Raw genomic sequence first — 144,179 nt, forward strand, 5'->3', positions numbered from 1 at the left:
ATATCTTTGACAGAAGGTGGTTTTGCAACATGCGCAAGAGGCCACTGAAGTTAAGCTCATACTTCAAGCTTAGAATTTAACAGGGGAAACTAACAATAGACAAGTAATTAATTACATGATGGTTTTAATAAGTGGTATGGAGAAGTACCAAGGATGCTAACAGCATCTAATAGGGAACCTAAAAGTAGACTGGGGCATCCAGAAAGGTTTCCCCAAGGAAGTTCCAACTGAATTGAGAAGTGAAGAATAAGTTATGGCCGAGTGCAGTGGCCCTGTAATTCCAGCACTTTAGGAGGCCGAGGTGGGAGGATCACTTGAGGTCAGGAGTTCGAGACCAGCCGGGCCAACATGGCGAAACCCCATCTCTACTAAAAATACAAAAATTAGCCGGGAGTGGTGGCAGACACCTGTAATCCCAGCTATTCAGGAGGCTGAGGCAGGAGAATCATTCGAACCCAGGAGGCAGAGGTTGCAGTGAGCCGAAATTGTGCCACTGCACTCCAGCCTGGGCAACAGAGTGAGACTCCATCTTAAAAAAAATAAAAAATAAAAAATAAAGACTTCTAAGAAGAGGGAACAGCAAGTGTGAAGTCCCTGAGCTAAAAGAGCTAGGTGTACTCGAAGAACTGATAGAAGGTGATAGAAGGGTAGGCCAGGTGCAGTGGCTCACGCCTATAATCCCCGCACTTTGGGAGGCTGAAGTGGGCAGATCACCTAAGGTCAGGAGTTCGAGTCCATCCTGGCCAACATGGTGAAACCCTGTCTCTACTAAAAAATACAAAAATCAGCTGGGTGTGGTGGCAGGCACCTTAGTCCCAGCTACTTGGGAGACAGAGGCAGGAGAATCATTCGGACCTGGGAGTCGGAGGTTGCAGTGAGCGAGATCGAGCCATTGCACTCAAGCCTGGGGGACAAGAGCGAGACTGCTCTCAAATACAAAAACAAACAAACAAAAAGGTGATAGAAGGGTAATGTAGCTGTAGCTGGAAGGAGGACCCAGCCAGGAATTGAAGCTGGAAAGGCAAGCTGGGGCTGGACCATGCTGAGTCTTCTTGCACAGCACTGTGATATGAATTATTATTATTATTATTATTATTATTATTATTATTGAGACGGAGTTTCATTCTTGTTGCCCAGTCTGGAGTACAACGGTGCCCTCTCGGTTCACTGTAACCTCCACCACCGGGCTTCAAGAGTTTCTCCTCCCTCAGCCTCCCAAGTAACTGGGATTACAGGCACCGGCCACCCCGCCTGCGTAATTTTTTTGTGTTTTTAGTAGAGAAGGGGTTTCGCCATGTTGGCCAGACTGGTCTCGAACTCCTGACCTCAGGTGATCCTCCTGCCTCAGCCTCTCAAAGTGTTGGGATTACAGGCGTGAGCCACCGCGCCCAGCCGAGATTTGAAATTTGGATTCTACTAAGGACGACGGGAGCCAGCACAAGGTTTTTTTTTTGTTTGTTTGTTTGTTTGTTTTTTTTTTTTTTTTGAGACGGAGTCTGGCTCTGTCGCCCAGGCTGGAGTGCAGTGGCCGGATCTCAGCTCACTGCAAGCTCCGCCTCCCGGGTTTACGCCATTCTCCTGCCTCAGCCTCCCGAGTGACTTGATCAGATTCACAAGGTTGGTTCACAAGGAACTTCGATAATCGCAAAGTCTAGTGAGCATAACTGCACTGGGAGAAGGCACTGCTGCAAGAATCCTGTGAGCCAGACAGATGAGGGCACCAACCAGGGTGGGTGGCAGATACCGTCTTAACAGCCTCAAGGTGATTTGCTTCCTTGTTGAAGGCTTTAATTAATCCTCTTAAGTAACTTTCAAGTTCTTGAGTTCAAGTAAACACACTGGTCCACTAGGGGAGGAGTGTCAGGCTATAAATATTTTAATAAAAAAAAAAAGGCTTTAATTGTTCAAAGTATTCATTTTCTATGGAGTGCTCCCAACCAGAAGATGAGGGAAATGGAGATAATGAAGCACGCCCCTCCTACCAAACACGGTAAATTCTAGAGGCACTGTGAGATCAGGAATTTAAGGTGTATTTTTGTCCCACCCTATTTTACAGGTGAGGTATCAAGTACAGTAACTCGTAATTTTCTTTGGGCCCAATCGAAAGGTATCATATAAAACAAAAGAAAGCTGTGTGTGCGTGAAAAGGATCCGCCTTCCTCTCTGAAGAAAAGGGTGATTACGGCTTCGGAAACGCTTTTCAACCCAACACTGCTGCCCGGCTGGCGGCGACGGCGGCGGCAGCAACGACAAATTCCTGCAGAGGCGGCGCCCGGCAGGGGCGGCGGGAGCTCGGGAGAGGCCGCCGGGAATCGGGCGGGGCCCCGCGTGAGAGCTGAGCGCCTGCCCTCGCGCCCGCAGGACAGCAGGGCCTGCATCGACTCTAAGGCGAGACCAGAAACTTGCTAGTGGAGCAATTCTGGTGCCCCTGCCAGGGCTGTGAACCCTCTGAGATCATCCCTCAATCAAACGAATAGAAATTCTCGGGAAGAAAAAAAAAATTTGCAGTAATCCGGCTAAAATTCAGCAGCTTTCAGGGACCGATTCAGGGCATTATCCCTGTGGTTCCCTCGGCGAAAGGAGACTCGAAGCGCGACTGGAAGTCGCCGGCCCCACAGAGCTGCGGTGCCCAGGCCGTAGGCTGTGGCGCGGGCGGAGGAGGCGGCGGCGGCGGCGGCGGGAGGACTCGGCGCTGGGGGCGCTGAGCGGCAGCCTCGCTTCCGGAGCTCGGCGGGCGGTGTCAGCGGAACGGGCGGCTTCCGGTCGGGGCGTAAACAAGGCCGTGGCCTGCGGGAGGCGGGGCGGACTGGCTGCAAGAGGGAGCCGGCCAGACCCGGATCTCTTCCCCGCCGTGCTCCGGGTCCTGGGCCCGCGCCGCCGCCGCCTGGCTCCGCTCGCGGCCCCGCTGTCTGCAGGCGTGCCCCGGCGGCGGCGGAGAGCCGTCCTCGGCCGAGAAGGCTGGTAAACGCGAGCGCAGGCGGCAAAGAGGCCTTAACGCCGTCCCTTTCGTCGCCGCCTTCTTTTTGCCGCGCGCCACTGTGCATTTCTCTCCTTTTCCTTTGTTTCTTTGGCCCCTCGCGGGTGTGGGCATTCCTGGTGAGCAAAAGTGCAGCCTCAAGATGGCTGATGGCAACGAGGATATGCGGGCGGACGACTTGCCGGGGCCAGCCTTCGAGAGCTATGAGTCCATGGAGCTTGCCTGCCCCGCCGAGCGCAGCGGCCACGTAGCCGTCAGCGACGGGCGCCACATGTTCGTCTGGGGCGGCTACAAGGTCAGTGAGTGGCCGGGCCGCGGCAGACGTCGCTCGGCTGTGACTTGGGTCTGGGTTCGCGGCCAGGCGGGGAGGCCAGAGCGGCCCGCCAAGGGCGCTCCCCGCCTCCGTCGCGCGCCCGACCTCAGACTCTGCCCGTTGGTTGGTTTTTCTTGCGCGCGGGAATCTTCCTTCTGTCGAGTCCCCCAACCCGTCTCGAACCTCCAGGGCTGCTGGCACGTCAACCTGGTGCTCACAAAGCCAACTCACTCCCACCCCCGTTGTTGCCATTGGAGCATTATCCTGGGGAAGGCCCTGTTAATGTTGCTTGGGCGGTGCATTCGGAAGGGTTGGGGTGTGTAAGGTGACGGTGTGTGATATCACTCAGACGCGTTATCAGGACGGCCTACGAGGACTTTACCCTCTGGAGCTAGGAACCGCTGCCCACTTAACGGGGAGTCCGAGGTGTAGGAAAACTGGAATTCCAAAAGGTTACAGGAATCACCTTATTCAGCCTTCCCGCCTGTGCAAATGGCCATCATACTATTGTTTGAACCTCTCAGGACTATTTTCCTTCTGGCTTCAGCTGGGTGAAGTTTTTCAGCAGACACCCGTATTAAAGATAATGGAAAAGCGCCACCAGTAACCAAAAAATCCACAGCATCAAATGAACACAGAGTGCAGCTCTTTGACTCTCCGATCCCCTGGTTATAAACAACGTGATTAGTTAGCAGTTTAAAGCCAGTTGCCCTTCTTTACCCTGCTACCTCGGAAATCTAGAATTTTATTTGCTGGGATGGCTCTGATCCAGTCCTACCACAAAATTCCTCTTTGGTTTTGAAAATGTTCTCCGCCCTCCCTATGCCCATGCCTTGTGATTGCTTTTAGCTTATGGTGCAGTTGATTTGATCATAGTTGACCATTTTTGAGACAGCTTTCAAAGATAGCTGTCCTGATACTTTAATTTGGTTTAACTGCAGAAGTAATTTTTTGCCAATCCTAATTAATCTGCAGTGTTTTTCCCAGTCTCCAGTGAATGTGGTTAGAAAATAGAAAGGGGGCTGGGCGCGGTGGCTCACGCCTGTAATCCTAGCACTTTGGGAGGCCAAGGTAGGTGGATCACCTGAAGTCAGGAGCTGGAGACCAGTCTGGCCAACATGGTGAAACTCCGTCTCTACTAAAAATACAAAAAAAATTAGCCGGGCGTGGTGACGGGCGCCCTAATCCTGGCTACTTGGGAGGCGGAGGTTGCAGTGAGCTGAGACGGCGCCATTGCACTCCAGCCTGGGCAACAAGAAGGAAACTGTCTCAAAAATACTTTAGAAAGGGGTAGGGAATTGCAAGAAGGGGGGCACACCCTTATAAAAATGTAAATTAATTCCCCTGGAGAAACCTGTCAATTACACTTCTGTCTAAGCTACCTAATTCATAATTGTATTTTTAAAATGACAGCATGAAAGAATGAGACTTTGGGAGTGGGGCAGGGGAGGATTCTCAATGTGGAGTATTTCTTGTGGTGGATTTAAAAAGGCCTGGATGATTGGGATTCAGGGAGAAGCACACAATCACTGAATTGGATGGTTCTGAAACAGACTGCCCTCCCCATGTATGGCTGGTGGCTGGAACTCTGAGGGTAGGCACAGAAGCCCTTGGAGACTGTTTCAAAGGCAATAAACCTTGGCTTCCTACATAGTAGGCAGTTTTCCTCCCCAGGACAGGCTGGTCACCTCTGGGTCAGCCCACTTCCAGCCTTTCATCACCGGTGGGGTGGAAAAAGAAGTGTTTACATGGTCAACTGTTCTGTTTCTGTATGTTTAATATTCAAGCTTGCTGGACTTTGACACCCATTTTTGGCTAGCCGCAGTCGTGTACTGTATCAACATTGTTCAGAAAGTGGCTAGGGAGGGTCAAAGGCAGGGAATGTCAAGCAGTTGTTAAAGTTCAGGGAAAGGATAGAATCCTGGTGCCACCATTACTTCATAAATAACCTTGGGCAAATTACTTAAACTCTAAACTCATTTTCTTATAAAATCAGCTATTTTTTAGGGTTGTTGTAAGGATTACATAAAGCAATCCATGGATAGCTTTCAGCTGTGGCATATGGTAGGCTCAGTCTGTGTTAGGAATTAATACCTGAAGGGAAATGGAGCAGAACAAAGAACTTAAAATTCTTCATGAGGATTTAATATTTTGCATATTTGCAGTTCTGCCCTCTCTGTTGCTACTTAGAGAATGAATAAGTGAAAGGAAGGCGTGCCTAGAAAACCACGCATCGTGTTAGTGTGGATCAGTGTGGATCAGGCACTTTCAGTAACAGCCTGCTGACGATGGCACAGGTAGTCTCCCGAAGTCTTGCAGCTGAAATTTGGTGCATGGTTCTGTTCAGGATAAAGCTGCCTTAGAGAGTTCCCAGAGATCTCTTGGCTGGGCACAATGGCTCACAGCCTGTAATCCCAGCACTTTGGGAGGCTGAGGTGGGTGGATTGCTAGAGGTCAGGAGTTTGAGACCAGCCTGGCCAACATGGTGAAACCCTGTCTCTACTAAAAATACAAAAATTAGCCAGGTGTGATGGCAAGCTACTATCTGTAGTCCCAGCTACTCAGGAGCTGAGGCATGAGAATTGCTTGAACCCAGGAGGTGGACGTTGCAGTGAGCCAGCAGAGATCGCGCCACTGCACTCCATCCTGAGCGATAGAGACTTGGATTAAAAAAAAAAGAAAGTTCCCAGAGATCTCTTCTTGCCCTATTGTAACTGCTGTATCAAAATTCTGAATTAAGAGCTATCTATATTGAGCTTTACCTTGAGTGTGTGGCATGGGTTGGGGGGAGGATTGTGTACTATAATACCTATTTAACTTTTCATCAAATTAGTATCTCAAGATCGATTTAAAAAATACAGTAGTGCCTCTTTAAAATATCAGTTTTTATATTTATGTATATTTTTTTATTTTTAGAGTAATCAAGTCAGAGGATTATATGACTTTTATCTGCCTAGAGAAGAACTATGGATCTACAACATGGAGACTGGAAGATGGTAAATGTAGATATTATAAGGGGGACTAAAAAAATTCAGATAAGGGCTGGGCACGGTGGCTGGCTCACGCCTATAATCCCAGCACTTTGGGAGGCCGACGCGGGCGGATCACTTGAGGTCAGGAGTTCAACACCAGCCTGGGCAACATGGTGAAACCCCATCTCTACTAAAAATACAAAAATTAGCCAGGTGTGGTGGCGTGCACATGTAATTGCAGCTACTTGGGAGGCTGAGGTGGGAGAATTGCTTGAACCCGGGAGGCAGAGGTGGCAGTGAGCCGAGATTGCACCCACTGCACTCCAGCCTGGGTAACAGAGCAAAACTGTCTCCAAAAACAAACAAACAAAAAAATCAGATGTGGCTGCAAAGAAAAAAATGTAAAACCCATTTTAAGCTATTTATATATTCTAAAAACACTGTTCTGCTACTTTAGCTTAGCTGCTAAGCTTAATTTAGCACCTGTTCTGTAGTTACTAGATACTTCTGATAACTTAGAATAAATTTCTATCCCAAGTATCATAGTAATATTTAAAATAGATGTAGAGGCTTCAGATCTAGATTGGAAAGATAATGTTCCATTTTTTTCAAGATACTAAGTCTTCTATCTTGAGAAGGAAAGGATTTTAAATGGTTGTTAGATTTTAGATTGTATAGAATTTTATCTCCTAAAAATAAAGGTGGTATTCTATTTTAATGAGCTCTCAAAATGTGCATGCAAATCTTTTTTTTTTTTTTTTTTGAGACAGAATCTAGTTCTGTCGCCCAGGTTGGAGTGCAGTGGCCGGATCTCAGCTCACTGCAAGCTCCGCCTCCCGGGTTTACGCCATTCTCCTGCCTCAGCCTCCCAAGTAGCTGGGACTACAGGCGCCCGCCACCTCGCCCAGCTAGTTTTTTGTATTTTTTAGTAGAGACGGGGTTTCACCGTGTTAGCCAGGATGGTCTCGATCTCCTGACCTCGTGATCCGCCCCTCTTGGCCTCCCAAAGTGCTGGGATTACAGGCGTGAGCCACCGCGCTCGGCGCAAATCTTTTTAAAAATAGTGTTGTTCTGTTTAAAAACCAAAATGACCTCCAGTTTGCCCTTTTTGAAAACTGGAGATAATCTGAAATGATCTTTTGCCAGTTTCATAGTAGTAGTAGTCAAGGGCATGTCCCTGGTAGAATTTAGGTGTTTCTCAAAATGCTGGGTTAGCCATGGTTGGGGATTTACAAAGTAGTTTTCCTCATGGTGTGCTTTGTGAGAACTTTGTGCTTTAAATATTTTACTTACTGGTAGATCTCAAAATTACCATAGTAGTCCCACTTAAGAGGCGGGATGCTGTGGCTCATGCCTGTAATCCCAGCACTTTGGGAGGCTGAGGCAGGCAGATCACCTTAGGTCAGGAGTTCAAGACCAGCCTGGCCAACATGGTGAAACCCCATCTCTACAAAAATTAGCCAGGCATGATGCCAGGTACCTGTAATCCCAGCTACTAGGGAGGCTGAGGCAGGAGAATCACCTGAGCCCGGGAGGCAGAGGCTGCAGTGAGCCAAGATCATGCCATTGTACTCCAGCCTGGCTGATACAGTGAGACTCCATCTCAACAAACAAAAAAGTTTAAGATTTACAAACTAGGCCGGGCACGGTGGCTCATGCCTGTAATCCCAGCACTTTGGGAGGCTGAGGCAGGTGGATCATGAGGTCAGGAGATCAAGACAATCCTGGCGAACACTGAAACCCCGTCTCAACTAAAAATACGAAAAAATTAGCTGGGTGTGGTGGTGGGCGCCTGTAGTCCCAGCTACTCGGGAGGCTGAGGCAGGAGAATGGCATGAACCCAGGGGGTGGAACTTGCAGTGAGCAGAGATAGTGCCACTGCACCCCAGCCTGGGTGACAAAAAGACTCCATCTCAAAAAAAAAAAAAAAAAAAAGTACAAACTAAAAATAAGTCATGAGTATTTCTGTATATAACAAATTGGTGTTAATATGAAGCTGTTTCTTAATCCTTTTTTAGAGAATTGGGAATTTATAATTCTCTTAAAAGCGAAATGCTACATATTTTAAAAAATAATTTTTAAGGCCAAGTGTGGTGGCTCACACCTGTAATCCTATCACTTTGGGAGGCTGAGGTGGGAGGATCACTTGAGCCCAGGAGTTCAAGACCAGCATGAGCAACACAGTGAGACCCTGTTTCTATTTAAAATTAATAACTTTTTTTTTTTTTTTTTTGAGACGGAGTCTCGCTCTGTCACCCAGGCTGGAGTGCAGTGGCGCAATCTCGGCTCACTTCAAGCTCCGCCTCCTGGGTTCACACCATTCTCCTGCCTCAGCTTCCCCAGTAGCTGGGACTACAGGCATGTGCCACAACGCCCGGCTAATTTTTTGTATTTTTAGTAGAGATGGGGTTTCACCATGTTAACCAGGATAGTCTCGGTTTCTTGACCTTGTGATCCACCTGCCTCGGCCTCCCAAAGTGCTGCGATAACAGGCGTGAGCCACCGTGCCCAGCCAAAAATAGTAACTTTTTAAAAAGTGAGCCTTCTAAAACGTTAAGTTTAGCAAAGATAAATATTATTATATCTGACAGTTTTAGCAGAAGACCTTGAGTATACTGTTAGAATTTTAAATATTAGATTCCTTAGGTTGATTCAGATCAGTTTTTAGATTCAGAATGAGTTAATACATACAAAGCACTCAGGAATGCCTGGCACATGGCACCACCTGTTTGTAGTGTTACATAAAGGACTGAATCTGATGCATATGAACAGCTAAAAGGTGACTGAAGAAAAAACACTGAACTAATCTATCAGGACTAATGTTGAGGTTTTCCTTCTGGTCTCCTGGCCCACTCAAAAACTAAACAACTTATGGCCATGTAAATAAATAGCAAACAATTTAGTCTGAGAAACATAAAATGGTATGCTCCTAGAATAGTAAAATATGACTTAGGCTTTCAGAATCTCTCATTATGCCTGTACAATGGGGCCAGCTGGCACTGTCTGTGGAATAGGTAAAGAGGGAAAAACACATTCCTTGAACTAAGTTTAGACCTAGAAGAGACCCTAGAGGCACTGTCTACTCTGCCTTCTCGTTTTATTCCTTTATTGTGAGGATATAAGTAGAAGAAAAATAGACTTCTGCATTTTTTCCCTTTAACTTACATACATTTAATTTATTCCCCCTTAGGAAAAAAATCAACACTGAAGGTGATGTTCCTCCTTCTATGTCAGGAAGCTGTGCTGTGTGTGTAGACAGGGTGCTGTACTTGTTTGGAGGACACCATTCAAGAGGCAATACCAATAAGGTTAGTGTTTCTAAGGATTATGGCTGGAGGCATTTTTATTCTTACTATCTTTCAAACAACTGCAAATTTCTAAGGTTAGCCCAAGACTTATTTGTGTCCCAGTTAAAAATGATTTGTACTTGATTATGATATGAATGTGCATTTTAGTATTTTGTTTGTCAATCTATATTTACCTAGGCATTATGTAAAATCAGCTTTTGCTGGTAACTTGTGTGCAGTAACTTCCTGAGTGGTTTTTCTTTGTGCTTTTTGCAGCTACTTGTTCTCTTAGAACCCTTAAATGTTAGATGAACATTAGTAATAAAATTGCAGACAAAATAAAGACAAGATGTAATGGAGGGAAGGGTAAAAATGAGCAGGCCAACCAGTCAGAAAGCCATAAGGATAAATTAAAACTGACAAAACTACATGTTAACATTCCTATAAATGGTGCCAAAGATACTGCTGTTCAGACTTTGCCATATTTTGTTCCAAGTAGGAAAAAGACATCACTTCTTCTCTTTCAGACCAATAAGAGACAGATTAAGTCAATCAGAAATGATACATATGCCATGTATTAGTGCTTATTGAGTTGCCAAATAAATGAATCGATAGGAGTCTACTAAGTTGGCAACTTAGTAAGCACTTTATATGCTGAGCACTTGACTGGACACTGGAGACAGAAGAATGATACAGTTCTCACCTCTTGGAACTCATTCTAGAAGGGACACATATAGTAAGTAAATCACTGCAGTAGCATCTGCTAGAGAGATACACAGCACCTGGCATATAGAAAATAACTCAGTAAGTATTGTTGAATCTGAAAAAGTCTTTGACATTGTGTTTGGTGGGATGAGGGAACAGAACAAGAAAAATCTTGACCGAAGAGGTGATGCTTGAACTGAATAAAAAAACTGGAAGGAGTAGCCAAGATAAAGAGATATAAGCAAATGTCTTTTTCTGGGGTGGGGCGGGGTGGGGACAGAGTCTTGCTCTGTCGCCCAGGCTGGAATGCAGTGGCACAATCTTGGCTCACTGCAACCTCCGCCTCCCAGGTTCAAGTGATTCTCATACCTCAGCCTCCTGAGTAGCTGGGATTACCGGCATGCATCACCATGCCCGGCTAATTTTTTTGTATTGTTAGTAGAGACAGGGTTTCACCATGCTAGCCAGGCTGGTATTGAACTCCTGACCTCAGGTGATCCACCTGCTTCGGCCTCCCAAAGTGCTGGGATTACAGACGTGAGCCACCGTGCCCGACAGCAAATATCTTAATTATGGAAATTCCAAGTGGATGGAACATGTGGCTGAGATGGTTTCAAACTATGTTCCTAGAAACTTTAGGGATTTGAGATGCCTTGGGACACCTGTGGGAGGAGCATATGGTGTTAGGTAGGCTCCAAGCTGCCCCTTCCTCCTCCGTTTTAACATGTGTAGCTCCACTTTTGTTTGTATACATTGGGCTTTTGCTTTGTATTTTGCTTGAAGAAAGAGTTCTATGCCTGAAAGATTGTGAGGCACATCTATAGGCTATCATTGAGCCATACATATTTCAGAGCCAAGGGGGAGAACAATAACTGACACAACTTAAAAGCTTGGGACAAGCTGTGGTTTTATGGACAAGGTTTTATGGACAAGTAGACAAGCTGTGGTTTTATGGAGGTAGTTACAGAAACAATGGTAGTATGTCGAGTGGCTAGGGCTATGTGTTTTAAGTTTGACTCAGTGGAAGCTTGAGTGTCTCAGAGAAGAAATACATATATTGTGGTCAGATATATTCAGTTGCCTGGATGTGAACCCTTTAAAGGAAAGATCCTTAATTAAGTTAATTAAATTAATTTAAGCTAGTTAATTTAAGTATTGATCCTTAATCTCTTTAAAGATTAACTCAATTAACTATTTAATCTTAAAGAGGCACCGAGTACATATTTGTTAAATTGAATTTAAAGGTAAAATTACTAAACCTAATTTTTTTTGGGTAATACCATTCTGATACCCATAAATTAAATAACTACATTTCAGAGTCCCTATATCAGGGCCAGGTGTGGTGGCTTATGCTTACAATCCAGCACTTTGGGAGGCCCAAGTGGGCACATCACTTGAGGCCAGGAGTTTGAGACCAGCCTGGCCAACATGACAAAAACCTGTCTCTACTAAAAATACAAAAATTAGCTGGGCATGTTGGTGCATGCCTGTAATCCCAGCTACAGGAGGCAGAAATTGCAGTGAGCCGAGATCATGCCACTGCGCTCCAGCCTGGGTGACAGAGCGAGATTCTGTCCCCACCAAAAAAAGTAATAATAAAATAAATATGGCTATCAGCACAGTTTTGCAATTGCAAAAATATGGAACCAGCCCAATGCCCACCAGTCAACAAGTGGATAAAGAAAATGTAGTGCATACATATACCAGGGAATACTACTCTGCCATAAAAAGGAACAAAATAATGGCATTTGCAGCAACCTAGATGGAAATGGAGACCGTTATTCTAAGTGAAGTAACTCAGGAATGGAAAACCAAACACCGTATGTTCTCAGTCGTAAGTGGGAGCTAAGCTATGAGGATGCAAAGGCATAAGAATGATACAATGGACTTTGGAGACTCAGAGGGAAAGGGTGATAGGTGGATGAGGGATGAAAGACTACACATTGGGTACAGTGTACACTGCTTGGGTGATGAGTGCACCAAAATCGCAGAAATCACCACGAAAGAACTTATCCATGTAACCAAACACCACCTGTTCCCCAAAAACCTATTGAGATAAAAAATAAAAAAATAAAAATGGGAAAAGAAAATATACGGCTGTCTTAGCCAGGTATGGTGGTCCATGCCTGTGGTCCATCTACTTGGGAAGCTAAGGTGGGAAGATAACTAAGCCCAGGAGTTGAGATTATAGTAATCTATGATTGTGCCACTGCATTCCAGCCTGGGCAAGAGAGACCCTGTCTCTTAAAAAAAAAATAAAGTGCGGCTATGAAAAAAAAAGTAGTCGAGCTAACTGTGTGCTTAGTGACTTAGGAGATTGGTATTCAGTCACAGAGTCCTAATCTAGACTCTGAGCAGTCTGGCAGCCAGTCTGCAGTCACAATTCCAGTAGCACTGAATTAGATGGTACTCTTATCATAAATCATAGTAAAATTAAATGCTAAACTTGAATTTCTTTCATATAACCAAATCTAACGGAAACCATTGCTTCTGACAGTTCTACATGCTGGATTCAAGGTCTACAGACAGAGTGTTACAGTGGGAAAGAATTGATTGCCAAGGAATTCCTCCATCATCAAAGGACAAACTTGGAGTCTGGGTATATAAAAACAAGTGAGTTGGCGGCATTACAGGTTTGGGTTTTTATGTGTAAAGTGCTTTACCATTCAAGTATCCTTAACCAGTGACCATTTGCACAGAACATACCTCATAGGGCCCATATGAAGATTAACTGAGTAAATACATGAAAGCATTTAACACAGCACTTAAGATAAAGTGCTTGTATCCTATCCTATGGGTATTTGAATTTTTAGTGTCTTGGTTTTTCATCAAACAGGTTAATATTTTTTGGAGGGTATGGATATTTGCCTGAAGATAAAGTATTGGGAACTTTTGAATTTGATGAAACATCTTTTTGGGTAAGTGAAGTTCTGTATTTGCATATGGCCTCCTTAGTATATTGAAATAATACATTTTATGTTTGCTAATAAGTTTTGTGCACTTTTCTTTGGTAATCAGGCAGGCCATCTAATTTTATAAATATAATTTGTAAAATAACTCAGATTCTTATTTTCTGTAGAATTCAAGTCATCCAAGAGGATGGAATGATCATGTACATATTTTAGATACTGAAACATTTACCTGGAGCCAGCCTATAACTACTGTGAGTTACTAAAGAATAAAACGGGGAGGGCTGGGGTGCGGAGGGAGGTATACCAGAGTTGGAAGATACTGTAAAAGTGACAGTTCATTCTTGTTTTCTGGGGATAAGATCCATAACTTTAATGATTTCCAAGGAATCTAGAACACAGAAGTTTAATGAATGTATGAAATGACCAACCCAGCATCTATTATTTAATACTATTTTTTTGAGACAGTTTTACACTATTGCCTGGGCTGGAGTGCAGTGGCGGGATCTCCGCTCACTGCAACGTCTGCCTCCCAGGTTCAAGCGATTCTCCTGCCTCAGCTTCTTGAGTACCTGGGATTACAGGCGCCCGCCACCAGGCCCAGCTAATTTTTTTTTTTTTTTTTTGTGAGACGGAGTCCTGCTCTGTCGCCCAGGCTGGAGTGCAGTGGCGCGATCTCCGCTCACTGCAAGCTCCGCCGCCTTCCGGGTTAACGCCATTCTCCTGCCTCAGCCTCCCAAGTAGCTGGGACTACAGGCGCCTGCCACCATGCCCGGCTAATTTTTTTGTGTTTTCAGTAGAGACGGGGTTTCACCGTGTTTGCCCGGATGGTCTCGATCTCCTGACCTCGTGATCCGCCTGCCTCGGCCTCCCAAAGTGCTGGGATTACAGGCGTGAACCACCGTACCTAACCTATCTAATACATTTTACATGATAGAAGTGTTTGATTTTTTTTCAGATTTTGGGATATTTGTATTATATACTTAACAGCTATCTCTAATCCAAAGATCCAAAATGCTCCAATGAGCATTTCCTTTCAGTATCATGTTGGCACTCAAATTTTCAGATTTTGGAGCATTTCAGATTTTGGATTTTCTGATTACAGATACTCAACCTGTAATTAAATAACTGCACTAGATAGGAACTTGTATTACTTAAATATTAGATTTCTTTTCCCTCTGACACAGATATTTATTTTCCCTCTGACACAGATATTATATAATATTCCAGCCTTTATTTTAAAAGAGAAAAAATAAAGCAGCCTGTTATGTTAGCCAGCCCATTCATTAGCACATCTCAAAAATAGAAAATTAAAATGCTAAGTTTTGGTAGTCAGCTTGTAGTACTGCTGTTGTCTGTAAGTCTACACTCCAACTTTTAAAAGCTCAAGTGCCTTACATATTCTTATCCCATATCCAGAGTAGACTCTGGTATTTTCCCTCTGTTTATAAAACGTTCACTTATGTACTGACTTGCTTATGTGACTCTAATAGGGTAAAACACCTTCACCTCGTGCTGCCCATGCCTGTGCAACTGTCGGAAATAGAGGCTTTGTGTTTGGAGGCAGATATCGAGTAAGTATTTAAACAACTTCAATGACTTGCTTTTGAATTCTTCAAAATGATAACTTAATTATCCTTTTCTAGGATGCTAGAATGAATGATCTTCACTATCTTAATCTGGATACATGGGAGTGGAATGAATTGTAGGTATCGCTTTAGATAAGTTTTTCCAAATTCAGATTGTTTTTACCCTATATTCCCTACTATTGATATATAATGTCCTTGCTTAACTTTTCTGTAACTATGAAATTAAATAAACATAATTACTAGGTCCTTAAGGAATGAATTTTAGTTTTCTGTTTCCAGTTCCCGTAACTGTGTGCCTAGTACATAGCATGTGCTCAGTGTTTGTTGAAAATAAAAGGTCTGAAGTAGATTCTATCTTCAAAGAAAATATTTCAGTATAAAGCATGTAGTTTATACCAAGAAGCCTTTTTAAACTTAAGGTCTCTTTTTCCATAACATGTACATATAAATTTTAAAAGAAAACTTAAAAATACAGTAGCTGCTTCTAAATGCAGATATTGTAACTTAGCTGTTATTTTCAGAATTCCACAAGGCATATGCCCAGTTGGCCGATCTTGGCACTCACTAACACCAGTTTCTTCAGATCATCTTTTTCTCTTTGGAGGATTTACCACTGATAAACAGCCACTAAGTAAGTCCTTGAAAAATATGATAACGAAATCATCATATATCATCTATATATAATAGCTGAAAATGAGTCTATTAGAGATTTACGAGAGGGCTTACAGGGTTGGTTGGAAGGTGTGAAATTAACTTTGATCCTGTAACATAGCTATAATTGTACTATATGGCATACTTCTGCTCAATAAAGAACCTGGAGCACTTAAGAGCCCTGCTGAAGGGCTATAACATGCAAAGGGCTTACTTGGTTAATTGCAGGGGAAAAAAAAAAAAAGAAAAGAAAATATACTCTCTGTATCTACTCATGATCTGATTTATTACCTTTTTACCAAAACTGTGCCCTTTAAATGTCAGTGTCATATTGGTAGACTAATATACTTCATAGCTCTTTTTTCTTTGTTTTAATCAGGTGATGCCTGGACTTACTGCATCAGTAAAAATGAATGGATACAATTTAATCATCCATATACTGAAAAACCAAGGTATTTAAAGGCAATTCTTATACTGAATATGCACAAGATGTAAGAATTGAGGTTTTGGCTGCATTATATCCAGCATTCTTATTTATAAAAATCTTAGCATTCACTAAGGTTTGAAATACTTCTTAATGAAAAGAAAACCAATGTTATCCTAGTATTAAACGCTCTCCTTTCCATCATGTGTGTATGAAGAATAGGGGTGGAATTTTATTTTTGCTGCTTCCTTCCATTATAAAATTGACACATAGTTAAAATATACAATCAAGCTTTTCACTTCAATGAGTTGAACTGCATCTAAGTTTATTAAAAATGAGGGTCAGCCAGGCATGGTGGCTCACACGGGTAATCCCAGCACTTGGAGAGGCTGAGGCAGGCAGATCACCTGAGGTCAGGAGTTCCAGCCTGGCCAACATGGTGAAACCCCACCTCTACTAAAAATACAAAATTAGCTGGGCATGGTGGCACATGCCTGTAATCCCAACTACTTGAGAGGCTGAGGCAGGAGAATTGCCTGCACCAGGGAGGTAGAGGTTGCAGTGGGCTGAGATCGTGGCATTGCATTCCAGCTTGGGCAACAAGAGCAAAACTCTGTCTTCAAAAAAATAAAAAGGGTAGAGGTGCTGGAATGGGTAAAATTTTTAAACCTTAATCACATGGGAGGCCAGGTGCAGTGGGATTGCAGGATTGCAGCTGTAATCCCAGCACTTTTGGAGGCTGAGGCAGGCAGATTGCTTGAACCCAGGGGTTCAAGACCAGCTTGGGCAACATGGCAAAACCCCATCTCTATAAAAAATAGAAAAATTTAGCTAGGTGTGGTAGCATATGCCTATAGTCCCAGCTATTCAGGAGGTAGAGGATGCAGTGAGCTGAGATTGCACCACTGCACTCCAGCCTGGGTGACAGAGAAAGACTGTCTCAAAAAAAAAAAACACTACATGGGGAAAAAACAAGAACTGTCCATTCGATTTACAGTAGCACTGTATAACAAAGATGAAGAAATCAAATCATCCAAAAAGAAGAGCTTATTAAACACCGATAATTTTCTCTTGTTAATCTCAAAACAAAATGCTAGAAGAAATGATACAGTCAGAATTAGTGTTCAAAGCCTGCATTTTTTCCCCAAGCCGCTAAACCAAGTATAGTCATGCCAGTAAGACTTCATTTGCACAAATGATCTCTCCATAACACTACCAGGCTTTCTGAGACTTTATAGTTTACTCAAGCAGGGCTTTCACCATCCCTCAGATGTTCTGCGTAAGGCCAGTTGGCCCTACCTACAGAAGAAGGCATATACCACTCAGCTCCCATACAACTTTTATTGCTAACAAAGACCTAGAGAACAGATCGTTCAGTTCAAACTCCTCATTGCATAAATGAGAACTGACCAGAGAGATAAAATAATATCCAGATAAAATATTGATTGATCTGCTTTTGCTACTTTCCCTTAAGATTTTACTTCTAAAACAAACAAACATAAGATTTTACTTCTCGCTATGATGTTTTGGTCTGAACTATGTTAAGATCTCTCGTCTTTATTTCATAGCTCAAATGACCAGCTGGCGTTCTGGGTGACTTCAAACTCAGGTTTTTGTTTTAAATGCAGGTTATGGCACACAGCTTGTGCCAGTGATGAAGGAGAAGTAATTGTTTTTGGTGGATGTGCCAACAACCTGCTTGTCCATCACAGAGCTGTAAGTATACTACCTTCATATTATTACTGAAACTTATTGCAAAAAAAAGCATTTGCTTTTAAATGTGTTCTTCCTATGTTTCAGGCACATAGTAATGAAATACTAATATTTTCAGTTCAACCAAAATCTCTTGTACGGTAAGTTAACTTTGTACTTGGCACTGAGATTATTTAAAATTGTTTCCTAAGACTTAGCACTCTCAAAAAACCAGGTTTATGGATTATTTAAGGGCAATAATAAAACTTCATTGCTATAACCAGTTCCTATGAAAATCTTTGAAGAAAGAGGGATGTTTTATGTAGTTTTTCAAGTGAATGTACTTCTAAACAGTAAAGTGAAATTACTTTTCTCTTTGCTTGTCCACTTTCAGGCTAAGCTTAGAAGCAGTCATTTGCTTTAAAGAAATGTTAGCCAACTCATGGAACTGCCTTCCAAAACACTTACTTCACAGTGTTAATCAGAGGTTTGGTAGTAACAACACTTCTGGATCTTAACGCTTCATAAATAATGCCTATGATCACCTTGCATGGACAGCAATCCTGTAAACATCACAGAGTGGCATCATTTGTATAATTATATGCATTGTTGTAGTTTGCAGCTTTTGGTTTTAATGTGCATGTGAATGGCCTAGAGAACCTATTTTTGTGTCTATAAAGTTTACAATAAATGTATTTAACACCAGTAGCTGTCCTCTATTAAAGTAAAAAAAAAAGTAATGGTTGGGCTTTTTACCCTGGAGAATGGTTGTTACATTTCCTTTTCGGTAACTTCAGGATATATATCTGTAGAAACATTATACTAAATAGTCTTACTATCATCAAAATGCTGAAGTCATTTTTTAAAAACATTATAGATTTTTTTTTTTTTAATGGCAAGAGTAGTCTATAATCATGTAACCTAGTGTTGTAAATACAACATAATAAAGGGTTTTTTTTTTTTAACATTAATATTCACATTATGACGAGGCTGGGAAAACAAAGTGTGGAGGGACCAACAACTATGTAGTACTTTGACCTTAACGCTCCAGCGCAGCAGCTGGAGCAGGTGGTCATGCTGAATACAGGCAGGTGTTGTCCAGTCAATTACAAAGGTTTTTTTTTAATTAATTAAAAAGTTTTGTAGCTCATGAAGGAATGGAAATAATGATGATTTCATTTTCCATTCTGTTAAGAGACAGGAAAAGTGGGTCAGAGTCTTTAGTGGTAAGCCTTAAAATGCACTTCTGGTATTATAGGTTAAGATACTCTGTAACGTGCTATATTGGTAATTAATTAGTAAAGGTGGAAATTAAAATGGTACAGAACTGAATGAGACTACAAGGAAAAAAATAAGATCAAACCTGAAGGTCTACAAATGAATAGAAATGATTAACACCAATTTCTTCTAGGACTTACTAAGCTGAGTCATGAGAATTATTACTTACATTTTACATTTTGGTCTAATATATTTTTTGACAAGTATAGATGAAAGCAGAAGAAAATCCACTCCAATACTTAGTTTTCAAGACACAATCCTAAATATACCCCTGTGGCTGGCCCGTAATATATATATTAGATGTTATATACAGTAGACTGACCAAGTCAGTAGTCTAAGCAATCAAGCCACTTCACTGTTCAGTTTCTTTACATCATGAAATGAATACTTGGTATTAACCTCCCAAATGTCAAGAAAATGTAGAATAATTACAGATGTATATAATTAGCATTTAACTATCCACAAATACTTTAGGAAATCCTATCATAGACAGTGTTTCCTCTATATAAAACTGGGAAAAAAACAAGAATTAAGTCCTTTTGGTGAATATAGCAAGGCAATGTTTAGTTCATTTTTATAATGCAGAAGTCCTGATACATGGTGTTTTCATCTTTGAACTTCCAAAAGGCTATAAAATTGGCTCTTCTCAAATATTTTAGAATTTCATTTCAGCTATTTCCTTTTTACATTCAGAAGATTGGGTGCAGACACTTTCACTTTGCCAGGAATGTTTCTTGATAAATCTGTGTCCTAAAAAAAGAAAATTGCTGAATATCTTCACATCCTATATAGTCAATCATGTTTCTTTTATGACAAAAAAGAAAAACATTTCCAAACTTTTAGCTGAAATGGTATTACTGCTTCTAATAAGACAGCATTTTCTACTAAAATAACAAAAAACTGCTAACATTTTAAATTGCACTGTCAGTCTCCACATTCCTTTTCTGAAGGAGAACTTTACCTTTACGCTGCGGAATAAGTCTTTTTCTCTTGCTGTTGCTTCTTTGGAATGCATGAAACTATTCAAGGCTGTTTTTGCAGCTGTAAATTAAAAAAAAGTAAGAATAATCTACTCCTGTTAAGTCACTGAACTGTTTAAAATCATAATTCAAAAAAACAAATTTAAATACCTTTTCCCTTTTTCTGCACTCCAGGAGTAAGTTTCACTTTATATCTTTAAAAAGGAATTACATGTGTTACTAAATAGACATTACAAAACAATTCACAAAAGCCATTCTGTCAACTAATGGTAACTTACTTGTAGTTTGTCATGGTGGTGTAAGGGGCACATATTGGAATGGCAAACAGTAGTACATCTTCAGGATGTGGCTGGCCTGTCAAAGAATCAAATAGGTTTTCCTAAAAAGGGAAAATAACAGTTACAAAAGCAATTTATACCACTCTTTAAAAAAAAAAAAATGCAAAAACACTTGAATTAATATCTCAACATATTTTTTATCTTTTTCTGATACATATACCATCTAAGCTGGAACAGTCGTGCTTAAACTCTGCTTCATAGTTCCAAAGAGTTGAAGACCAATGTTTAAATATATTCTTTACTACTTAATTTTTGCCTAGCATAATAAGTAACGAGAACAATAATTTTCAAAATACCACCTACAGTTCCATTTAAGAGAAAGAAGGCCCAGGAGCAGTGGCTCACACCTGTAATCCTAGGACTCTGGAAGACTGAGGCTGAGGCGGGTGGATCACTTGAGCCCAGGAGTTCAAGACCAGCCTGGGCAACATGGAGAAACCCCATCTCTAAAAAAATACAAAAATTAGCTGGGCATAGTGGTGGGTGCCTGTAGTCCCAGCTACTCGGGAGGCTGAGGGGGGCGGATCACCTGAGTCCAGGAAGTAGAGGTTGTGGAGAGCCATGATCCTATCACTGCACTGAGTGACACCAGCCTGGGTGACAGAGACCCTGTCTCAAAAAAGAAAAAACTATTGTATATTACCTGAGTTGCAGAAACCTGTTATGGATTTAAATGATGCAGTAATAACCACAAGTAGATTTAAGTCCCATCATATGGAAATGGGACTAATACCTTGGCTACACTACTATTTCTCGACCTGGGGAGATTCTGCCCTCAGAAGACAATGGGCAATGTCTGAAGATAGTTTTGGTTGACACGATGAGGGGTGAGAAGGAAGAGGTAGGGGCTGCTACTGGCATCTAGTGGGTAAAGGCCAAGGATGTCGCTAACCATTTTATAATGAATGGGACAGACCCCACAACAAAGAATTAACCAACCCCTAATGTTAATAGTGCCAAAGCTGAGAAACCCTAGGCTAGAACAGCCTTCTCTCTTCCCCATTATTAAGGAGAAATCCCAGAGCTTCTTAGAGTTCTTATTTGCTGTGCTACCTGTGAGATTGCCCCCATTTATTTAACAATATGAATAAACTTACAGATTTAGGACAGAATACTTGGTGCTGAAGTATAACTGACATTTGAGTGTCTGCTATGTGCCATAAACTTTTCTAAATACCCTTTACATATATTAGTTATCAAAACAACCCTCTCCTGGGTAGGGACATTATCCCCATTCTTCAGATAAGGAAACTGAGGCACAAAGAATAATGTTTCCAAGTTTGTACAGTTACACACAGCAGAGGTGGGATTAAGACCCTGAAAGTTTGACTTCTTGACCTGCAGTCTTTTTTTTTTTTTTTTTTGAGACGGAGTCTCGCTGTGTCGCCCAGGCTGGAGTGCAGTGGCGCGATCTCGGCTCACTGCAAGCTCCACCTCCCGGGTTCACACCATTCTCCTGCCTCAGCCTCCCGAGTAGCTGGGACTACAGGCGCCGCCACCACGTCCGGCTAGTTTTTTGTATTTTTAGTAGAGATGGGGTTTCACCATGTTAGCCAGGATGGTCTCAATTTCCTGACCTCGTGATCCACCCACCTCGGCCTCCCAAAGTGCTGGGATTACAGGCTTGAGCCACCGTGCCCGGCCAGACCTGCAGTCTTAAGTTTTTAAGTTTTAATAAGTTGTGTTTCAAACATTCTGGGAACTGAATTGTAATCACAGTGTTGCAGTAGGAACCCCAACATTAAATCATACCTCATTTCCCTGTTGATCCAGATCTTGCTCCTCCTGTTCCGAACATATAAAAATAAAAATGTCAGCTATAATGTAAAATGAAATTCCACACCATTAAACCATAAGGAGAAAGAAACAGTGATATAACCAGACTGTCATTTCTGACCCACAGGATCGGGGGCCTCAAGGTTATATTCTTCCTAAGACTCTGAAGTGTGTGTGAGAGAGAGAGAGAGAGAGAGAGAGAGAGAGAGTGTGTGTGTGTGTGTGTGTTAAGAAAGTAATGTCATTCAAGAGAAGAAGGGTAGTTCTCTGAGGCAGAGGAGGTGGGAACTGAAACTTTCATATAAAGTATATGTTAAAGCAGCAAAAGTTACAGGGAGAATTTAAAATGACAACTAAGGTTGATAAGTTTGCCAGGAGAAAAGCAAATGGAGAATTCTGGTAAACATCACTTTTATTTTTAAATATTTGTTCAACAGTTTTGGATAAATTTTTCCCATATCCCATAAAATATGCTTAATTTTGTTTGCTTACTTAAGAAAAATCTATCTGGAGATAACCGACTGTCTCAGTCTGTTCAGGCTGCTGTAACAGAATACCTTAGACTGTATAACTTATAAACAGAAATTTTACTTCTTACAGTTCTGGAGGCTGGGAAGTCCAGCATCAAGGCACCAGCAGATTCAATGTCTGATAAGGGCTTGCCTCAAAGATGGCACCTTAGGCTGGGTGTGGTGGCTCATACCTGTAATCCGAGTACTTTGAGAGCCTGAGGTTGGGGGATCCCTTAAGCCCAGGAGTTCAACACCAGCCTGGGCAACATAGGGAGACCTCATCTTAAAAAAAGATGGCACCTTATTGCAGTGTCCTCATATGGCAAAAGGGCACTCATTCATGACAGAAGAGCCCTCATGACTTCACTTCCTAAAGGCCCAACCTCTTAATACCATCACACTGGGAACTTAGGTTCCCATATACGAATTGTGGGGGGGTACTAACATTTAGACCACAGCACCTACTCATGAAAGAACATTAATAATTAACACCTCTAGTGAGCAGTTTTGAGTCTAGGATTTACAGAACACAAGAATAATGTACAAATTTTAAGAGCCAAAATGAGTTTTAGTATTACTAAACAACAACTATTCATCAGGGAAAAAAAGAAAATAGTAATACAGAATCCCTGTAAGCATTATCTGCACTAAACTGAGCACACAATTATAACTCAAGCTTTACATAAAAATGCTGGAGACAAAAGTAAAATTTTTTTATTTGGCCTCTGTTTTAAACCAAGTTATTAAAAAATAAACAGGCTGGGCATGTGGCTCATGCCTGTAATCCCAACACTTTGGGAGGCCAAGGCAGGCGGATCACCTGAGATCAGGAGTTAAAGACCAGCCTGGCCAACATGGTGAAACCCTATCTCTACTAAAAATGCAAAAATTAGCCAGGTGTGATGATGCATGCCTGTAATCCCAGCTACTTGGAAGGCTGAGGCAGGATAATCGCTTGAATCTGGGAGGCGGAGGTTGCAGTGAGCCGAGATTATGCCACTGCATTCCAGCCTGGGCAACAGAGCAAGACTGCCTCAAAAAAAAAAAAAAAAAGCAAGAAGATGTACACATTCATGTAAGAAGATACACAGAAGGCTGAGCTTGCTGTACTTTTAATAGAACAATTAGGTAATCATCTTAGCTGGAAAAATACAAACTTCTCACTGGTTTTGTAACCAGGGTACTTGGCTCTTTAATGGTGTACCCATTTTCAACATTATATAAGACAATATAGCATACAGAAAAGCTTAGAGAAAGTGAAAATTTATTTTCTACTCATCTTCAAGACAATCCCAATTCTCTTTCCTTTTTTTTTGAGACGGAGTCTCACTCTGTCGCCCAGGCTGGAGTGCAGTGGCGCGATCTCGGCTCACTGCAAGCTCCGCCTCCTGGGTTCATGCTATTCTCCTGCCTCAGCCTCCTGAGTAGCTGGGACTACAGGCGCCCGCCAGCATGCCTGGCTAATATTTTTGTATTTTTTTAGTAGAGACAGGGTTTCACCATGTTAGCTAGGATGGTCTCGATCTCCTGACCTTGTGATCTGCCTGCCTTGGCCTCCTAAAGTGTTGGCAATACAGGCGTGAGCCACGGCGCCCGGCCTCTCTGTCTTAATTTAACTCAGTTCCCATCAGAATCAAAGCCTCTCCATAATACTGATTACTTCCTAAAGGCTTGTAACAAAATTTTTACCAGCTATCAATACTACCATTTCATGCTTAGATAAGATATTGCAATTTTAGTCTTTCAGGTTATATTTCTGAGATGACATTCCATTAAGAATAGGGTTACCCACTTGTCTTGGTTTTAGCACTGAAAGTCCCATGTCCTGGGAACATGGATGTTTAATCACCCTAGGATGATTAAATCACCCTAATAGGTGATTTAATCACCTATTAGGAATAGGATGGTTAATCACCCTAATTAAGAAGCAGAAGCCCACATGTATAGTAGCCTTACCTTGTCATCATGTGGATCATCTACAGCAAAGTCTTGTAACTCATGAGTTATAACCTCAAGGAACGGAGTTTCTTTCTTAATGTTGTCAGAGATCCTTTGTCCACCTCTGGGTTTCTGGGGCTGTTTCTTCACAGGTTCATCCTTTGTTTTTCCTTTCTTCCCCTTCTTCCCTTTTTCTTCTCTGTTTGAACCTGCAGACTTTAATTCATAGAGGAAACATTAGTCAGTGTTAAGAATGTATTGAATGCCCGTCATATGCTAGGCAGTGGACTAGATGCCCATTTGAAAAGCAAAAGAAAAAATGTTTTTAGATGTTACTTACCCCCAGCAATTTCATGATAAGTTCACGGTCTTCTTCATCCTGGTCTTTGTATTTTTCTTTCATTTTTTTCATTTTACTCTACAAAATCAGAAGATTTTGGTTGGAAATATTCAGCAGCAAAAAAATGTTAAATACTTGCAAAGAAATGGTGTTACTTTATATTCTCTGTCAAAAATGCTTAGTGAATAAGGCACTATTATAATAAACAATATGAAGTCTACAAAGTTGGATAACTGAAGTCCTCATCCTCAAGGAATGTACCATAGGGTGGAGAGAAGATACACAGAGAAGTAAGGATAAATTAACACAACATAATGAACTGCGAGGAAGAAATAAAGTAAAACAGTATTGGAAAAGCAAGTCTAAAAAGAAAGAGAATAGTAATAGCAAGTCATCACATTTGGTTGGAGTCAGGGTACACATGGAAGAAGAATAAGAAATAAAGCAGCAAAGCTAGGCTAGGCACTTATTCTAGAGGCTTTCAAGACTCTGTATTTTATTAAATAAACCAGTTATTCTTTACCCTGATTACATCCCCAAATCACTCTAGGGGTTTTAAACTATAAACATCTAGGCCCCACCCTAGAGATTTTTGTCTTGATTAATTGTATTAGCTGGGACCAAAATAACACATTTTGAACACTGTGAAGACTTCCCTAAACAGGACACAAATGCCGTAAAAGAAGACTGATAAATCAGACTTAATTAGAATTTTAAAATGCTACTCATCAAAAAAGACTATTAGAAAAGTGAAAAAGAGCAAGCCCCAAAGTGTGAAAAGCACTTGCAATACACATATCCAAGAAAGGACTTGTTTCAGGATTGGAGAGAACTCGTATACATCAACTAGAAAGATAGGACAAACCAATTTTTAAAATAGGTGCTTCGAGGTCCAAAAAACATGAGAAAGTGCTCAATATCATTAGTCACCAGGGACATGAAATAAAAGCCAAATGAACTATCAGCATATATGCACACTTAAATGACTGAAAAAAGAAAACCTGACAATACTAAGTGTTACTACGGATGGGGGGGTAACTGGACTCTCATACACTGCTTGGTGGGAAACTGACACAGGTACTCTGGAAAACTGACTGGCAGTATCTAATACAGCCAAACAACATGTATGCCACAACCCAGAAAATTCCACTCATATATATATGAACAGAAATGCATACTTATGGATCCAAAAGTCATGTGAGGGTCTGGCACGGTGGTTCACGCGTGTAATCCCAACACTTTGGGAGGTCCGGGCGGGTGGATCATCTGAGGTCAGGAGTTCAAGACCAGCCTGACCAAAATGGTGAAACACCATCTCTACCAAAAATACAAAAAAAAAACAGCCAGGCATGGTGGTGCATGCCTGTAATCCCAGATACTTGGAAGGCTGAGGCAGGAGAATCGCTTGCACCTGGGAGACAGAGGTTGCAGTGAGTCAAGACTATGCTATTGCACTCCAGCCTGGGCAACAAGAGTAAAACTCTGTCTCAAAAAACAAAAAGTCATGTGGGGATATTCTTAGAAAGTGGCAAGCATGAGCCTTCCAGCTGGGCGCGGTGGCTCACGCCTGTAAGCCCAGCACTTTGGGAGGCTGAGGCAGGTGGATCACAAGGTTAAGAGCAAGACCATCCTGGCCAACATAAGTGAAACCCCGTCTCTATTAAAAATACAAAAATTAGCTGGGTGTGGTGGCATGTGCCTATAGTTCCAGCTACTCAGGAGGCTGAAGCAGAAGAATCACTTGAACCCAGGAGGAGGAGGATCCAGTGAGCTGGGATCACACCACCACTGTACTCCAGCCTGGCAACATAGCAAGACCCTGTCTCAAAAAAAAAAAAAAGAAACTGGCAAACAAGCATGAGCCTTCTGGGATGCTGGAAACATTCCAAGTAAAGTATCTGGATCTGAATGGTGGTTTCACAGATGTGTGTGCTTACAAAAATTCACTGAGGCCGGACACGGTGGCTCACGCCTGTAATCCCAGCCCTTTGGGAAGCCAAGGCAGGCGGATCACGAGGTCAAGAGATCAAGACCATCCTGGCCAACATGGTGAAACTCTGTCTCTACTAAAAATACAAAAAGTAGCCAGGCATAGTGGCGCACGCCTATAGTCCCAGCTACTCGGGAGGCTGAGGCGGGAGAATTGCTTGAACCCGGGAGGTGGAGGTTGCAATGAGCCGAGATCGGGCCATTGCACTCCAGCCTGGGCAACAGAGCGAGATTCTGTCTCAAAAAAAAAAAAAAAATTCACTGAGCCAAAGATTTGTGCATTTTACTATTATGTACACTGTACCTCAAAAAATTGAGAAAAACTATTGTTACCAATAAACTGGACTGAGAAATGGAAAACCTGATGACAACAGAGTTTCTTAGAAAATACAACTTCGGAAAACCAACTTCAAAAAAAATCCCAGAAAACCTAATAAACCTAAAGTTATTAAATAAACTGAAAATAGTTCTTAAAAATCTCCTCACAATAGCCGGGCATGGTGGCACACATCTGTGGTCCCGGCTACTAGGGAAGCTGACGTGGGAGGATTGCTTGAGCCCAGGGGGTCAAGGCTGCAGTGAGCCAAGATTGCAACACTACATCCCAGCCTGGGCAACAAAGCAAGACTCAGTCTAAAAAAAAAAAAAAAACTCACAAAACCCAAAATATTAGGTCTAGTTTTATAAGCAAATGCTATCCAATTTCAAGGAACAATCTCCATTTTGTGACAGAGTCTTGCTCTGTCACCCAGGCTAGAGTGCAGTGCATGACCTCGGCTCACTGCAACCACTGCCTCCTAGGCTCAAGCAATTCTCCTGCCTCAGCCTCCAAGAAGCTGGGACCTTACAGGTCCCGCCACACCCGGCTAATTTTTGTATTTTTAATACAGACAGGGTTTCACCATGTTAGCCAGGCTGGTTTCAAACTCCTGACCTCAGGTGACCCAACCGCCTCAGCCTCCCAAAGTGCTGGGATTACAGGCATGAGCCACCGTGCTCGGCCACAATCTCCATTTTATACAAAGTTCTAGAGAGCAGAAAAAGCGGGAGAGGTCCTAAACTTATTTTATGAAACTGATATAATGTGTAAACACAAAAACCAGGCAGAGGCCAATTAATAGATTTTGCTCAAGTAATATACCATACTGACTGATTAATAGAGAAAATAATGCAATAGGCTGGGCATGGTGGCTCATGCCTGTAACTTTAGCACTTTCAGAGACCAAGCAGGAGGATAACTTGAACCTAGGAGTTAGAGACCAGCCTGGGCAAATTGGAAGACCCTGTCTCTAAAACTAATAAAAGTAAAAATTAGCCAGGCATGGTGGCACACGCCTGTGGTCCCAGCTGTTTGGGAAGCTGAGGTAGAAAGATGGTTTGGGCCCAGAAGGTTGAGGATGCAGTGAGCCATAACCATACCACTGCATTCCAGCCTGGGCGACAGAGTGAGACCCTGTCTCAAAAACAAAAAAACAAGCAAAAAGAATCCAACAGATACAGAAAAACCATTCAGAGACATTTAGCTCATCATTATTAAAAAAAACTTTCAAAAAGGTATCCTCCAACAACCCAAAGGAAACATCCCACAATGATAAAATCTTAGAAACAGTTCCTTTAATGGCATTAACAAAGATATACACAATTACTACTTCTATGAAACACAATAGTTTTGCTTTTCAGTCACTGCAAAAAACATGGGGAAATTAAAAGATATTAAGACTAGAAGAAAAGCCATAATTTGCAGATGATATGACTGCCTACAGATGAAGTATTAAAATTAGTAAGTGCTCTGTAAGATTGCTCATTACTAGATCAACATGAATGGTGTCTTCCCATGTACCAGCAAATAACAACTAGGAAATGAAAGTTTTAAAAATAGGTAGGGCGCAGTGGCTCACGTCTGTAATCCCAACACTTTGGGAGGCTGAGGCGGGCAGATTGCTCTATTATAGTTTTATAATTGCACAATTATGGTTTTCCACAGGAAGACTCAAAGTGGTTAAAATGACAATTCCCCAGAAAATAATCTAAAAATTTAATGTATTTTAATAAAAATTCTATCAGGATTTGCCTTGAAACTTAACCTATCTGCAGAATATTTCATTGTAAAAATGCATCATTTATTATTTCATATTGTTGTACACTTAAGATTAATTGAAGTTTTTGTGCTACTACAAATATAAACTTCAACGTCCTCAGTGCATACCCATCATTTTTTTTTTTTTTAGGATAAATTCCTATAAGAGGAATTGCTGAGTCAAAGGGCAGAAGCACTGTTAAGACTTTTGACTGGAATTCCCATGTTGTACACTCAAACATTTACTGAACGACTGACAATGTAGCATCTATTAAAATGATGGGTAAAAAAAATTCCCCAGGTTTACACAGCATTTCTTTCATCACTTTTTTTTTTTTTTTTTTTTTCAGATTTGCCATTTGTTTTATGATTTTATTGGTGGTTCTTTACTTTCTCCACCTGCAATGCACTGTGGTACCATTTTCACATGGTTAGCCATCATTCTGAATATTTCATATCCTCTCAAATGATTTTGCAATATTATTTTATCACATACTAAAACACTAAATATCAGGTAGTGGTCCTGTGTCTAGATTTTATTCTGTCTCACTTTTTTGTCTAGCTATTCCTATGTTAATAACATGCTGTTGTAAAAATTCTAGCGTTAATTATTTTACTACCTCATAGGGAAATCCCTCAATTTCTTAGCTATTCTCAAGCATTTACTCCTTTTAAAATAAATTTAGAATTATTTTATCAAGCATTAAAATCTCAATTCTGATTAAAGTCATGTTGAAATTATATATGAGGAGAATTTATATTTTTATTATGTTGAGTCTTCCCTTCCTTATGCACATGTCCATTTATTTGCAGCTCACTGGAAAAAAGCATAGGAAAATCTGACCTCTACAGATGAAGGAAAGATCACAAAACATATTTATATAGATTATAGCGGCTGGGCGCGGTGGCTCAAGCCTGTAATCCCAGCACTTTGGGAGGCCGAGGCAGGCGGATCATGAGGTCAGGAGATCGAGACCATCCTGGCTAACACAATGAAACCCTGTCTCTCCTAAAAAATACAAAAAACTAGCCGGGCGAGGTGGCGGGCGACTGTATTCCCAGCTACTCGGGAGGCTGAGGCAGGAGAATGGCATAAACCCAGGAGGCGGAGCTTGCAGTGAGCTGAGATCCGGCCACTGCACTCCAGCCTGGGTGAAAGAGCAAGACTCCATCTCAAAAAAAAAAAAAAAAAAAAGATTATAGCCTAGTGTGGTGGCATGTACTTGTGGTCCCAGCTACTTGGTAGGCTGAGGTAGGAGGAATGCATGAGCCCAGGAGTTCAAAGCTGTAGTATGCTACAAACATGCCTGTAAACAGCCACTACACTCCAACCTGGGCAACACAGCAAGGCCCTCTTAAAAAAAAAAAAAAAAAAAAGATTGCAAAGAAATTTAAATTTTAAAAGAAGTACACTGATAAATTAGTCCATAATCCCCTCACTTTTATACTGCTACAGCATTTTTTTTTTTGAGACAGAGTCTCGCCATGTCACCCAGGCTGGAGTGCAGTGGTGTGATCTCAGCCCACTGCAACCTCCGCCTCCTGGGTTCAAGCAATTCTTCTGCCTCAGCCTCTCGAGTAGCTGCGACTATAGGCATGTACCACCATGCCTGGCTAATTTTTGTATATTTAGTAGAGATGGGGTTCACCATGTTAGACAGGCTGGTCTTGAACTCCTGGCCTCAAGTGATCGACCTGCCTCGGCCTCCCAAAGTGCTGAGATTACAGGCATGAGCCACTGCATCTGGCTGCTACAGCATTTTGAAGAGTATATTATATTGTAACCAGACATGGTGGCTAACACACCTCTAGTTCCAAGCACCTTGGGAGGGTGAGGCAGGAAGATCACTTGAGCCTGGGAGTTTGAGACCAGTCTGGACAATATAGTTAGACCCCATCGCTACAAAAAATAAAAAGAATTAGCTGAGTATGGTGGCATGCACCTGTGTGGTCCCAGCTACTTGGAAGACTGAGATGGGAGGATCACTCGAGCCTAGAAGTTAAGGCTACTGCAGTGAGCCCTGACTACACCACTGCATTCCAGCGCGGGTGACAGAGCAAGACTCTATCTCGGGAGAGCTGGTGGGGGCGGTGTGGAAAGAGTATGTTCTATCACAAGTACTTCTTTCTTCATCATCCACCTTTAGCAAAATATCTAAGAACTCTAACCAACATCGAAAAATTACTGAGCTAAATTCTCAATAAATATCAGCTCTGCTACTTAACTAGCTGGGCGACTTTGGCAAACCATAATCTCCTATTACTCTTCAAAATAAAATGAAAGCTTCTGTGCAGATGATCTTGAAAGTCTAAATAACTTCCAGTAGTGATCTCTATGTTCCCCAAATGCTGTATCTACTCAACTAATTTTTAGTCAAAGGATATCACAAAGGATTATTTTTTGGCCTACATTTTCTATTTCACTTCAACTTTAAAAAATTAAAAAGGAACCTCACAACTTAACTGTGAACCATATAGATCATCCTGAAGTTTACCTTTTGTCCTCGTTTCATTGGCTGTACAGCCGCAACATTTTTGCTTGTGTTCTGATGAGTTTCAATGTGTACAGTACTTTCTTTTTCTTTATCCTTTCCCTCTATCACTTCTAAATCTCCTGAGTCACTTGGAAGCTTTTTCTTTTTCATTTCCCTGAATAAAAAAGACATGGAAACATCTCATTCTTAGAATTTCAATTCTTAGTGCCCTAAAAAAGTTCCATGGGAAAGGGCACATATACAGTATATAAATGGTCATGGCTTCTGCTTCACTTGTTAATCACCAAGTTAGAAAATACAAAGATGCTCAAAATCATCACGTAGGAAAAAGATGAAAATTTTTCATCTCTCATGGATTTCTTTCTTTCCATCATCCAAGCTCAACATATTGTCACCCCTGACTCATCCTTACTCCCTAGGCACATTTAGCCCCTGAACACCTTAATGGCCAGGCACTGGGATTTGTACTCTTTGTATCAACATAGCGTTGGGAGGTCTTAGGCATTTAATAAAACATTTCTTGACTGGTTGGTTGACTAAATGGATTAAAAAATACACAGGTTAAGAAGGAAGGGTAAATTTTATTACTGTGGTGTTCTTCTTTCTGTTCCCAATGCCAACGTCTTAGTTCAAGTCCTCATTACATCCCAGAGTCTACATATTCTGAATTTTTTTTAACTTTGTATTTTTAGTAGATACAGGGTTTCACCATGTTGGTCAGGCTGGTCTTGAACTGACCTCAGGTGATCTATTCGCCTCAGCCTCCCAAAGTGCTGGGATTACAGGCATGAGCCACCACATCCAGCCATTACCTTCTGTTTTAATCTTCCTTAATCATTTGCCTATGTCACATTCTCTTCGTATCACTTTAAAGGGTAGAGTCCAAAATCCTTAGCTTTTAAGTACTCCATTTTTAGTTCAAATTTACTTCTCCAATCATATCATCTACCATTTAATAAACAAACTTTCTCTTCCTTCCCACTGAGTCTATTTATCATTTCCCCAAAGCACTATGCATATTACCCCAAAGAAGCACTCCCCTTTGTTAATGCTAATTCTCCTTGGAGTCTCCCTCCTTCATTTACTTAACCGCTAACATATCTTTCAAGGTGTACTTCTGATGTTATTTCCCCAAACATCTGAACTCATAGCAATCTCTTACTCTTGAACTACTTTATCACTTTCAGATACTATTTACATATTTATGACTACTTCCTGAATCCAGGACTCAAAAGCCTCTTTAAGGCATGAGCTTTATACCTTACCTCTTTGTATACTCAGTAAGTATCTAGCACAGTGCTATATGCTCAGAATTCTCTGTAATTGTTTAATGATTATCTTTCTCAAATGAAAAGGCTTTACTGTCCATTCCGATTTAGGGCCTCTTCCTGGAATGCTTTAGTTGTCTTAGTCTTTCCCACCCTACAGTAGTCGTTTCCTTCCCTTCTGCCCTTGCCTTGCTTCTACTTGCTTCCTGAGACCTGCTAATAAAAAAAAAAAAAAAAAATTGGCCTGGCCTGGTGGCTCACGTCTGTAATCCAGCACTTTGGGAGGCCAAGGCAGGCAGATCACGAGGTCAGAAGATCGAGACCATCCTGGCTAACATGATGAAACCCCATCTCTACTAAAAATACAAAAACAAAATTAGCCAGGCGTGGTGGCAGGCGCCTGTAGTCCCAGCTACTTGGGAGGCTGAGGCAGGAGAATAGTGTGAACCTGGGAAGCAGAGCTTGCAGTGAGCCAAGATCACGCCACTGCACTCCAGCCTGGGCCACAGAGCGAGACTCCGTCTCAAAAAAAAAATAAAAAATAAAAAATAAAGTCTTCTGCCTTATGTAAAACTTTCCTAATTTCAGGTATTCCTATTTATTCCTGACAATATTACCCTAGAACTAGTCTATGTAATACACTGAAATCATTATTGTACATGTTTATGTAGTAAAAGCTCTGTCTTATTAGAGCAAGTCCTCAAATAACATAATTTAATTCAACATCATTGTTATAACTTTGATGAGAACGAAAAACAAAATTGATTCCTGGCCATGGCCACCATCTGTGCAGAGTCTACATGTTCTCCCCATGTCTGTGTGGGTTTTCACCAGGTACTCAGGTTTTCTCTCACATCCCAAAATGCGCATGTTAGGTTAACTGGCGTGTCTAAAATATCCCAGCATGAATGAGTGCCCCGCAATGGAATGACATCCTGTTCTGGGTTGGTTCTGGCCTGTTGCCCTGATTTGCCAGGATAGGCTCTTGCCACCAATGACCCTTAACTGGAATAAGCAGTTGAAAAACGAATGAATGAATGAATGACAATATAAATGTCAAAAATTCATAAGCTAAACAATAGTAATACAAATGTACAACAATAAACAATGTAGTATGAAAGTGCTTAAAGAACGTGCCATATTTTTGTTTTTGAACCTCATGGTAGTAGGAGGTACTCTACAATTTTCACTTTGCAAACAGTCCTTGATTTAACCCACTACCACAACTACCATCACTCATTGATTTACCAAAAATTGGGTAAATAATTATCGTGCTTGCTTTCATTAATCTTTCTTATATATATGTACAGTTTATATTTATTGTAATGTTTAGTATTAGAAGTGTTTTCAGTCTTTATTTAGAAGTTTTGTGATAGTTTTGTGACCAAAAATATGCCAGAGGAACTTAACTCCTGTTTATATCAATTAGCCCATGGCAAAACTGGTTTCATCACACATTGTTTCTCTTAAGTCCAAGTTTCCAAGAACCTACTGAAAATGTTAAGTGGGCTGGGCGCAGTGGCTCATGCCTGTAATTCCAGCACTTTGGGAGGCCGAGGCGGTTGGATTACGAGGTCAGAAGATCGAGACCATCCTGGCTAACACGGTGAAACCCCATCTCTACTAAAAATACAAAAAATTAGCCAGGCATGGTGGCCGGTGCCCGTAGTCCCAGCAACTTGGGAGGCTGAGGCAGGAGAATGGCGTGAACCCAGGAGATGGGGCTTGCAGTGAGCTGAGATCGCGCCACTGCACTCCAGCCTGGGCGACAGAGTGAGACTCCATCTCAAAAAAAAAAAAAAGAAAATGTTAAGTGAAGGCCGGGCATCAATGGTTCATGCCTATAATCCCAGCACTTTGGGCAGCCAAGGTGGGAGGATCACTTGAGCCCAGGAGTTCAAGACCAGCCTGGGCAACATGATGAAACCCCATCTCTACAAAAAACATAAACATTTTTGTAGTGGCATGTGCCACTACAGCTACTTGGGAGGCTGAAGCAGGAGACTGCCTGAGCCTGGGAGTTTGAGGCTGTAGTGAGCCACAACTGCACCTTAGCACTCAAGCCTGGGCAACAAAGCGACACCCTGTCTCAAAAAAAAAAAAAAACAAAAAAAAAAGAAAATAAAATGTTAAGTGAAGACTTACTCTACTAGGTCTATTTCATTGATTACAGTGACAGATTAGGGCCCTTAAACAGAAAAATGTATTAGAGCTTAATATTAACAACGAAAAATTTCTGCTAAATCTTGGTCAATTTAATGAAGGAAGTCTTTAAACAGCTAAGTAATCTGTGGTAGCGGAGCTATCAATTAAAAAAAAAAAGAAAATCATGCTTTTTAGTTAGATAACACAGATGTGTTTACCTTCTTTCCTTGGCTGACAAATGTCTCCGGCTCTGTGATTTACTGTCACTCTATTAAAACAAAAAAACAGGCAAATGCAAACATCACTATTATTAATTTTTTGAAAAGTATTAAAAAGTAGAAAATGATTCCTTGAGAATAGGATGTTCTTCATAAAACTGAAAATAGCTTACGGAATTAGAAGATTCCTCTTTTGAAGCCAATTTCTGGAGGGACCTATGAAAATAAACAGAACGCAGTCTCCACCAGCCTGTAAAAGACACTCATTTACAAAGCCCCCAGATGTTCCCACACCACACTCTTAAGTACTGGCAATCCAACAGATTTTCAGATTTGGTAAAGTGAAAAAAACATACAACCAAATTGCTCCTCTCTCCACACTTCCATATACATTTTAAAATAGGTGACGTGTATTGAAAACTTACTGTGTGTCAGGCACTGCCAGGTGGTATACATGCATAAATCCCCATGAAAGGGATACCATTCTGTTTTCACCAAGAAGGAAAGTGAAGCTTAAGCACAAAGTAACTTTACCAAGGACACACCCTAAGACCCAACACTGGTCTGTCTGACTCCTAGACTGTTCTAAATTACATCGTTAATTATGCATTTATAACTGTGGACTATTTACCTGATGATCTGTAAAACATTATGTAAACTAAAACACATTTCTTTGATGGAACTGCCTTTGTTATGTTTTTAGCATTTATAACCATTTAGTTGTTTCTCTTTGGATCTAGTTTGGCCACTCTAAATGCACTGTATTTTTCTACCCTGGGCCTGGGAATTTCTTTGCAGAGAGACCCAATCAAATGGTGAAAAAGCAGTAAAACAATGGAGGGTAAAAGTACTGATGTCAATCTTGGTATTTTCTTGGTAAGGATTACCTCATCATCATTCTCGGCTTACACAATAATATGTAAAATTTTATTTTTTAATTACCTTTGGGGTTGAAGGTGGGACAAGTCAATGGTAGTATCAGGATAATTTAATGTCTCTTCCCCTTCATCCTTCATTTCACCAACAGGATCCTGATCTTTTCTAACCTCTTCATATTCTCCTTCATCTTCAGAGCTTTCTTCCTGAATGAGCTCCTCATTCAGTTCATCTCTACCACTCTGAACAGTGATATCCTCTTGGTTAACCTGAGTCATGAGTTCTACTTCTACAGGAGGAGTTTCATGTTCCTCTTTATCCTCATCACTGCTAGTATCACCTCCATCTGTAGAATTACCATAAGGAAAGTCAGTGTGGGACTACCAACCATGCCAGGTCATTTCCTGAAAACATCATAAAAATATTCCACTGACTGTTTCTCCCATATTTCTCCAAAAAATCACCAGAAAAATGCCTGATCGTTCCCAAAGGGTACTCTTAGACAAAAGAATAACCTGTATCATGAATAGGTTGAACTAAATGATCTCCAAGATCCTTTACCACAATAAATTTCTTGGACATTGCTACCCTTTCAACAATGAAAACCACAACTTTGCCTTAGTTGGGTATTTCCAAAAAGCAAGACAGCAAAATTAGTTGTATAACTTTTGCTGCTATTATAATTTGCACATAAAACTTAAATACATATTATATAACACACATAACAGGTGCTCATTCTTTTGCAAAGGAACTAATAGTAGTAATAGGGTCTACTGTCTCACCTGCAAAATGACATGCCACCACTCATCTGACAAGGATGGTTACAAGAATAGAAAATAATGTAAATAGGCCAGGTGCAGTGGCTCACGCCTGTAATCCCAGCACTTTGGGAGGCCGAGGTGGGTGGATCACGAGGTCAGGAGTTCAAGACCAGCCTGGCCAAGATGGTGAAACCCCGTCTACTAAAAATACAAAAATTAGCCAGGCGTGGTGGCAGGTGCCTATAATCCCAGCTACTAAGGAGGCTGAGGCAGAAGAATTGCTTGAACCCGGGCAGCAGAGGTTGCAGTGAGCCGAGATTGCGCCACTACACTCTAGTCTGGCAACAGACTGAAACTCCGTCTCGGGGATTAAAAAAAAAAAAAGAAAAGAATGTAAATAAGGCACTTTATACAGTCCCAGCGAAATGGTGAGCCTCAATCAATAAAATCTTACAGCACAACAGTAATAGTAAATGAAACAATGCAATATTTCCTGTAAAAAGGAATGACCTTAGCAGAGAGAATAACTACAAAATAGTTTAGTGGGAATATTTTCTGTAGTTCCTTTAGGTAGGCAGGTAAATTTATTCTAGCAACTATAATTACTCTCTACTTGAAACAAATATTTTGCCTCCCAGGTTAAAGCAAGCCTCCCACCTCAGCCTCTTCAGTAGCTGGGACTAGAGGCGCTGATTTTTTTGGTAGAGATGGGGTTTTGCCATGTTGCCCAGGCTCGTCCCTGGGTTGTCCCAGCCCAGGAGCTGGTCTCAAACTCCTGAGCTCAAGCAATCCACCTGCCTCGGACTCCCAAAAGTGCTGGGATTATAGGCATGAGCCACAACGCCCGGCCTGATAAATACTTTTAAATTCACTAGAGTAAGTATATTTAGCATTTCCAAAAACAAAATTCAGTAAAACAGCAAGTACTTTGGGTTTTTTTTTTTGAAATTTAGATTATCCCAAAAGAGACATGATCTTCTAAGGATTTAGAAGCAAAACTTGGGCCGGGCGCGGTGGCGCAAGCCTGTAATCCCAGCACTTTGGGAGGCCGAGACGGGCGGATCACGAGGTCAGGAGATCGAGACCATCCTGGCTAACTAACACGGTGAAACCCCGTCTCTACTAAAAAATACAAAAAACTAGCCGGGCGAGGTGGCGGCGCCTGTAGTCCCAGCTACTCAGGAGGCTGAGGCAGGAGAATGGCGTAAACCCGGGGGGCGGAGCTTGCAGTGAGCTGAGATCGCGCCACTGCACTCCAGCCTGGGCGACAGAGCAAGACTCCGTCTCCAAAAAAAAAAAAAAAAAAAAAAAGCAAAACTTGGTAACAAAAAACATCACAAACTAATTTCTTAAAATCTATAAACTACCTAATTGTTCCATTTCTTCTGATATGAGTTCGCTTGTGCAACTTGCCAGTGTCTCCATGTCTTCATCCTGTACTCTGACTTTTCGTTCACCCCGATGTCTCCAAACACAAGACTCATCTACCTAAAGAAATAGTTATTTGTCAGTGACGGAGCTTTAAACAAGACTAATGAAAATCAGGAAAAAAATAAATAAATAACCAAGAAGCTGAAGAGTACCTTAAAAAGGAAGCTAAACCCCATCATTAGATATGAGGGAGGAAGAAAATTCTTTTTTCCTATAAAAGATAACGTACATTAATGCTTTAAAAATCAGGTTTCTCCACTTTTTGCTTACAAAACAAAAAAAATATTAGTGTCAGATGACACAAATGGTCATATCCATTTTGTCTTTTACTATGTCATGAATAACATTTCCCATTTATAGAACTGGCCAGTATGTACAGGAACAGTTATTAAGAAGAAAAAAAAATACACGCTTGCTCTGATATTCTGGGTCAGTCAGACCCTGAATATTCTATTTTCAGAAATAAGTTCAGGCTATACTTTCTTATCCTTATAACTAAACTACACGAAAGTGCACTGCCCTCAAAAAAAATATACATGAAGATATGACAAACACTAAACTTGTCCCACCAAGGCAAAAATTTCTTTACTTCATAGCAGACTTTATATAAGAAATCTGAGTAATTAGTTTCTGTTCTATGAGTATCTGTAAACTGTCCTCAAATCTGTCTCCATAATCTATTGACAAGTCTAGGGATATTTTTCCTGTCAAGCCATTACCTCTTATCATGAAGCTTCCTGTTGTCAAATATTCTCCAGTTGGTGCTGTTTTAGATACCTGAAGAACACAATAATACATTGTATTCTTATTTTAAAAAATACTCCGGTTTTCTTTTTCCACTTGAGGAGAAAGTAAATTCAGAGTCAAGTAAGCCACACTGTCTGCTGAAAAGTTTGTAATTTCATATAAATTCTCAATACTGAAGGGAAAGATACCCCTTTCATGACAGATAAGCCTCTGGAAGTAACAAAGAAAAACAAAGAATCCACTACATCAATCATTTTCTTTCTTTTTTCTTTTGAGACAAAGTCTTACTCTGTTGCCCAAGCTGAAGTGCAGTGGCACAATCTCGGCTCACTGCAACCTCTACCTCCTGGGTTTAAGCGATTCTCCTGCCTTAGCCTCCTGAATAGCTGGGACTACAGGCACCCGCCACCATGCCCGGCTGATTTGTGTATTTTTAGTAGAGACGGGCTTTCACTATGTTGGCCAGGCTAGTCTTGAACTCCTAACCTCGTGATCCACCTGCCTCAGCCTCCCAAAGTGCTGGGATTACAGGTGTGAGCCACCATGCCCGGCAATAATTTTCAAATGCCATGGACGACAGCAGAACTGGTCCACTCATCTCTTCCAGCGTGAGATGTAATAAGAAAACTAACGATAGGTCAATGAGCTTATCATAAAGCTATGTTTATTAAAATAAAGCTCTATTTATTAAACAAAATACTTGTCTAAGATACTTTTTTTGATAATAAAGGTTTTTTTTCTCTTTTTTTTGAGACGGAGTCTTGCACTGTCACCCAGGCTGGAGTGCAGTGGCCCAATCTTGGCTCACTGCAATCTCAGCCTCCCAGGTTCCAGCAATTCTCCTGCCTCAGCCTCCCAAGTAGCTGGGACTACAGGTGCGCACCACCACACCCGGCTAATTTTTGTATTTTTTTTAGTAGAGGTGGGGTTTCACCATACTGGCCAGGCTGGCCTCGAACTCCTGACTTTATGATCTGCCCACCTTGGCTTCTCAAAGTGCTGGGATTACAGGCATGAGGCAAAAGTAACTTTCCACTATATGAAATAAAGATTATAGGAAATTTTAAAAATATATATCCTATTTCGGCAAACAGAAAGTGAGTAAACTTATCCCATAATTTAAAAAAATTTTGGGGCCAGGTGTGGTAGCTCACGCCTGTAATCCCAGCACCCTGGGAAGCCAAGGCGGGTGGATCATGAGGTCAGGAGTTCAAGACCAGCCTGGCTAAGACAGTGAAACCCTGTCCCTATTAAAAACACAAAAATTAGCCAGGCGTGGTGGCAGGTACCTATAATCCCAGTTACTCAGGAGGCTGAGGCAGAGAACTGCTTGAACCCAGGAGGCGGAGGCTGCAGTGAGCCGAGATCGTGCCACTGCATTCTAGCCTGGGTGACAGAGCAACACTCCATCTCAAAATAAATAAATAAAAAATTATAAATCTTTGAAACCCCCAAATCTTCAGAGTATCTTTATTAGTCATAGTTATTAAAATAGCAAGGGGCCAAGTGTGCTAGCTCACACCTGTAATCCCAGCACTTTGGGAGGCGGAAGGAGTTCACTTGAAGCCAGGAGTCTGAGACCTCGCCTGGCCAACATGGCCAAACCCCATCTCTACAAAAATAGAAAAAGTAGCCAGGTGTGGTGGCACACTCCTGTAGTCCCAGCTACTCAGGAGGCAGAGGCAGGAGAATCGCTTGAACTCAGGAGGCGGAGGCTGCAGTGAGCTGAAATTGCACCACTGCACTCGAGCCTGGGCAACAGAGCAAGACTCCATCACAAAACAAACAAACACACACACAAAACCAGCAAGGGATTAAAAACACACTAAATTTCATTCTAAAAAAATTCTTAATAAAAGAATTAAAACCACTTTTATAACAGTACTGAGGTAGCAATTTATAATCACCCTATAATGACAATATCACAGCACAGCATATAATAAATATAAAAAGATACAAAAATGAAACTAAATCTAAGGGAGTATAATGAAACTGAACTCTTTTTATCCTACTGTACAGCTTTAGGAACTTATAAAAGTACATCATCATCAATTATAATTCTCAAAAGTATGATAAGAAATCAATAGCAATGTGAGGTCAAATACGGAATGAAGTATCACCAAACTAAACAGCACTGGCCAGGCACCATGGCTCACACCTGTAATGCCAGCACTTTGGGAGGCTAAGGCAAGAGGATCACTTGAGGTCAGGAATTCGAGGCCAGCCTGGCCAACATGATGAAACCCCATCTCTACAAAGAAAAAAAAAAATGCAAAAAAAAAAAAACCCAACATCATCATTAACCACAAAGAAGGGCAATTACTAAAAACAAATGAGGATATGCCTACTTTTCTGGAAGGGCTCAAGAGAATTCAGAATATTCCAACAAAGATGAACAGGAGAAAGGCCTTTTAGGTCAGTATGCCAATAATAATCAATAATAACTGGAATACTCTTTATCCTGTATAACTGTATGGATCACTCTCTCTTCATTTACCTCTCTGCTCAAATCCTACCTTCCTAGAAAGGTTTCCCCAATACTTCATCCAAAATGGTATCCCCTATCACTCTCTATCCCCTTTCATGCTTTAAAAAATACATATTTTATGGCACTTATTACCTGACATTATGTACATATTTTCCTCTACCAAAAAAATGTTAGCTCTATTAGAGCCTTGTCTATTAGAGCCTTATTTACTTCTATACTCTCAAAATTTGACACACAGTAGCTCTTAGTAAGTTAAGAAAAAGGACAAGAGCCCTTATTACCTGATGATGGTACACCCACCAAGCACTAGTGATAACTCGTGCATCCCAAGCAGCACTGTAGCAAAGTGCCATTGTGCCAGCTTCAGTCAAGGTCCGTGGGGGGATGGGTTCTCCTGGAATAACAATGCATAATGTTTCAATACCAAAGTATGGACTTTCTCCAGAGAAATATGAAAATTACATGCTGCATGACAGGGTCAATCATATATCTTTTTTTTTTTTTTTTTTTTTGAGACAGTCTTGCTCTCTCACTCAGGCTGGAGTGCAGTGGCACAATCTCAGCTCACTGCAACCTCTACCTCCTGGGTTCAAGCAATTCTCTGCCTCAGCCTACTGAGTAGCTGTGATTACAGGCGCCCGCCACCATTCCCCGCTAAATGTTTGTATCTTTAGTAGAGACGGAGTTTCACTATCTTGGCCAGGCTGGTCTTGAACTCCTGACCTCATGATCCACCCACCTCAGCCTTCCAGAATGCTGGGATTACAGGCATAAGCCACCGCATCCGGCCAGTCAATCATATATCTTAAATACTAATACATTTTTACTTCACCATTATAAAAAGTTACTAAAAATGTATTTTTAATATTGCTATTTACGGAGCAAGCTTTTAAATGACCTATATGTCATGTAAATAAAACATGTCAGAGAAGAAATATCCTCTCACATCAATAATTCTAACTTCACTCCAGAAAAGATAATTTAGAGAAATCCATTTAAAGTTTGAAGACTTCCAAAATTAAAATAGATTGGCGGAATCATGAACATGAAGAGCATACATGAATAGTATGTCCCTTATGGTTAGATTTCAAATATTTTTAAATTGGGGTATAATTCACCTGCCATAAAATTCACCCCTTTAAAGTGCACAATTCAATGGCTTTTTGTGTATTCATAATGCTGTGTGACCATGACCATCAACACTATTTAATTCCAGAACATTTTCATCATCCCAGAAAAGAAACCCTATATTCACTAGCAGCCACTCCCCATTTTCTTCTCTGTACCCAGTCCCTGGCAATTAGTAATCTATTTTCTGTCTCTATGGTTTTGCCTAATTTGGACGTTTTATACAAATGTAATCATACGTAGCATTTTAGGTTTGGCTTCTTTCACTTAGCTTAATGTTTTTCAAGGTCATTCCATGTTAAAAGCACATAAAAGTACTTCTGTTCTTTGTAAGTCTGAATAATATTCCATTATATAGATATACCACATTTTGTTTATTCATTAATTGAATGACATATGAGTTGTTTCCATTTCCTGGCTATTATAAATAATGCTGCTATCAGTATCTGCAAACAAGTTTTGTATGGACACATACCTTTGCTTATCTTGGGTATATACCTAAGAGAGGAATTGCAGGGTCAATTATGTTTTACATTTTTTGCAACTGCCAAACCATTTCCCATAGCAGCTGTATCATTGTCCATTCCCACCAGCAGTATTCTATTTTCTCCACCATCATCACCAACACGTGTTACTGTTTTCTCCAGCATCATCACCAACACGTGTTAGTGGGTATAAAGTGGTATCTTGTGTTTTTTTAAGACGGAGTCGTGCTCTTTTCGCCCTGGCTGGAGTGCACTGGCGTGATCTCAGCTCACTGCAACCCCCGCCACCTGGGTTCAAGCGATTCTCCTGCCTCAGCCTCCTGAGTAGCTGGGATTACAGGCGTGTGCCACTACACCCGGCTAATATATATATATATATATATATATATTTTTTTTTTTTTACTAGAGATGGGGTTTCACTGTACTGGCCAGGCTGGTCTCAAACTCCTGACCTCAAGTGATCCACCTGCCTCTGCCTCCCAAAGTGCTGGGATTACATGTATGAGCCACAGTGCCTGACTGGTATCTTGTGATTTTGATTTAAATTTTCCTAATGACTGATGATACTGAGAATTGTTCCATGTGATTGTTGGCCATTCACATATCTTTGCAGAAATATCCATACAAATCTCTTGCTCATTTTTCAGCTGGGTTACTTCCCTTTCTATTGTTGAAGCTTAAGAATTATTTGAATACTAGTCTGATCAGATAAATGATTTGCAAATATGTTCTCTCATTCTGTGGGTTGTCGTTTAACTTTCTTGATAATGTTCTTTGGATTAAGGTTTTATTTATTTATTGTATTTTTTGAGACAGAATTTCGCTCATTGCCCAGGCTGGAATGCAATGATGCCATCTCAGCTCACTGCAATCTCCGCCTCCTGGGTTCAAGCGATTCTCCTGCCTCAGCCTCCCAAGTAGCTTGGATTACAGATGCCTGCCACCATGCCAGGCTAATTTTTCTTATTTTTTAGTTGAGACAGGGTTTCACCATGTTGGCCAGGCTGGTCTTGAACTCTTGACCTCAGGTGATCCACCTGCCTCGGCCTTCCAAAGTGCTGGGATTACAGGCGTGAGCCACCGTGTCCAGGCTGAATTAAGGTTTTTAATTTCATGTCTAACTTATCTGTTTTTTGTTTGATTACCTATGATTCTGGTATCATATCTAAGAAATTACTGCATGATACAAGATCATGAAAATTTATGCCTTGTTTTCTTCTAGCAGCTTTATACTTCTGGCTTTTAAGTTTAGGTCTTGGATGCATTTTAAGGTAATTTTTAAAAATGGTGTGATGAACAGGTCTATCCTCAATCTTTTGCATGTCGGTATCTAGTAGTCCACACTACCGTTAAAAAGTTAAGCCACAGACTAGCAGAAAATATTTGCAAAAGACATAGCAGATGAAAGACTGTTATCTAAAATATACAAAAAAACTCTTAGAACTCAACAGTAAAAACACAAACAGCCCAATTAAAAAATAGGCCACTTTTAACAGACACTACATCAAAGATATACATATGAATATCTAATAAGTCATCAAGGAAATGCAAATTACAACAACACTGAAATACACTATGCATCAATGATAACGGCCAAAATCCAAAAGACTGACAACACTAAATTCTGGTGGCAGTGGAACAACAGGAACTCCCATTGCTGGTGGTGATGTAAAAGGATACAGCCACTTTAGAAGACAGTCTGGTAGCTTCTTACAAAACTAAAAATATGGCTGGGTGCGGTGGCTCATGCGTGTAATCCCAGTATTTTGGGAGGCTGAGACAGGTGGATCACAAGGTAAGGAGATCGAGAGCATCCTGGCTAACACAGTGAAACCCCGTCTCTACCAAAAACACAAAAAATTAGCCAGCCTGGTGGCGGGTGCCTGTAGTCCCCAGTTACTCGGAAGGCTGAAGTAGGAGAATGGCATGAACCCGGGAGGCAGAGCTTGCAGTGAGCTGAGATCACACCACTGCACTCCAGCCTGGGCGACAGAGTGAGACTCCGTCTCAAAAAAAAACTAAAAATACTCTTACCATGTGATTGAACAATCTTGATGTTCGGTATTTATCAAAATGAACTGAAAAATTATATCCATACAAAAACCTACGCAGATGTTTATAGTAGCTTTATTCATATTGCCAAAACTTGGAAGCAACCAAATTCAGTAGATTAATGGACAAACTGTGGTTCATCCAAACAACAGAATATTACTCAGGGATAAAAAGAAATGAGCTATCAAGCCATGAAGAGACATAGAGGAAAGGTAAAAACATACTACTAAGTGAAGAAGCCAGCCTTTAAAGATCAGTAGTTGTCAGGGGTTGGGGGAAGGGAGGGATGAACAGGCAAGGCACAGAGGATTTTTTTAGCACAGCAAACTAAATCTGTATGATACTATAATGGCAGATACATGTTTTATACATTTGTCCAAACTTGAAGACTACACATCATCAAGAGTGAACCCTGGCTGGGCTTGGTGACTCATGCCTGTAATCCCAGCACTTTGGGAGGCCGAGGTGGGCAGATCACTTGAGGTCAGGAGTTCGAGACCAGTCTGGCCAACACAGTAAAACCCTGTTTCTTTTAAAAATACAAAAACTAGCCAGGTGTGGTGGCACGTGCCTGTAATTGCAGCTACTTTGGAGGCTGAGGCAGGAGAATCGCTTGAACCGGGGAGGCAAGGCTGCAGTGAGCCAAGATTACACCACTGCACTCCAGCTGGGCAACAGAGCAAGACTCCATCTCAAAAAAAAAAAAAGAAAAAAGAGTGAATCCTAATACAAACTATGGACTCTGGGTCATAATGATGTGTCAATGTAGATTCATTAGTTGTAACAAATGTACCGTTCTGGTGGGGGATATTGATAATAGGGGAGGTTATGCATGTATGCAGCAGGGGGTATGTGGGAAATCTCTATACATTCTGCTCAATTTTGTTGTGAACCTAAAACTGGTCGAAAAAATTGTCTATTTAAAAAAAGAGGCCAGAGGCTGGACGCAGTTGTTCACACCTGTAATCCCAGCACTTTGGGAGGCCAAGGCAGGCGGATCAGAAGGTCAAGAGATCAAGACCATCCTAGCTAACACGGTGAAACCCTGTCTCTACTAAAAATACAAAAAATTAGCCGGGCGTGGTGGCAGGCACCTGTAGTCCCAGCTACTCAGGAGGCTGAGGCAGAAGAATGGTGTGAACCTGGGAGGCAGAGCTTGCAGTTAGCAGAGATCGCACCACTGCACTCCAGCCTGGGAGACACTGCAAGACTCCGTCTCAAAAAACCAAAAACAAAACAAAAAAAAAGAAACAAAGAAAGAAAAAAGAAACAGGAAATTCTATCCCCATTGGTCTTGGCACCACTGCTGAAAATTAACTGATCATAAACTACAGGTTTATTTCTGGAATCTCAATTCTATACCTTGATCTATTTGTCCACCTTCATGCCAGTACCACAGTGTCCTGATTACTGTTACTCTGTAGAAAGCTTTAAAATCAGGAAATATGAGTCCTTCAAAATTTGCTCTTCATTTTCAATACTGTTTTGGCTAATCTGAGTTCCCTTGCATTACCATATGAATTTCAGAATCAGCTTCTCTATCTCTTAAAAAAAAAAAAAAAAAAAATTCCTGGGCCAGGGGCAGTGGCTCATGCCTGTAATCCCAGTACTTCAGGAGGTCAAAGTGGGTGGATTGCTTGAGCTCAGGAGCTCGAGAGCAGTCTGGGCAACATGGCAAAACTTCATCTCTACAAAAAACACAAAAATTAGTTGGGCACAGTGGCATGTGTCTATGGTCCCAACTACTCAGGAGGCTGAGATGGGAGGATCGCTTGAACCTGGAAGGTCAAGGTTGCAGGGCGCCAATCACACCACTTTATTATAGCCTGGGTGACAGGAGACCCTGTCTCAAAACAAACAAACAAAAAAAGCAGCTGCAATTTTGAGGGATTACATTGAATCCATAGATTACTGGGGAGTACTGCTATCACAACAATATTAAGACTTTCAATACAAGCACATGGGATGTCCAATTTAGCTCTTTAATTCCTTAATTTTATAGTTTATTATCTGTAAGTGTTGTTAAGTCTTTTGGTAAATTGATTCCTAAGTATTTTATTCTTTTTAATGCTATTATAAATTGACTTGTTTTATTAATTTCCTTTTCAGATTGTTAATTGGTAGCGTATAGAAATACAACTGATTTTTGTTTATTGATCTCATATCCTGGACATTGCTAAACTTGTTTATTAGCTATGATAATTTCTGGTGGATTCTTTAGGTTTTTTAAATGTGTGAGATCATATCAACTGTAAACATAGTTTTACTTTTGCCTAATTTGGATTTTTAAATTTCTTTTTATTGCCTAATGACCTATATAGAACCATCAGTATAATGTTAAATAGAAATGGCAAGAAACAAACATATCTGTCTTATTACTGATGGGAGGAGGAGTACCCAATCTTTCAGCAGTAAGTATGATTGTTAGCTGCGGGTTTTTCATAAGTGCTTGTTTACCAAGTTGAGGAATATCCCTTCTATTCCTAGTTTGCTAAGTGTTTTTATCACATACAAATGTTGAATTTTGTCAAATGGTTTTTCTTCATAAGTTGAGATAATCTATGTGTTTTTTGTCCTTTATTAGTAGACTGTATTACATTCATTTCCATATACTGAACCAACCTTTCATTCCTGAGATAAATCACACTTTGTCATGGTATATAGTCACTTTAATATGCTGCCAGATTCAGTTTGCTAATATTCTGTCAAATATTTTTGTCTATATTTATAACTGGTATTGGTCTATAGTTTTCTTGTGTTATCTTTGGTTTTTGTAATACTGGCCTTGTAGAATGAGTTAGGAAGTGTTCCCATTGATCTCATATTTTGGAAGAGTTTGTGAAGAACTGGCATTCAACCTTCCTTATAATTCACCAGTGAAGCCATCTAGCCTAGGGGTTTTCTTTGATGAGTATTTTTTAAATATTTTTATTATTAATCCAATCTCTGCACTTACAAGTTTATTTCAATTCTCTATTTCTTCTTGAGTCAGTTTTAGTATTTATATCTTTGTAGGAATTTGTCCATTTCATCTAGGTTACATAATCTGCTGGCATATAATTGTTCATAGTATTGCCTTATAATCCTTTCAATATCTGTAAAGTCAGTAGTAATGTACCCTATTTCATTCCTGATTTTAGGGATTTGAGTCCTCTATTTTCTTGGTCAGTCTAGCCAAGGGTTTATCAATTTTATCTTTTCAAAGAACCAACTTGGGTTTTGTTCATTTTCTCTATTTTTTTCCTATTCTCTGTTTTATTCATTTCTACTCTAATATTTACTATTTTCTTCCTTCTCCCTGCTTTGGGTTGTTTTTGTAGTTCTTAAAGTGCAAAGTTAGGTTACTGATTTGAGATAGAAATTTCCTCTTTTTAAATATAGGCATTTACAGCTATAAATTACCCCCTAAGGGCTGCTCTTCTTGCATCTCATAAGTTTTGACATACTGTATTTTCATTTCATTCATCTCAAAGTGTTTTGTGGCATCTTTTGTGATTTCCTCTTTGTTCCATTGCTTATTTGTAACTGTGGTATTTAATTTCCACATACTTATGAATTTAAAACATTTTATTCTACTACTGGTTTCTAATTTCACCCCACTATAATCAGAAAACTTACTTTGTCTAATTTCAAGAGTTTTAAATGTATTGAGGCTTGTTTTTGTTTCTTTTTTTGAGATGGGAGTCTCACCCTGTTGCCCAGGCTGGAGTGCAATGGCGCCGTCTCAGCTCACTGCAACCTCTGCCTCCTGGGTTCAAGCGATTCTCCTGCCTCAGCCTCCCAAGTAGCTGGGACTACGGGCGTGTGCCACCACACCTAGCTTATTTTTTGTATTTTTAGTAGAAATAGTGTTTCACCATGTTAGCCAGGTTGGTCTCAACCTCCTGACCTCATAATCTGCCTGCCTCAGCCTCCCAAAGTGCTGGGATTACAGGCGTGAGCCACCACATCCAGCCAAGGCCTGTTTTAGAGACTATCCTATGGTTTACCCCAGAGAAGATTTCATGTGCACCTAAGAATACAGGGTGAGCACCCCAAATCTGAAAATCCAAAATGCTCCAAAATCTAAAACTTTCTGAGTGCAGCATGACGACTAAAGAAAATGCCCACTGGCATTTGCTAGAAATGTTTTGGAGCATTTTGAATCTCTGATTTTTGGATTTGGGATGCTAAACTGGTAAGTATAATGCAAATACTTCAAAATATAAAAACACTTCTGGTCCCAAGCATTTCAGATAGGATACTCAGCCTGTATTGTGCTGTTGTTAGGTAGAGTATTCTAGAGGTGTCTGTTAGATTTAGTTTATAGTGTTGTTCAAGTCTTCCATTTCCTTGCTGATTCTGCGTCCAGTTATTCTATGACTGAAAGTTGGGTATTAAAGTCCTCAATTATTATTGCAGAACTATCTCTTTCTCCCTTCAATTCTGTCAGGCCTGCTTCATGTATTCTAGGGCTCTGTTATTAGCAGCACATATAACTCTTATATCTTCTTGATAGACTGATCCTTTTATCACTACATCTTTTTTTATTACGCGCGTGTGTGTGTGTGTGTGTGTCTGTGTTTTAGAGATGAAGTCTCATTCTCTCACCCAAGCTGATCCTCCCACCTCAACTTTCTGTAGCTGGGCCCACAGGTGCATGCCACTGCACCTAGATTTTAAAAAATTATTCTAGAGGTGGGGTTTCACTGTCTTGCCCAGTCTGGTCTCAAACTCCTGGCCTCAAATAATCCTCACACTTCAGCCTCCCAAAGTGCTGGGATTACAGCCATGAGCCACCACATCTGGCCCTCTATTAAATTTTTGTCTTACACTAAAAATATTTTAAAGAAAGGAATAAAAATTCTGAATAGAAAGAAATATGTTACCTGTTGGATTCTTAATTACACAGCTAGTAGCTCCATGAAGATCAGCGTGTACATAAATGTCTCCTTAAATACAGACAAAAAAAAAAATGACACTTTAAGTTCTTTTTTTTTTTTTTTTTTTTTTTTTTTTTTTTTTTGAGACGGAGTCTTGCTCTGTCTCCCAGGCTGGAGTGCAGTGGCCGGATCTCAGCTCACTGCAAGCTCCGCCTCCTGGGTTTACGCCATTCTCCTGCCTCAGCCTCCCGAGTAGCTGGGACTACAGGCGCCCGCCACCTCGCCCGGCTAATTTTTTGTATTTTTAGTAGAGACGGGGTTTCACCGTGTTCGCCAGGATGGTCTCGATCTCCTGACCTCGTGATCCGCCCGTCTCGGCCTCCCAAAGTGCTGGGATTACAGGCTTGAGCCACCGCGCCCGGCCTTAAGTTCTAATTCTCTTTTTCTTTTTCTTTTTTTTTCAGATGGAGTCTCACTCTGTCGCCCAGGCTGGAGTGCAGTGGTGCGATTTCGGCTCACTGCAACTTCCGCCCCTAAGGTTCAGGCAATTCTCCCACCTCAGCCTCCCGAGTAGCTGGGATTACAGGCACGCACTACCATGCCCAGCTAATTTTTTTGGTATTTTTAGTGGAGACGGGGTTTCACCATGTTGGCCAGGCTGTTCTTGAACTCCTGACCTCAGGTGATCCACCTGCCTCAGCCTCCCAAAGTGGCTGAGATTACAGGCGTGAGCCACCACACCCGGCCAAGTCCTAACTCTAAGCGTGAAAAATGATTGCAAACTTTAACACCGCAACAGTGACTTTTTAAAAATTTGACCTACAATGACTCTGAAGACTGAAAGTTATTCAGTACTCTAATGTAATAGAGTATTGAAAGTCCAACACTGCAGATTAGCTCAGCAATACCATTTTAGGAATATTCACTTAAAAACTAAAAGCATCAAAACACATATTCAACAAACCATGAAGCATCATGCATCAAATCTTTCTACTAGTTAAATCTATCAAACAAAAGAGTATAACAAGAAAATGAATGCCTAATATTGAGATAACTGATCCAATCATTTAAGAGAAAATTCTTCCAAATTTTAATCTTACCTACCTGGTGTCAAGTATCTTTTCACAATTATTTCATTCTGTTGCTGATCTCGTCCACCTATAATTAGATAGTTCTCTGAGCTAATGAACCATAGAAATTTCTCAAACCTACCAAGATGAAAGAAAAAAAGTTAACTTTTCTTTATAGCTGCCTGAATTCATACCCTTTTTGCAAACGAAACACAACAGGAAGCTATCCTGCCTGTGTAGTTTAAGACAAGTTGATGGTTTAATTTTTTTAAGGCATCAAGCTGAATTTGACTAAAAACCTATAATACAAATTGCCCTAGGATATTCTTAAGACAGTCTTAGAAAAAAGAAATTAAATTCTATATTTTAAAAAGTTACCTTCTTACTCCATATAGCCTTCTTAAACTCAGTAACTTCTAACAATAAATTACATAAAGCAAAAGTATAAAATGTCATATGGTCCTTAAGTTTAGCTTTCTTTCAGTGAGGTACTGAATAGGCTTTAGACCACTGATAAGAAAGGAATGTTGTTTTCCCACTCTGTTCTCAATAAATGAACGTAATTAATCTTTATATATGATATTATTTACATTGTTTTAAACACAAAAGACCAAAAATTGTCTTTAGGAGGGTAAAATTATAACTTTTCTCAAAAGACAAAGTAACTTGGGTTTTCATGATTAATACCTGCAAGATAAAAAGTACAGAGTATATTATTTGTAGGACATTTAGAAAATGACATGCAAGACAGATGAAAATAAATACTTGCTACATGATATATGACTACAGAGATTATCTTCCGTATGTTTTAATCCACAATTTTTAAAACTTTTGGTTAAAAATGGTAGACTAAGCACAGATACTTAACTTACAACTCCCTAATACAATAGTGAAAGGACTTTATTACTATTTTCTAATCTGATTTTTTTATTGGGTAACACACACTCATGGTTGAATAAAATTTTTTACTTATATAAAAAAGGTCAGCGGGACACGGTGGCTCACACCTGTAATCCCATCACTTCAGGAGACTGAGGCGGACAGATCACAAGGTCAGGAGATCTAGACCACCCTGGTTAACACGGTGAAACCCCATCTCTACTGAAAATACGAAAAATCAGCCGGGCGTGGTGGCGGGGTCCTGTAGTCTCAGCTACACTAGAGGCAGAGGCAGGAGAATGGCGTGAACCTGTGAGGCAGAGCTTACAGTGAGCCGAGATCACGCCCCTGCACTCCAATCCAGGCGACAGAGTGAGACTCCGTCTCAATAAAAAATAAAATAAAGGTAGTGAGAGATCCTGCATCCCTTCAGTTCCTGTCACTACACCAAAGAGGGAGCCATTGTGATTGGTTTTCTGAGCATCCCTCTCGAGATTCTTTACACATAGAAAAGTTAAAATATTTATCCTAATCTTCTCTTTTCTGTTGCGGGAAGTCAGGGACCCCGAATGGAGGGACCAGCTGGAGCTGTGGCAGAGGAACATAAATTGTTAAGATTTCATGGACATTTACCAGTTCCCAAACAATACTTTCGTAATTTCTTACACATGTCTTACTTTAATATCTTTTTTTTTTTTTTGAGACGGAGTCTCGCTCTGTCACCCAGGCTGGAGTGCAGTGGCACAATCTCGGCTCACTGCAAGCTCCACCTCCCAGGTTCACGCCATTCTCCTGCCTCAGCCTCCCAAATAGCTGGGACTACAGGCACCTGCCACCATGCCCAGCTAATTTTTTGTATTTTTTTTAGTAGAGACATGTTAGCCAGGATGGTCTCGATCTCCTGACCTCGTGATCCACCTGCCTCGGCCTCCCAAAGTGCTGGGATTACAGGCATGAGCCACCGCACCCAGCCCTTACTTTAATCTCTTAATCCTGTTATCTTCGTAAGCTGAGGACGTACATCACCTCAGGACCACTGTGATAACTGTGTTAACTGTACAAACTGATTGTAAAATGTGTGTTTGAACAATACGAAATCAGTGCACCTTGAAAAAGAACAAAATAACAGCGATTTTCAGGGAACTAGGGAAGACAACCATAATGTCTGACTGCCTGCAGGGTCGGGCAAAATAGAGTCATATTTTCCTTCTTGCAGAGAGCCTATAAACGGACATGCAAGTAGGGAAGATATCGCTAAATTCCTTTCCTAGCAAGGAATATTAATAATTAATACCCTGGGGAAGGAATGCATTCCAGGGGGGAGGTCTATAAATGGCCACTCTGGGAGTGTCTGTCTTATGCAGTTGAGACAAAGACTGCAATATGTCCTGGTCTCCTGCAGTACCCTCAGGCTTATTAGGGTGGGGAAAAAACTGCCCTGGTAAATTTGTGGTCAGACCGGTTCTCTGCTCTTGAACCCTGTTTTCTGTCATTTGAGATGTTTATCAAGACAATACGTGCACTGCTGAACATAGACCCTTATCAGTAATTCTGCTTTTGTCCTTTGCCTTGTGATCTTTCTTGGACCCTTATCAGGAGTTTTTGATTTTGCCCTTGTCCTGTTTCCTCAGAAGCATGTGATCTTTGTTCTCCGTTTTGCCCTTTGAAGCATGTGATCTTTGTGACCTACTCCTTGTTCTTGCACCCCCTCCCCTTTTGAAATCCTTAATAAAACTTGCTGGCTTTAAGGCTCAGGTGGGCATCATGGTCCTACCGATATGTGATGTCACCCCCGGCAGCCCAGCTGTAAAATTCCTCTCTTTGTACTCTTTCTCTTTACTTCTCAGCCGGCCGGCACTTATGGAAAATAGAAAGAAACTATGTTGAAATATTGGGGGTGGGTTCCCCCAATACATTTTTAGACATAGCACAAACTGTTCTGCATATTGCTTTTTTCATCTAAAAGTACATTTTCTTCGTTGCTGAATGGACACACTACACTTACTTAGCCATTCCCCTATTGATAGTAATGAGGTCTGTAAAAAGACAAAGATATAGGGACAAAAATATTGGTAGAGAAAACTCAAAGATGTATTTTGTAATCATCCTAGTGAAGGAATGTACAGCCAACAAGTTAATAAAAAGTAGTCAATCAAAAGGTGGCAATAATGAAGACAAAAGAGGACACAGAATAAATGGGACAAGTAAAAAGCAAATAGTAAGATGGGTAGATTTAAACCCAAATATATCAGAGATTACATTCAATATAAATGCATTAAATGCCCAGGAAAACGGCAAAGACTGTCAGACTGGAAAACAATGACAATGATACATATGATGCTCCTTTAAAATACAAGGATGGAAAGGTTGAAATATAATGATGAAAAAAGATAAGCCAGGTGAAGTGGCTTATACCTGTAATCCCGGCACTTTGGGAGGCCAAGGCAGGTGGAGCACTTGAGGTCAGGAGTTTGAGACCAGCCTGGCCAACATGGTGAAGCCTCATCTCTACTAAAACTAGAAAAATTAGCCAGACATGGTGGCGGACGCCTGTAATCTCTGCTACTCAGAGGGCTGAGGCAGAATTGCTTGAACCCAGGAGGCAGAAGTTGCAGTGAGCCAAGATTGCACCACTGCACTTCAGCCTGGGTGACAGAGCAAGACTACGTCTCAAAAAAAAAAAAAACAAAAAAAAGAAAGAAAGAAAGAAAAAAGATATACCATGTAAATACTAACCAAATGAAACCTGAACTAGTTACACCTGACAAAGAAGGAAAAAATAATTACAAGTTAGAAGGACATTTCATTAAAGTTGATAGAAGGCTCAATTCATTAGAAAGATATAACAGTTACATAGTTGTATCATCGAATTACATTGTCTCATATATAAAAAGCAAAAACTGGCAAAAGTAAAAGGAGAAATGGACAAATTCGCAGAAGAATATTATAAACTTTCTGCCAATATATTTTAAACTTTAGACAAAGTCTTTAAAAAAAACATTGCTTACCAAAACTAGGAAATTTGAACAGTCCTTACATTTACTAAATAATTTGAATCTGCAATGAAAAGCTTCCCCAACGAAAACTCCAGGACTACTCAGCTTCACAGGTGAATTTCATCAGATATTTAAGAACAACTGAAAAAGGAACACTTTCCAACTTGTTTATGACACAATATGACCTTGATACCAATACCCAACAAGAACATTACAAGAAATGATAATTACAGGATGATCCTATTCAACAACAGAGATGTCAAACAAAACAGAGAGAGATAGGAGACAAATACAACCAAATTTTGTAAGCTGGAAAACAAATGGACAAGTGATCAGACTTAAGAAGCTGAATCCTAAGCTAAAGGTGGAAAAAAGCAACAACTAAATTTACAATGTAAAACTCATAAAAGGCTATAACAAATGGCAGCACAAACACTTAAGGAAGTAAGAGTTTAAGATGGGAATGAAAACAGGAGGACTGGCTGGGAGTCTGTTCAAGAAGCAGTTAGTTCCACATACGTTCTTTCCAGTTAATTCCTGTTCCATTTCCTAACAGAAGGCCAGAGGTTATTTTATTCAGAAAGGGTATAAAGATCATCTCTGGACAAGGGTAAATGTGGCACAGCTATATAACCAGGAGTAATATATGTAAAACACAGCAAATAAGTAAATGAATTACTGGATCCTGAGACTCTCAGTCTATTATTTTCACTGGGCTCCCCAAATGCTGCAGCAGCCAGGTCTTCACCTTACAAGCAGGAGAGAAAAAGAATCTTTTTCGGGAAATGAGACTAGCTAAAGAGGAAAAGGGCTAAAGACAATGAAGATTCTACACAAAATGGCCAACACAGATCATTTCACAAGCCCAATCACCCAGGGAACTTCCAGTCAGCATTTTAATACCCTACCATAAAATGTAAAACGTTGAACAGACAATCAAGGAGCACCAGACATTAATGAAAGTCTCTAATGTGAAAGCTGGAGATAAAAAGCAACATTTTTAAAAAAGTGCCTGTACTCCTAGCTACTCAGCAGCCTGTGCGACAGAGCAAGGCTCTGTCTCCAAAAAAATGAAAAAAAAAAAGAGGGTGCGGTAGGGCTGACATGGGTAGGTCAAAAACAAGTTACGGTAACCTAACATGAGTAACTATAGACATCTAATATATGGCACAAGGAATACAGTTAATAACACTGTATTATATATTGGAAATTTGCTAAGAGTAGATTTTTTAAGTGTTCTTACCACACACACGAAAAATAGAGTAACTGTGAGATGATGGATATGTTAATGTGCTTGACTGTTTCATTTCATTACGCATATGTATATAATAAAAACATACTATAGACCTTAAATATATATATATATATCTGTTTCTTTTTTTGAGATGGAGTCTCGCTCTGTTGTCCAGGCTGGAGTGCAGTGGCACCGTCTTGGCTCACTGAAACGTCTGCCTCCCAGGCTCAAGTGATCCTCCCACCTTAGCCTCTCAAGTAGCTGGGACTACAGGTGTGCGCAACCACACCTAGCTAATTTTTGTACTTTCTGTAGAGACGGGGTTTTGCCATGTTGCCCAGGCTGGTCTCGAACTCCTCATCTCAGGTTATATGCCTGCCTATGGCCTCCCAAAGTGCTGGGATTACAGGAGTGAGCCACCGCACCCTGTCTTTACAGAAACATCTTGAAAAGCAGAGTTCTGAATGTTGATGTCCCTGAGACAGAGCAATTGCATGTACCCAAAATCTGTGTGTTTTCGTTTGTGAGCATCTGGTCCAGTGCCCTTCCTTCACTTGCTCCGAGGGTATAGGATGTTGTGATAACCGTTAGCTAATTACCTTTGGGAAATGATTTCAGAGCATTAGAGTGCTATTTCAGCCATCTATTTGCTTTTTTTTGAGACAAAGTCTCGCTCTATTGCCCAGACTGGAGTGCAGTGGCACGATCTTGGCTCACTGCAACCTCTGCCTCCCAGGTTCAAGCGATTCTTCTGCCTCAGCCTCCAGAGTAGTTTGGTCTACAGGCACAAGCCACCACACCTGGCTAATTTTTGTATTTTTAGTAGAAACAGGGTTTCACCTTATTGGCCAGGCTGGTCTCGAACTCCTGATCTCGTCATCCACCCGCCTTGGCCTCCCAAAATGCTGGGATTACAGGCATAAGCCACCATGGCTGGCTCCCATTTCCTTTTGTTTCACAGCAGGCAACTGTCTGTTTGTTGAAATGACACATTTGATCCTTTCTTTTTTTTGAGATGGAGTCTTGCTCTGTCGCCCAGGCTGGAGTGCAGTGGCCGGATCTCAGCTCACTGCAAGCTCCGCCTCCCGGGTTTACGCCATTCTCCTGCCTCAGCCTCCCGAGTAGCTAGGACTATAGGCGCCCGCCACCACGCCCGGCTAGTTTTTGTTTTTTTTTTTGTTTTTTTTTAGTAGAGACGGGGTTTCACCGTGTTAGCCAGGATGGTCTCAATCTCCTGACCTCGTGATCCACCCGTCTTGGCCTCCCAAAGTGCTGGGATTATAGGCTTGAGCCACCGCGCCCGGCCCATTTGATCCTTTTTAAGGCTCAAAGAAAAGTTAATGAATATCTTTTGAGTTTGGTGCCACGACAGAGTCATTCCTCAAAGCTGTCAGCATTTATGCGCTGTCCTCTGGTATGCATGACTGCATGACTTTGCTTAAGTTCCTTACCCTCTCTGTTTCAGATTCTGAAAGTATTGTATCAAGAGGTAATAATGGGCTGGGTGTGGTGGCTCATGCCTATAAGCCCAGCACTTTGGAAGGCCAAGTAGAGTGGATCACTTGAGGTCAGGAGTTTGAGACTAGCCTGGCCAATACGGTGAAATCCACCTCTACTGAAAATACAAAAGTTAGCCAGGCATGGGGGTGCACACCTGTAGTCCCAGCTACTTGGGAGGCTTAGGCAGGAGAATCCCTTGAGCCCAGGAGGTGAGGGCTGCAGTGAGCCGAGACTGCGCCACTGTACTCCAGTGTGGGCAACAGAGCTAGGACTCTGTCTCAAAGAAAAAAAAAGTAATAATGGCAGGGCCAGGCATGGGGACTTTTGTCTGTAATCCCAGCACTTTGGGAGGCTGAGGTGGGAGGATCGCTTGAGCCCAGGAGTTCGAGATCAGCCTGGGCAATACTGAAAGATCCCATCTCTACTAAAAAAAAAAAAAAAAAAAGAGGTAATGGTAGCTCCCTTCCTCTCATTAACACACTCCAGGGATGAAAAAGATGACAATGTCTGTGTGTGTGATAGATTGTGGAAAGACTACCGCCATGTTAAGTGAAGAAAGGGAGTACATCTGCTGAACAGATTAACTTCTAGTCTCCAATCAGTATGTGTGGTGGGGTAGGGGGACTGCATGACTTTAACTTTTTGTTTTTCAGAGGTCTAGCATTATTGGAGTCCCCTTAATTTTTTTTTTTTTTTGGAGACAGAGTCTTGCTCTGTCACCCAGGCTAGAGTGCCTGGATCTCAGCTTACTGAAACCTCTGCCTCCCAAGTTCAAGCGATTCTCATTCCTCGGCCTCCCTAGTAGCTTGGATTACAGGCATCCGCCACCACACTAAGCTAATTTTTTTTGTAATTTTTTTGGTAGAGATGGGTTTTCACCATGTTGGCCAGGTTGGTCTCGAACTCCTAACCTCCAGTGATCTACCTGTCTTGGTCTCCCAAAGTGCTAGGATTACATGCGTAAGCACCACCGCACCCAGCCTAAATATATATAATAAAATAAAATTTAAAAAGAAACAACTTAGAGAAAACAGAGACTTGCAAAAAAGAATACTAAAAAAATTTAATACATCAAAACTATTCTCAGAGAGCTAAAAGAAACTAAAGCAGAAACGTATTTTTTTTTAAAAAAAATACATTCCAAGAACCAAAAAAAGTCCTCTCTTTTTTTGCCAGGAACACTATGTTGAGGAGAGAGTTCTTAAAATTAAAAACATGATAGGAAGTAATAAAAAATTCAGTGGAAGGATTTGGTGAAAGATAAAGCTGAGGAAACTCCCAGGATGTAGAGCAAAATGATAGATTCGATAACAGAAAATACAACAAAATTGGAGGACTGGTCTAGGGGGTCCCATATCTTAAAAACAAGATTTCCAGAAGGAAAAGAAAAAAGAAAGCAGAGGTCAGGCAGTTTTTTAAGAACTAATTCCAGAAAATGTCTCAGAACTGAAAGTTTCTGAATTAAAATAGCCCACAAAGTATCCAACATAATAGATTAAAACATCACCACCAACCCCAATTGTAAAATTTCGAAAAATTTGGAGAAAAAATTGGGAGGGGAGAAAATCTACAAGCTTGTAGAAAGGCAAAAACAAGTTTCATGTAAAATATCAACTATCAGCCAGGTGTGGTGGCTCATGCCTGTAATCCCAGCACTTTGGGAGGCTGAGGCGGGCGGATCACTTGAGGCCAGGAGTTAGAGACAAGCCTGGGCAACATGGCAGAAACCTTTCTCTACTAAACATACAAAACTTAGTTGGGCATGGTGGCGGGCACCTGTAATCCCAGCTACTCAGGAGGTTGAGACAGGAGAATCACGTGAACCTGGGAGGCAGAGGTTGCAGTAAGCCAAGATCATGCCACTGCACTCCAGCCTGGGCAACAAAGTGAGACTCTGTCTCAAAAAAACAAAATAAAAAATAAAATAAAATATCAACTATCAAAATAATACCAGATTTCTCAAGTTACTATAATGAAGCAATACCTTTAAAAGTCTGAGGAGGCAGGGTGTGGTGGCTCACGCCTATAATCCCAACACTTTGGGAGGCCGAGCCGGGTGGATCACGAGGTCAGGAGTTCGAGACCAGGGTTGGCCAGTAAGGTGAAACCCCATCTCTACTAAAAATACAAAAATTAGCCGGGTGTGGTGGTGGGTGCCTGTAATCCCAGCTACTTGGGAGGCTGAGGCATGAGAATCACTTGAAACCAGAAGGCAGAGGTTGCAGGGAGCCAAGACTGTGCCACTGTACTCCAGCCTGGGCAATAAAAGTGAAACTCTATCTCAAAAAAAAAAAAAAAACAAAAATGTCTGAGGAAAATGTATTTTCATAGTAGAATTCTATATTTAATTTTTTTTTTTTTTAAGAGATGGGGTTTGGCATGTTGCACAGGCTAGTCTCGAACTCCAGAGGTCAAGAGATCCACCTACCTCAGCCTCCCAGAATGCTGACATTACAGGAATGGGCCACCATGCCCAGCCCAGTCAAACTATAAGAGTAAAATGTTTTATACATTGGAGACCTCAAAAACTTTGCTTTCTATACACTATTTCTTGTGAAGCTTCTGGAACACACACTCTTTCAACCAAGAAACAGATCCAGAAAAGAGTTTCCAAAACAGAGAAGGTAAAGATAACTTCTAAGATAACAATAAAAGGAAATTGTATGATGCTTAGAGAGAACCAATCTAAAATTAAGTAAGTCAAAAAGCTACAGGAGAGACTTCTGACCTCTGCAAGATAATATTGATTGAATTCCAATGTGTCTGAACACACTTGGAAGATAATATTTAGATAAATTAGTGATAAGAACAAAAATAAAAAGCAAATGAAATGACAGTAACTTCAGGGAAGATTTTTAAAACTGAGCAAGGAAGGAAAAAGAAAACAGAATTCTATGTGGGTCAGCTATAACATATAAATTATATGACTAATTTAAATATTTATAATGATGCCAATGCTATTAATCTTGACAAAACTATGCTGTAACTGTGTGTGTATGTAATGGAACACAAGTGGAAAGAGGGAAATCCTCATCTTTCCCAGCGGGAAGTTAGTAAGAGTGTAAAACAGAAAAATTAAGAAGCAGCAATATCAGCACACTACTAAGATAAATAAAGGCAAATATCAAAACAATCAACTAAAAGAGCTAAAAGTAGTTTCCTTCAGAGAGCAGGCAATAGGAGTAAAGGTGAGGAACTAGAGAGCTAGCTGAGTGCAGAAACGTATGCCTGTAATTCAGCACTGAGGCTGAGACAGGAGAATCTCTTGAGCTTAGAAGTGTGAGACCAGCCTGGGCAACAAACTGAGACCCTGACTCTACAGAAAATTTAAACATTAACTGGGCACGGTGCCATGTGCCTGTAGTCTCAGCTACTTGGGAGGCTGAGGTGGGAGAACTGCTTGAGCCCGGGAGGTCAAAGCTACAGTGAGCCATGTTCACGCCACTGTATTCCACCCTGGGTGATAGAGACCCTGTCTCAAACAAACCAACAAAAAATTGCAGAGCTACTGGTTTTGTAACAAGCTTTGTAGAACTGTTTGACTTTTCTAAACAATGTGCACGGATAATTTTAATAAAAACAAAAACTAAATTTGAAAGAGACAGAACACTTACCAATACACTTTTCTTGCTTTCTGAATAGAAGTAACAGTTTGAACTTCTTTTAATGTTTGCTTTGTTTTCTTTTCTGCTGATTTGAATGCCTATTTATAGAAAAGAGTTTTAAAAATAATTTGCTAAGAATTTATTTAAATAACACCAAAGAAAATAACGGGGCAAGAAATTTTTTAAATGTCACAAAATGGCACAATCTACACACACATACACACACACACAAATATGCATACTTAAAAGTAATAAATGAAAATATTTTTGCCTTAAGTATTAAAATAATCCAAACCAAAGAATTACTATATGAAAATATTTGCCCAAGACCTACATATTAATAAATACATTGTCATTTTCTAGATACTGAGTACCTATCATGTGCTAGGTTCTAGGCTAGATGCCGTTAGAGATACAAGAGTGAACAAGATGGACAAAGCCCCTACTCCCACCCCACTAGGTCTAGAAGAGACAACTATTAATCATATAATCCTTTAAATAAACATATAATGGTAAGTGCTTCTAAAGATGCTATATGAGTATAACAAGGAAACCCGATTTATACTGGATTAGGGTCAAAGAAGGTATCTCTGAGGAAATGACATTTAAGCTGAATCCTCAATGACTAATGGGGTTATCAGGCAGAGAATAGGAAAAAGGGTATTATAAGCAAAAAAAAAAAAAAAAAAAAAAGGACCAGCAAGCAGTAATCAAGGGAAAAATGTCAAGAAATGAGGTTGAAGCAGTAGAAAGAGGGCCAAGTCATGAAGGCCACTCATTTAACAGCTATTAAAGTGCCTATTCTGTACCAGGCAATATTCCAGGGATTGGGATGCAGCAAGGAACCACACAAAGATTCTACTTTCATGCAATCTATATTCTAGAGGGAATACAGAAAAAATAAACATATGTTGGGCTGGGGGGAGTGTTTTTCAAGAAAAAAATATGGCGAAATAAAGACAGAGATTCAGGGTGGTACTATCGTTAGCAATGAGTGGTCAAGGAAGGATTCTCTGATTAAATCTCATTTAAGTAGATATGTAAATGAAGAGAGGCGTCAAACTGAAAATTCCAGGTAGAGAGAACAGCAAGGGCAAAGACCCTGAGAGTGGAGCATGTGCCATTATTTTATGAACAGCTAAGATCCCAGTGTAGCCAGAAAGAGTGTATGAGAGGACGAATGCAGGTGATGAGGTCAGAGGGGAGCAGGTCTCCTGTCCTTGAAGGATAGGAGAAGGGCTCTGAATTGTATTAAGACAGGAAGCAACTGGAAGATTTTGTCCAGAGAGAAAGGACTTCACTTTTGATTTATTTATTTTAATATATTTTTTGGGACAGAGTCTCGCTCTGTCACCCAGACTAGAGTGCAATGGCATGATCTCAGCTCACTGTAACCTCCACCTCCTGGGTTCATTTGATTCTCCCAACTCAGCCACCTGAGTAGATGGGATTACAGGTACCTGCCATCATGTTGGGCTAATTTTTGTATTTTCAATACATATGGGGGTCTCACCATGTTGGCCAGGATGGTCTCAAACTCCTGGCTTCAAGTGATTCACCGGCCTCGGCCTTCCAAAGTGCTGGGATTACAGGCGTGAACCATCACATCCAGTTGAAAGGATCACAACGGGCCTACGTGTGGTGGCTCACGCCTGTAATCCCAGCATTTTGGGAGACCAAGGGTCAAGGCCCGAAGTGGGCAGATCACCTGAGGCCAGCAGTTTGAGACCAGCCTGACCAACATGGCGAAACCTCGTCTCTACTAAAATTACAAAAAGCAGCTGGGTGTGGTGGCGGGCACCTGTAATCCCAGCTACTCAGGAGGCTGAGGTGGGAGAATCGCTTGAACCTGGGAGGCAGAAGTTGCAGTGAGCTGAGATCAAGCCATTGCACTCCAGCCTGAGCAATAAGAGTGAAACTCCATCTCAAAAAAAAAAAGGGAGATCACAATGGTGGTTATGTGGAGAACAGATTGTAGTGGGAAAAGAGGAGAAGCAAAGAGACCCAATAAGACACTACTATCATAGTCCATGTGAACAAAGAGATGATAGGGGACTGACCAGTGGAAATAATGAGCAGTAGCTAGATTCTGGCTTTAAAGGAAGAACCAAAATGATTTACTGATGGATTGCATGATTTATGGGAAAAGAGTCCAGGATATCACAAACGTTTTTAACCTGAGTGAACAGAAAAATGAAGGTGCTATTATAATGAGCAGTAGCTAGATTCTGGCTTTAAAGGAAGAACCAAAATGATTTACTGATGGATTGCATGATTTATGGGAAAAGAGTCCAGGATATCACAAACGTTTTTAACCTGAGTGAACAGAAAAATGAAGGTGCTATTTACTGAGATGACAAATGGGGGAGGAGCAGGCGTGGGGGGAAAAAATACTGGAAATACATACATTTAAAGCAAAGTTAAGTTTGAAATATACTTCTGAATTAGAAAATCTCATTTAAACAGAAGAAATAATTATGTCCATTAAATTAAGCAGGCAAAAACAACTAACATTCACTCTAAGAAATACTCAGTACCTTCTCAGCAGCTTCAACTGTTTTTTGTGTCTTCTTGGCAGCATATCTCTTGTGATCATAATACCTAGAAAAGCACATTTCTCTTAAATTTTAAGTAAAATATTCTTTAGTTTTCTACTTAGTTCTAACTTTACAAATTCTCAAATTATACAGAACAAATCAGAACTGTATAATTAACAAAACTAAGTTTAAAAAAGTATTTTCACCCAAAAAAAAGTATGCATATACAGGTGAAATGTAAAAGTTTTTTTAACATCCTTTATTTACTGCAGATAATACTTGGCCTAAAATTTAAAGTTAAATGACTTACTTTTTGGCATTGGCATATGCTGACAAGCTGAGATCAACATCTACAAGTAAGGGCTTATTTTTCTGAGGCTTCTGCAGCTGTTTATTCTTTTGTTTTTTCTTTTTTCCTTTTGGTGGTTCAGTTTCATTTTTTTCAACATTGACGTCACCATCAACATCATCATCTTCCTCCTCTGATAACAAGTATGGATTTCTATTAAAAATATTCAATAGTATTTCACTAACGTCAATGACATCACTTTTTTTATTTTCAATTTTCTTCTTTGATAAAATTATAAATGGTTTACAGTACTGAAAGTTTCATTATTTAATCTAAATTAGTTTTTTCCCTTTCTCTGAGAACTTGAAAATATGAAGAAAAAATGTTTAATACAGTGAACAATTAACAAAATAAAGACAAGCATTAACTGCTTGACTAGGAGTCAAACTTACCTTAGCAGCATTGTAACATGATTTGTTTGTAGTTTTAATTCTTTGATTGCACTTGCAACAGGGTCTCCTTGAGCCTGGGCTTCTTTCACAATTAACCCAATTTCTGTCCAATCTATCTGGTTAGCTAAAGCACTTCGAACTACCTGAATGGCTCTGTCAACTATTTGTAGGTTCATTTCTATGAGCTCTCCTTTCAGTTTGTCTATTTCCTTAAGAAACAAACCACACACATTTACTACATTGTCAGTTAAAGTTAACATTTTTGAAAAAGCACTGAGAAAGCCAAACATAATACCTGAGCCTGCTGAAGAGCTTCCAATCTGTTTTCGTGATCCTTTCGAACATTATCTAATTTCTTCAATGCTTGTTTTTCCTTTTATTGGCAAAACAGATTTTTTAAAAATTAGATTTCTCCTACCTCATGACACTCCTCTTTTACTTCCCAACACTCACTATCCTGACCCCATCTATGCTGTTATCTAGCTGGCTAAAGTTCCCATAGTCTACCACCCTCGGCCGATCCCACTACAACGAGTTCCATGCCCCAAAATTACTTCTCCTGTCTCCTTAACTCCCATTCCCTATATAGAAAGGTACTTTGATTACAGGTTACTGTGTATATAAGATACGCCCTTAATACCCTTGGCATTATTCAAACAGGCAGAAATCAAGACATTTTTTCCTATGGCACAAAAGTAAAGTTTTGGAGAACAAATTCTTTATTTTTTTTTAAATAACAGAGACAAGGTCCTGCTATGTTGCCCAGGCTGCTCTTGAACGTCTGAGCTCAATCCTCCCACCTCGGCCTCCCAGAGTGCTGGGATTACGGGCCTGAGCCACTGCACCTGGCAGGGAATGAATTCTTAAAGAGCATAAACTACTAAATAACTTTTTATTTTTTGCTGCTTTTGATTTTCTCAGAACTATTTCCAGTATTTTACAGAAGCTTTTTCCCGTAAATTAGTAAGACAAAGGCTCATGGTAGTTATTTGACCTTCTATATGGCATTTTATCATATATAATCTACATTTCAAGGTTATCAATTTGGGGGCAAAATTTCTAACACTAGTAATATCATCAATTAGGCCGGGCACGGTGGCTCAAGCCTGTAATCCCAGCACTTTGGGAGGCCGAGATGGGCAGATCACGCGGTCAGGAGATCGAGACCATCCTGCCTAACACAGTGAAACCCCGTCTCTACTAAAAAAAAATACAAAAAAACTAGCCAGGCAAGGTGGCGGGCGCCTGTAGTCCCAGCTACTCGGGAGGCTGAGGCAGGAGAATGGCGTAAACCCGGAAGGCGGAGCTTGCAGTGAGCCGAGATCCGGCCACTGCACTGCAGCCTGGGCGACAGAGCAAGGCTCTGTCTCAAAAAAAAAAAAAAAAAAATCATCAATTAATGAGTATTTAAATGCTAGATGAAGTATTTAAATGCTAGACGAAATATTTTTTAAATTTAGATAGTAAGAATGGTGACTATTAAGACACCCATAAAAACATGGGGTTCAGTTTACTAGCCAAAGTGCACACCATGTGGTAATTACATGATGTATATAATTCATCTGACTGGCTTACCTGCTTTGAAACTGTGCTATGATTAACTAACTTTTTTTTTCTCTTTTGAGACGGAGTTTCGCTCTTGTTGCCCAGGCTGGAGTGCAATGGTGCGATCTCAGCTCACCGCAACCTCCGCCTCCCAGGTGCAAGCAATTCTCCTGCCTCAGCCTTCTGAGTAGCTGGGATTACAGGAATGCACCACCATGCCTGGCTAATTTTTTTGTATTTTTAGCGGAGACGGGGTTTCTGCATGTTGGTCAGGTTGGTCTCTAACTCCTAACCTCAGGTGATCCACCCACCCCGGCCTTCCAAAGTGCTAGGATTACAAGCGTGAGCCACCGCGCCTGGCTTATGATCAACTAATTTTTTAAAACTGAAGGAGAAGTGGTACAGGGATTCAAACAATTTGATTTTTTTTTTTTTTTTTCTTTAAGACAGAGTATCACTCTGCCGCCCAGGCTGGAGTGCAGTAGCACGGTCTCAGCTCATTGCAACCTCCGCCTCCCAGGGTCAAACAATTCTCGTGCCTCAGGCTCCTGAGTAGCTGGACTACAGACACCCATACCACACCCCGCTAATTTTCGTATTTCCAGTAGATACGGGGTTTCACCATGTTGGCCAGGCTGTTCTCGAACCCCTGATCTCAAGTGATCTGCCCGCCTCGGCCTGCCAAAGTGTTGGAATTTACAGGTGTGCGCCACCGCGCCCAGCCTCAAATAATTTGAAATTTTTGCACACATATTTTAAGACTACTTTTGAAAAAATCAAATCCCCTTCAAATCAAGAGTGACTATTAACAATTTATGAAACTGTTCTGGAGCAAATGCTCTAAAAACATGGTTAAATATGCTGGGAAAATACTGTACGTCACTTCTTTTGGAGACATGATACACAGAAAACATATTAAGACCTAGCTTTAAAGTCCATTTTAAAAAGAAACAATATAATGATAAACAATATCTCCTCCTCTGGCCTATTTAAAATCTCCCTAGAACAGTATCTCCTTAACAGCAATGTTTTGAGAAGCTTTGGGTTGTTCTGAACAAACCACATTAAGGTGTAAAGAACAGGCCTCACGTTCCCACTGTATTTTCCTTTTTTTACATAATATCTGAAATACTCATGAAACAAATGAGGACATACTTTTTAACAATAAAATCCCCCATGGACCTTCTTCATAAACCTCTATCACAAATAAAGAGGCAGGTCAGAGAGTTCCTGTACTACTTCTTACACTCTTTCTGAAAGGCTACCTTTTCCTATATCATCTACCCATCAAAACACTAAAGATTACCTGGTTTAATATGTGTTTTTAATAATACATACCTGTTGTAAAGCTTTTAAGTCAATTTTCTGGCCTTCTATTTTGGAATAAAATTCATCCACGGCCTTATTAAAAAAACAGACAAACAACTAGTTGAAAAAAAAAGCACGATCTCTACTTGAACTTGCATACACAGAATTTTATTTTACTTTTTTTTTGAGACAGAGTCTTGCTCTGTTGCCCAGCCTGGATGGCAGTGGTGCGATCTCGGCTCACTGCAACTTCCACCTTCCAGGTTCAAGTGATTCTCCTGCCTCAGCCTCTCAAATAGCTGGGACTACAGGCACACCCCACCACACACTACTAATTTTTGTAGTTTTTCGTTGAGACAGGGTTTCACTGTGTTGGCCAGTCTGGTCTTGAACTCCTCACCTCAAGTGATCCGCCTGCCTTGGCCTCCCAAAATGCTGAGATTATAGGCATGATCCAGCATGCCCAGCTGCATACACAGAATTTTAGATTCCATTGTGTTTCATAACACCACTCAAAGAACTTGAACAGATTTCCAGTAAATGTATTATTTGGCTAAACAGTATCAAGAATCAAACGAAGTTCAAATCTCTGGCCCTTCATCCTAAAATAAAGTGGCAACAATTATTTCCAACAGCTGTACCTGTGACTACACTGATCTTTAATGCCCAGATTCACAGTGAATGTAAAGCAAGTATAGTTTCAATTCCTCAACAGAAGCAAGTTGATATCAACAGCTCATATCATGCTAACTGGTAAAGAAACAGAATGGAAAACCTACCTTGTCAAATGATTCAAATTCTATATATGGACATTGTGAATGTTGAGAAAACAGGAAAGGATGAAATTCCTCGTACCTGTAAAACATATTTATTATATCACAGTCAAGAACATTAACAAACATCCAAAGCAAATTGACCCATGCCTATATGCTTACGTGAGTATGTCTTCAACTGGTTTATCTGCTTCCAAGCTTGGTTTTATTTCTCTTTTCTGAATGATATATCCCTACAAAAATCCAGTATTAAAATCATTCCTATTCATAATTAACAAAGATTTACTTTCTTTCTTTCTTTTTTTTTTTTTAATACAGAATCTCACTCGCTCCGTCACCCAGGCTCGAGTGCAGTGGTGTATTCTTGGCTCACTGCAACCTCTGCCTCCTGGTTCAAGCAATTCTCATGCCTCAGCCTCCCAAGGAGCTAGGATTACAGGTGTGCACCACCATATCTGGCTAATTTTTGTATTTTTAGTAGAGACACAGGTTTTGCCATGATGGCCAGGGTGGTCTTGAACTCTTGGTCTCAAGTGATCCGCCCACCTTGGCCTCCAAAAGTGCTGGGATCACAGGTGTGAGCCACTGCACCTGGCCCAAAGATTTAGTATCTGTGACTGTTATTAATTTGCACCTAGCCCAAAGCTTTACTTTCTATGACTGGTATTAATTTTAATTTTCTATAAATAGAGTTATACTTTGAAAAGGGAAGAAAAACAATCATAAGCTCCAAGGTAATTCAGAAAATGCTTAATGGCTGGGAACTGTAAATCACAACATTTTTGAAAAGGGCTGACAAATGAAAATGTGCTTCTCTATCTAAAACAACTAAAGAAATAATCGTAAATTCCACAACTTTTCTGAAGAGCCAATACTAATCTGTCATTGTACTTTCTATAAAAGGGAACAGAAAAAAACTTACAAACCAACAGAAATTTTTAAAACACTATCCCGGGTCGGGTGCAGTGGCCCACGTCTATGATCCCAGCACTTTGGGAGGCTGAGGTGGGCAGATCACTTGAGGTCAGGAGTTCGAGACCAGCCTGGCCAACATGGTGAAACCCCATCTCTACTGAAAATATAAAAACTGGCCAGGCATGGTGGCACGTGCCTATAGTCCCAGCTCCTCGCGAGGCTGAGACAGGAGAATCACTTCAGCCAGGGAGGTAGAGGTTGCAATGAGCCAAGATTGTGCCACTGCACTCCAGCCTGGGTAACAGAGCAAGACTGTCTCAAAAAACAAAACAAAACAAAACAAAAACATCCTGGACGGGCGCGGTGGCTCACGCCTGTAATCCTAGCACTTTGGGAGGCTGAGGTGGGTGGGTCACAAGGTCAGGAGATCGAGACCATCCTGGCTAACATGGTGAAACCCCGTCTCTACTAAAAATACAAAAAAAAAAATTAGCCGGGCGTGGTGGCGGGCGCCTGTAGTCCCAGCTACTCGGGAGGCTGAGGCAGTAGAATGGCTGAACCCGGGAGGCGGAGCTTGCAGTGAGCCAAGATCGCGCCACTGCACTCCAGCCTGGGCGACACAGCCAGACTCCATCTCAAAACAAAACAAAACAAGGGCGTGGTGGCTCAAGCCTGTAATCTCAGCACTTTGGGAGGCCGAGACGGGCGGATCACGAGGTCAAGAGATCGAGACCATCCTGGCTAACACGGTGAAACCCCGTCTCTACTAAAAAAAAAAAAAAAAAATACAAAAACCTAGTCGGGCGAGGTGGCGTGTGCCTGTAGTCCCAGCTACTCGGGAGGCTGAGGCAGGAGAATGGCGTAAATCCGGGAGGCGGAACTTGCAGTGAGCTGAGATCTGGCCACTGCACTCCAGTCTGGGCTACAGAGCCAGACTCCGTCTCAAAAACAAAACAAAACAAAACAAATCCTGGAATAAGTATATTACAGGTAACAATCTTCCAAATTAAAATAAAACTTATATATAATAATCCTTTAATGAACATTTAATTTCTGAAAACCCAAATAAATCACAATATATAGTAAATATACATGGTGCTACCTTCCCACTGAAGTTGGACGTTGTTTTCATATAGTCTTCCGCTTTCTGCAGAGAAACAAGTACTTTTTCAATATCTAATGGTGGGGGGAAAAAAGAAAAAAGGAGTGCCAATTAAGTGTCAATCAATCATGGCTAAACAACTATGCAGAAAAACAGGAAAGTGCTTATGAAATAATGTAGTGTTCAAGAAAATTAGAGATAGTGATTTCATGTTTGTAATCAGTAGATGTGGGTATATGGTTACGTTTTGACCAGCCTATTGTCCAAGCAGCTTTTATTGAATCATCCACCCTTCCCTCCATGACTTGAAAGGAACTTTGTTCATAAACTAAATTCCCAAATTATTTCCAAGTATTTTTGGATTCTTTATGCCATTCCTTCTTCAAAAACTTACAGTTTTAATTACTATAGCTTCGTATTTTAATCTGTGAAGGGTTACACAGACAGTAATAATAGGAAATCATTACTAGTATTTTCCAGAGTTATCCTGAACATTTTCACATGCTTTTGCTCCACACAATCAGAGTCATTTTATAAAAACAAAAACAAAACGTCACCACCAGCACCTGTTGTCATTTTATGGCTGCACTGATTTCATATACTGCCAAAACTAAAGCATTCACTAAAATCTCATTCAATTTTTTTTTTTTTTTGAGGGTGGTGATATTTGTTTTTGTGGGTTTTGAGATTGGGGTCTTACTCTGTTGCTCAGGCTGGAGTGCAGCGGTGCAGTGACCACCCACTGCAGCCTGAAACACCCAGGCTTAAGTGATCCTCCCGTCTTAGCCTCCCAAAGTTCTGGGATTGCAGGCATGAGCCACTGTGCTTGGTCAAATGTTTTTCATTCTAGAACCACCTGCTCCCTTATTACTTTCCCATAAAAAATTTTTCCCAAAAAAAATCGTTAAAAAAAAAAAAAATGAAATAAATGAAAATGTACCATGCAGACATACCTTTAGTTTCAAGTTTTTCATCCACTTTGACATTACCCGAGAATCCATTTTCTATAAGACAGTGTTCAATGAGAGCTGGTCCATAGGCTATAAATGCAGAGGATATTACTTTTAGTATTTTCCTATAAATTGTTTCTTTTTGTTTTTGTTTTTTGAGATGGAGTTTTACCCATCACCCAGGCTGGAGTGCAATGGTACAATCTTGGCTCACTGCAACCTCCGCCTCCCACCTTCTGCCTCAGCCTCCCGAGTAGCTGGGATCACAGGCACCTACCACCATGCCCAGCTAATTTTTGTATTTTTAGTAGGGACGGGGTTTCACCATGTTGTCCAAGCTGGTCTCGAACTCCTAACATCAGGTGATCCACCCACCCTGACCTCCCAAAGTGCTGAGATTACAGGTGTGAGCCACCGTGACCCAGCCTAAAATTTAACATTCAAAATATAGCACAAATTTATATCCCAATATCAATGATCCACTCAATAACAGTAGCTGGCGAAAACAACAGTAAGTTTATTTATTTTGAAGTGTTATTTAGAAATGACAATTCTAGTTCTCAGACTGGGTGTGGTGGCTCACGCCTATAATCCCAGCACTTTGGGAGGCTGAGGCAGGAGGATCACCTGAGGTCGGGAGCTCGAGAGCAGCCTGACCAACATGGAGAAACCCCGTTTCTACTAAGAATATAATAAATTAGCCAGGTGTGGTGGCGCATGCCTATAATCCCAGCTACTAGGGAGGCTGAGGCAGGAGAATCGTTTGAACCTGGGAGGCGGAGGCTGTGGTGAGCCAAGATCACACCATTGCACTGCAGCCTGGGCAACAAGAGTAAAACTCCATTCTCCGCCCCTCCCACCCCCCCTCCAAAAAAAGAAATGACAGTTCTAGTCCTTAAAGAAATTTGAGACTACAATTAACTTACAAAAGTCAGTGCAAGTTATAGGAATTTAATGGGCTTCAACCACAATGAGGACTTATCCCCGGAATGCAAGGTTGGTTTAGCAACCAATTATTGGTTAATATCCCATATTAATAAATAAAGGAAAAAGGCCATATATCATTTCAGTAGATGCAGAAAAAGCATTTGACAAAATTCAACACTAATTCCTAATAAAAACTCTCAATAAACTAGGAATAGAGGGAGCATTCTCAACCTTATAAGGACACCTATGAAAAACCTATAGCTAACATGATAATTATTGGTGAAGGACTGAATATTATCCCCCTAAGATCAGGAACAAGGAAAAAATATTCAGTCTCACACTGCTATTCAACATTGTACTGGAGGCTATAGCTAAGACAATAAGGCAAATGAATTAATAGCATTCAGATTCTAAAGGAAGAAGTAAAGCATCCTTATTCACAGATGACATGATCCTGTATGTTAAAAAATCCTAAGGAACCCACAAAAAAAAAAACCTACTAGAATGAATAAACAAGTTTATCAGGTTTGTAGGATACAAAAACCAATATATAGAAATCAATAGTATTTCTATGCAAAAATGAAATTAAGAAAACAATTCCACTGAGAATAGCATCAAAAAGAATAGAATGTTTAGGAATAAATCTAACTGAGAGAAATTAAAGATCTAAATAAACAGTCAGACATTCTCTCTTCATAGAAGACTCAATGTAGTTAAAATGGCAATTCTCCCCAAACTGATCCACAGACTTAGTGTAATCCTTACCAGGCCAGGCAGTGGCTCACAGCTGTAATCAAGACCAGCCTGGCCAAGAAGGTGAAATCCCATCTCCACTAAAAATACAAAACTTAGTGGGTATGGTGGCACACACTTGTAATCCCAGCTACATGGGAGGGTGAGGCAAGACAATCGCTTGAACCCAGAAGATGGAGGTTGCAGTGAGCTGAGATCATGCCACTGCACTCCAGCCTGGGCAACAGAATGAGATTGTCTCAAATAATAGTAATAATGTAATCCTTATCAAAATCCTACGAGGCTTTTTTCGTAGAAAGTAACAAGTCAACTCTAAATTTTAAAAGGAAATGCAGGCTGGGCACAGTTGCTCACGCCTGTAATCCCAGCACTTTGGGAGGCTGAGGCGGGCAGATTGCTTGAGTTCAGGAGTTCGAGACCAACCTGGACAACATGGCAAAACTCTGTCTCTACCAAAAAATAGAAAAATTAGCCAGGAGGGCATCCCTGTAATCCCATCTACTTGGGGGGCTGAGACAGGAGGATGGCCTGAGCCTGGGAGGCTGAAGCTGCAGTGAGCAGTGTTTGTGGCACTGCACTTCAGCCTGGGCAACAGAGTGAGACACTTGGGAAATGCAAAAGATCTTTTGAAATGCCAAATGCCAAAACTCCTTTGAAAAAAAAGTGAACAGTTAGAGGACATATAAGTTGAGTATCCCTTATGTGATGTGTTGGGATAGAAGTGTTTCAGATTTCAGATTTTTTCACATTTTGGAATATCTGCATATACATAATGAGATATCCTGGGGATGCAACCCAAGTCTAAACACAAAGTTCATTTATGACTTTACACAATATAGCCTGGAGGTGATTTTATACAATATTTTAAATAATTCTGTATAGCTGTCACATAAGGTCAGTGTGGAATTTTCCACCTGTGGCATCATGTCTGTGCTCAAAAAGTTTCAGACTTCAAGCCAGGCACGGTGGCTCACGCCTGTAATCCCAGCACTTTGGGAGGCCAAGGCAGGTAGATCATGAGGTCAAGAGATTGAGACCATGCTGGCCAACATGGTGAAACCCTGTTTCTACTAAAAATACAAAAAAAGTTAGTTGGGCGTAGTGGCGCACGCCTGTAGTCCCGGCTACTCGGGAGGCTGAGGCAGGAGAATTGCTTGAACCCGGGAGGCAGAGGTTGCCGTGAGCCGAAATTGCACCACTGCACTCCAGCCTGGTGACAGAGAGAGACTCTGTCTCAAAAATAACAATAATTTTAGGCTTAAGATTTTCACATTAAGAATGTTCAACCTGTAATATCTGATTTCAAACATTACAGAAATTTGCCAGGGGAAGGCCAAGTGTGGGGGCTCACACCTATCCCAGCAACTGAGTGGCCAAGGTGGGTGGACTGCTTGAGCTCAGGAGTTTGAGACCAGCCTGGGCAACATAATGAGACCCTACCTCTAAAACAAAAAAAATTAAATTAAAAAAGAAATCTGCATTTGCCAGGGAGACATTGGCTTAAATGAAACACACAAATTTTATACATGCTATACTAACAGTTGGAAAGTTCTAAAAATAACTTTTGAATGCATTCCAATTTCATAAGAGAGGAAGAGTAACTCTCTAGTGCTCAGTAATCAATGGTACCTACCTCCCTCTATGTCTTCTCTATATTCCTTAATATAGGGCTAAGTGATGATCTTCTTAAGTATAAAGTATATTGGGATCAAAAATGCTTATTGGGATCAAAAGGACCTGTCAGATGCTGGGATGCCCTGAGGCCCACCAATTTTTAAAAAAAAAAAAAAAAAAAAAAGCTAAGCTAAGTGGTTATTAAATCAAAGACTCACAATGAAAAAATCTGATGTCTTAGAATACTACCATTAGCACTGAAGTACCAGATAACACAATCTGTGTTGCTTTTAAATAAAATCTAATACATAAAGCTCAGACTTCATGTGGTTTAACTTCTCTCTATTTGACAATAAACTCCTACTTACTCCAGGATCACTTTAAGCTTCTTGTTCAAATTTTCTAATAAAAGCATAAAAGAGTTCAATACATTCCTGAAAACCACACTGTCTTGCAAACAGTTCACTGCTATTCGCAGGCATACTCACGAAGCAATGGGTTAAGCACTCTCTTCAGCAGTTCACCCTTAGGTGCGCTGGCTACTATTTCAGTCAACCTGTGAAACAAAATTGACATGTCTCTTACTATCATATATTAAATAAACCTTATAGCAATCTTCATATTCACACTACTTTCATCTTATCAGTTCACCTGATCTTTACAATAATCTGAAATGTAACAGGAATTTGTTCTTCTGTTGTGAGAAAATAGATCATAAAAGTAATTTATCCAAGATTACCAGGTTCTTGAACAGCAGTTTTCTAAAAGAAGCCAGTATTTTTTTGACCAAGACATATTGTTCATCAGCAATGTGCCCACATATAAATGACATAAAACTGACATTTTTCTATAAAAGTTAAAAGTTTGTAAATTTTCATGCCATATCTTAATATTCAAAATGGCTTTACCTAATTAAGCATCTAATAACCTTTTTTGTTTGCTTCTGTTTTTGTTTTTGAGACGGTGTCTCCCTCTGTCGCCCAGGCTGGAGTGCAGTGGTGCGATCTCGGCTCACTGCAAGCTCTGCCTCCCGGGTTCACGCCATTCTCCTGCATCGGCCTCCGGAGTAGCTAGGACTACAGGCACACGCCACCATTCCTGGCTAATTTTTTGTATTTTTAGTAGAGACGGGGTTTCATCATGTTAGCCAGGATGGTCTCGATCTCCTGACCTCATGATCCACCCACGTCGGCCTCCCAAAGTGCTGGGATTACAGGTGTGAGCCACTACGCCTGACCAACTTTATTTATTTATGTAATGTAGGCTAGTTAAGTGAAGCAGCGGGAGTGAAGAAGGAAAAAAGAAATGATGTATGTTAAACTTTAAGAACGACTGTTGTAGAATATCAGTCAGCAGGGCCTTCCAGCTAGCAGGAATACAGCTGAAATACAAAATAAGTGATGAATACAGGTACAATCATCACTTTACCTCACCTTACTTCCCGTTTTCTTATGTAAATCAGAATTTATCTCCCTTTGTCCTCTGCACATCCATCTGTCTTCTCACAGAGTAGCTAGTAAGTCTCCCCAATTTACCAAGAAATCATAACCATTTGAAGTAACCCAAAACTTAGCTAAAAAACACATTGGGCTTGCTTCAGCAGCATATACACTAAAATTAGAACGATACAGAGATTAGCACGACCCCTGCACAAGGATGACAGGAAATTTAAGTGTTCCATATTTTTTAATTTAAAATTTAAAATTTAAAAAAATTAAAATGAAAAAGAAGGACATTGGCTGGGCCCGATCGCTCATGCCTATAACTCCAACACTTAAGAAGGCTGAAGTGGAAGGATTGCTAAAGCCACAAGTTCAAGATCAGTCTGGGCAACAAAGCAAGACCCCATCTCTACAAAAAAAATTTTAAAATTAGTCAGGCATTGTGGTGTGCTCCTGTAGTCCCACCAACTTGGGAGGCTGAGGCAGGAGGATTGCTTGAGCCCAGGAGTTCAAGACTGCAGTGAGTTATGATCACGCCAACTGCACTGTAGCCTCAGGGAAGGAAGAGTGAGACACCACCTCTAAAAAAACTAAAGACAACTGAGCATGGTGGCTCATGCCTATAATCCCAGCACTTTGGGAGGCCGAGGCGGCAGATTGCCTGAGGTCAGGAGATCAAGACCAGCCTGGCTAACATGGTGAAACCCTATCTCTACTAAAAATACAAAAATTAATTGCACATGGTGGCGCATACCTGTAGTCCCAGCTACTTGGGAGGCTGAGGCAGCAGAATCGCTTGAACCTGGGATGCAGAGGTTGCAGTGAGCTGAGATCATGCCACTGCACTCCAGCCTGAGCAACAAGGCAAGACTCCGTCTCAAAAAAAAACAACAACACCTAAAGACATACATTTGCCTCTCCCAAATAAGGCTTAATTGCTTACATGCATATTTACGTAGTTCAAATAGTCTAAATTGAGTTACATTATCTAAGTAAAACAAAATATTTTATTTCATGTTCTGACATATGACCCATTTTACATTTTTTTTAAGAGACAGGGTCTCATTATGTTGCCCAGCACATTTTAATACAATATGAAAAGGGTTTAAAAACAAAACACTTTACCTTTCCAAAGTAAGCAAAGGTTCAGCAGCTCTAGCATGATCAAGTGGATAGCGTTCACGAACAGCAAATTTAACATCATCTGCTTCATCAGTTCGAAACCTTAGAATATTTAAAATTACGTACTCATAATCTGTAAGAACAATGTTCCCCTGCAATAGAATAAAATATAATTTAGTGCTCTTTCAAATCATTTTTGAGGCTGGGCACGGTGGCTCACACCTGTAACCCCAGCACTGTGGAAGGCCGAGGCGGGCAGATCACTTGAGGTCAGGACTTTGAGACCAGCCTGGCCAACATGGTGAAATTCCATCTCTACTAAAAATACAAAAGTTAGTTGGGTGTGGTGGCAGGTGCCTGTAATACCAGCTACTTGGGAGGCTGAGGCAGGAGAATCACTTGAACCTGGAAGATGGAGGTTGCAGTGAGCCAAGATCGCACCATTGCATTCCAGCTCAGGCAGCAAGAGCAAACTCCGTCTCAAAAAAAAAAAAAAAAAAAAAAAGGAAATAACAAAACAAACAAAACAGAAAAAAACAAATCAAATCATTTTGGAAACTACTTAAAAATTGAGAAAGAAGCCAGGCACGGTGGCTCACACCTGTAACCCAGCACTTTGGGAGGCTGAGGCGGGAGGATCACCTGAGGTTGGGAGTTCAAAACCAGCTTGACCAATATGGAGAAACCCTGTCTCTTCTGAAAATACAAAATTAGCCGGGTGTGGTGGCACATGACTGTAATCCCAGCTACTCAGGAGGCTGAGGCAGGAGAATCGCTTAAACCTGGGAGGCGGGGATTGCAGTGAGCTGAGATTCCGCCATTGCACTCCAGCCTGGGAAACGAGCAAAACTCTGTCTTTAAAAAAAAATTGAGAAAGAAAATGTGGTCAATTTCAGAAGCCAGCCAGGCAAGGAACATATTATGCTTTCACCTGCAATTTGTCTTTTAATAGTAATAGTTACGTGTCAAGAGCAATACAGTTAGTTATACCCTTTGCCCACGTATTTCCACATTTGGTAATGTAGCCCAATGAAGTAACTCCAACACTCCAGTAAAACCAAAGGCAATATGCTTAAGGATGTTCACTGAAATTTATTTACAACAGTTTAAAAAAAAAAAACCCAAACAGCCTAGATGTAAAAATTAGGGAAATTTAATTATGACAGATCAACACAACAAAACAGTAAAAAGAGGTTACCTAATGGAAACTATGTTAAAAAAAAAAAAAAAGGAAAATATAAATAATGTTAGGTAAAACATAGCAAGACACACAAAAAAGTTGTATTCTAGAAAATGGAAGGCATATGTAGGTTAAAATGAAATTACTTCTTAAAAATTTAGAATTAAAGACTTTAAAATTTAATATTGCTAGATAACCTTTTCAATAAAAAAGAAGGGGGAACATAATGAAAATAAAGCTAATGAAAGAATATCACCTTCCAAATTTATTACAGACAGTGAAGATAAGAGTTACTCTACAGGTGTAATTAAAATACAAAGAAGCATCCACGAAAATAGTCAAAAATGCCTTACAACTGCTTACAACATAGTCATAGAATACGGTGGGAGTAATCCCAAATTCATCTGAAATGACAGATTGCAACATAAGTGGCTTCAGTAAATGTAGCCACCATTTACCTTGATTAGAGAGATAGATAACCAGAAATTACTAAGTGTTGAAAAAATAGTACCAGGCCAGGTGCAGTGGCTCACGCCTGTAATCCCAGCACTTTGGGAGGCCAAGGCGGGCAGATTACCTGAGGTCAGGAGTTCAAGACCAGCCTGGCCAACATGGTGAAACCGTCTTATTAAGAGTACAAAAACTAGCTGGGCGTGGTGGCAGGCGCCTGTAATCCCAGCTACTTGGGAGGCTGAGGCAGGAGAATCACTTGAACCCAGGAGGCGGAGGTTGCAGTGAGCCAAGATCATACCACTGCATTCTAGCCTGGCGACAGAGCGAGACTTATTCTCAAAAAAAGTTAAAAAAATAAAAAAAAAAAGAAAAGAAGAGTAAAAACTCAGAGTAGAAAAGGACAATTACAACACAAATAATCAGCAAAGGGCTCATAATCAGATTAAAGAGCTCTAAGAGATCCTATCAAAGGTTGCTAAGGATGTGGAGCTAACGGAATTCTCAACATCAATGAATCTCACAGACATTATATATTGAATAAAAGAGCCAGGTGCGGTGGCTCACCCCCGTAATCCCAACATTTTAGGAGGTTGAGGTGGGAAGACCGCTTGAGCCAGAGGTCCAAGATCAGCCTGGGCAACCAAGTAAGAGTCCGTCTCTACAAAAAATCAAAAAATTGGCCAGGCGTGGTGGTGCACATCTGTGGTACCAGCTACATGGAAGGCTAAGGCAAGAGGGTCACTTGAGCCCAGGAGGCCGAGTTTGCAGTAAGCCCTGATCATGTCACTGAATTCCAGCCTGGCCAACAGAGCGAGACTCTGTCTCAAAAAAATAAAAAAATAAAAAATATTGCATAAAAGAAGGTAGACCCAAAAATGAACAGTACAGTCATGCATTGCTTAACAATGGGGATACATTCCGAGAAATGCATTTAGGCAACTTCCATGTTGTGTGAACATAACAGAATATACTTACACAAACCTAGACGGTATAGCCTACTACATCCACCAAGGATATAATATTACCTATTGCTCCTAGGCTAGGAATCTGTATAGCATGTTACTGAATACTGTAGTCAACTGTAACACAATGGCAAGTATTTGTGTATCTAAGCATATCTAAATATACAAAAAGTACAGTAAAAATATGGTATTACAACAGCAGTTCCAGGCCGGGCACAGAGGCTCACACCTGTGATCCCAGCACTTTGGGAGGCCGAGGGGAGCAGATCACCTGAGGTCAGGAGTTTGAGAACAGTCTGGCCAACATGGTGAAACCCCATCTCTACTAAAAATACAAAAATTAGCTGGGCATGGTAGTACATGCCAGTAATCCCAGCTACTCGGGAGGCAGAAGCACAAGAATTGCTTGAACCCAGGAGGCGGAGGTTGCAGTGAGCTGAGATCACGCCCTTGCACTACAGCCTGGGCGACAGAGTGAGACTCTGGTTCCAAAAAAAAAAAAAAAAACAAAACAAACAAACAAACAAAAACAGCAGTCCCCAACCTTTGGCACCCGGGACCAGTTTCATGGAAGATGATTTTTCCATGGATGGAGGGTGCAGGGGTATGGTTTCCAGATGAAATCGTTTCACCTCAGATCATCAGGAATCAGATTCTCACAAGAAGCACGCAACCTAGATTCCTTGCATGCACAGTTCACAATAGGGTTCATGCTCCTATAAGAATCTAATGCCACCACTGATCTGACAGGAGGCAGAGCTCAGGCGAGTAATGCTCACTTGCCTACTGCTCACCTCCTGCCGTGTGGCCCGGTTCCACGGTCCAGTTCCACAGACCGTTCCCAGTCTGCGGCACAGGGGTTGAAGACCCCTGGTATAAAAGATTAAAAATGGAACACCTGTACAGGGCACTTACCATGAATGCAGCTTGCAGGACTGAAAACTGCTCTGGGTGAGTGACGGTGAGTGAATATGAAGGCCTGGGACATTACTGTATACTACTGTAGACTTGATAAATACTGCACACTTGGGCTACACTAAATTTGCTTTTTTAAAAATTTTTTAATTTTTTAAAAAATTATGCTTACTTCAGACCAGATTAAATTTATGTATTTATTTCTATATATAAATTGTTTTTGTTTTTTGAGACTGAATCTCACTCTGTCACCTGGTTTGGAGTGCAAAGGCATGATCTCGGCTCACTGCAACCACCGCCTCCCAGGTTCAAGTGATTCTCCTGCCTCAGCCTCCTGAGTAGCTGGGACTACAGGCACGCACCACCACACTAGGCTAATTTTTGTATTTTTAGTAGAGATGGGGTTTTGCCATGTTGGGCAGGCTAGGCTCAAACTCCTGACCTCAGGTGATCCACTCGCCTCGGCCTCCCAAAGTGCTGGGATAACAGGTGTGAGCCACCGCACCTGGCCCAGATTAAGTTAGTTAGTTAGTTAGTTAATTTATTTATGAGACGAAGTCTTACTCTGTAGCCCAGGCTGGAGCACAGTGGCGCAATCTTAGCTCACTGGAACCTCCGCCTCCCAGGTTCAAGTGATTCTCCTGCCTCAGCCTCCCAAGTAGCTGGGATTATAGGCACCCACCACCACGCCCGGCTAATTTTTGTATTTTTCAGTAGAGATGGGGTTTTGCCATGTTGGCCAGGCTGGTCTTGAACTCCTGACCTCAGGTGATCCTCCCTCCTCGGCCTCCCAAAATGCTAGATTACAGGTGTGAGCCAGTGTGACCGGCCTGAGCCACTGTGCTCAGCCAAATTTATTTTTAAGATGTTTTTCTTTCTTCGATAATAAATTAACCTTAGCTTACTGGAACTTTTCTACTTTATAAACTTTAAACTTTCTAACTTTTTGACTCTTGTAGTAACACTTAGCTTAAAACACGTATCGTACAGCTGTACAACCTTTTCTTTCTTTATATCTTTATTCTATAAGCTTTTTCCATTCAAATTTTGTTTTGTTTTTACTTTTAATATTTTTGTTAAAAACTAACACACAAACACACATACCAGCCTAGGCCTACACAGGGTCAGGATCAAGGTGTCACTAAGCAGTAAGAGTATATTAGATCCATTAGCATCTTACGGGACCAACGTTTACACGCAGTCTGTTGTTGACTGAAATATCATTATACATACAGCGCATCAGTGCATGACTGTATTTGACTATTTTCTGGTTGCATGGTATTAGTCCTGAAATGTCAAGTGCCAAATAATTTACTTCTCAGATCTTCATCTCCTACATTCATTCACAAGGCTATTTCTAAATGGCTAAAGTCTGCCTAAACTCAGACCTACAGATAAAATGAAGGTTATTACCGGAAAATTTTATTTTGTTTGTGTGGCACCCATTTCCCAGGGTAGTAATAGCCTTTGACACAGAAAAAAATGTTCCCCACTCATGTTATATAGCACTATTGCAAAATGATTAATAATGAATTTTCCTTCACCAAATCCCACAAATTTAACTTACCCTATCATAGAGCTCAATGATTAAATGATAAGCAGCTTCATCACTTCCAAACTGAAAATCTACAATTCTATCCACACCAAGCTGTTTTGCACTGACTAATCTCCGACTCTTCAAATGTTTTCGGCACTAGCAAGAGAAAGAAAAAGGCATTCATTTAGTAAAAGTGAATTCCTAACCATTTGGTATTGGTTTATAAATAAGCTTCTTTTCATTATCATCAGGAATATTTAAAACATTGTAAATAATAGTATAGTCATAAAGTAAAAGAAACAAAAGAGGGAAAACATTATAAACACTGCTAACTCCAAAACAATGCTTTATTTGCATTTTTTTAAGACAGGGTCTTGCTCTGTCACCCAAACTGGAACCCAGTGGTGTGATCATGGCTCACTGCAGCCTTGACTTCCCTGGCTCAGGTGATCTTCCTGCATCAGCCTCTTAAGGATTGGGACCACAGGCACATGCCACTATCTCCAGCTAATTTTTTCATTATTTGTAGAGACAGGGTCTCACTATGTTGCCCAGGCTAATCTCAAACTCCTGGGCACAAGCAATCCTCCTGCCTCGGCCTCTCAAAGTGCTGGGATTACAAGGGTAAGCCACTGAGCCAGGTCTTTATTTTCAACTTTTAAGTAGAGAATGACAGGCCTATAGCAAAATTTGTTTTGTTGCTTTATACCACTGCTAAATCCCTTGTTGTTGTCCTAATGACCTCACTCAAAGCCACAACCTTTATTTATTTATTTTATTTTATTTTGAGACAGTGTCTCGCTCTGTCACCCAGGCTGGAATGCAGTGGCACAATCTCAGCTCACTGCAACCTCCGCCTCCCAAGTTCAAGCAATTCTCCTGCCTCAGCCTCCCGAGTAGCTGAAATGACATGTGTGTGCCACCACGCCTGGCTAATTTTTATATTTTCAGTAGAGACGGGGTTTTGCCATGTTGCTCAGGCTGAAGGTCCAACTTCTGACCTTGTGATCTGCCCACCTCAGCCTCCTAAAGTGCTGGGATTACAGGCGTGAGCCACTGCGCCCAACAACCTTTATTTATGTATTTTTATTTATTTATTTATTTTTGGAGACAGAGTCTCACTTTGTCACCTAGGCTGGAGTACAGTGGCACAATCTCGGCTCACTGCAACTTCTACCTCCCGGATTCAAGCAATCCTCCTGCCTCAGCCTCCTGAGTAGTTGAGACTACAGGCACCCACTACCACACCCAGCTAATTTTCTGTATTTTAATAGAGATGGGGTTTCACCATGTTGCCCAGGCTGGTCTCGAACTCCTGAGCTCAGGCAAGCTGTTCGCCTCAGCCTCCCAAATTGTTAGGATTACAGGCGTGTGCCACCACGCCCGGTCCCTTTATTTTCTTTAAGTCTCTTTGATGACACTTCTAAGTATGCCAAATTTCCCTTTTGTGTGCTTCATTTATGTTCAAAATTAAATAATGGTTTCCACTAATCTTCTACTTCCAATATATATCAACTATGGACCATGAGCTTATGGCTTATGGTATCCTGTAAATTAGTCCACTACCTTATATCCAGTTACCCCTACTAATTCTTCCTTTTTTTTTCCTTTTCTTTTTTCTTTTTAAGAGAGAGAGTATGCCGGCCGGGCATGGTGGCTCAAGCCTGTAATCCCAGCACTTTGGGAGGCCTAGACGGGTGGATCACGAGGTCAGGAGCTCGAGACCATCCTGGCTAACACGGTGAAACCCCGTCTCTACTAAAAAAAAAAAAAAATACAAAAAACTAGCCAGGCAAGGTGGCGGGTGCCTGTAGTCCCAGCTACTCGGGAGGCTGAGGCAGGAGAACGGCGTAAACCCGGGAGGTGGAGCTTGCAGTGAGCTGAGATCCGGCCACTACGCTCCAGCCTGGGTGACAGAGCGAGACTCCGTCTCAAAAAAAAAAAAAAAAAAAAAAAAAGAGAGAGAGAGTCTTTGCTGGGAGCAGTGGCTCAGGCCTGTAATCCCAACACTCTGGGAGGCCAAGGTGGGTGGATCACTTGAGGTCAGGAGTTCAAGACTAGCCTGGCCAATATGGTGAAACCCCATTTCTACTAAAAATACAAAAATTAGCTGGGCATGCTGGCACGCGCCTGTAATCCCAGCTACTCAGGAGGCTGAGGCAGAAGAATCGCTTGAACTCAGGACGTGGAGATTGCAGTGAGCCGAGATGGCGCCATTGCACTCCAGCCTGTGCAACAGAGCGAGACTCTGTCTCAAAAAAAAAAAAAAAAAACAAAGGACAGAGTCTCGCTCTGTTGCCCAGGCAGGGCTCAAACTCCTGGACTCAAGCAATCCTCCCACCTTAGCCTCCTAAGCAGCTAGGATTACAAGTGCCCTGCCAAAGTGCCCAGCTTATTCCTACAAACTTTACTAATATAACCCAAAAAGAATTTTCCTAGTATCGTCTCTAAGCTTTTGATTAACCTATTTCAATCCAATGTAATAACTCTCATTCTTTATTAAATCCCCTTCCTCCTATTCCTGGACATAAGGTTCTTTTTCTTATTAACAATTAAAATAATATCAGCATGTCAAACCCAAATACAATTTACTTGGCAACACCGATTCTTTTAGATTACATGTACCGTCTTTTTGTACAAATATTTAAGTATGACATGGACTGGTAACAAGACTACTCTGTAGCTTCTAAAATATCTTACAATTGTTTCTAATTTTTTAATATAAAAGACCCCTCCTTAGTCAAGACCAGTAAGAAAGAATGCTTTCTTCAAGACTCAAATACAGTCTGGGCATGGTGGCTCACACCTGTAATTCCAGCACTTTGGGAGTCCAAGGTGGGTGGATCACGAGGCCAGGAGTTCAAGACCAGCCTGGCCAACATGGTGAAACCCCATCTCTACTAAAAATACAAAAATTAGCCAGGCATGATGGCACATGCCTGTAATCTCAGCTACTTGGGAAGTTGAGGCAGGAGAATCACTTGAACCCAGGAGACTGAGGCTGTAGTGAGCCAAGACCATGCCACTGCACTCCAGCCTGGCGACTGAGTAAGACTCCGTCTCAAAAAAAAAAGAAAAAAAAAGAAAAAAGGACTTAACTACAAAACAAACTTTACGTAAGTTAATCTAAAACCACCTTTAAAAAAAAGAAAAAAATCCACTCTTTGACAAAGGTTGAAAAAAAAAAGAAACACACAAATTCATTATTAAAATTAATGCTAACATTTTCGTAACTAAGAAGAGTTCTTCTCCAGACCTTATAGTTCAATAAAATGAGAATTAACTGAAATTCTCATTTTATGTACTTATATACTTAGGCAGAATAACTTCCTAGAATAAACAATCTGCTCCTCCTTAACTCAGTAGTTTTAAGAATGACCTATACTAATTTGATTAAACAGTAACCTACATGTAGGGATATCTTTAAATCCCTAAAGGAAAATCACAATCAGTTATTCCAGAGTCCCTCAGTAATAATTTTATTCAAGAAAAATAAAGATAAAAGACATCATTGAAAGGACAGAAGTTCACATAAAGGAACAGTAAAAAGGGGATTATTTATCATGGAGAGTACAGATGGACACACAGTACATATTTAAAGCTTGTTTCATTTCCCTATCAACAGCTTGGTGAAATCAACCTTCTGCTGTGTGCCACAAAGCTACAGCTGTCATCCCCAAATGTGAATACTGGAACAACCACTGGGATTTACCACATAATGGACATAACTCTACCTGTGCCATGCAACAGTAACAGCTCTTTATTTATAAAGTGCTTAACATTGTCTGCTCCATTGAGGAAATCTTTTTATACATTTAGATTGACATGTACACCTAACCCATAGAATTCTAAGTATTTTTAAAAATGACTGACCTCCTATTAGTGTAGCCTGATTTGGAGATGTTTACACAATCCCAGTGTCCTATCTCACTGGCCTGTTACCTCAACCACAAAATTGAAATTGTATTTGTTCTTCACATTCCACTGAGTTGTTAAACAACTTAAATAAAATACATAGTATTCATCTGCCTTTAAAAGTGCTACACAACACGTAGCATTATTATTGTCATTATTATTAAGGACAGATCCCAAAAGAACTATTTTGGGTTACTATTAAATAAATTAAACTTTAATAATCTGAGAATTTTGTGAAAGCCCTTGTGATATGGGAACACTTACCTAATTTGTAATCCAAAACAGACTCTATAAATTGCTGGGGGGGTAAAGCCTCTAATGAAATAACTCAATGCCATAACAGATACATTTCCAAAGTAAGGAGCAGAACAAGAAGGAAATGAACAAGTATAGAATTCTAATATGCGTCAGGTATTGTTTCAGGTCTTTTTTTTTTTTTTGAGACAGAGTCTCACTCTGTCGCCCAGGCTGGAGTGAAACAGTGTGACCTTGGCTCACTGCAACCTCTACCTCCCAGGTTCAAGTGGTTCTCCTGCCCCAGCCTCCCAAGTAGCTGGAATTACAGGTGTGTGCCACCACGCCTGGCTAATGTTGTATTTTTAGTAGAGACAGGGTTTCAACATGTTGGCTGGGCTGGCCTTGAACTTCTGACCTCAAGTGATCCACCCGCCTCAGCCTCCCAAAGTGTTGGGATTACAGGCATGAGCCACCGTGCTCGGCCTGTTTTAGGTGTTTTATATGTCATTTCAATTAATCCAATAATTTCATGAGGGAGCTACAATCCACATTTTACATTTAAAGAAACCAAGTTCCAAGAGGTTAATTAACTTTTCCAGGTTATAAAATTACTTTCTGACAAAGCCATTAATTCAAAGTTAAGTATATCTGACTCAAAAGTCTTGTGTACCACATGAATTTTCAATCTATATGTTACATCAATAAAAGAATAGGTAGCATGCCCACACATGTAAAAATCTGTTTTAATAGAAAAAACAAAAGAGGAAAGTAAAAAGACTTAGTAACATATTAATGTCAGTGAGTGTTCCAAAAAAAAAAAACAAAACACTGGGTAGAGGAATACGATTCACAAAAGTAAGCTCTGGAAGATAAGACTAGGAAAAAAAGGTGGGGCAGGGAGGAGGAAGAACACAGAGAGCCAAGAATGTTAGGCTATAGAATATGGATTTAGAAATTAGGAAACCGGCCGGGCGCGGTGGCTCAAGCCTGTAATCCCAGCACTTTGGGAGGCCGAGACGGGCGGATCACGAGGTCAAGAGATCGAGACCATCCTGGTTAACACGGTGAAACCCCGTCTCTACTAAAAAATACAAAAAACTAGCCGGGCAAGGTGGCGGGCACCTGTAGTCCCAGCTACTCGGGAGGCTGAGGCCAGAGAATGGCGTGAACCCGGGAGGCGGAGCTTGCAGTGAGCTGAGATCCGGCCACTGCACTCCAGCCTGGGCGACAGAGCTACACTCCGCCTCAAAAAAAAAAAAAAAAAAGAAATTAGGAAACCATAAAAGATGAGATAACTAATGAAAATTATACTTTAAAAAAATTACTGTTGGGCCAGGCGTGGTGGCTCATGCCTGTAATTCCAGTACTTCAGGAGGCTGAGGTGGGCGGATCACCTGAGGTCAGGAGTTCCAGATCAGACTGGCCAACATGGTGAAACCCCATCTCTACTAAAAATACAGAAATTAGCCGGGCCTGCTGGCACACGCCTGTAATCCCAGCTACTCAGGAGGCTGAGGCAGGAGAATCACTTGAACCTGGGAGGCAGAGGTTGCAGTGAGCCAAGACTGTGCCACCGCACTCCAGCCTGGGTGACAGAGCGAGACTCCATCTCAAAAAAACAAACAAACAAAAACAAACAAAACATTAACGTTGGTCTAATTTAGAATTGTTTTGATGCGGAGAAGTGGACTACAGTTAAGGAACTGTAAGGCTGAATGTGATAAAAGCTTGAACTCTAATAGTGACTGTGGAAACAAGATCTGGAGCAGAACAGGATGTGAAAGGTAATGGGGAGAAGTCAACTAATAAATATTCACTTTATTCAAACCATTATCTGTCAACCACTCCCTTTACCTTCATTTCATCTGCACTTTTTTATAAAAGCTTGAACTCTAATAGTGACTGTGGAAACAAGATCTGGAGCAGAACAGGATGTGAAAGGTAATGGGGAGAAGTCAACTAATAAATATTCACTTTATTCAAACCATTATCTGTCAACCACTCCCTTTACCTTCATTTCATCTGCACTTTATTCGTAACAGTGAAGGAAACCCCAATTAAAAACTTAATTGTTAGTGAGCAATCTCTTAAAATTTAGCTTCAAGTGTAACAAGTTTACCTTCATGGCAAAACTAGACGGCATCATATTCTTAGGCCACTCAAATTCTGTTGTATGAATTCGTATGCCAGATTCAAGTAAAAGTGTAGCTTTAAAGTCTGGTCTGTAGAAGAAAAAAGTCAAATTTTTCTTTAGGGTATATGCCAAAGCTAACTGAAACAAGACTTAAAATGTAGGTAAAAAAAAAAAAAAAATCAGTAATCTCATACTTAATCGCCAAAGAGAAAATAAGCCTATAAAATGTTCTTACTTTTGAAGACGAATAAGGTATGTCTTATTATCCACATCATAAACATTGTTTACTCTCATTCCTAGCAAGCTGCAAAGATAAAGGAAACATGTAACATACCACACTATTGTTTGAAACATAAAACTACACATAATTTAATAAAAGCTTCGAAAGAGCGGATCTCAGTCTCTAAGGATACGGAGTCAGCCGGGGAGCTGAGTCTGAAAGCCATCTGGGCATTCAGCTCAAAACTTAAGAGTAACGATTTTAAAACAAAAGTGGTCTATCAGCTCTAGGAACACCACACTATAGCTTGCGTCTTCCAAATGACCCAATTTTGGGAGAGAAATACAGTGAAATATAATCCAATTAATTTATTACAAGGGAGAAAAAAAAGATAAGAGGGCCTCGAAAACATGACAAAGCTCACACGGCTGAATGATAGAATCCAGACTAGAATCCAGATCTCAGTCCAAATCTGCTCAACCCAGCTAAAACAGCGATGCTCTCTCCTTTTTGGGTGAGGGGCGGGAGGTGTTCAAGAAACCAAGCCTCCAGTCTGGAAACCTCTGGAGCAAACGACCACTCTGGCGTCTCACGTTTTACCAAACGTTTCCTGCCCGACCCGGACAACCCTGGCCAACAATGCAAGAGCGTCGCGCTAGTGGGGCAAGCCAGAGAGCTGGGAGGACGCGGGGGACGGGGCAAGAGATGCCTGGGACCTCCAGGGGTATCCTAAGGGCCAAAGGAAATACACCACACGCCTGCCCACTCAGGCCTAGACAGGTCCACAGACGCACTAAGAAATAAGGAAACACATCAAGCTGGTCTGTTTGCGCCATGGGACCCCGGCCTCTGCCTCCTGCACTCCCCGCACGAGCCTGGTCACTTAGGGGACTCTACCTAGCGTTCAGCTCCGCCAGTACGGCGCGGAGGTCAATGGTGCTAAAGCGTGTCTTCATGGCGAGGTCCGAGGGTCACTACCGCAATTTCTTCTACTGCCCGGCCGGACTCGACGCCGCTTCTCTTCCGCGCAGGCGCACTTGGCGGAGATCTACGGCCGCGCAGAAGACCCAATATTCCTTGAGGCGAACGTATTTGTGTCCCTTTTCTGAAGATTTCTATTGTCAAGTTGTAGTTGACTCTCTTCATTATACCAAAACAATTCGAATAAAGATCCAAACTGTTCTCCTGAAACTGCATTCCTTCCTGGAACCCTCACGGGCCAGTCTGGTTACCTTGCCCCCTTGTGTTTGGGGCTCAAACCAGCCTTCATAGTGACCCCTGCTGGTCGAAACAATTTTCGAGACAATTAACAGGAGTATTTCCCCACAGGGGGGCTGTAGGGCTCAGTGCAGAAGAGCAAGGACCCCTTCCTGCGCGCTTACTTTGACATAAGATTTTGAAATGTAACGAAACGGAACCGCTTCGGTCCTTCTAAGATTATCCTCAACTATCAAGGCGAACTCTCAAAACGGAGTTCCTATTTTGATGGGTCCTGCTCTTCAAAGGAGCATTCTGCAGTTGTTTACAGTATTCTCATCAAACCTGGGTCTTGGTACCCCTGAGACGCAGCGCAGTACCTGGTATACAACCGGTGCTCCATAAACACTTGGCAACATGAATATGCAAGTGTTTAGCTAGATAATGGTGAAATACGATAAAAATAAAAATAAGATTCCCAACGGGAGTGGGGTGGGAGGGGGGATTCACAGTGTAGTGAGGAAAATAATCTTGTAAGAATGTAAATTCTGCATTTATTTTGTCTTAGGATAGATGTATGTATGAGAACAAAGGATACTTTATAAGGTGAGAACTCAAAAGAGGCAGGGTCTCACTATGTTGCCCAGGCTGGAGTGCAGTGGCTATTCACAGGCGCGATCCCACTACTGATCAGCACGGGAGTTTTGACCTGCTCCGTTTCCGACCTGGGCCGGTTCACCCCTCCTTAGGCAACCTGGTGGTCCCCCGCTCCCGGGAGGTCACCATATTGATGCCGAACTTAGTGCGGACACCCGATCGGCATAGCGCACTACAGCCCAGAACTCCTGAACTCAAGGGATCCTCCAGCCTCAGCCTCCCGAGTAGCTGGGACTACAGGCACGCGCCACCGCGCCCGGCGCTCGGCGTCGCTGCAAAGAGCTGCTAGAGGCTTGCAGGTTACACACGGTAGCAACCGGAATTCCTACCACCAGAAGGCGACTCTAAACAGAAAGGGCGCGGCTGCTATTTCAGAAGAACTGGTACCAGTGGATGCAAAAATGACTATAGCACATACTGCACAGCATTACTGTCATACGGTACAGTAAACCATACAGAATGGCCCAAAATATGAAAGCAATGGCGAGAATGTGGAGAAAAGGGAACTTTTGAATGCTGCTGATGGGAATGTAAATTAGTAGAGCCATTGTGCAAAACAGTATGAAGGCTCCTCACAAAATTAGGAAAAGAATTACCATGTGATCTAGCAACAAAATCACTATCCTGAAGATACATGTTCATGTTCATTGCAGCTTTATTCACAATAGTCAGGATATAGGGATAATCTACTTTTCATCAATGGATGAACGGATAATGAGTGCAAATATATATGTACACACACACACATACATACTGTGGAATATTATTCAGTTTTTTAAAAAGAAATAAATCTTGCTGTTTGCAACGGGCACGGATTTAACAACATGGATGAATCTGGATGACATTATGCTAAGTGAAATAAGCCAGACACAAAAAGACAAATACTGCACGATCTCAATTATACGTGGAATCTAGAAGTTTCTCATAGAAACAGAGAGTAGAAATGTGGTTTCCAGCACTTGGGAAGTGGGGGAAATGGGAAGATACTGGTCAAAATGCACAAACTTTCGGTTATAAGTGGAATAAGTTCTGGAGACTTAATGTACAACTTGCTGATTATAGTTCATAGTAATGTATTTTATGCTTAAAATTTGCACGGGAACAGAAAACCAAATACCGTATGTTCTCACTTATAAATGGGAGCTGAATGATGAGAACACATGGACCCATGGAAGGGGAACAGCACACACTGGGGCTTATCAGAGGGTGGAGAATGGGAGGAGGGAGAGGGTCAGCAAAAATAACTAATGGGTACTAGGTTTAATACCTGGTGATGAAATAACCTGTAAAACAAACCCCATGACACAAATTTACCTATATAACAAACCTGCACATATAACTCATGAACTTAAAATAAAAGTTAAATTAAAATAAAAAACAGAAATTTGCTAAGAAAGTGGATCTCAAATACACACATGCAAATTGTGAGGTTATGGATGTGTTAATTGGCTTGATTGCAGTAATCATCTCACAGTGTATACATACATCAAAACATCACATGGCTGGGCTGGGTGGCTCACACCTATAATTCCAACACCTTGGGAGGCCAAGGCTGGCAGATGGCTTGAGCCCAGAAGACCAGCCCAGACAACAAAGTGAGGCCCCCTCACCGATCTCTACAAAAAAATAACAAAATTAGCCAGGCGTGATGATGTGTACCTATGGTCCCAGCTACATGGGAGACTGAGATAGGAGGATCCCTTCAGTCCAGGAGGTCAAGGCATGGTGGCCATAATTGTGCCACTACACTGCAGCAGGTGCCTCAGAGTAACACCTGTCTTAAAAAAAAAAAAAAAAGGCCAGGTGCAGTGGCTCACACCTGTAATCCCAGCACTTTGGGAGGCTGAGTTGGGTGTATCACCTGAGGTCAGGAGTTTGAGATCAACCTGGTCAACATGGTGAAACCCCATCTCTACTAAAAATACAAAAATTAGCCGGGTGTGGTGGCAGGCGTCTGTAATCCCAGCTACTTGGGAAGCCGAGGCAGGAGAATCACTTGAACCCAGGAGGTGGAGGCTGCAATGAGCTGAGACTGCGCCATTGTACTCTAGCCTGGGCAACAAGAGGGAAATCCTGTCTCAAAAAAAAAATAATAATCAAATATGCACTTCAAATATATGGAAATTTTATTTGTTGCCATAATTCATTTTACACTGCTATAACAGAACACCACAAACTGAGTAATTTATAAAGAACATAAATTTATTGCCTCACAGTTCTGGAGACTAGGAAGTCCAAGATCAAAGGACTGGCATTTTGAAAGGGTTTTCTTGGTGTTACATCCCGTGGTGGAAGGGCAACGAGAGAATGAGAGAGACAAGAGGACCAAACTCATCCTTTTATAAGGAAACCATTCCCATTTATTTTTTCAGTAGCCCTAAATTGAGCCCCAGGCACTGTTCCTTTTATAAGGAAACCATTCCCATTTATTTTTTCAGTAGCCCTAAACTGAGCCCCAGGCACTGTCTTATATAAGATATTTTAGTCTCTCATAAGCTTAGTATTAATTGATTGTTTGACCTCATCAATAGACATCTGGGATCTAGAATGAGAGATGGGATTTTTCAGTCCTATGCTTATATAGTAAATCAGAGATAGAATACTTTGTTGTGTACTGGTGAATCATATTTTCCCAGAAAGATATACAAATTGACCAAACAGAATAGTGAAATTCAATTGAAACCATGTAATGTAAGAAATAGTTGTTTCTTCTGGGTAAAAATAATGCTAAATTTATTGTTTATAAGCCCATGGGTTAAAGAAAGTACTAATGAGAACATTTTAGGGTAATGGATTAAATCTTCATATAAGGAAGAACTTTTTAGTAGTCAAGACTGTTCAAATACTATTTAGGGATATATTCAGGCATTAAAACCATTAAGAGTAATGAGCTAATGCCACGAAGTCGGAATAGTGGTTATTTCTAAGAGGGAAGGTATTTGGGTATGGGTTTCTGGGATGCAGGCAAAGTTCTATTTCTAGATGCCAATTATATAGTTTCTCACTTTATAAATTCCTTAAACTTACATTTTGTGTATGTCTTATGCACAATTTCATATTACGACACAGCTTACAAAGTTTAAAAAACAAAACAGCCAGGGGCAGTGGCTCACACCTGTAATCCCAGCCTTTTAGGAGACTGAGGCGGGTAGACCACTTGAGCCCAGGAGTTTGAAACCAGCCTGTGCAACATGTTGAAACGCAATCTCTACAAAACATATAAGAAACTAGCCAGACGTGGTGGCATGCACCTATAGTCCCAGCTACCAGGGAGGCTGAGGTGAGAGGATCACCTGAGCCCAGGAGGTTGAGGCTGCAGTGAGCTGTGAGTATGCCATTGCACTCCAGCCTGGGTGACTGAGTGAGACCCTGTCTCAAACAAAACAAAACAAATTAAATTTTAAAAGGAAATTAAAGAGCCTGGGCATGGTGGCTCACACCTGTAATCCCAGCAATTTGGGAGGCTGAGGCAGGCGCAGATCACCTGAGATCAGGAGTTCGAGACTACCCTGGAAAACATGATGAAACCCCGCCTGTACTAAAAATACAAAAATTAGCCAGGTGTGGTGGCGCATGCCTGTAATCCCAGCTACTGGGGAAGCTTAGGCAGGAGAATCACTTGAACCTAGGAGGTGGAGGTTGCAGTGAGTCAAGATCACAACATGTGAATGAAGTTATCTTGGGCCCTACAAATTAGACCAGCCACCAGCTGAATACCACAATCAACCTCACCTGGGGCAGAAGAATTGTTCAGCGCTTCGCTCCAAATTCCTGACCCTCAAAGTCATGAAACCTAATAAAACCTAAAAAAAAAAAAAACAAAAAAAAAAACTCCAGTTGGGTGACACAGCAAGCGAGACTGTCTCAAAAACAACAATAACAACAACAAAAACCAAGAAGTTAAAGAGTAGGTATGATAGAAATTAGAAATGGCCACATATTCTTTAACGCTCATAAAGTAGGTTCTGTTCTCTTCCCATCTTTGAATCTAGGCTGGCCTGTGATTCCTTTGACCAACAAAGCACGGCAAACGTAAGTGATACTACGCTATTTTTGACTCTAGCCTTTAATAAGACTTGCAGCTTCCAGTTTGGCTTCTTGAAACTTGAGTCACTGTGTTAGAAGTCTAATACCCTACTGTAGAGAGGCCTTGAGACTACAGGGAAAGGAAGAGGAGCATGTCTTTACAAGTCAAGACTGTCAAGGCAGAGGCATGTGAATGAAGTTATCTTGGGCCCTACAAATTAGACCAGCCACCAGCTGAATTCCACAATCAACTTCACCTGGAGCAGAAGAATTGTTCAGCAGAGCTTTGCTCCAAATTCCTGACCCTCAAAGTCATGAAACCTAATAAAACCTAGTTGTATTTTCAAACTACTAAATGTTGGAGTAGTTTGTTACACGCAATAAATTACACAAAAATAGGCAGATTTAGGCAAATACATTAAAAAAGAAAGTAAGGGCCGGGCGAGGTGGCTCAAGCCTGTAATCGCAGCACTTTGGGAGGCTGAGGTGGGTGGATCACAAGGCCTGGAGTTCAAGACAAGCCTGGCCAAGATGGTGAAACCCCGTCTCTGCTTATAAAAATACAAAAATTATCTGGGCGTGGTGGCAGGTGCCTATAATCTGTTACTTGGGAGGCTGAGGCAGGAGAATTGCTTGAACCCAGGAGGCGGAGGTTGTAGTGAGCCGAGATTGCTGCACTCTAGCCTGGGTGACACAGAAAGACCCCATCGCAAAAAAAAAAAAAAAAAAAAGAAAGAAAATAAGAGTTCTGGCCGGGCGCGGTGGCTCAAGCCTGTAATCCCAGCACTTTGGGAGGCCGAGACGGGCGGATCACGAGGTCAGGAGATCGAGACCATCCTGGCTAACACGGTGAAACCCCGTCTCTACTAAAAATACAAAAAACTAGCCGGGCGAGGTGGCGGGCGCCTGTAGTCCCAGCTACTCCGGAGGCTGAGGCAGGAGAATGGCGTAAACCCGGGAGGCGGAGCTTGCAGTGAGCTGAGATCCGGCCACTGCACTCCAGTCCGGGCTACAGAGCAAGACTCCGTCTCAAAAAAAAAAAAAAAAAAGAGTTCTGCTAAATTAAATTTGGCCTAAGGCTGCTGCTGTACCTTGAGTCCCTCAAGACTGAACAACAATCCAATCTGGTATGTAAACAAATAGAAAGCTTACGAGTCTATTCTTGTTACATATAGCTGTCTCAGCCATCACAGCTGCCCAGCTTCAGCTAATCATAGGCTGCTAATTGAGCCAACCATGTCCAAATAAGGCAAACACTAAGCTGTAACCAATCAAGCTGTTTCAGTATCTCACTTCCCTTCTCTATCTGTTAATATTCTCTGCCCACAATGTGGAACTCTCTGAATCTCTTCTGGTTCTGAGTGCTGTCCTGTTCATGAATCATTCTTTGCTCAAAAAAACTCTGAAAAATTTAATTTGTCTGAATTTTTTTTTTAACATTTCTCATATTACTAGTAAACAAATTTAAGCTGGGCATGGTGGTATGTGCGTGTAGTTCTAATTGCTTGGAAGGCTGTGGCAAAAGGCTTGAGCCCAGGAGTGAGGCTGCAGTGAGCTATGATATATGATCACACCACTGCAATGCGGCCTGGTGATGGCGCGAGACCCCATCTTTAAGAAAAAAAAAAATTAGAGTTTTAGAATAAGAAAACATTGTTTTGGACAAAGAATGTTATTTTTATTGATTGACTGATTGATATATATTTTTGAGACAGAGTCTCACTCTGTCACCCAGACTGGAGTGCAATGGCACAATCTCGGCTCACTGCAACCTCCACCTCCCAGGTCCAAGTAATTCTCCTGCTTCAGCCTCCTGAGTAGCTGGGATTACAGGCGCACACCACCACGCCCAGCTAATTTTTGTATTTTTAGTAGGGACGGGGTTTTGCCATGTTGGTCAGGCTGGTCTCAAACTCCTGACCTCGTGATCCGCCTGCCTCGGCTTCCCAAAGTGCTGGGATTACAGGTGTGAGCCACTGCACCTGGCCTAGGAATGTTATTTTTAAATCAGTGAAGTATGTACTCTAAAAGATAAAAGTCATAAACATTTATGTGAATATTTATATGCTCTTGCCATGGGTGAGACCCTTCAAAGCAAAACACTAAAAGCAGAAAACATAAATGATTAGATTAACAGATCTGAATACATTCAAGATGTGTGTGTGTGTTTTTTTTTTGAGACCGAGTTTCACTCTTGTTGCCCAGGCTGAAGCACAATGGCTCACTCTTGGCTCACCTCAGCCTCTGCCTCCCGGGTTCAAGCAATTCTCGTGCCTCAGCCTCCCGAGTAGCTGGGATTATAGGCATGCACCACCACACCCGGCTAATTTTGTATTTTTGGTAGAGACGGGGGTTTCTCCGTGTTGGTCAGGCTGGTCTTGAACTCCTGACCTCAGGTGATCTGCCCGCCTCGGCCTCCCAAATTGTTAGGATTACAGGCCTGAGCCACTGTGCCCAGCCCATAAAAGTTTAAAGTCACTGTATATCAAAATATTCCACCATAACCCTAATCTTAACCCTAAACATAATTAAAAACTTAAAAGTGTAGTATACACACACACACACACACACACGCACGGAAAAATATATCAATGTGAAAATGTGTTGAACTTAAAAGTTTTTATTTATTTATTTATTTTTTAAGTACAAGTACATTACAGAAGACAGTTACGGCCGGGCGCGGTGGCTCAAGCCTGTAATCCCAGCACTTTGGGAGGCTGAGATGGGCAGATCACGAGGTCAGGAGATCGAGACCATCCTGGCTAACACGGTGAAACCCCGTCTCTACCAAAAAATACAAAAAACTGGCCGGGCGAGGTGGCGGGCGCCTGTATCCCAGCTACTAGGGAGGCTGAGGCAGGAGAATGGCCTAAACCTGGGAGGTGGAGCTTGCAGTGAGCTGAGATCCGGCCACTGCACTCCAGCCTGGGCAACAGAGTGAGACTCCGTCTCAAAAAAAAAAAGAAAAGAAAAAAGACAAAAGAAGACAGTTACTGGCTGGGCACGGGTTGAGGGGTGGAGGCAGGCGCATCACTTGAGCTCAGGAGTTCAAAAAGACAATTACTGAAAGGATAACTTTCTGACCTCTCAGAGTTTTGTCAGGCATAGACTGAGCTTGATTCCCCCCATGTATTACTGTCCTATTCTGTGATAATTTGCTGTATCAAATTACCACAAATTTAGAGGCTTAAACAACATAAATGTATTATTATTATTTTTGAGATGGGGGTCTCACTCTGTCCCCCTGGCTGGAATGCAATGGGACACTAATGACTCACTGCAGTCTCAATCTCCTGTGCTCAGGCAATCCTCCCACCTCAGCCTCCCTGGTAGATGAGACTACAGGCACACACTTTCACACATGGTTAATTTTCATATTTTTTGTAGAGACAGGATTTCACCATGTTGTGCAGGCTGCTCTCCAACTCCTGAGCTCAAGCAATCCACCTGCCTTGGCCTCTCAAAGTGCTGGGAATTATAGGTGTGAGCCACTGCACCCAGCCAAATTTATTATTTAAGAGTTCTGGAGATCAGGAGTACCAAATGGGTGAGTAGGGCTGCATTCCTTCTGGAAGCTCTTGAAGAGAATCCCTTCCCTTGCCTTTTCCAGCTTCAGAGGGGCTGTCCACATTCCTTGGTTAGTTAGCACATAGATATCATTGGGGAGGGGGTCATTATGCTGCCTATCACACCTCAGTTCCACAAAGCTGAGTTATCCCAGAGGTCATAGAAGAAACTCAGGAAGTAGGAACCCCAGGACTAACAGAGGCAGCTACTCAAAAGCAGTTCTTACATCCATAGCTAAGTCATTCTGGGTCCAATTCAAGGATCCATTTAGTGAAAAACAAAAGAGATACAAAAATTAGCCGGGTGTGGTAGTGTGTGCCTGTAATCCCAGCCACTCGGGAGGCTTGAGGCAGGAGAATCGCTTAAACTCAGGAGGCAGAGGTTGCAGTGAGCGGAGATGGCTCCACGGAACTCCAGTCTGGGCGACAGAGCAAGACTCTGTCTCAAAAAAAAAAAAAAAAAAAAAAAAAAAAAAAAAAAAAAAAAGATATGCCAAAATTATTTTGCTTCTTATTTTAAGGTTGGTGAGAAGGTAAAGTTGTTGTTGTTGTTTTTTAATAGCATCTCTAGCTATTTTCATTTAGTAAAAATGCATTCATTTGGAGGTGATTTTTTTAATTCTTGAAAAGTTGTCCTCTAGAACTGGAATAAGACTTATTCCACGTGGTTGCAGAGGGCAGACCCAGAAGCAGCCATGGGGGAGATATCTGCTCGATTCAAAGAGGATCTTCTTTGACAGTTATCCTGGTTCAAAATGCAGTGAACTACCTCAAAATAAATAAATAAATAAAAATTTTAAAAAAGGAATACAATTAGCTTTATACAAAATTGAGTACAATGTTTCTTTCCTCTTTCATTTTATAGATAGTGAGGAAAATCTGTGTTTAGTACTTAGAGTCTTTAAACTCCCAGTAGATTATCAGATTAATGTTAAGAGTGATGTGAATGCTTAACCAATTTCCACGGGCCCTAAAACGCCTGAATTTAACAGTAAGCCCTCCAAAACTGTTATTTCATATAGATGAAATTTCTAATCACAGACTACCAAGAACTTTTGAAAAATTTAAAGGCTGTCTTCTTTCATAGCATATTCACTTCTTTCTTTTTGAAAAATGAAGCATGATTATGAGGCATGCTCAAAGACAGCTCAGTGGAGGATGCAGAGGTTTTTGCTCTCTTTAACACTGGGTTCAAGACCCAGGCCGTCGGGCGCGTTCTTTAAACTCCCTTTGCTTCAATTACTTTTCGGAGTCTAGGTGCCGTTACCTTTTGGCAATCCGACGGAGAGAGAAGCAAGCAGGGAGACAAGGTGATGCATGCTGCCACGCTGGCCCCTCACCTCTGTCATCACAGGACGTTATGGGTTCCTCTGAGACGAGTTTTTCCCTTATAAGGAGGCAGTAGTGGGGTTTCTCGTCGGAAAGTTAGCCCTGCTTGTAGGAAAGCAGAACGAAAGATTTGTGTGAAAGACTGTAGATCAGCCCGTCTTTCGTCGATAGCATTCTAAAGCAAAAACCTTGACAGGACAGAGGTGAAAGAAGGTGACATCCGTGACAGGAGGTAGGGAGGGAAGCTCAGGTCAGCTCAGTGCAGGGGAATAGTGTTGGTAAGCAGCATCCTGGACCGCCGCGGGAATATCTTGGAAATTCTTAAAGAGAACTTACTTTTTGCTCTCTGTGGTCCGGCGGCCATTTTTTCCGACTGGCTGTGGGTAAACGAGCAGCCCCTGTTGGCTCCGAGGGTAATAACAGCTTTTCGCAGAGACGTTTTGAAGATGCGCCGGTAGGGGGCAGGGATGAGGTGGTTGCAAGTCCCCGAGCATCCCGTCAACTGGTGAGTTTTAACGCTAAAGGAAACGTAAAATAGTGGATAAATAGAAGCGTGGAGAGAGAAAGCCGACTATAAACCTCAGTAACATCTCTCCATATATTTTTGCCTTTACAGGAAGAGTGGGTTCGTTTTTAAATGCGCACATTAGTATGCCTCTTAATTCGTATGAACCTGAAAGGAGGCAAACTTCTTGACGCTATCCACTTACAAAGGTACTCTTAGTGAGTGAGGAGGGCAAAAGAGACAGGGTCTCGCTATGTTGCCCAGGCTGGAGTGCAGTGGCTATTCACAGGCGCGATCCCACTACTGATCAGCACGGGAGTTTTGACCTGCTCCGTTTCCGACCTGGGCCGGTTCACCCCTCCTTAGGCAACCTGGTGGTCCCCCGCTCCCGGGAGGTCACCATATTGATGCCGAACTTAGTGCGGACACCCGATCGGCATAGCGCACTACAGCCCAGAACTCCTGGGCTCAAGCGATCCTCCCACCTCAGCCTCCCTAGTAGCTGGGACTACAGGCACGCGCCACCGCGCCCGGCGGTTGGAAACGCTGCGAAAAGCTACTAGAAGCTACAGTGCGGTGACGTCATCGGGGGAGGGGCTGGGGGGGCCCAAGCCCGGCGACGTAGCTTGGACACACCCACACTGGGCGGTCTGGAGGCTACGTTCGTGTGGCGTCATCTGAGCTGGCGAGCCGTTAAGCCTTACAGGGTTGGGACCCCGGATGCTACAGGGGCAGTTGCGGCCACGGCTCCCGGTGTTTTGATCCGAACACCGCGTTCCTGCTTAACAGAAATTGGTCAGTATGCGCTTAATGCTCATAGTGTGGCGTCCGGACACGCAGCGAGAGAAAGAAAAACGCAATAACCTGGTCCCTCAGCGTTGCTTGCTTCAGCAGGCCTTAAATATATGCTTCATCTTTTGGGGGACGTTACTTAAGGGGCAACCATTTGGCTCGAAATCTTCCATTATTTTCAGCAAGCATTTAGAAGGTGACTGCATTATAAGGAGAATAACCCACAGTAGCAGAGGTTGGGAGTCTGCATGGTGCCGAGGCCAGCTCAGTCTTCACTATTTGAATGAAGGAAACCTGGGGCAACTGTTTTGTTTTCTCTGCCCTGCATGTTAGTTGCCCGTTGTTTTTGGAGGAAAAACTAGTATCGGGTATATTGGTGGAAAAATTTGGATTTGGCAGCCCGAAGTCTTTTTTGAGACAAACTTAGGAAGGGATAGAGAGGAGGAAAGAAAAAATTTTCGACTATAGTAGATCTGCAAAGGCAGACCTTCTATTAGTCCTCTATCTATAGTCTTTCCCTCACCCCCCACCCCTTGTCTCCTAAAAACCAGTCCAGACTTTCCCCTCCACCTCCGTCCTTGTAGCAGATAGCTTTGCTCCCTCCTTCATGGATAAATTGAAGGCCATCAGACAAAAACTTTTGAATTCCTCCTACTCTCCCCACTCTAAATTTATTTATCTTTACAGCTTCAGAGAACAGCACCCTCCTGTTTTCCCCTCCTGCCTCAAACCCAATAGGTCAAAATTCTTCCATCAATCATTTTCACCCGTCCTGTCTCTTTCACTTAATACAGATTCCAAGCTGCGTTTCTTCTTAAAAAAAACGCCTTTGACCTTGTCTGTTTTTCTAAATGAAAGCTGTCTGTTTTCATGGCTGCACTTCTTCAAACCATATTCAACAACAACTACATTCGCTTCTTAACCTTCTGTCTTCAGTCCATAGCCCACCAATCCACTGAAACGATTCTAGCTAAGGCTGCAATACCCAAGCCGCCTAACTGGCAGGTCTAAGGAACCCTTTCTGACATGGCTGACATAATTTACCACCAATCTCTGTCACTTGTGACTGCTATTTCCTCCCTGAACATTTCTTCTACCTGGTTCTTGTTCACAGCCCCTGATATTTCCTCCCAGGCTGTCTCTTCTGCCCACTCAGCAAATGTTTTTGTTCCTTACAGTTCCCTCCTAAATGTTCTCTGTTCTCTCACTATGTTCTTCATGAGTGATCTAATCAATTCTCAAGGCTTTCAAATCTATAGTTCTAATCTGATGCTGTTTCCAGAGCTTCAGATTCACATTTTTAGTTGCCTTCTGGATGTCACGAAATAATTCAAAACTTCAAATTCAGTATTTGCAAACAAAACTGATCTCTTCTTCCTCCAAACTTGCTCAGTTTTCCTTTTTATCAATATGTTTGTTTGTTTATTTATTTATTGAGACAGAGTCTTTCTTTGTTGCCCAGGCTGGAGTGCAGTGGTGCGATCTTGGCTCACTGCAACCTCCGCCTCCTGGGTTCAAGCAATTCCCCTGCCTCAGCCTCCTCAGTAGCTGGGATTACAGGTGCCCACCACCGCGCCCAGCTAATTTTTGTATTTTCAGTAAAGTTGGGGTTTCGCCATGTTGGCCAGGCTGGTCTTGAACTCCTGACCTTGTGATCCATCTGCCTCAGCCTCCCAAAGTGCTGGGATTACAGGTGTGAGCCACCGTGCCTGGCCCATCAGTATGTTTAGTTGCTTACTTCAGAACTCTCAGAGTCATCCTTGACTACTGTTTCATTCATTTAATACCAAATATTTACTTTTTACTTATCCAATGACAGGCACTGTACTAGGTGATAGAGATGTGGTGGTGAAGAAAAGAGACACGGTGGAAGAGACAGACAAAAATTTAGCAAAAAAATTATAATTTCAAACTGTGATAAGTGCTGGTGAAGGAAGCACAGTACTGAGATATAAACAATGGTGGTAGGAAGCAGGTGGGGCACCAGGTTTCGAGAATGTAGTCAGGTAAGCAAGGAGGTATTATTTAAATTAGAGCCTGAAGAATAAGGCATCGGTTAAGGTACATTGATTGCAAACGAGAACTGTCTGTAAACTGAAGTAAACGAACCTCTCTAGGAAATTCAGAAGAAAGAAAGTTATCTCAAGCAAGCTGGTCAGAAGAAAATGGGCTGATAATGAAATGTTAGTTGTCCCCCAAAGTCGGTTCTCCCCTTTTACAACGCTAATACATTGCTACTTGGGCACATGAAATCCCAGCTAGAGACCATACTGGCCGGATTTCCTTACAACCAAGTGTGGTCAAGTTCTCACCAATGGAATATGAATGAAAGTTGTATGTGCACTCTGCATCACTTGCTTAAAAAGAAATCGGTTGCCCTCTACTTTCGCTCTTTTGCCCTTCTCCAGCGCTAGGTGGCGCCAGTGCAGATCCACCACAGTGCCCTACCTTTAACCATGCAAATTAGGAAAAATACCAAGGGTCAAGAGGAAAGAAGGGGCAAGATTGGAAAACAAAACAAAAAACAAAACAAAAACCAACGAAACCAAAATAAAACCTAAACAGACAGAAAGCAGAGTCCATGGAAGAGTTAATGAAGCTGATCCACTCTATAGCGTCTACCACTCCTACCTCTGGACTGTTAGATGAGAAATAAGTTTCCATCTCAAATCACTATATTTTGCGGTCTTTTTATTATTACAGCATACTCTGTACTCTAATAGAGGGAGGTTCACAGAAGAAAATCCTGGATAAGCAGAACTCAGAGCAGGAACCAAAAGAGCTCCGGGTATCTACAGGGCACCCCAATGGGATGAACCATCCTCAGTATCCTCTAAGAAGAGTCTGATTTTCTAGTTTGAGTTCTGTATTATTCTACAATCTGTATTTATATGCATACCTATTTTTATTTTTATTTATTTATTTATTTATTTTTTTTAATGAGACGTAGTTTTGCAGTAGTTGCCCCAGCTGGAGTGCAATGGTGTAATCTCGGCTCAAGGCAACCTCCGCCTCCCAGGTTCAAGTAATGCTCCTGCCTCAACCTCCCAAGTAGCTGGGATTACAGGCACGCGCCACCACGCCCGGCTAATTTTTTGTATTTTTAGTAGTTTATTAGTGTCTTAGTTTAACAGTTTAGTTTCACCATGTTAGCCAGGCTGGTCTCCAACTCCTGATCTCAGGTGATCCACCTGCCTCGGCCTCCCAAAGTACTGGGCTTATAGGCCGTGAGCCACCGCGCCCGGCCATGCATACCTATTTTTATTATGATTATGTTGTAAATAAAACATCTGTGTCCCGCTTTTCTTTCCCACATGTCACTATGCTTTTGGTGGCAGTATAATCTTTTATTGTTGTTATTATTTGAGACAGAGTCTCGCTGTGTCTCCCAGGCTGCAGTGCAGTAGCACGACCTCAGCTCACTGCAACCACCACCTTACCGATTCAAACGATTCTCCTGCCTCAGCCTACTGGGTAGCTGAGACTACAAGCAGGCGTCACCACACCCAGCTAATTTTTGTATTTTTAGCAGAGACGGGGGTTTCACTATGTTGGCCAACCTGGTCTGGAACTCCCGGTCTCAGGTGATCCGCCCACCTCGGCCTCCCAAAGTGCTGGGATTGCAAATGTGAGCCACCGCTCCCGGCCAGGTGGCCCTATAATCTTTTGACTTGATGCATCACAATTTATGACTATTTAAATTGAACCACTATCAGTCACACTAATCACCACTTTACCATTCTATATATTTCACCTGTATTGTTTTGTGAATTAGTGATCGGCATAATATCCAGTGCTAAGTCAGCTATGCACAACCTCGAATCAGTCGTTTGCTTTTTCTTGAGACATAGTCTCGCTCTGTCGCCCAAGCTGGAGTGCAGTGACACGATGTCAGCTCGCTGCAAGGTTCACCTCCCGGGTTCATGCCATTCTCCTGCCTCAGCCTCCCGAGTAGCTGGGACTACAGGCGCCCGCCATCTCGCCTGGTTAATTTTTTTTGTATTTTTAGTAGAGACGGGGTTTCACCGTGTTAGCAGGATGTTCTCGATCTCCTGACCTCGTGATCCCCCAGCCTCAGCCTCCCAAAGTGCTGGGATTACAGGCGTGAGCCACCGCGCTCGGCCAGCCGTTTGCTTTTTAACAGTGGAAAGGACAAAGCCGTGTCCGGCTGTATGGGGCTTTGCTTGTTCAAAATGTAACCTCTATACAGCTGCGCGCAGTGGCTCACGCCTGTAATCCCAGCACTTCGTGAGGCGCCGACAGGCGGGTCACTTGAGGGCAGGAGTTCGAGCCCAGCCTGGCCAACATGGCAAAAACCCATCTCTACTAAAAACACAAAAATTAGCCTGGCGTGGTGGCGCTCGCCTGTAGTCCCAGTTATTCAGGAGGCTAAGGCAGGAGAATCGCTTAAACCCGGGAAGAGGAGGTTGCAGTAAGCCGAGACGTGTAACTGCACTCCAGTCTGGGCAGCAGAGCAAGACTCTGTCTCCAAAAAAAAAAAAAAAAAAAAAAAGTAACCTATATGGAAGTTAATTTTGTGGCACTGAACAAAGTAGGTAATAATCTCATCTCAAATGGGAAGTCTCACTCTGTCTACAAAAAACTCCATGCCATGGAGCTCAAAAGTTTATAAATTAGTCCTTTGGAGACGTTAAACAAAGAGCATAGAGTCATACGAAAAGGCTTTCTGCCCTGGTAAGGAAAGAAGGCTTGTGGGCAGGTTGAGTCTGGTCCTTCAGTTCTCAGCTTTCACCAGGGAAGGGGTACCAGACAAGGCTGAGGCTGAACCTGAACTGCACATGCCCTAATTGCTGGCCCGTGAGAGAACACCCGAGGAGGGGGCCAAACGCAGCTGAAGAAAAGACGACGTGGAGGTCATAGACGACCAAGAGAAAGGGGCGCACCGCCGACACTATCGCCAGCCAGACCCCAGATCAAGAGAAATAGAAGAGGAGCCCGGGTCTCCAAACACGATAGGCTGGGGTCCCAGGACAAGTTACTAGGCTGCCAGCGGAAGCGTGGGGGAGAAGCTAGGCTGCCGGCGGCGTGTGGGAGAGGCGGGGTCACCAGCAAGTGGGCGGGTGGGAGGCGGGGCCACAGGCAGGGTATGGAAGAGGTGGGGCCGCCAGCAAGTGGGAGGGGAGGGAGGCGGGGCCGCCGGCGGGGCACGGTGAAGAGGCGGGGCCGCCAGAGGGCCCGGCGGACAAATCACCCAACGTGAGCTCGGTTATCTGGGTGTGGCAGTTCCGCCCTGGGCTGCGTCCTCCCACGGCACCCGTAGTTCCCCCACCCTTGACACATTGCCTGTTCTTCGCAGCTCGCTGCAGCGGAGTCATCTGCTGCTGGCAGGGTGTTCTTTGCGACGGGTTGTTATGTGCATTTCAGGACATACCCCGTGGGTTGTCCCTGATTCCATTACATTTAATAAAGGAGCAGTGGATTAACCGGAATTACAGTTTGACAGAAAACACGTTTTCTTCTGGACAACACCCTGCATGTAGGAAGAGCCTTTAATACGGTTGCTACACACTATTTAATCGATCCAGAAACACATTTCTTGTGACAGGCTTTTAAATATCAGAATAAATCCTAAGAGTGAATAGTTGAAGTTACTTATCCAATGTTACACTGCTAGGCCTATAAATAAACTTGCGGGGTCTATTTTCTCCCATTTGAGTATGCTTTGATTTCCATATGACAGTTCTGCCGAAATGTTTTGACGTCTTAGATCTTAATAGAACTCCATTACAGCACGACTATTTATTACATTGATTCTGATCTGACGTGTAATAAATCATGTCCCCAACCCAAAACTCCGTACATTAATATCCTGATATTTAACGCACTTTATCCAACTATTGATTCTATCTCTTCACACCAATGTGGTAAAAGCTTTCTGTTGTATTTAATGTATTCATTTTGAAAATATTTTAAATGCTTCTTTTTAATTAGCTAACTCTGAAGAGTGCTTCCTTTGTTTGGGGACTCTGTAGATTTAGGCTAATGTCACACATTCAGAATAACTGGCAAATTGATTTGCCTTTCTTTGACTTTCTATTCTCCAAACTGATAATATGCTGAGGTTAATACAATTGAACTGGCCGACCAGGCGCGGTGGCTCACGCCGGTAATCCCAGCACTTTGGGAGGCGGAGGTGGGTGGATCACCTGAGGTCAGGAGTTCGAGACCAGCATGGCCAATATGGTGAAACCCCGTCTCTACTAAAAATACAAAAAATTAGCCGGGAGTGGTGGCGGGCGCCTGTAAACCCAGCTACCCGGGGGTCGGAGGTTGCAGTGAGCTGAGGTCGCGCCATTGCACTCCAGCCTGGGCAATAAGAGCAAAACTCTGTCTCAAAAAAAACAAAACAAAACAAAACATATATATGTGTGTGTGTGCGTGTGCATGTATATACACATATATATATTTGAACATGCCTAGGTTGTGGTGGGAAAACAAATACTTTACATTGCATACAGTTTTCACTGATTAAGGTAAGAGAGGATCAGGATAACATGATTTGCCTGAACCACTCATTTACTCATTCAACAAATAAGTATTGAGATCTGCTATGTGCTAGGTGTCCCAGTGTGTCAACTATTAGTTAATATGGGGGAAAAATAATAGTTTTGAGAATAAAAGTGTAAAAAAGAAACAATTTGCTTGACATGATGCAAGCATTCTAATCATATATAGGTTTATGTGTATTCATCTTGGACCTGGAAGAGAGGGCATAATTTCTGAGTAGAAGAATGACTGAGTTAATGTCTAATTTTGCATGTCCTCTGGCCCCAGCCATGATTAGTATAAAAATCCTAGGGTTTCTCTAGATCTAGGGAAAGATATTACTCTCCTCACCACCTCCACATAGAGTAATATTTTCCCTAGACCTCCTCCCCTTATGAACAAACGGAAGAACATTGAGGCTGTAAATGGCCTTTTGAGGTTCAAATGACAGTCTACTTTCACTTTTTTTATTTTGGAGGCGGAAATTTTAAGCTTTCATGCGTGTGGTTTAGACAGTTTTTAAATATTACTTTGTTGAGAGTTTATGATGTGGTGGTTAAACAAATAGCACTGTAGGTACTTGCTAGGGGATGCTTTACACATACAGTATGTCATCACAATTCATATTATTAATAATTTAAAATATATTCTGTAACACTATGGTTTATGTGTATGATTTGTTTTTTTTCCTGAGATGGAGTCTCACTCTGCTGCCCAGGCTGGAGTGTGGTGACGCGATCTCAGTCCACTGCAAACTCCGCCTCCTGGGTTCAAGCAATTCTCCTGCCTCAGCCTCCCAAATAGCTGGGATTACAGTCGTGCACCACGACACCTGGCTATTTTTTTTTTTTTTTTCAGTAGAGATGGGGTTTCACTATGTTGGCCAGGCTGGTCTCAAACTCCCAACTTCAAGTGAACCACCTGCCTCAGCCTCCCAAAGTGCTGGGATTACAGGTGTGAGGCACCATGCCCAGGCAGTTTATGTGTATGATGCATTTCTTTTTTGAGACAGAGTTTCGCTGTTGTTGCCCATGCTGGAGTGCAGCGGTGGGATCTGGGCTCAACGCAACCTCTGCCTCCTGGGTTCAAGCGATTCTCCTGCCTCAGCCTCCCGAGTAGCTTGGATTACAGGTATGTGCCATCATGCCCAGCTAATTTTTTTTTTGTATTTTTAGTAGAGATGGGGATTCTCCATGTTGGTCAGGTTAGTCTCGAACTCCCGACCTCAGGTGATCCATCTGCCTAGGCCTTTCAAAGTGCTGGGATTACAGGCATGAGCCACTGTGCCCGGCCTATGTGTATGATATTTTATGACCAAAGGAATTCACACTTTTCTCAGGGTTTGCTTTAAGGGCTAATGAACTGGAAAAGCAGTCCAATTTATACAGAGAATACTGAAGGCACAAGCTGCCTGTGTCTGTTCAACTGAAACCCCTTGCTGACAAGGCTTTAATTCATTTTGTGACACAGCTCATTTTCCAAGGGGGAGTATAGCCTGGGGTGTGGCAAGAAATAAAGGCAAAACCACTACACATTAGTTAGAATATTGTTGAAAGAGACAGTCTATAGTCATGGCAATGTATGGATAAACAATATTGTATACTACAAGAGTATTTGTATAATCAAAACCATTATATACAAATGCTATTATGATTTATTATCATTATAAAAATAAATATTAATGTTCTTATATATTATAATAATAATATAAACTAGAAGACTGATTTATCCCCTTTTGAGCATAAGATTTATTAAAATAGTAGGTCCCTTTGTGCATTCATTCATTCATTTATTCATTAACTCTACATCATTAGTCATTAGGGAAATGCAATCAAAACCACGAGAGAGATAATTTCACACCTCCTAGGATCACTAAAATAACAACAGTGAAACAGAAAATAATAAGTTGAATACAGGTGGTGCATGTCTGTAGTCCCAGCTACTCAGGAGGCTGAGATGGGAGGATCTGTTGAGCCGAGTTGTTCCAGGCTGGCCTGGGCAACATAGCAAGACCTCATCTGAAAACAATCAATCAAACAAACAAAAACAGCAAAGAAAAAAATAACAAGTGTTGGCAAGGATGTGGAGAAACTGGAACTCTCATACATCGCTGGTGGGAATGTAAAATAGTGCAGCTGCTATGAAAAACAGTTTGATAGTTCCTCAAAAAGTTAAACATACAATCACCATATGATTGAGTGATTCCACTCCTAGGTATAGACCCCCCAAAGAAGCAAAAGCAGGTACTCAGATACTTGTGCATCAATATTTGTCACAGCATTATTCACAATAGTCAAAAGGTGGAAACAGCTCAACTGTCCATCAACAGAAATAAGTAAACAAAATGTGGTATTATAGAATATAATCAGCCATAAAAAGGATAAGGTTCTGACGCATGCTGCAACATAAATGAGCCTTGAAAACATGTAAAGTGAAATAAGCCAGACACTAAAGGACAAATAAATCCATTTATGTGGAATCTGTAGAACAGGCAAATATGTAGAGATAGAAAGTAGACAGAGGTTGGGAATTAGGGTAGGGAGTTAGGAATTTTAATCTTATCTTATTTTTCATTTTTTTGAGACAAGGTCCTACTCTGTCACCCAGGTTGGAGGGAAGTGGGACTGACTATCTTGGCTCATTCAGCATTGAAATCTCTGACTCAGGTGATCCTCCCACCTCCATCCTCCCAAGTAGCTGGGGTTACAGGTGTGTGCCACCACATCAGGCTACTTTTTGCATTTTTTTTTAATAGAGATGGTGTTTCACCATGTTTCCCAGGCTGGAGTTACCACTTAATGGGTATAGAGTTTCTGTCTGAGGTGTTGAAAAAGTTTTGGAAATAGTAGTGATGGATGTACAATATTGTAAGTGTAATTGATGCTCCTGAATTATACACTTGAAAATGGTTAAAATGGGTCGGGTGCGGTGGTTCACTCCTGTAATACTAGCACTTTGGGAAGCCGAAGTGAGCGGATCACATGAGATCAGGAGTTTGAGACCAGCCTGGCCAACATGGTGAAACCCCATCTCTACTAAAAATGAAAAAATTAGTTGGGCGAGGTGGCAGGCACCTATAATCCCAGCTACTTGGGAAGCTGAGACAGGAGAATCGCTTGAACCCAGGAGGCGAAGGTGGCAGTGAGCTGAGATTACGCCACTGTACTCTAGCCTGGGTGACAGGGCAAGACTCTGTCTCAAAAAAAAAAAAAGGAAAGAAAAAGAAAAAAGAAAAAAAGAAATTGGTTAAAATGGCAAATATTATGTTACATACATTTTAACAGTTAGGCATGTTTGTGTGGGTCCATTTCTGGGTTCTCCATTGTGTATCACTGATCTGCTTATCCCTCCATCAAGATGACACAGTCTTGATTACTAGCTATGTAATAAATCTTAAAATTGGGTAGACTGATTCCTTCCATTTTTATTTTAGAAAATTGTTTTAGCTATTTTAGTTCCTTTGCATTTCCATGTAAATTTTAGAATAATCTTGTCTATATCTACAAAATAAATCTTGCTAGAATTCTGATAGGAACTGCACTAAACCTGGAGGAAATTGACATTTTTGCTATGCTGAATCTTCCAACCCATGAATATAATGTATCTTTCCATATGTTTAGATATTATTTTATTTCTTTTGTTTTGTAGTTTTTGATATATAGATATATACATTCTGTATATTTCAATTTTTTTGAGTGAATACAAATACTGTATTTAAAATTTTAGTGTCCATGTGTTTATTACCAGTATATAAAATACAGTTGATTATTATTATTATTATTATTGAGATGTAGTTTCACTCTGTCCCCCAGACTGGAGTGCAGTGGCGCAATCTCAGCTCACTGCAACCTCTGCCTCCCAGGTTCAAGTGATTCTCCTGCCTCAGCCTCCTGAGTAGCCGAGATTACAAGTGCCTGCCTCCACGCCCGGCTAATTTTTTGTATTTTTAGTAGAGACAGGGTTTCACTATGTTGGCCAGGCTGGTTTTGAATGCCTGACCTCATGATCCACCCACCTCGGCCTCTCAAAGTGCTGGGATTATAGGCATGAGCCACCATGCCTGACCGAAATACAGTTGATTATTGTGGGAGGTTGTGTTTTCAGATTTCTTGGGATTTTCTAGGTAGGAAATAACATCTTCTATAAGTAGCAACAGTTTTATTTTTTCCTTCCAAATCTATATGCCTTTTATTAATATTTCACTTTCTAGCCCTAATGCATGGCTAGAACTTTCAGCACCATGTTGAACGAGACCAGTGAGGTTGAACATCTTCCCTTGTTCTGATCTTAGTGGGAGAGCATTCAGTTTTTTACCATTAAGTATGTTAGCTGTAGGGATATTCTTTTCTTTTCTTTCTTTCTTTGGAGAGTAAAAAAAATCAAATTGTGGAAGTTATTCTCTATTCCTGTTTTTCATAAAATTTTATAACGTGAGTAGGTGCTAAATTTTGTCAAATACTTTTTCTGCCTTAATAGAAATGATCAAGTGAACTAACTTCCTTCCTTCCTTCCTTCCTTCCTTCCTTCCTTCCTTCCTTCCTTCCTTCCTTCCTTCCTTCCTTCCTTCCTTCCTTCCTCCCTTCCCTTCTTTCTCTCTATCTCTCTCTCTCTCTCTTTTTTTTTTTTTTGACAGTCTCACTCTGTCACCCAGGCTGGAGCATGGCAGTGGTGTGATCTTGGCTCACTGCAACATCTGCCTCCCAGGTTCAAGCAATTCTAGTGCCTCAGCCTCTGGAGTAGCTGGGACTACAGGCGCGCACCACCAAGTCCAGCTATTTTTCGTATTTTTAGTAGAGACAGGGTTTCACAATGTTGGCCAGGCTGGTCTTGAACTACTGACCTCAAGTGATCTGTCCACCTCAGCCTCCCAAAGTGCTGGGATTACAGGCAAATTTTCTTCTTTATCCCATTGATTGATTGGATTACATGATTTCCAAATATTCAAACATTCTTGCATCCCTGAAATAAACTCCATTTCATGGTGGTATATGATTATATTCATATATTGCTAAATTTTATTTGCTAAGATTTTAAGATTTTTGTATCTGTATGAATTATTAATATAGATGGCTCACACTTGTAATCCCAGCACTTTGGGAGGTCATTTGAGGTCAGGAGTTCAAAACCAGCCTGGCCAACATGGTGAAACCCCATCTCTACTAAAAATACGAAAATTAGTTGGTAGTGTTGGGGGGGGGGGGGGTGCCGATAATCCCAGCTACTCAGGAGGCAAGAGAATTGCTTGAGCCCAGGAGGCAGGGGTTGCAGGGAGCAGAGATTGTGCCACTGTATTTCAGCCTGGGTGACAGAGCAAGATTCCATCTCAATAAATAAATAAGAATAAGAATAAGAATACAATATAAATACAAAAAGTAAACAGGCATGATGGCACACGCCTGTAGTCCCAGCTCCTCGGGAGGCTAAGGTAGGAGAATCACTTGAACCTGGGAGGTGGAGGTTGCAGTGAGCAGGATCACGACAGAGGGAGACTTTGTCTCAAAAAAAAAAAAAAAAAAAAAGTGGCCGGGCGCGGTGGCTCACGCCTGTAATCCCAGCACTTTGGGAGGCCGAGGCGGGCGGATCAAGAGGTCAGGAGATCGAGACCATCCTGGCTAACACGGCGAAACCCCGTCTCTACTAAAAATGAAAAAAAAATTAGCCGGGCGTGGCGGCGGGCGCCTGTAGTCCCAGTTACTTGGGAGGCTGAAGCAGGAGGAGAATGGCCTGAACTCGGGAGGTGGAGCTTGCAATGAGCCGAGATTGCGCCACTGCACTCCAGCCTGGGCGACTGAGCGAGACTCCGTCTCAAAAAAAAAAAAAAAAAAGAAAAAAGAAATATAGGTCCAGCCGGGTGGGGTGGCTCAAGCCTGTAATCCCAGCACTTTGGGAGGCTGAGGCAGGCAGATCATGAGGTCAGGAGTTTGAGACCAGCCTGGCCAACATAGTGAAACCCCATCTCTACTAAAAATACAAAAATTAGCTGGGCGTGGTGGTGCACGTATGTAGTCCCAGCTACTCGGGAGGCTGAGGCAGGAGAATTGCTTGAACCTGGGAGGCAGAGGTTGCAGTGAGCCAAGATCCCACCACTGCACTGCATTCTGGGCAACAGAGTGAGACTCTGTCTCAAAAAAGAAAAGAAAAGAAAAGAAATATAGGTGTGTAGTTTTATTTTCTTTGTGTGTGTGTGCGCACTTATTTGTACTAAATTATCTGGTTTTAGTATCAACTTCACAAAATAACCGACAAGTATTCCCTCCTCTTCTATATCCTGAAACTGTTAAAGTGTTGGGTAGCAATCTCCTGGAACATAAAGGTGCATCCCATAACCATCTGGGTCATGAGATTTCTTTTTTGGCAGTTTTAAAATTATAAATTCAATTTCCTTAATAATTAAAGGCTACTAGGTTGGGCGCAGTGGCTCACACCTGTAATGCCTGTAAATCCCAGCAATTTGGGAGGCCAAGGCAGGAGGATCACCTGACGTCAAGAGTTTGAGACCAGCCTGGCTAATATGACAAAACCCCGTCTCTACTAAAAATACAAAAATTAGCCAGGTGTGGTGACAGGTGACTGTAATCCCAGCTATTTGGGAGGGTGATGCATGAGAATCGCTTGAACTCGGGAGGCGAAGGTTGCAGTGAGCCGAGATCGCATCCTTGCACTCCAGCTTGGGCCACAGAGTGAGACTATGTCTCAAAAAAAGAAAAATAATAATAATAATAATAGGCTACTAAAATTATCTGCTTTATATTGGGTGAGTTGGGATACTTTGCGCTTTTGAGAAATTGGTCTTTTCATGTGCGTTGTCAAGTGTATGTGTATACAGTTGTTTGTAGCATTCTGTCATTATTTTGATATCTGCAGGGTCTATAGTGATATCTCATGTTTCACTTCTGTTATTGGTAATTTATGTCTTCCTTTTTTTCTTTGTTAGTCGTGATAGCAGTTGTTGCTTTAATTGATATTTCCAAAGAACAAGCTCTTTGTCCCGTTGATTTTCTCTATTGCTTTTCTCTTCTCAATTTTATTGATTTCTGCTCTTATTCTTATTTTTTCTTTCTTTTTAATGCTTTGGATTTATTTTTCTCTTTTTAAAGTAGGTTCTTGAGATGGGAGCTTAGAATATTAGTTTGTGAGTTTTCCTCTTCTAATATATGCATTTAGTGCTATAAATTTCTCTCTAAGCAGTATGTTAGCTGTGTCCCTATAATTATGATATGCTGTGTTTTCTTTTTCTTTTCCTTTTTTCTTTTTTTTTTCCATAGAGGTAGGGTCTAACCTTGTCACCCAGGTTGGTCCCAAACTCCTAGCTTCAAGCAATCCTCCTGCCTCAGCCTGATATGTTGTATTTTCATCTTTTTCTTTCTTGTTTTTTTTCTTTTTCTATTTTTTGAGACAGGGTTTTTTTTTTTTTTTTTTTTTTTTTTTTGAGATGGAGTCTTGCTCTGTCGCCCAGGCTGGGGTGCAGTGGCCGGATCTCAGCTCACTGCAAGCTCCGCCTCCTGGGTTTACGCCATTCTCCTGCCTCAGCCTCCTCAGTAGCTGGGACTACAGACGCCCGCCACCTTACCCGGCTAGTTTTTTGTATTTTTTAGTAGAGACAGGGTTTCACCGTGTTAGCCAGGATGGTCTCAATCTCCTGACCTCGTGATCCGCCTGTCTCGGCCTCCCAAAGTGCTGGGATTACAGGCTTGAGCCACCGCGCCCAGCCAAGAGACAGGGTCTTGACCTGTTGACCAGGCTGGAGTTCAGTGACGTGATCATGGCTAGCTGCCACCTGTCACCCCCAGGGCTGAAGTGACCCTCCTGCCTCAGCCTCCTAAGTAGCTGGGACTATAGGCAAGCACCACCAAGCCTGGCTTTTTTTTTTTTTTTTAAGAGATGGGGTCTCACTATGTTGCCCAGGCTGGTCTTGAACTCCTGGGCTCAGATCCTCCCGCCTTGGCCTCCCAAAGTGCTGGGATTACAGGCATGAGCCACAGCACCTGGCCTGGTATTTTCATTTTCATTTATTTCAATGTATTTTCATTTCCCTGAGACTTACTTTTTGGCCCATGGATTATTCAGAGGTATATTGTTTATTTTCCAAGTGTGTAGAGATTTCTCTGCTACCTTTCTGTTATTGATTTATAGTAGCTGGAGAACATACTCTGTATCATTTCAATTTTTTTTTTGTTTTTGAGATGGAGTTTCGCTCTTGTTGCCCAGACCGGAGTACAATGGCGTGATCTTGGCTCACTGCAACATCCACCTCCTGGGGGTCAAGCGATTCTCCTGCCTCAGCCTCCCTAGTAGCTGGGATTACAGGCAGGCACCACCACCATGCCCAGCGAATTTCTTGTATTTTTAGTGGAGACAGGGATTCACTATGTTGGCCAGGCTGGTCTCGAATTCCTGACGTCAGGCAATCCACCCGCCTCAACCTCCCAAAGTGCTGAGATTACAGGCATGAGCCACAGTGCCTGGCTCCATGTCAATTCTTTATGTATTTGTTGAGGTTTGTTTTATGACCCAGGGTATGGTCTATTTTGGTGTATGTTCCATGGGCACTTGATAATAAGGTGTGTGATATGTTGTCTTTCAGTCCTCAGTTTTTGCTGATATTTATGTTCTTTTATTCTTCTCTGCTTATAATTTTCCTTCTCTCTCTCTTTCTTTCTTTCTTTTTTTGACAGAGTTTTGCTCTTGTTGCCCAGGCTGGAGTGCAATGGTGCAATCTTGGCTCACCGCAACCTCCGCCTCCTGGGTTCAAGTGATTCTCCTGCCTCAGCCTCCCGAGTAGCTGGGATTACAGGCATGCGCCACCATGTCTGGCTAATTTTGTATTTTTAGTAGAGACAGCGTTTCTCCACATTGGTCAGGCTGGTCTCGAAATCACGACCTCAGGTGATCCACCCGCCTTGGCCTCCCAAAGTGCTGGGATTACAGGTGTGAGCTACCGCACCTAGCCCTTTTCTTTTTTCTTTACGAGCAAGGACTTGAGCAATAATTGTATTTACAATGGCAACTGCATACATTTAGAACTATGTTGGAGAGTTATAACTTTTGCTTCAATCATCAAACATAATTTAGAAAACTCAAGAGGAGAAGAAAAATCGATTGCATTTACCCATATTTTTGCTTACCATGTTCTTTCTTGCTTCCTGATGTACCAACATTCCTTTAAAAAAAAAAAATCCTTTCCTTTCTGTTTAGAGAAATTCCAACTTCTTTTAGCTATTTTTTAAAAAATTGTAGAGATGGAGCCAGGTGTAGTGGCTCATGCCTATAATCCCAGGACTTTGGGAGGTCAAGATGGGTGGATCACCTGAGGTCAGGAGTTCAAGACCAGCCTGGCCAACATGGTGAAACCCCATCTCTACTAAAAATACAAAAATTAGTCAGGTCTGGTGGCGCATGCCTGTAATCCCAGTTACTCAGGAGGCTAAAGCAGGAGAATCGCTTGAACCCAGGAGGTGGAGGCTGCAGTGAGCCAAGATTATGCCACTACACTCCAGCCTGGGCAACAGATTAAGACTCTGTTTCAAGAAGAATTTAAAAATTAAAAAAAAAAAATTGTGGAGATGAGGTCTCACTATGTTGTCCAGGCTGGTCTCAAACTTCTTGCCTCAAATGATCCTCCTGCCTCGGCCTCCCAAAGTGCTGGGATTACAGGTGTGAGTCACTGTGCACAGCCCTTCTTTAGATCTTCTATATCTCTGCTGAGACTTTCTATTTATCTGCTGAGACTATTTTTTTAATTGTTTCAAGTGTGTTCATAATTGCTAATTAAACCATTTTTATGCTGGCTGCAGTAAAAACTTTGTCTTATTATTCTAACATCTTTTTCATCTTGATGTTGACATTTATTGTCTTTTCTTCATTCAATCTGTGATATTGTTATGATGAGTGATTTTTGGTGGTGACCTGAATATTTTCAGTATTATATTATAAGACTCTGGATCTTATTTTTAATTTAATTTAATTATTTGTTTATTTACTTACTTTGAGATGGAGTCTCCCTCTGTTACCCAGGCTGGAGTGCAGTGGCAGGATCTCGGCTCACTACAACCTCTGCCTCCTGGGTTCAAGCTATTATCCTGCCTCAGCATCCCAAGTAACTGGGATTACAGGTGCATGCCACTATGCCCAGCTAATTTTTATATTTTTAGTAGAGATGGGGTTTCACCCATCTTGGCCATGGTGGTCTCGACCACCTGACCTCAAGTGATCCCGACTTGGCCTCCCAAACTGCTGGGATGATAGGGGTGAGCCACTGCGCCCAGCCTAATTTTAATTTTTAATTAAGATTCCCCATCGTTAAGCAATGAATCTGATTTATTTATTTATTGAGATGGAGTCTCACTGTGTCACCATCTCGGCTCACTTCAACCTTTGCCTCCTGGGGTCAAGCGATCCTCATGCCTCAGCCTCCCAAATAGCTGGGATCACAAACCTGTACCACCATACCCGACTTTTTTCTTTTTCTTTTTTTTTTTTTTTTTTGGAGACAGAGTCTCGCTCTGTTGCCCAGGTTGGAGTGCAGTGGCATGATCTCGGCTCACTGCAACCTCTGCCTCCTGGGTTCATGAGATTCTCCCACCTCAGCCTCCGAAGTAGCTGGGACTACAGGTGCACACCACCATGCCCAGCTAATTTTTTGTAATTTTTGTAGAGACGGGGTTTCAACATGTTGGCCAGGCTGGTCTTGAACTCCTGACCTCAGGTGATCTGCACTGCCTCAGCCTCCTAAAGTGCTGTGATTACAGGTGTGACCCACCCCACCTGGCCTCCGCACCCATCTGGATCTTATTTAAACTTCTGTTTTAGTTGGCCACCTCTAACACCTCCCCAGCAAGGAAAGAGGAGCACTACCTTGTTACTGCCAGATGGGGGCAGATGTCCAGGTTCCTCATTTGGCCTCTGTTGACAACCTAGGAGTGCCTCCTTGTGACTATAAGGTGAGGGTGGGAGTACTGGCTCCCCACTAGGCCTCCAGTGATATCTCCCTGACTGGAAAGCGTAGGAGTACATTACTGCTCCCCACGGGGTTTTCACTGACTCTATACCACAAGGGAGGCTGGTATTGGGGGTGAGGGAGTAAGAGAAAAAAACCTGTTTTCCAGCGGGCCGCGGTGGCTCGCACCTGTAATACTAGCACTTTGGGAGGCCGAGGTGGGTGGATCACCTGAGGTCGGGAGTTTGAGACCAGCCTGGCCAACGTAGAGAAACCTCCGTCTCTACTAAAAATACAAAAAATTAGCTGGGCATGGTGGCAGTCGCCTATAATCCCAGCTACTCGGGAGAGTGAGGCAGGAGAATCGCTTGAACCCGGGGTGGGGCGGCTTAGGTTGCAGTAGGCCTAGGTAGCACCACTTCACTCCAGCCTGGGCAAAAGAGTAAAACTCTGTCTCAAAAAAAAGAAAAGAAGAAGAAGAAAAAAAAAACAACTGTTTTCCTGTACACTCATGACGTTTCTGACACCAAATGTGTGGAGTTTTCCCTCACAGTAAGCAATTCTCCAGCTCTCTAGATCCCAGTCGGGTGTACTACAATTATGACAGTAACTACCCAGAATTAGCACAGACCACACAGGTTAAGGGTTCAGTCTAACAAGACTATCCGAGTTCAGAAGTCAGTCTCAAATTCCAAGTTGTGACTTGTACTTCTGACCCACTGGCTATAAATCAGGGGCTCCCATGACTCCCTCCTGGGGTTTGATAATTTGCTGGATAGCTCGAGGAACTCAGGAAAGCACTTTACTTGCAATTACTGGTTTATTATAAAGAATACAATTCAGGAATAGCAAAATGAAAGAGATGAATTGGGGCCGGGCACAGTGGCTCATGTTTGTAATCCCAGCACTTTGAGAAGTGGAGGTGGGTGGATTGCTTGAGTCCAGGAGTTTGAGACCAGCCTGGGCAACACAGTGAGACTGTCTCAAAACAAAAACAAAAACAAAAACAAAGAGATGCATTGGGCAAGGTACAGGGATGGGTGGGTTGTGTGAGGGTTCCATGCCCTTGCTAGAGGTGCCACCCTTCTAGCACCTCATTGTGTTCACCAACCCAGAACCTCTCCAAACCTTGTTGGTTAGGGATTTTATGGAGGTTCTATTATGTAGGCATGATTAATTAAATCAGTAGCCATTGGTGACTAGCTGAATCCCCAGATCCTCTCCCTTCCCTGGAGTTCAAGGTGTGGGACTGAACATTCCATCCAGGGTTGGTTCCTCTGGCAAGTAACCCCCATCCTCTAAGAGTCACCTCATTAGCATAAATTCAGGAATGGTTAAATGGGGTTATTACTGTTAACTTAAAAAAAAATCACAAGATCTATAAATTTAGAAATGGAGACTTTATTTCTTGTAAAGTGTTATAGCCTGCAAGGTGGCTATCCCGGAGGCTGGGAAGCACAGCCTCCAGTAGAGACCTGGAAACAGGCATTTCAAAGGAGGAGGGGCTGGGGTAGGAGCTTTATGCTGAAGGAGTTGGCTAAACATACATATTTAACAGGCTAGAGGAGGAGCTATGAATATTCACGAAGGTGGTCCTGGTGCATGCATGTTGAATAAACACGGATGTTACATATGAACTATGTTCACCTTGGGGTGGAGACTTAACATTTAAACGTATTACGGTTAGGCCCTATTCGTCAAAGGTCTTTTCAGGACACAAAAGGACTTTTAAGTGCGCAGTCTCCGTGAACTGGCCAGACCCAGTCCTTGGTCAGTAGTCTCCTTATCAGGAGAAAGTTACTGAAATCAGTCTCTTGTCCAATCAGAGCTGTAGTTATGGCTTATGGAACAGAGAGTCAGTTGGTCAGCATCTGGTGGTTGTAAACTGCAACTGTTTCAACATTGTTTATCTCAAGGCCAGTGCTTATTTAGCTGCTAGAGAAAAAGACAAACCTTGTGGTGGTTAGGACATAGGTTTTTCTTTAAGTGTAGGAGTGCATGGCTTAATGCTTGCCTGGCATGGCCTTAGGTCCTGTTTATAATTTGTATCTTATTACCATAAAGATAATCCATTCTGTCAGTCTTTTTTGTTTTTGAGATGGAGTTTTGCTCTTTTGCCTAGGCTGGAGTGCAATGGCAAGATCTCGGCTCATCGCAACCTCTGCCTCCCGGGTTCAAGTGATACTCCTGCCTCAGCCTCCTGTGTAGCTGGGATTACAGGCATGCGCCACCACGCCCGGCTAATTTTGTATTTTTAGTAGAGACGGGGTTTCTCCATGTTGGTCAGGCTGGTCTTAAACTCCTGACCTCAGGTGATCTGCCCGCCTCGGCCTCCCAAAGTGTTGGGATTACAGCCGTGAGCTACTGCGCCCTTCTGTCAGTCTTTCTGAGACAGCGTCTTGCTCTGTCACCCAAGCTGGTGTGCCAGGGCACAATCACGGCTCACTGCAGCCTCAAACTCCAGGCTCAAGCAATCCTCACCCTTCCAAGTAGCTGGTACCACAGGTGTGCACCACCATAACCAGCTAACTTTATTTTATTTTACTTTTGTAGATGCGGAGGGTGGGAGGGTGGTCTCCCTATGGGGGTTCAGGTGAAACCGCCATTGCAAAATTGGAACTGACACAGTGAAAGAGATCTGAACCTAACCAACTCCAACTTGCTTCTAATCTCCAATCTGTCCTTGTTCATTCCTGGGCATAGGCCAAAGTAACTTTGGGAGGAACTTAGTTTTTAGTTTATGGTTTAAAACAAAGATGATAACAGCCCTTTCCCAAAACAAACCCCCTTCTTGCCTGGAGACTAGGCTGCCTTTGTGGGACTAATAAACTAGCCAAAATATTAGAAATTATGGTTTAGGAGTCATGTAGCTGGAGGCGACAAGATTCTGACCCTTCCCAAATTGCTCCTGGAGCTAACATCACCATTGTAAAGACGCAGAGCAGCGCTTGAGATATTTTGCAGACTCTGAACTTGATGGATCAACTGGCACCACCCAGACTGATAAACTGGCTCATGTGATCTTGTTACCCCCACCCAGGAACTGACTCAGTGCAAGGGGAAAGCTTCAACTCCCTTCATTTCATCTCCTACCTGACCAATCAGCACTCGTGACTCACTGGCTACCCCTCACCCACCAAAGTGTCCTTAAAAACTCCGATCCTGGGCTCAGTGCGGTGGCTCACGCCTGTAATCCCAGCACTTTGGGAGGCAGAGTTGGGCGGATCACTTGAGGTCAGGAGTTTGAGACCAGCCTGACCAACATAGCAAAACCCCATCTCTACTAAAAATACAAAAATTAGTCTGGCCTGATGGCACGCCTGTAATCCCAGTTACTCGAGAGGCTAAAGCAGGAGAGTCGCTTGCCTCCCTTGCTGGGAGGAGGAGGCTGCAGTGAGATCGCACCACTGCACTCCAGCCTGGGCAACAGAGTGAGACTACCTCAAAAAAAAAAAAGAAAAAGAAAAAGAAAAACAACAACAAAAATCCTACTCTGATCCCTGAATGCTCCGGGAGACTGATTTGAATAACAATAAAACTCTGGTCTCCGGCACAGCTGGCTCTGCATGAATAACTCTTTCTCTATTGCCATTCCCCTGTCTTGATAAATTGGCTCTGTCTAAACAGTGGGCAAGGTGAATCCACTGGGCGATTACACAGGCTGATCTCTAACTCCTGAGCTCAAGCAATCCTTTGCCTCTGGCTCTCAAAGTGTTGGGATTACAGACGTGAGCCTCCGTGCCCAACCTGTTCTGTCAATCTTATGATCTCTATTTTAACATTAATGCTGGTCAGTTGTGTCTAAGCTGCAACAGGGAGGGGGCACAAAGAGGCAGGTATGGCCTCCCATCTTATTATAGCCGGGAACTCAGTTTTTAAGGTTTCTATAGGGTCCTCTTGGCCAAGAGGTGGTTCATTCAGTCAGTTGCGGGGCTTAGGATTTCATTTTGAGTTAACATGATGAATAACAAAAGATGTTCCCCTCACATCTATCAGTCAGGAAATTTCAAGGGTCTCAGAAGTTTTGTGGCTGGGTGCTCACGCCTGTAATCCCAGCACTTTGGGAGGCCGAGGCAGGCAGATCACGAAGTCAGGAGATCAAGACCATCCTGGCCAACATGGTGAAACTCCGTCTCTACTAAAATACAAAAAATTAGCTGGGCGTGGCGGTGCATGCCTGTAGTCCCAGCTAGTTGGGAGGCTGAGGCAGTGGAATCGCTTGAACCCAGGAGGCAGAGGTTGCAGTGAGCCGAGATTATGCCACTGCACTCCTGCCTGGCGACAGAGCAAGATTCTGTCTCAAAAAAAAAAGTTTTGTGCAAGAAACTGGGCCCAGAGACTTGAGTATGGGCCTTCAGGCACTTCCCCACCCATGTCTGGGGGCAATTTTTTTTTCCTTTTTTGAGTCTCTCTCAGGCTGGAGAGCAGTGGCACAATCTCTGTTCACTGCAGCCTCAAACAATCCTCCCACTTTAGTCTCCTGAGTAGCTGGGACTACAGGCATGCACCACCACACCCAGCTAATTTTTGTATTTTGTAGAGACAAGGTTTCACCATGTTGCCCAAGTCTCAAACTCTTGAGTTCAAGCGAGCTACCACTCTTGGCTGGTGGCAATTGTTCCTGACTAGCATTTTGTTCCCAATTAGCTGCCTCACCCATTGTCTTCACGTTCCTGGAATTTGTGATACAAAGAACAATGTATAGCCAATCAATAGCTTAAGTTATTTTAATGTAAATTATTGGTACCAACAATCTAGGAACTGCCTCTTTTATTTCCTTTAGAAACATACTTGTGGCCAGGCACGGTAGTTCATGCCTGTAATCCCAGCACTTTGGCAGGCCAAGGTAGGTGGATCACTTGAGGTCAGGAGTTCGAGACCAGCCTGGCCAACATAGTGAAACCCCATCTCAACTAAAAACACACAAAAAAGTAGCTGGGTATGGTGGCACATGCCTGTAGTCTCAGCTACTTGGGAGGCTAAGGCAGGAGGCAGAGGTTGCAGGAAGCCGAGATGGAGCTACTGCACTCCAGCCTGAGTGACAGAGTGAGACTCCGTCTCAAAAAAAATTAAAAAAAAAGAAAGAAAGAAAAAGAAACACACTTGTAATGACTGCTAATGGGAGTATATTCAGGGCAACCTGGATCTATACTCCTGGTTTGCAGTTCTCAAACTTGACCCAAGTAAACTCTCTACTTACATTAAGATTGCCTCAGTTTTTTTCTCTTTAGGTTGATAGCTCTCCACCTGGCCTTTATTACCATTGGTGGAAGTGGGGCCACAGATTTTTCTTTGGTGTTTGGCTGACATGGTTATTTTCTAAAAGTTTTCTGCCTTTCTAGGCTGTCTTCTGGTCCTTTGGCTGTCTGTCGTCCTTCCCCTTTCCTCATCATTTGGCTAAAGAGAGAAGGCTTTTCTTGGAGCTTCTTTCATATTTCAAGGTTTCAACTTCTTAAGTTCCAGGTTTGGAAGATATGAAGACAAAAGAACAGCAAGAAACTTACCAGTAAGTCATTCCTTGGGTCTCCAGGTCACTAGCCAGCCTGCCTCCTTCTCTCCAGCTGGCAAAGTCTTCTTATGCTTCTTTTCTTTGTAATGCCTCGGGTTTTTTAGTTGTACTTAGAAAAAGAATTGGAAAAAGTATGCCTACTTTATCTCCCTGGAAGTGAATTCTATTGTATTAATTTTATGCTTACCTTTTGTTTAGGGCAAATGATACTGGCTGAAAAACTCCAGTGACTCTGTGATTTTTTTTTTTTTTTTTTCTATTCCCACATTAAGACAACTATTGTTATAGTATGAGGAATACATTAAGTTATTCTAAGAGCTCTATAAAGCAATTCAAGCATAGGTCAAAAGGCCAAGTCAGGCTGGGAGTGGTGGCTCACACCTGTAATCCCCCTGTAATCCTAGCAATTTGGGAGGCCAAGGTGGGTGGATTGCTTGAGCTCAGGAGTTCCAGACCAGACTAGGCAACATGGTGAAACCCTGTCTCTGCAAAAAACACAAAGATTAGCCAGATGTGGCAGGTCACTTCTGTAGTCCAAGCTACTTGGGTGGCTGAGGTGGGAGGATCTCTTGAGCCTTTGAGCCTGGGAGGCAGAGGCTGCAGTGAGCCGACTATGCCACTGCACTACAGCCGGGTTGACAGAGCCAGACACTATTTCAAAAACAAACAAACAAACAATCCAGGACTTCAGTGCTCTTTATAAACTGAATTAGATTTATCAATAGCCCACCCTACCCCTTTAATTCTAATGGTGGTCATATACATATAATTCTCTTGAAGCATTAACATCTATGACTTTGATTCATTTACTTTAAAATTTTGTTTTGCTTGCACATTACTTTTTCTTGACATGTTTTGTAAAACAATTGCCTTTGGTTATATGTAGCAGAAGCCAATTAGAGCTTGCTTTAGCAAAAAGAAAAGTAATGTGGCTGACTCGGTGGCCCATGCCCGTAATCCCAGTACTTTGGGAGGCAGAGGTGGATGGATCACTTGAGGGCAGGAATTCGAGACCAACCTGGCCAACATGACAAAAACCCATCTCTACTAAAAACACAAAAATTAGCTGGGCATGTTGGCATGCGTCTGTAGTCCCAGCTACTCGGGAGGCTGAGGCATGAGAATCGCTTGAACCACGAGAATCGCTTGAACCACGGGAGGTGGAGGTTGTAGTGGAGCCGAGATCGCTGCACTGCACTCCAATTGGGCCACAAAGTGAGACTGTCTCAAAAAACAAAACAAAACAAAACAAAACAAAAAACCCCCCAAAACTGGGGTGTCTCACGAAACTCAGTGATTGGTATGCAGACAGACCCTAGTAAGGGCTTGGAGCGTCAGGAATAGTCTCTGCTTCATCTCTGCTTTCTCCACACATCTGCTTCTTTCTTTCTCCCTGAAAACTAACCTCTGTCTGCCTCCCAATACTCAAAACAGGAATATGGCTGTGACACAGTCTCTAGTTAGTAAGATGCATCCATTAGGAAAAGAAGGACTGGTACAGTATTTCTTCAGATCTAATTCTAAATTCTTAGGAATAAAAATCCAGGCTGGGCATGGTGGCTCACACCTGTAATCCCAGCACTTTGGGAGGCCAACACAAGTGGATCATTGGAGGCCAGGAGTTCGAGACCATCCTGGCCAACATGGTGAAACCCCATCTCTACTAAAATTACAAAAATTAGCCAGGCATGGTGGCATGTGCCTGTAATCCCAGCTACTTGGGAGGTTGAGGCATGAGAATCGCTCGAACCCAGGAGGTAGAGGCTGCAGTGAGCCGAGATTGTGCCATTGCACTCCAGCCTGGGCAACAGAGTAAGACCCTGTCTTAAAAAAAAAAAAATCCAATTAGCCAATTAGGATAATGAGTCTACCTGTGGTGCAGTTGGTATGGCCAGAGATGTACATGCTGAGAAATCCCACAGAAAATCCAGGACTGCTAGGAGTCTACTCTTGTATTCCTGTGGATGGGGGTGGCAGTTTCTAAAGACATCCTAAGAGTGTTAAACACAGTGAATAACTTGCTCTACTCCTAGAATCTTTGATACACTGTTGAAGATTTATCCACATCAAAATTGTTACGATGTTCCAGGTCAACCTTCTAACATAACTATATAAGTACATTGAATTCACGATTTGTTTTTCCTGTAATGCTAAAAATACATAATAAGCAGCAGAAAGACCCATTTTTACATTTGGAAATTGAACTGCTTCAAAGGCTCTAGAACTTTCCTTTTCTGGCATTAATTCAGTTAATTTGGAATGTCGGCACACAGTGTAGCTGACCTTCATCCCATAGTGTGACAGCAGAGGAACTCTTGCTCTAATTCACCAGAGAGGGGCATAGCCCCAATGACCCACGTTTAAGAAACTGTAATGTTACCTCTGAAGCCAGTCTTGTTTTTTTTCTTTTTGAGATGGAGTCTCACTCTGTCACCCAGGCTGGACTGGGGTGCAACGGCGTGATTTCAGCTCACTGCAAACTCCGCCTCCTGGGTTCAAGCGATTCTCCTGCCTCAGCCTCCTGTGTAGCTGGGATTACAGGCATGCACCACCACACCCAGCTAATTTTTGTATTTTTAGGAGAGATGGGGTTTCACCATGTTGGCCAGGCTGGTCTGGAACTCCTGACCTCAGATGATCCACCTGCCGCAGCCTCCCAAAGTGCTGGGATTACAAGTGTGAGCCACCACACCTGGCCTGAAGCCAGTCTTTAACTCAGCAGGTTATACTATTTGACTATTATTTGTGGACATATAATTGATTTTATTTTTGAGACAGAGTCTCTTTCTAACTCTACTGGAAGATAAATCTTTCTTACTTGAAATGGAAACAAACTTATAAATTGTGTCCAGCTTAGTCCTTGTAAAACTGTTGTAACATTTACCTAGGATTTTACAACCATTTCCACACTCATAAATCTTGGTCATTGTGCTCAAAACTGTATCTTAAAGTAGGAGCTACTACAGACAATTAAATGCTGATGGTTCAAAGGTTCTGAACAGCATAGAAGCTGCTCCATTGTTTGTTCTTGGTATATATACTATGTGTGTTTATAAAGTAAAATTTAAAAAGAGGATATGGAGCAGGAAATTTCACATGAACCTACCTGTTTATAATTTTCTAAGGAATTTTACCTTTCCAACCTAAATCTGGGTTTTGGATTAAGATACCGTTTACAACACTACCAAGCTCTAAGCTCTACTTTTCAATACAACTCTCTTCTTTTCCTTCCTTCCCTTCCTTCCTTTCTTCTTGTTTCTTTCTCTTCCCCATTCATTTTTTATTAATTCATTTATTCTCTCTTTGAAACAGCACTATGTAGCATCTAAAGTTATTATTATTATTATTATTTTTCAGACGGAGTTGCGCTCTTGTTGCCCAGGGTGGAGTACAGTGGCACGATCTTGGCTCAATGCAACTTCCGCCTCCTGGGCTCCATTGATTCTCCTGCCTCAGCCTCCCGAGTAGCTGGGATTACAGGCATGTGCCACCACACCCAACTAATTTTGTATTTTTAGTAGAGATGGAGTTCCTCTATGTTGGTCAGGATGGTCTCGAACTCCCAATCTCAGGTGATCCACCTACCTTGGCCTCCCAAAGTGCTGGGATGAGAGGAGTGAGCCACCACAACCGGCCTGTTATTTTTTGAGATGGAGTCTTGCTCTGCTGTCCAGGCTGGAGTGCAGTGGCATGATCATGGCTCACTGCAACCTCCACCTCCTGGGTTCAAGCGATTCTCTTGCCTCAACTTCCCGAGCAGCTGAGATTACAGGCGCCCGCCACCATGCCCAGCTAATTTTTGTATTTTTAGTAGAGACAGGGTTTTACCATGTTGGCCAGCCTGGTCTCGATCTCCTGGGCCTCAAGTGATCTGCCAGGCTTGGCCTCCCCAAGTGCTAGGATTACAGGCATGAGCCACCGAGATTGGCCTAAAGTTATTTTATTTATTTAGTTTCTAATATACAAACAGTTGTAAATTTGCTGGCTTACCAACTTTTTCTTCAGATTTGGAAGATTCTTTCCTTTGGGTTCTGTAACATGGAAAGTTCTTCCACCTTGCTTTTGCCATCAAGCTAGCTATCTGAAGGATTCCCTTGAGAGGCAGAACCTCTAAACAGCAAGTTAGGAAGTAAGGCAGATACAGTGCAAAATACTGTGCTAGAAGCAAAAAGTAATGTAGACAGCTAATATTGCGTGATGGCTTAGATTAGTTAATGTGTTTAGTACCATTGTGAGCCATTCACCAATTAGTCAGTGTTTTGCTTATATGCCATTTCCTTCATATATCTATAGGGGAAAACAAGCAAAAACAGAAACCAATGACAAAACCTATAGATTAGAACATTTTAAGCTGGAATCATTATGAAGAGAGGATAAGGATTTTAGCCCTCAGATCTTTGGTGTCCCTTAAGTTTCTTCCTGAATATCATAACATTTATACCAAGACATCGCTATACGGTATGTTATTGTATAATAAAATCACAACTGGCTGAGCACAGTGGCTCACACTTGTAATCCCAGCATTCAGGAAGGTAAAGATGGAAGGATCGAATGAGGCTAGCAGTTCGAGACCAGTCTGGGTGACAAAGGGAGACTCTGTCACCACACACACACACAAAATTAACCGGGCATAATGCCTCATACCTGTAGTCCCAGCTACTTGGGAGGCTGAGGTGGGAGGATCCCTTGGGCCCTGGAGGTTGAGGCTGCAGTGAGCCGTGATTGTGCCACTGCGCTCCAGGCCCAACCACTGTTACTGTAAACACTACATGCACTTTTACTAATTACAAGGTTTGTAGTAGTCAGTCAATTAAGAAGTCTGAATGACTTAGCCTCTCTGTTTTTATTTTTTATTTTTATTTTTATTTTTGAGACAGAGTCTCACTCTGTTGCCCAGGCTGGGGTGCAGTGGCACGATCTTGGCTCACTGCAAGCTCCACCTTCCGGGTTCATGCCATTCTCCTGCCTCAGCCTCCAGAGTAGCTGGGACTACAGGCACCTGCCACCTCGCCCGGCTAGTTTTTTGTATTTTTTAGTAGAGACGGAGTTTCACCATGTTAGCCAGAATGGTCTCAATCTCCTGACCTCGTGATCTGCCCGCCTCAGCCTCCGAAAGTGTTGGGATTACAGGTGTGAGCCACCACGCCTGGCTCTGTTTTTTATTTATTTATTTATATTTTTGTATTTATTTTTGAGACCTAATTAAAAAAATTTTTTTTGGTAGAGATTGGGTCTCGCTATGTTGCCCAGACTGACCTTGAACTATTGGCCTCAAGGGATACTCCTGCCTCAGCCTCCTGCATAGCTGGGATTACAGACATGAATCACTATTCCTGGCAGGATTAGCAATTTTTCTAAAGATACACTTTCTTATAACTTTTTATTTACACTTTATAGCTACTGCTAATAGATTTCCCAGGATTTATTCCTTCTTTAAAATACTGTTCAGGGCCGGGCGCGGTGGCTCAAGCCTGTAATCCCAGCACTTTGGGAGGCCGAGACAGGCGGATCACGAGGTCAGGAGATCGAGACCATCCTGGCTGACACGGTGAAACCCCGTCTCTACTAAAAAAATACAAAAAACTAGCCGGGCGAGGTGGTGGGCGCCTGTAGTCCCAGCTACTCGGGAGGCTGAGGCAGGAGAATGGCGTAAACCCGGGAGGCGGAGCTTGCAGTGAGCTGAGATCCGGCCACTGCACTCCAGCCCGGGCGACAGAGCGAGACTCCATCTCAAAAAATAAATAAATAAATAAATAAATAAATAAATAAATAAAATACTGTTCAATTCTGGGTCACTCTGCCTAAGGGTTTGAAATGATAAATGGGATAAAGTCATCATCAAACAAGGACATGGTCAGACCACCTTTGTCATGTGGTCAGAGTCATCCTTGGTACTTGATGGGATAAAAAGAAATACACGACAGGGTCTTATGGAATGAGTGATTTTTAAGAGCTATAAGAATTCAGAAATTAGGGTAAACAGTGTGTGGTACTATTGTTACAGAATACATTAATTTCAATTTAAAAGCAGAGGGCTGGGCGCGGTGGCTCACGCCTGTGATTCCAGCACTTTGGGAGGCCAAGGTGGGTGGATCATGAGGTCAGGAGTTCGAGACCAGCATGGCCAGTATGGTGAAACCCCGTCTCTACTAAAAATACAAAAATTAGCTGAGCGTGGTGGCACATGCCTGTAGTCCCAGCAGCTCAGGACGCTGAGGCAGGAGAATCACTTGAACCCCGGAGACAGAGGTTGCGGTGGGTCAAGATTACGCCACTCAACTCCAGCCTGGGCGATCAAAAGACGCCATCTGAAAGAAAAACAACAACAAAAAAATAAGGTCTAAGCCATTTTTTACAAGTAAGCATATTTCTTATGAGATATAGTATTGGCTGGGTGCAGTGGCTCAGGCCTGTAATTCCAGCACTTTCGGAGGCTGAAGCAGGATTGCTTGAGTCTAGCAGTTTGAGACCAGCCTGGGTTATAGTGAGGTCCTGTGTCTACAAAAAAAAAATGATAAATAAATGAATAAAAATTATGGCATTTTATACTATTTTAGTCAGGAATATCATAAACATATGTAGTTGTTGAAGAGATTAAAAATTATGAAATGGCATTCTCTAGGGAAGGCTGGTTTGCATGTAAATTCCAGAAATCTCTTCATTTACAGGCTTTGAGTCAAAAAGTAGAGGTTTTTCTATACTTAGCTGTTGGAGCATTCGTCTGTTTAAAATTTAAAACATAATCCAGGTCAGGCCTGGTGGCTCACACTTCTAATCCCAGCGCTGTGGAAGGCCGAGGCCTGTGGATCACTTGAGGCTTGAGGTTAAGAGTTTGAGACCAGCCTGGCCAATACGGTGAAACCCCGTCTCCATTAAAAATACAAAAATTGGCCGGGTGTGGTGGCGTATGTTTGTAGTCCCAGCTACTTGGGAGGCTGAGGCAGGAGAATTGCTTGAACTGGGAGGTGGAGGTTGCAGTGAGCTGAGATCGAGACTGAGCCACTGCACTCCAACCTGGGCAATACATCAAGACTCCGTCTCAAAAACAAAACAAAAACAAAAAAACAAAAACCCAAAACACAAAAACATAACCCAGGTGCCTGGATAAAAATAAAAATTAAAAAAGGGCTGGGTGCAGTGGCTTATGCCTGTAATCCTAGCACTTTGGGAGACCGAGGTGGGCAGATCACTTAAGAGTCAGGAGTTTGAGAGTAGCCTGGCCAAAGTGGCAAAACCTGTTTCTACAAAAAATAGGGAAATCAGTCAGGTGTGGTGGTGCACGCCTTTAGTCCCAGATACTCGGGAGGCTGAGGTGGGAGAATCTCTTGAGCCTAGGAGGCTGAAGCTGCAGTGGGCTGACATTGCACCACTGCACTGCAGCCTTGGTGACAGAGCGAGACCCTGTCCCAAAAATAAAAAGAGAGGTGGGGTTGGGGATGACACCTGAACCCCAATCTTTAGACTCCTAAGCTTTTCAGTTTTATGACAGTGCTTCATCTTAAGGTACATGGAAAGTAAATGAAATAATTGTTAGAATATTAATATTTAATAAGTTTATTTCCGGAGGAAATGACGTTTATAAGGTTATCATATACCGTACCTACCGTTATCTAATTTTCTTAATTTGTGAAATAAAAATAGTGTGTTACCATATGCTGTTTATAGCATCTTCCTTTTTAAACAAAGATACCCATTTCCTGTTTTTCTCTTGATATTTGAAGGTTTCACGTTACTTTACTCTAATTTTATCATTAACCATTTGATATAAAAATGTGTCCTGGGCAGGGCGCAGCGGCTCACGCCTGTAATTCCAGCACTTTCGGAGGCCGAGGTGGGTGGATCACCTGAGGTCAGGACTTCGACACCAGCCTGGCCAACACGGTGAAATCCTGTCTCTGCTACAAATACAAAAATTAGCCGGGCCTGGTGGTGGGCGACCGTAATTCCAGCTGCTCCGGAAGCTAACGCAGGAGAACTGCTTGAACCCGGGATGAGAAGGCTGCAGTGAGCCGAGATTGTACCACTGGACTGCAACCTGGGCGACAGAAACAAACAAAAACCAAAAAACCAAAAATGTGCCCTAAAGTCTTCCACATTGTATTATTTAAGCCTCACGTGGGGGAGTTAGCAAGGTCAGTTTACACATGAGATAAACTTAGTAAGGTTAAGTGCCAGATCCAGGCCATACAAGCGGTCGTACCATATTCTAAATCCTATATGTTACCGTCTAGGCTTCTTAAAGTTAAGAATGGGAGGCCAGGCGCGGTGGCTCACGCCTGTAATCCCAGCACTTTGGGAGGCAGAGACGAGCGGATCAAGAGGTCAGGAGATCGGGGCCATCCTGGCTAACACGGTGAAACCCCGTCTCTACTAAAAATACAAAAAATTAGCCAGGCGTGGTGGCGGGCGCCTGTAGTCCCAGCTACTCCGGAGGCTGAGGGCTACCCAGGAGGCTGAGGCAGAATGGCCTGAACCCGGGAGGCGGTGCTTGCAGTGAGCCGAGATCGCGCCACTGCACTCCAGACTGGGCGACAGAGCGAGAATGTCTCAAAAAAAAAAAAAAAAAAGAAAAAAAAGAATGGGTAGGTGAGTGAGAAGCTACTAGCTAACCATATAAAATAAAGTGATATTTAAAGATGAACAGATGTCGCATTCTAAAAAGGTGAAAACGCAGCAAGGCACAGGAACTCTTGATAAATACTGCAGTTTTTAAGAAACATGGGCTGGTCTTGACGAGACCTATAGGCAGACAGGGCTCAAACATTCAAAAGAGCTACAGAGTAAACTCAACTCCCCGAAAGCGCTGCACTGACTGGCAGATTCCACACAAGACACTGGCCTCCCACGTGTCTTTCAGGAAACACAAAATTCAAGGGATAAAGAAAGCCAAGAAAGGGATGAGAAAAAGGAAAAAAAAAAAAAAAAAAAAAAGCGAACAGAGCTTCCCTGGGAAGTTGAGGGTGCGCGAAGGCTGGGGCGGGCGGAGGGAACTCGCAGAGCATCTGGCGGGCACCGAGGTCTGGGAACAGGCCTGGAGGCAGCTCTGTTCGTGGAGAGAGTGGGCTGCCCGTGGGCCCCACCCTGTGGAGCCCCCCCAGTAGATCTGTCCCCTGGTTCGGGTGGGCAGGGGAGGGCAGAGCGCAGAAGAGAAAAACAGGGAAGGAGACGCTAGAAGAGCCACAGGTGGGCGCCGGTCAGAGTCCGAGGTTGCACGTCTCTGGGCCAACCGCACCTGCGAGCCCTCCGAGTCGCCGTAGCCCCGCCCCTCCGGCGCGTGGCGCCCATGACGCTAGGCGCGCGGGCCGCTCTCCTTACAGAGGTCGCTCTTGTCCGAACGGTCGGCCTCTGCTGCGCCTGCGTGGTTGGGAGGGGAAGTGAGGCGGTTTCCTCGGCGCCTTTTCCGGCAGCGGCGGCGGCAGAACTGGGAGGAGGAGTTGGAGGCCGGAGGGAGCCCGCGCTCGGGGCGGCGGCTGGAGGTAGCCCCCTGCACTGAGCTGGAAAGGCGGGCCACCTCTGTCTTCACTCCTCTCTGGAACTCTGGCGGTAACTCCCCTCTCCCTCTCTATTTCTCTGCAGGCAGCGTACCGAGTTCCCGCGAGGATCCATGACCTGACGGGGCCCCGGAGTCGTGCTGCCTCTCGGGTGTCCTGGGTCGGTGGTGAGCCCAGTGCTTGCAGGCCGGCGGGCGGGCCGGAGGGCCGCATTCTGCCTCCGGGTGAGAGGAAGGCGGAGGAGCGGGAACCGCGGCGGCGCTCGCGCGGCGCCTGCGGGGGGAAGGGCAGTTCCGGGCCGGGCCGCGCCTCAGCAGGGCGGCGGCTCCCGGCGCAGACTCAGGGCCCGGGTGGCAGCGGCGAGTGGAAGAATCAAGTTGTGCGGTCGGTGATGCCCGAGTGAGCGGCGGTCCTGGGCCTCTGCCCTTAGGAGGCACCTCCCACGCAGGCCGCAAAGGCGCCTTCGCGGCCGGGAGGCTTCGTTTCGGTTTCGCGGCGGCGGCGGCGTTGTTGGCTGACGGGACCCGGGACACCTGAATGCCCCCGGCCCCGGCTCCTCCGACGCGATGGGGAAGGTGCTATCCAAAATCTTCGGGAACAAGGAAATGCGGATCCTCATGTTGGGCCTGGACGCGGCCGGCAAGACAACAATCCTGTACAAGTTGAAGCTGGGCCAGTCGGTGACCACCATTCCCACTGTGGGTTTCAACGTGGAGACGGTGACTTACAAAAATGTCAAGTTCAACGTATGGGATGTGGGCGGCCAGGACAAGATCCGGCCGCTCTGGCGGCATTACTACACTGGGACCCAAGGTCTGATCTTCGTAGTGGACTGCGCCGACCGCGACCGCATCGATGAGGCTCGCCAGGAGCTGCACCGCATTATCAATGACCGGGAGATGAGGGACGCCATAATCCTCATCTTCGCCAACAAGCAGGACCTGCCCGATGCCATGAAACCCCACGAGATCCAGGAGAAACTGGGCCTGACCCGGATTCGGGACAGGAACTGGTATGTGCAGCCCTCCTGTGCCACCTCAGGGGACGGACTCTATGAGGGGCTCACATGGTTAACCTCTAACTACAAATCTTAATGAGCATTCTCCACCCATCCCCTGGAAGGAGAGAAATCAAAAACCCATTCATAGGATTATCGCCACCATCACCTCTTTCAATTGCCACTTTCTCTTCTTTTGAATTTGAACTCTGGAGTTACTGTTCTACAGTTTGGGGGGAGGGGGCTTGGGGGTTTTCTCTTTTGTTTGTTTCCCTTTTTCCTTTTTTTTTTTTTGGCTTTGCATTAGGATGCTCTGATCTGACATTTGACATGAACACAAAGTTGCTAGATGCTCTTGTTGACTTCCAGCAGATGGGATGGGGGAAATACAGCAGTTCTTGGTAAAGTCCTTTGTAATAATAGTTTGATTTTTTTATTTCGAGAGAATCTTTCATTTTCCTATGTATGCTTTTTTCCTTTTTTGCCCAGTTTCCTTATCACTTGCTGTAGATGGCTTATTTTGCATTCATGCAGACTATGTTGCAAGTCTGTTTCATCTAGTAAACTGAAAATTATTGCTTAATCAAACTGCCGTTTGTCTTTTATACTTAAGGCCTTTCCCCCCTTCCTTATGAGTTCTAACTTAGTAATTTCAAATGTGACCTTTTATATCTAAGACCAGTGTAGTAAACTTAGCCCACAGTGGCGAGTAATGAGTAATATCATTGTAGTATGTTCCAGTTGCACCTCAGTATGTTAAACAGGTAATGTAAGAGGTTCTCTGAAATGTCAGCAAGTAAGTTCTGAAACATACATCATGCATGAGTAGGAATAAAACCCAAGTTCCCCACAAGGTAGCTAACTTAACGCTGCATAAAAATATGAAAGTGTAACCCATGAAGGACACTTTTTTTTTCAACTGCAAAATTAGTCACTTTGCTGTTTTCCCTCTTTTTTAAACTTTAAAAATAGACTCCAGGAATTGGAGCAATAATGGTGTATACCACACACAGATTAAACATTTGTAGTTATTTTAAGTGACTTTTGGGCAAAACTGGAATGTATACTTTGACCTTGTTTCAAACGCTTGAGACCAGTAACTTAAAAATTACTAAAAGGTTTACTTTGTTCATTAATAAAGCATTTAGCAATTCAAATTATATGCACCTTTTACCTAGCTGAAAAAAATACACATTCCTGTTTTCACATTATAGCAACTGATAAAGCTGAAGCTATAAGTCATTTTTTATAGATGAGTGATCCACATCTCCATCAATTAGAACACTGGAAAAGATGTTTTATAAAAAAGGTATTTAATTTTGTTTGTAGGATTAACTCATGCAAATAATGAAGATATCCTGTTGGTTCAATAGTACACTGTCTCCTTTAAGGAAGGAAGCGTGATGAATGAATGATGTGTAGACTTGAGGGATGACTATTAAAGGGGACGTAGGATGAAGAGAAAGAACCTACAGATGACAATGAATGTAAACTTACTTTTCTTCATGTGTAAGCAGTGTGCTCGCTGGTGATATCCAGATCCTAACAAGATTACTTGGTTAGCTGGTTAGGACCAGTAACTGGATTGCGACCACTATGATAATATTTTGAACCAAATGTTAATGCTTGATGCAGAATTGTAAAGCAGCATCTGGTTCCTATATAACCTTAAGGATTAATTTTAGTGATCCTCAAGGAATTAAATAGGGAATTTCAGAAATGTAGACTGCAAATGCAGTATACAGGAAAAGGTGGAGTGGGTTTTGTTTATGAGGGTGTCTGAAAACTAAAATTGAGCGGGATATCATGGTATAGTTGGACAGTATTGGTCCTTCACGCTTTGGCCATATTGTGTAATGGAGCTTTTACCAAAGATGTATGAGAAGTGTAAGACTATAAAAAATGAACTATTCAAAGTAAAACTCTTGACAGACGTTTTACTTAAAGCAGATGCAAAAGGGTATTCTCATGTAGGCTCCTGTTGGTGCAGAGGGATTTTTGATTTCAAGATGCAACTAAAGTACGAAGTTCTCAGTTTCACTTTAGTAGAAATAGCTCTAGAAATGAGGCTGATAAACACATCTAAGAATACTGGTTGCTTTCTAAAATTCCCAAAGCTCCACCATAAATGTAATTCTTAGTGTTTTAAATGATTGCATTTTAAGGTATATAAATATGGGTTATCCAATATCAATGCTATAGTAACATCCTGAAACAAAACAAGCACAAAGGTATAAATGCCTAAACTGGAGGAAACTTGAAACCCTCATGTTAAATCTTAAATGTAGTATTTCTAACTTGTGAAGACAGATTGGTAGGCAGCCATTTTTTTGTGTCTTAAAATAACTGGGGGCATAGTTAAAATTTTATACATCAAGTGATTGCTATTATTGAATGTTGCAGGTGAGATGTGGTTATTTTTAGTTTATTTGAAATGTTTGACTGGAAAGGGGGGAGGGGGAAGCAAATATTTGAAATTTGGAAAACCCTAAACCTTTTGGTAAGAAATTGTAATTTTCACTTAAAATTTTCTTTAAGAATATAAAAGGTTTATAATTGATGTAGTTAAATTGAACAATAACCACTGGTGACTGGAGCAGGTAATTACAGCCTGCAGAAAAAATTATAATCTAAGAATTGAGAAAATAAGATCCTGAAGTTGTTTAATTGCATCAGTTTCTGTATTTGTGAATTTATAAACTGCAGTAAGTTTTGAATGAGGTTAATCTTGTTTAATATAAGTAAATGAGTCTGTAGACTGTGATCTCCCCAAACTAAAAAGTACAGTACTTGGAATTGTGTTTATGGTTGTAGTGTTGGTAAAGCACTAATATGCAGAAAATAAAGGAATTACACAGTGCAGTTTCTCACGTTACGTTACTCGCTTGAACTAGATAAGTGGGACGTGTGGTGTGTTGGGCCATTTTATTCTCCAGGGTTTATGGTAAAAGGTGACTTAATTTGGAAGTTACCTGACTTTTGTAAGAACAAAAAAGATCAGTTTGGTTCTTGTAAATGCTGGCTATTTGAGGTAGTTTGCCCTGTTTTAGTTCCACCAACTTAATCTGATTGATAATTTAGGACACAACAGTTAAACAGTTTTTAAAATTTGAGGTCTCATAGCAGTCTTTATTCTGCTGTTTTTTCCAAATTACAACCTTAGCATTTTTAGAAGTACAGAACTGTGTCTAAAGAATTGGCCTTGAGTCTTAAATTCAGGTCTTAATTCTTTATAGACTTCTGGATTTTAAAGTTTCTTTTAGAGGTCAAATTGTTTGTGCTATAGAAATGGCAAAATTGTATTCATTTAAATGTAAAGTAGTATACAGGATAAGGTCGGAAGAAAGAAAACGATGAATAACTTGTTGGATAAAAGGGTTTGAAAGACATTCTTGTAAGCCTTTCCTCCTATATCAGCAATTTTTATAGTTTGATTTTAGAATGTCTTCATGTGATCTCTAGTATGATTTAATTCCCATGTTAATATTTATTAATGTATTTCGTACTGTGGTTAAGATACTGTGACAAAGTATCAATTTGTCAGTACTAGCAGTAGAAAATATTTTCCCCATTAATGAGTTTTTATGCTTTAATATAAGCTTAGAAATACAGTAGCCATTATCTGAATGGTGATGGAGCATATAAAATTCCAAAAGTTATTTTCTCAACACCTTGCCAAATATGTATCAGGATTACAAGTAAGGTAAGTCTTGTATCTCCTTATAGGTAAAAACTGTTTGTAAAACCACATACAGCAATTATAAGAAATTTTTAAGTGATTAGTCACTGAACATAATATATTTGGAGTATAATATTCAATAGTATCTAGCCTTTTGCTTTAATCAAATGGTAAGGATTAGTAAAGGTTACAGTATTAGAGTTTACAAAAATGGAATGTTGGGAGATGGAGCCATAGAAGAGGCAAAGCAACTTCTTGCTTTGCCAAACCAAAGTTGCCAGACTAGATTAGTGAGTTGAACAGGCAGGGAACACACAGGTGAGATCAAAGAAGGCAGAACAAGTCTGGAGAGTTTGAGGTAGTTTGCCCTGTTTTAGTTCCACTAAAGGAGAGGGATTTAGGAATTAAAACAAATTTGCAATTAAATATAAGTCAAGTAATGGTAAATTTCAAGAGAATTAGACTAGGAGCTAACCTCATTTTGTGGGAAAATAAAATTTTTAAACTTTTACCCCTTTATTTGAAATGTTTTATGACTACTTGAAAAAATTTTAAAATGAAAGTATTTGTTTTGTCCTTGAATATCTTTTTTTTTTTTTTTTTTTTTGAGACGGAATCTTGCTCTTTCGCCTAGGCTGGAGTGCAGTGGCGTGATCTTGGCTCACTGCTACCTCCGCCTTCCCGGTTCACGCCATTCTCCCTCCCCAGCCTCCTGAGTAGCTGGGACTACAGGCGCCTGCCACCACGCCTGGCTAATTTTTTTTTTTTTTTTTTGTATTTTTAGTAGAGAGGGGGTTTCACCGTGTTAGCCAGGATGGTCTCGATCTCCTGACCTCGTGATCTGCCCACCTTGGCCTCCCAAAGTGCTGGGATTACAGGTGTGAGCCACTGCGCCCGGCGAGTATCTTTCATTTGTTGTAGAATACACATTTGGTCCATAGTACTTGTTTTATAAGTGTGAGGGTAGATTTTTTTTATTGAGAGCCCACTAATAATGCCTGGCACTGTTTAGGTGCAGGAGATTGACAGTGAAGAAAAACAAAAAATCTGCATTCATGGAACTTAAATGGAGGATTGGGGATAGAGAACAAAGATCAGATGATAAGTAAAAATCTGTTAGGTTATATGCTATATGTTATACAATATATAATGTATGTACACGTATCAGGGAACAGGTGTGTTCGGAGAAGATCTCATTGAGGTGATGTTTGAGCAAATACTTGAAGGAAATGTCAATATTGGTATAATTGACATAGTCACAGAAAGATAATAGTATAGTGTAAAGCAGAGGTGGGAAAACTATGACCAAGGGCAAATCTGGGTGCAGCCTGTTTTTTATAGGGACTGTGCTAGAATAGTTTTTACTTTTTTTTTTTTTTTTTTTGTGAGACGGAGTCTCGCTCTGTAGCCCAGGCTGGAGTGCGGTGGCCGGAGCTCAGCTCACTGCAAGCTCCGCCTCCCGGGCTTACGCCATTCTCCAGCCTCAGCCTCCCAAGTAGCTGGGACTACAGGCGCCCGCCACCTTGCCCGGCTAGGTTTTTTTTGTATTTTTTAGTAGAGACGGAGTTTCACCGTATTATCCAGGATGGTCTCGATTTCTTGACCTCGTGATCCGCCCGTCTCGGCCTCCCAAAGTGCTGGGATTACAGGCTTGAGCCACCGAGCCCGGCCAGTTTTTACATTTTTAAAAGATTTGTAAAGTTTGTAAGAAAAAAACATGAATATGTGACAGACAGTAATGGCCTGAAAAGCCTAAAATATTTACGATCTGGCTCTTAGGAAAAACATTTAACCTCAAATGTAAAGCCAATTTTTAAAACATTATCAAAATATATAGGAAATCGAACAATTGAATGTGAAAGACCATTGTTAAATGAATCTAATAAAAATTTTAGGACACAGAGGCCGGGCACAGTGGCTCATGCCTGTAATCCCAGCGCTTATTGGAGGCCGAGGCGGGCAGATCACGAGGTCAGGAGATGGAGACCATCCTGGCTAACACGGTGAAACCCCATCTCTACTAAAAATACAAAAAATTAGCCGGGCGAGGTGTTGTGTGCCTGTAGTCCCAGCTACTCGGGAGGCTGAAGCAGGAGAATGGTGTGAACCTGGGAGATGGAGCTTGCAGTGAGCCGAGATCCCACCACTGCCACTCCAGCGTGGGCGACGGAGCAAGACTCATGTCTCAAAAAAAAAAAAAAATTTAGGGCACAGTGACATAGAATTTCCACATTTTATACATTTAGTGAGCTAAGACTTGTTATTGAGTAGTCTAACCTGGATTAGTTTTTTTCTAAATGAATTTAAATGCGTGAAATCAGTAGTTTCTCAGTTTTGATTTTAACATAGTTCTTTAAAACTGTGTGAGTCACTTCATTTTAAATATTTCTTTTATTTTTGTGGTAGTTTTACTGGTCTTTGGATTTAAGTTAAATGTGATTCTTTGTTAAGTGTCTTTTCTTCCAGATAACCTAGATTAGTTGGTGTAGGTTCAGATAACATCGTTTAACTGTGGCTTTTTTATCCACTATTACTGTAATTAAGTCATGAGTCTATTATTTTTATGAAGAAAGTTTGTAAGGGGAAGTGTTTTATTGACTTGGAAACTGTTATGGTGCATGATAATTTGGTTTCTTCCAGTATTATTCCTCTAACCAATATAAACTAGGAAACTTTGCTTCACACATGGATTATTTCTTGCCTAGAGAGTTATATATTAATACCAAATAATACTAAATAATTACCAGTAGGATGAGAAATCTATATTTTAAACTATTTAAACTATTACAAAGTTGTGAAACCTATAACTGTTAGACTACTACAAAGTAATCTAGCAGAAGTTATGGAAGTAAATTTTGTTGAGGACATTTACAAATGAGCTTTAAAAAAAAAATGAAAACATTTGTAGTTCATGGAAAGACCTATGTGAAACTAGTTATTTGTGATTATAAAAGTTGTTTTCCATTACAGCTGAATAGCCTGAGAAGGTTATAGCATGAGGGGGGGGAAGAAACATTGTGATAGAAGCAGAAATTTGGATCTTTGAAGTTTGTTATAATAAGGCAAACCAAAGTGCTTTCTCTGCATGTCTTTATTTTTTATTTTATTTATTTATTTTTGAGATGGAGTCTCACTCTTGTCGCCCAGGCTGGAGTGCAGTGGCTCGATCTCAGCTCACTGCAACCTCCCCTCTCTGGTTCAGGTGATTCTCCTGCCTCAGCCTCCCAAGTAGCTGGGATTAGAGGCATGTGCCACCACGCCCGGCTAATTTTGTATTTTTAGTAGAGATGGGGTTTCACCATGTTGGCTGTTCTCAAACTCCTGAGCTCAGGCAATCCACCCAACTCGGCCTCCCAAAGTGCTGGGATTATAGGTGTGAGCCACTGTGCCCTGCCCATGTGTTTATTTATTTATTTATTTGAGGAGTCTCACTTGGTCACCCAGGCTGGAGTGCAGTGGCGTGATCTCAGCTCACTGCAACCTCCACCTCCCAGGTTCAAGAGATTCTCCTGCTTCAGCCTCCCAAGCAGCTGGGACCACAGGCGCACCACCACGCCTGGTTAATTTTTTTGTTTGTTTATTTTGTTTTGTATTTTTAATGGAAATGGAGTTTCACCATGTTGGCCAGGCTAGCCTCGAACTCCTGACCTCAGGTGATCCACCCACTTTGGCCTGCCAAAGTGCTGGGATTACAGGTGTGAGCCACCGCGCCTGGCCCATGTGTTTATTTTTAAAAGTTAGTTTTATGAATAAGTCCTAGGTTGGAGTTAGGCCTAAGGAAATCAAACTCAGAAATACTCTAATAGTAAGAGTTAGCATTTACTGAATGTTTGCCATGTGTCAGGCATTGCTCTAAGCACTGAATGGGTATTAATTCTCTAAATCCTCACAGCCACCTTGGGAGATAGGGCTCTCATTTTATAGTTGAAAAAACGGAGGCATACAGAAGTATATGTTAATAAGTAGCAGAGCCTGAATTTGGATTCAGATAGTCTCTGCTGTACTATGAATGTGACTAAGGTGAACCAGTGCTTACTCATGTTCTTAGTATGTTTTTGGTGTGTGTTTTCTTATAAATACCTGGCTTTAAGTAAATTTCCCATAATTTTCTTATTTTATCTTCAATAAGTTGTGAGTCCCTATATAATTTCACTCTTCTGTACAGTGGAGAACAGTATTAGGCGCTTAAGGGACTTTTTTTTTTCTTCTGTAAAAATCAAATTTGATTGCTTGATAGTGAATTTTACAGATCATTGTGAAAAATAGGAAAAGTTAAAATTTTCACTGAGCTGATTATTTATATACTTATATATAGATTTGTTTTAAGAAAAGTTTTATATGGAATGCTTCACAAATTTGTGTCATCCTTGCACAGGGGCTGTGTAATCTCTGTATTGCTCCAATTTTAGTATATGTGCTGCTGAAGTGAGCCTCCCAGTTAAATTTCAATTAGATAAACTATTTTTTAGTACAAGTGTATCCCAAGCAGTATACTAAAATTATGTATTAAATTATATATACTATATATAAAAAAATTATATACTAAAGCTTAAATTGAAATTTAACTGGCCATCCTGTATTTTACCTACAATCCTGTATCTGACTCTGAATGGTAGGAAAGGAGGTAAGATTGAAAATGGAAATTTAAAAATATATTTAAAAACCCTCAAGAACTCTACCAAGTAGTTTGGATATTGTTTTGTGTGTAATGGGAGCCATTGAATTTTTACATATGTAAATTTATATATATATATGCATATATATATCTCTTTATGCATATATATATATATAAAAAAAACAGGAGAGAGTCACAGTGATTAGGTGTTTCTAGTAGCTTTGTATAGAATCATGTATCAAGATTATGGATAGAAGTTGGAAGAAAGAAGTCCCTTCAGGAGACTGATGATAATTCAGCTGAGAAAATGAGGGCCAAGTATAGTGTAGAGAAAATGAGAAAGAAGTGAGATAATGAAATAAATTGGTGAAATATGTTACTTGTGGAGGAAGAAAGAGTTAACAATTTTGATCTGAATTCTTTTTCTTTTTTTGAGACAGAGTCTCACTCTGTCACCCAAACTGGAGTGCAATGGCATGATCTCAGCTCACTGCAACCTCTGCCTCCTGGGTTCACGTGATTCCTCTGCCTCAACCTCCCATGTAGCTGGGACTACAGGTGCCCACCACCATGCCCGGCTAATTTTTTTATTTTTAGTAGAGACGGGGTTTCACCATGTTGGCCAGGCTGGTCTCGAACTCCTGACCTTGGATGACCCAGTGGCCTCGGCCTCCCAAAGTGCTGAGATTACAGGTGTGAGCCACTGTGCCCAGCCTTGATATATATATATATTTTGAAATGGAGTTTCACTCTTGTCACCCAGGCTGCCATGCAATAGTGCTATCTCAGCTCACTGCAACCTCTGCCTCCCAGGTTCAAGCGATTCTCCTGCGTCAGACTCCCAAGTAGCGTAATTACAGGTGCCTGCCACCACACCCGGCTACTTTTTTTTTTCTTTTGTATTTTTAGTAGAGACGGGGGTTTCACTATGTTGGCCAGGCTAGTCTTGAGCTCCTGACCTGGTGATCCGCCCGCCTCAGCCTCCCAAAGTGCTGCAATTACCAGCGTGAGCCACTGCATCCTGCCTGGCCTTGATCTTAATTCTTACATAAAAGATAATGATAACACCATTGGTGGAAATCAGGATATATAGCATATTTCAATGGAGAGACATTGATAATTGGGTAAAGTACTTTGTCTGCAGTGCTGAAAAAGTTTGAATCTGTTAGGCATTCTCTCTTTTGTAACTATTCTCTTAGAGCAGTGCTGCCCAATAGAAACGTAATGCAAGCCACATATGCAATTTAAAATTTTTAGTGCCCACATTTATTTTATTTTATTTTTTTTGAGATGGAGTCTCGCTCTGTCGTCCAGGTTGGAGTGCAGTGACCGGATCTCAGCTCACTGCAAGCTCCGCCTCCGGGGTTCACGCCATTCTCCTGCCTCAGCCTCCCGAGTAGCTGGGACTACACGCGCCCACCACCTTGCCCGGCTAGTTTTTTGCATTTTTTAGTAGAGACGGGGTTTCACCGTGTAGGCCAGGATGGTCTCGATCTCCTGACCTTGTGATCCGCCCGTCTCGGTCTCCCAAAGTGCTGGGATTACAGGCTTGAGCCACCGCGCCCAGCAGTGCTCACATTTAAAAAATAGAAGTGAATTTAATTTTAATAATGTTTTATTTAACCCAATATATCAAATATATTATTTCAATATGTCAGCAGTATGAAATAATTTTTTTTTTTTTTTTGAGACGGAGTCTCACAACCTCTGCCTCCTGGGTTCAAATGATTCTCCTGCCTCAGCCTCCCGAGCAGCTGGGACTACAGACGCCTGCCACCATGCCCAGCTAATTTTTCTTTTTTTTTTTTGTATTTTTAGTAGAGATGGGGTTTTCACCATATTGGCCAGGCTAGTCTCAAACTCCTGACCTCGTGATCCACCTGCCTCAGCCTCCCAAAGTGTGAAATAATAATTAATGATATATTTTACACACTTTTTTGTTTTTTGGAGACTGGGGTCTTGCTATGTTGCCGAGGCTGGCTTCAAGGGATCCTTCTTGCCTTAGCCTCCCTAGTATTTGGGACTACAGGTGTGTGCCATCATGCTCAGCTCTACATTCTTTATTTAACACAAAATCTTCACAATTCAAATGTGTATTTTATGT

The 144,179-nt window shown here is 41.9% G+C and overlaps 3 protein-coding genes, 1 long non-coding RNA gene and 2 pseudogenes across 6 annotated transcripts; 3 read left to right on the plus strand and 3 right to left on the minus strand.

Moving 5' to 3' along the window:
* Window positions 1-3,074: 3,074 nt before the first annotated feature.
* On the plus strand, window positions 3,075-18,224 carry KLHDC2 (kelch domain containing 2). The gene is made up of 13 exons (XM_037983938.2): window positions 3,075-3,272; window positions 6,207-6,286; window positions 9,453-9,570; window positions 12,752-12,867; window positions 13,091-13,172; window positions 13,334-13,417; window positions 14,657-14,737; window positions 14,810-14,868; window positions 15,274-15,383; window positions 15,783-15,855; window positions 17,456-17,543; window positions 17,628-17,680; window positions 17,914-18,224. Exons 1-13 carry the CDS (start codon window positions 3,120-3,122, stop codon window positions 18,035-18,037), a joined length of 1,221 nt encoding a protein of 406 aa, XP_037839866.2. The 5' UTR covers window positions 3,075-3,119; the 3' UTR covers window positions 18,038-18,224.
* A 216-nt stretch (window positions 18,225-18,440) lies between these two features.
* Window positions 18,441-89,301, minus strand: NEMF (nuclear export mediator factor). 2 transcript variants are annotated; one of them, XM_007986621.3, is made up of 33 exons: window positions 89,167-89,300; window positions 88,285-88,353; window positions 88,035-88,137; window positions 81,794-81,919; window positions 76,720-76,868; window positions 74,641-74,708; window positions 70,862-70,948; window positions 69,909-69,982; window positions 68,054-68,124; window positions 67,898-67,973; window positions 67,149-67,211; window positions 64,561-64,638; window positions 64,266-64,474; window positions 63,835-64,026; window positions 63,525-63,588; window positions 60,997-61,085; window positions 50,808-50,911; window positions 49,710-49,772; window positions 41,458-41,570; window positions 38,661-38,718; window positions 38,094-38,152; window positions 37,878-37,998; window positions 35,816-36,095; window positions 35,047-35,089; window positions 34,874-34,923; window positions 31,243-31,396; window positions 24,682-24,759; window positions 24,360-24,557; window positions 21,868-21,900; window positions 20,056-20,156; window positions 19,928-19,971; window positions 19,759-19,838; window positions 18,441-19,547 (listed from the first exon to the last, which is right to left on the minus strand). In XM_007986621.3, the coding sequence occupies exons 1-33, from the start codon at window positions 89,223-89,225 to the stop codon at window positions 19,470-19,472; spliced, it is 3,234 nt and encodes a 1,077-aa protein (XP_007984812.1). In that variant the 5' UTR covers window positions 89,226-89,300; the 3' UTR covers window positions 18,441-19,469. The 2 variants fall into 2 exon arrangements, with proteins under 2 accessions (XP_007984812.1, XP_007984814.1); XM_007986623.3 differs by lacking the exon at window positions 49,710-49,772 and having other exon boundaries at window positions 89,167-89,301.
* On the plus strand, window positions 75,744-75,839 carry LOC119619231 (U6 spliceosomal RNA; annotated as a pseudogene).
* Window positions 89,302-95,423: 6,122 nt separating the features above from the next.
* On the minus strand, window positions 95,424-100,092 carry LOC103228946 (uncharacterized). Of its 2 annotated transcripts, none has more exons than XR_005235352.2 (4): window positions 99,755-100,092; window positions 99,381-99,562; window positions 98,983-99,149; window positions 95,424-98,480 (listed from the first exon to the last, which is right to left on the minus strand). It is a non-coding gene; the product is annotated as an uncharacterized lncRNA (long non-coding RNA). The 2 variants fall into 2 exon arrangements; XR_005235351.2 differs by having other exon boundaries at window positions 96,562-98,480; window positions 98,983-99,146.
* Window positions 100,093-133,115: 33,023 nt separating this feature from the next.
* On the plus strand, window positions 133,116-136,643 carry ARF6 (ARF GTPase 6). Its single transcript, XM_007986624.3, has one exon. It carries the CDS (start codon window positions 133,351-133,353, stop codon window positions 133,876-133,878), a length of 528 nt encoding a protein of 175 aa, XP_007984815.1. The 5' UTR covers window positions 133,116-133,350; the 3' UTR covers window positions 133,879-136,643.
* Window positions 136,644-141,792: 5,149 nt separating this feature from the next.
* LOC119619115 (U6 spliceosomal RNA) lies at window positions 141,793-141,891 on the minus strand (annotated as a pseudogene).
* Between the last annotated feature and the right edge of the window lie 2,288 nt (window positions 141,892-144,179).

This window comes from Chlorocebus sabaeus, chromosome 24, assembly GCF_047675955.1.
Source record: "Chlorocebus sabaeus isolate Y175 chromosome 24, mChlSab1.0.hap1, whole genome shotgun sequence".
Taxonomy (NCBI): Eukaryota; Metazoa; Chordata; class Mammalia; order Primates; family Cercopithecidae; genus Chlorocebus; species Chlorocebus sabaeus.

What these genes read in the sequence shown, in the direction of transcription:
- KLHDC2 (XM_037983938.2), top strand. Translation starts at nt 3,120, where the DNA reads ATGGCTGATGGCAACGAGGATATGCGGGCGGACGACTTGCCGGGGCCA. An exon ending in CCATATACTGAAAAACCAAG is followed by an intron (nt 15,856 to 17,455) that starts GTATTTAAAGGC and finishes TTTTAAATGCAG; the next exon opens with GTTATGGCACACAGCTTGTG. An exon ending in CAACCAAAATCTCTTGTACG is followed by an intron (nt 17,681 to 17,913) that starts GTAAGTTAACTT and finishes GTCCACTTTCAG; the next exon opens with GCTAAGCTTAGAAGCAGTCA.
- NEMF (XM_007986621.3), bottom strand. Translation starts at nt 89,225, where the DNA reads ATGAAGACACGCTTTAGCACCATTGACCTCCGCGCCGTACTGGCGGAG. An exon ending in TGTAATTAAGAATCCAACAG is followed by an intron (nt 41,571 to 49,709) that starts GTAACATATTTC and finishes TTGTTATTCCAG; the next exon opens with GAGAACCCATCCCCCCACGG. An exon ending in ACCACCATGACAAACTACAA is followed by an intron (nt 19,972 to 20,055) that starts GTAAGTTACCAT and finishes TCCTTTTTAAAG; the next exon opens with ATATAAAGTGAAACTTACTC.
- ARF6 (XM_007986624.3), top strand. Translation starts at nt 133,351, where the DNA reads ATGGGGAAGGTGCTATCCAAAATCTTCGGGAACAAGGAAATGCGGATC.